The sequence below is a fragment of the Hippopotamus amphibius genome, chromosome 9, assembly GCF_030028045.1.
Source record: "Hippopotamus amphibius kiboko isolate mHipAmp2 chromosome 9, mHipAmp2.hap2, whole genome shotgun sequence".
Lineage (NCBI taxonomy): Eukaryota > Metazoa > Chordata > Mammalia > Artiodactyla > Hippopotamidae > Hippopotamus > Hippopotamus amphibius.
Window position 1 is genome coordinate 99503500 of NC_080194.1, and position 138223 is coordinate 99641722.

Sequence of the window (138223 nt, forward strand, 5' to 3'; positions counted from 1 at the left end):
GAAAACCGCTGTTAAGCACCTCCCACTCACCCAACAACGGCTGTCATTTATTACACGCACACTACGGATCCACTGCTCAGCGGCTTTCACTCACTTGGTCTTAACAATCCTAGGGTTTGGGCCATTACTGCCTCTGTCACTTGCCCGTCTCTACCTGTAGGACGTGTGCAGTGGGGCTGGGCCTCCAGAGGCTGTACTCTTAACGCCCAGGCTGATGGTTGCATGTAGAGAGAAATACGTTTTTTTAAAGATCTTAAAAGAAAACCTTTAAAGTGTTGAACGACTAAAACAAAATCCTTAAAAAACCAAATGAACATCATTAACTCAAAAAACAGCATCTAAGTCTGAGGCATAAATGCTAGTGAGTACATACCTTAACTAACCAGGCCCAACTGAGGTATTTTGTTTTGTTTCGAATAAGTTCACCATTGCAGTTGCTTTTTACAGTCTTCTCTTCCCAAACTTAATTCATCAATGTGTGTGAATCCTTTCTTTTTAGACAAAGGTACTAGGTGGAGGAGGTATAAACTATTAGCGCCAGTCAACACTGTAACCTAATTAATATTCTCTGAGGGTCTCAGCTCAGACTCTCCCACCTAATTCTTATTGTGGATCTGCTGAGCTCTCTGCCAGCCACAGCTGAACATCAATAATCAAATCTGCTGACGAAGCTGAAATAAGTTCCCTAGATGCATAAGACCGCAGTGAAACAGTTTAAGTGGGAAAAAAGAGACTACCCGACAATGGCAAATAGAATAGCAGCTTTAGGAAAAAAATAAGAAAAGCAAAAGTCTGTAAAGCAGCAAAGGGGAAAAAAAATCTGCTATCTGAAATAAAATAGTTTCTTATAAACTGACACAGGACATGAGTATGTTAAAGCATGAAGATCATGAGATCATTTCAAAATTGTGACTGTATCTGAAATGGAAAATTCCTAGAAGGTCACAAGAAGCAAAGTGAACCTACTGGGGGCCGCACTAGTAAGATACTAAACTTGATTCATGCAATGAGAGATGCAGAAACTAGAAAGATCTATACAACAAAGACTTGCAAGACGTGATAAAGAAGCCTCACGGCAAAGTCAGAAACAGCTTAAGTTAATCACTGATAGAAAATTATTAGAACCATAAGGTAGGACTGGTTGTCTTTGGCATTTAATTCTGATTTTCCTATGAATTAATTATGGCTCTAATACACACAGTGATACTGAACGCGTCCTTAGTCTACAGAGGATGCATCTGTCCCTAGCCACTGAACTCAGGCAGGCCGTGGGACTAGGCAAGGATGCTTCTACTTATGTGGCATCTGTGCTGCTGTATGGCAATTTCTTCAGGAAACAAAAACAAACCACCATAAGAAAAATGAACTTTTTAATGTTTTTTCTCAGTGGCAGAATCACACAGCTGTTTTGATATGGATTTCCAGTAGGTCTAAAATACTGCTTTTTGGAGTTGTAAAAATCCAATTACACAAACACACAGAACAGACAGGATAAACAGAATCACATTAGTTTATGACAGTTGTTCTAAACATATTCTTTGCCTTATTTTCTTATAAGAAAAGTTTAAAGGATCAAATTGGAACTTCTACTCTCAGCCAAAGACTCTGGTTTGGGAGGAGAAAGCCTAGAAGGAATAGATAAAAGCAGTAACTGGGTTCACTGGCAATGCTGTGTCCACATCTCGGCGGAAGTGTGCATGTTGATGGGTGTCTATATTAGCTGGGATGTTTATAATTTCCAAAAATGGAAGGAAATCTAAAACATATTCTTTATAAAAACAAACCATTGCTCTTCAATGTCTTTTTCCCTTGAGGCACAAGCTGCTGCAAGAAAGAGGTCCAAAGCTTTAATGAACAATTTGATATTCACCTGAAATATCTGGACAGAAAATTGGCAAATTGGGTACATGGTTTTAAAAAAATGAATTTTTACACATTTTATAAAATTGAATTGACACATGTACAGACATTTTTTTTCTGCCAAACTATCAAGTGGTCAAAACCTTAAATTGTTTTTAAATTTGAAAGACTAAGGACCTCAGGGAAAAAGCCACTTCCAACACACGAAAGTGTTATTGTAACAGAAGCAAAAAGCAGGTTAACAGAGGACATTAAAGAAAAAAACAATAAACCATTTAAAACAGTAAACACCTGTTAAAAGCTAGAGTTATATTCCAATCTTAAAAGAAAGTATAACTACTTAAGTGTGTGGCAATGTTCAAAATTATTTACTGTTCTGATGGAAATGATGTTACGATGTTAACCCAACTATGAAGCGGCAGTGCACACTCCAATGAATTTAAAATCACACAGCATCATGTTAAGAATATCATTCACCAACAGCAGTCCTAAGGTCTTAAAAAATCTATACTAAAGGTCTGGACAGAGAAAGCAGGGATACACTTTGTTTCTTATAAAGAGAGTCACAATACAGCAAGTGCACTCACAATTACACGTCACAACTTTTAATTTTACAGAATAAAGTTACAGTATGTAAACTTACAATATATTGATCTTCTATAAAACCATTTTTAAAGAAGGGCACATGTCATTTTTTAGAAATCAAAAACCAGCAGAAAAATGTAACGGATAAATGCAGTCTTTAAAATATTTTATGGCTAATTATATGCTAATTTTCAAAATGCAACAGAATTTTTGGTCCATGAGGCCCATAAAAAAACAAAACGTAGGTAAGGATTCCCATTTATCAGTAGAAATAGAAAGTTCAAGAAAAAATTCCAATAATTATTAAAACATCTTTTTTACAGAATGCTTTTTTTTGGTGGTTAAACACAAGAAATACCTAAAAAATAATGGGTGTGACCAGGCAAAAAACATAAGTGGATTAAGATGCTTTAATATGTGACTGTCTCACAAATCTTCTTTTGAGGGCCATCAATAATGGATATTCTTTGAATGCCAACTGAAATATAATTGTTATTTCTTGCAGTTAACGGTACATCAGGATTTACTGCTTAATATGCCTGGGTTTTTCGCCATCTAGGGTAGGAATCAGCAAACTCTGGCCCTCGGCCAAATCTGGCCCGCTGCCCCTTTCTGTAAAATAAAGTTCCACTGGCATATGGCCACACCCGTTCATTTACATATTTTCTGTGGCAGCTTTTACACTGTAAGGGCAGAGGTGAGTGGTTTATAGAGACCATATGATTCTCAAAGCCCTGGGTTATTTACTGTCCTATCCTTTAAGAAAACATTTGTCATCTCTTGCCCTAAGGGGTTTCCCAGAGCAATCTAAAAATAATGCACATTTCTCTACTTTTATTAACACTCTGCTTTCTCTTCTTCAAATGCACGTGTGTAGTTCATGTATTTTATACTTCATTTTATTCGTTGGTATATACCAAGGAAGCTCAACATCCTAGCTGAGTTCCCCTGTTTAACATATTTGGAACATAACTGATCTCTGATTTCAGGTCACTCGGGAATTCTCTAGGAGTCGGATGATAATAAAATGGATGTGCCACATCTAACAGAATGGCCGGGAAACTGTACATCTTATTTTATCTTGAATAAGGAAGTTGAATAGCAAGAAGAATAATAAAGCCCAAATATCCCTTAGGATATATGCCATTAAGTCCTGGGGAAAAACAGTCCGAGGGTTTTCAAAACACAGAGAGATATCCAGAGCCATCCTCCCACCTATTACAAACTAACAACTACAACATAAAGTATATTTGTTTTATAAATATATTACTGTCTATATACATATAGGTGCATCCATAAAAGACATGTTAAATAATTATCTGTATAAGCAATACTACTATAATTTTTTTTGTGTTTTAAAATTACACATTCTATTAAAATTATCAAAATAATTCTTTAAAAATACCAGGAATAAAGCCAGTAGAGAGTTGCTTTCTATTCAAGTGGTTCTAAATCTTATCATTGGTCATCCAGACTCCAGACTTGGTCGTCCATAACTCAAAGAAACAGTTCAATTCAGGAAAAGTTAGCCATCAAAAGCATAACATTCTCCCATTTTTAATACTTCTTAACAAATATGTATGCATGTATGTGTGTATATATATATATAAACACTCTTTTTAGTTATATTACATATTCCCATAAATGAATTTTAATAAAAACACAAAGTTCAAGTTTCTACCAGTATCAAATACTTTATACTGGTGTGCATTTCTTTCAAATGTTTAGGTCAGTGACAAACAAACTCTATCAGGATACAGGGATCGTAAAAAGGAGGCTGAAAACTTAGATGTCACATGCAAGAAAGGAAGAAATACTAAGGGCCAGAATTTGGCCAGTTGGGTACTACTCCCTCTGTACTAAGATACAGAGACAAGAAACCGGCTAGTCACTGTGTAAAGTACAGTCAACTGTCAGTTACTCAGGGGCAGCATATTCCAATCTGAATCCTCTTCTTCTATCAGTTGACCGCTTCCGGCAGTTTCACTGCTTACACACCTCTCTCCGGTTATTTGTTAGCAAGTCTGAAGATATGATTAAGGTGAAAGTTTTGGCCAAAATGAAGTTTTGGAATCAGCTCTGAATTTAATGCTAGATCCTTTCACTTATTGCTTTAGATCATTAAGAAATTGCTGTATCTAAAGTCAGCCAAATATCTCCTTAAGCTCTGAAAGCAGCATGGGTGCTTCAAAAAAAAAAAAAAGGAGGCGGGCACAAATTGCCTTTTGACATAAGAAAACTGCTATTTTTTTAACTCACAATCGATTACACTGAAGGATTTCAGTGTGGCTACTGAGAGCTTTTCATGTCAGGACAGGCAGTGGGCGGGCCCCACTGTTCTTCCATAGTCTAAAATCCAGCAAGCAATGAAAGATGGTTAGCTTCAGACATTAGGAGGTCAAATTAAAGTGTGTTATACATTTCACCCAAGATCTCATTTAAAGAAATTTAATAAAGTTTGGCAGAATCTTCAAATAATTCAAATGCAAAAATTAAGAAAATGGAAGCAAAACCTATGCATACAATTTAAAAATGATTCCATACTAAAAAAAAAAAAAAAAAAGAAAAAGAAAAACAAAAACAAAGCAGGCTTAGAATAAGACTGACATGAAATGTACTCCACGTCTGAAACCCTACTTTGGGCACTGGGTTAGCGTCTACATTAAACTTGTTACAGAGAGTGACTGACAAAATCAGGAGAACGATTTCACAAGTGAGCAGGTCGCTCAGAGGACGCCGCGGTGGGTCCGTGCGGCAGTGCCTGTATCCTCTGTGGGCGCAGCGAGGGGCGCCTCACCTTGCAGGTGGCAGCAGCGACTGTGAACCCCACTTTCCTGAATTAGGTTTGCTGAACACGGTTCAGATTATTGGATATGTCAATATGCACAATGCCTTTTAGAAGCATTTACTGTAACCCAAATCCTACTTCGTGTGACACACAGTGTCACACTAGTAGTGAAAATGTTGTCCTAGTCAAAGGTGCTTGGACGTTATTTTCAGGCAGCATTTTACCTTTATTTTAAGTTCATGCTAGATAAGTTTTAGGAGAAAGAAATGCCAATAAATTCATTTAATATATTTTAATATATAAAACTAAGACAGACACTTTTATTTACCTAAATTGTTACTTTTATTTTCTACCCTATTCTAGACCCCAATTTTACTTTAAAAATTTGTATTTAAATAAGGGATAAAATGTTGCCCAAAAGTCTAATCATAGTTACACATCTGTGTTTTAACTAGATCTACAAATCAAAATAGTTCTTATAGTTAAAAAGATACAATTTGTATCAACAGTAAAAGGTACTTTCTGGTTTTTCAGGGCTTTACTGCAAACTGTAGTGGGCAGAATCAGGATACCCAGGGCATCTAGGTGGACTCCAGAAACAGATGGGAATGAGTCTGTTACACTAAGTAAAATTCAAATCTGGAGGCAACAGTGAAGTCGTGTCAGTCACACAACTGTCTGCCACTGATTGCATCCTCTCTCTTCTAACCGACGACAGAAACGAATGCACGCTCAGCAGAACCCATGACTTTGAAACCAGAAATATCCCTTACTAATACGAGAACAGACTTTAGTCTGTATCTAAAACTACACTATTTGTGGCAAGAATCTGGCCTTAATAATATAACAGGCCCCCCAACAAAACTACCTTCGGGAAAATGGAAAATATACAGTATCTTACAAAAATTTTAAGTTACCATTTACAACTCCTCCATTACCATTTCTATAGTGCAGTATCAATAAATGTTGCATATCCTCAACACACAAAACCACCTCAGGCCAGCCTTGATAAATAGCAGGAAAGCTAAAGAGCATATTAAATATAAAAGTTCCATTGAGAATAATTAGATTCATTAAAAACAGGCAAGTACTGCAAAAGGGTTATTTTATCCAGTATTGTTGTGCCCCAAAACAGAAAGACAAACACATTAAAAAATACAGGTTCATGTAAGTCTAGGAATTCAATTCCATTTCTACTGTCTAGAAGCACATCATAGCTGGATAACAAAGCTCTAAACTGTAACAGTTAACGGCTTTTGTCTTTCTTATAAAAAAATGGAAACAATTTTTTCCATTGATTGCATCTGCTTTCCTTTAAATCAACCATATTAAATTAACTAATTACTTAACACAAAAAATCCAAATGAAAATAAAACAATGAAAAGTGCCATACTATAAATCATTCTAATATACACTCTTACCCATTATGACATTAAACTGGTAACTTACATTTTGTTTAAAATATAAAGTCAGTGCTGTAGTATATCTTTGTTTCTATAAATAGTGATTATAGCACAAAGAAGCCCACTTTCCCCAAATAAAAATAACTTAAAAAGCTGTAAAAGATTCCAATTAAGCTTGGCTTGAAAAAATAGTTTGCTAGGTCTAGTCAAATGTTCAACATTCTGAAGTTAATGTAATTGCTAACAATTGACAGACAAACACCAAGTTAATAAAACATGAAACAAGGATAAAAAGTGCTGCATATAAACCCCTGATGCACCAAAGATTAATATGAAAGATCACAGATACATCTAATAAATCAAACTGGAAAAATTTCCAGCCAAGGATATAGCTTTAAAAAGGAAATGTTTAAAAAAAGTTTGAATGTAAAGCAATCCCGTGATACTTCCACTACATGGGGCTATACATACAGATTCCATGATACAGTATTTCACATAAATGGATACTATATAATCTCCTTGCTGAGAAGGAGATCACATGTGCTATTGTAGCAAACCTCCCTCAGCATTTGAGCTGAACAAAAAACTACCAAACACCACAAAGATGCATCATCTTTCAATAGCCCAGCTGTGATTTCTCCACTAAGATGGCTGCAGCCAGCTGCTGGGCGTCTGTCATGTGAGGGTTCCTTTTCATGACAATTCTCACAAGGTCAGGCGGGAAGATGTTGCACAAGTTGATATAAATCTTCTCTCGGCTGTCTTGGTACCTGGGGGCATCCTGCGGCACGCCACAGTATGGCACTCGCCAGGTGGGCTCCGGCTGCTCAGGGAGGCTCTGGAAGGTGAACTGCTCGTAACACGGCTGGGTGGGGTTATCGGGCAAGGAGTAAGTCTGCCGGTAGCCGTACGCGTCCATCCCGTAGCTCGGCCTGTCCCAGCTTCCCAGCCCTTCCTGGCGGGCGTAAGGCTTTCTTTGTCTGGAAGGAGAACTGTCGTACAGCTGAGAGTCAGAAATGCTGTCTATTCTCGTGGCCACTAAGGACCGCCCTAGGTGTGGTGCCTTCGGGTGTGCTGAACTCGGAGGAGACGGGTAATCGCCAGGACAGCTGGACCGGGCCCCCACGGTGGCGTGCTGCAGGTGCACGGCCAGATGCGGGAGAGGAGGCTTGTGATGGTACTTTGGTTCTTCGTGACTGTAACTCTGCACTCTGGTTAAGGGGTCATGGAAATTCTGCAGGAAGGGCTGGGAATTAAGGCGGCTGTGAGGGTGCAGGTGCTGACACTTCAGATTCTCTTCCAGCTGTGGGTCAGGAGAGCTGACGTAGGAGCGGTCGTTGTACCCCACATAGGAGTCGCTGCTCCCGCAGCTCATGCTCCCTTCACTGCTGCAGTCGGAGGCGACAGAGCTTATCCTATAATCTGTGTCTAAGGAGAAACGCCTTTCAGGACTTCGTGGGCCTGAGATACTCAGATTTGAATATGCACTCAACATGGAATAATAACCGATGTCGACAGGTGAGTCACATTTTGGATACTGTTCATAAGGCATTGGCGTTCCATGATTTTTGGTTGCCATCATCATTGGAGGATATTGTCCCTGTGGTCTTTGATCCTGAGGTGGGAAATGAACTCCAGATGGAAGGCCATTGCTTAAAGATGTAGTGCTTTGGGGTTTTGCAGTTGAAGTAGCCGGTATACTAACTAAGGAAGGTACAGACCTGGTTTCCAGTTTGTTTTTGGTGGGAAGCTTTTCCTCTAGGTCTTGGTAGACTTGAGTCCTTATGCTTGGATCCGATTGCCTCTTTGGAGCACCTCGCTTGACGTCGGAAGTGCTGTCAGCCTTAGTGCTGCAGGGGACGCTGTTGCTTTTCACCAGTCCTCCTTCATTTGCAGTTTTGGCTGCAGTGTTTCTAGACATGGCACGCAGCTCATCAGCCACTGACCGCTGAGGCTGACTACCCCTTTCAGGATGATAATATTTGCACTTGTGTCCATAGGTACACTTCTTTCCTATGAAGAGCAAAATCAATTAGGTAAAGAAACATTCCACCAGACCCTGAACACTCAGTGTGGCTCTACTGTCTTAATTTGAGAAAGAAACAAGGGCAGCAATGGGAGCTCTGCTCCTTGCTTCTGAGAAATGCCACCTTTCAGTCTTCCCACGTCTGTACTATCAAGAGCAATAAGAAAGTCGGCTGAATGAGTAACAGTCACCTCCAGAGTTCTGGTTAATACCCTGTGTCCTCCACTACCACCTGCTTCTTCCCTTCCAGTATGACTCTGCAGTCAGCCAGGACATTCTGTTTTGCAGAGCACAATGTACTGCCATGATGTGATAAAAGCAAACTAACCTGATGTGTAGCTAGATGTAAGAACTCCAAATTTTTATCTACCTGAAAACTAACTTCATGTAGAATTAATGGAGTTTTTAGAACCATGTTTTGTTTTGGTTTGGTTTTAAACATAAATTACATTTATCTTGTACCCGGGGTCAGCATGTTACATACACTGTCTCATCCATCATTCCCCCTCAAAGTTTGGGAGGCAGACATCAATTTTTTTTTTTAAAGCAATTCCAACACCTTTTTATTTAATTTTTTTCGCTGTACAACAAAGTGAATCAGCTGTATTTATAAGTATATCCCCATATCCCCCAGCCTTGAGCCTCCCTCCCACCCCTCCGTATCCCACCCCTCTAGGTCATCACCCATCATTGAGTTGATCTCCCTGTGTTATGCAGCAGCTTCCCACTAGCTATCTATTTCACATTTGGTAGTGTATACATGTCAATGCTACTCTCTCACTTTGTCCCACCTCCCATCCTGCATGTCCTCAAGTCTTTTCTCTACATCTGCATCTTTACTCTTCCTCTGTCCCTGAAGAACCATGTTTTAAGTCAGGGAAATGCATACGCATTGAACCCAGCTGGGTAAAAATAATTATTTTTTCAAAGACTTTTTTTTTTAAATTTAATTACATTCAAAAGAACCATATACTATATGCCATCCAAAATTTTAAATGCTTATTTTTGATAACAAAAGTTTAATAACATATTGTGTTCTAAAGGCATATATTTAAATATTCATAAAGCAAGTTACCATATGGACAAGGCTGCTTTTTGTGTTCAGGAACAATAGGTTTCTTCCTCAGAAAATTATCCAGGCTTGGGCCATGTCTGCCAAGAGGGTCATCTGGGGGCATGAACCTGTCATGGACATAATACAAAATTATACCTAGGCAGGAGGCTGACAATTTAATTCTAAAGACAGAGGGTAAGGATTATTCACCCCAAGGTATTTTTTTGAAATTTTAATCCAAGTATTTTGATTCCACATTTATAGGATAAAAAAAAACACAGTACAGGAAGTTTTCTTTTCTTAATGAAAACAAAATTAAAATGTTTCAAGCTAAACCTGTATTTGTTTCAATTCAAGTAAGTTTTGAGCCTAGCATGTTCTAATTAATTCTTTTCTTAGTCTTGGGATTTTTAAGGACTTTAGAAAATGACCACGATGTCATTTTACGAGAGGCTTAACGAACATTCATCTTGCGAAGCAATATGAGGCAGGTGGGAGCCAGGAGGAGCAGCTGAGGGACAGAAGGGAGGGCGGGGGAGAGTAACGGGAAGACTGAAACGACCCGAACACCTAGTATGTGTCAGACACCCTGTACACATCACTACAGCTCCTCCTAATAATAACCCCTGAAGGGTTAGAGTTCCGTTTTACAGATGAATACACATTTCTAATCTAGGCTTAGATGAATTAAGTATTTTCATCTCCGCTTACATGGCGTAGTCAATCTTCAATCTGTCTAACTCCACATTCATTCTCTTCCCACTATAATAAGGTACTTCTCAGCTGAGACAGAAAAAATCTTAAGGAAATAAACAATATTTTGGACTGACTGTCCAGTGGAAGCAAGAATTCACGGCATGACTCCTGTCACGAGGTTATGACTGAAGAGTCCTACTGCAAGTTATGTCACTGCTCGAACATGAAATAAACCAAGTGTTTACACACAAAATGTGCATAACATGTGGACTCTTAGGGGAGTGTCAACATGCCTGAGTAATAACACTTAGCAACTATGATGTTTAATAGTATTAGGAAAACAATACGGCAACATTAAAAGTTTAAAAATAGAAGACAAAATCACTCAATCCTATAATCTTAATGCAATTATTTTCTACTTACCTGATGCATTTTAGTCATTTTTCTGTAGGTACATATCACTTTGCAAACACAAACGTAATTTTATGCTTTGTCTTTTTAACATAAATATTTTTCCATGTTTCTTAACAGCTTTCATAATCGTGTTTCTGAATAGCTGAGTAATATTCCACTAGGAGATGCATCCTCTGTGGGTGCGACGAGGGGTGCCTCATTGATTTCTCCATGGTACCCTTAGTTGCCTTTGAAGTCTTGCAATTATAAATATACAGAAAAGAACATATTTGGTCTTCCTTTTTCCTCATTATATACACTAAGAAATGAGATTATTGGCTTGAGAGGGTATTTTTTAAGGCTTCTGCTACACCAGGCCAAACTTTATCAGTTTCATATCTTTAATGGCATAAGGCATATGCAAAAATGTTTTCTAATTTGGTGAATTAAATGAGGGAAAAAAATGTACTCTTCGTAGATTTAGTTTGCATTTTTGATTATTCACAGCTGAGCTTTGCCCGCATACTTGTGAGCACAGTTGACCCTTGAACAACACAGGTTTGAACTGTGCAGTGTCCTGATCCTCGGGTACTTACTTCTCAGGAGACAGGCTTGTTCATGTCACTTGTCCATTCATCAGCTTAATCATGACTAGTCTTATATTGCTTTAATATTTTAAAAAAATCATCTATTTAAAAAATCACATCTGTAAGTAAGCTCTAACGCTCTGGGTAGATTTTGAAAGGCAGTGTTCTGGCGGCCAGCATGTTCTACACCTGCATCCTCTGAAGATGGCCAGCATCCCTGCGTCTGTTACTCCTGGCTGCTTAGCCTCAGAAGACCTGCTCTGCTGATGACTTACGGGGAAGGGCAGCCTGCGGCTCACAAAGGGCCTCCTGAGGCAGGCAGGAAGGACTCTGCCGTTTTCTGACGCCCACGGAGGGTTAGTGGGGACACCAGTGGTTGGAAGAAACTGTCTTAGGTCTGTTCAGTGGCAAGGAGAGAGGGCTTCTGTAGCAGCTGCCAGGGACAGTTGTATTTTCAGGGAAGCAGTGTTACTGTAAAGTAGGTGGTTTTACTTACTTGTCATTGACAAATGAATACATTAATAACCGCTCATCTATGAACTTCTTCCACTCTGGTTTCTCGTTCGCCAAATCCCTGTAGTTATCATTGGACACAATTATACCATCCGACTCAAATGCCAGCTTCACGATGAACCTGTCATCATAGCACACCACTCGCCTCCCCTGCACTCGCCGGGATGGTGTGAACACCAGGATTTTCTCCTTCTCTAATTTACGTAGAATTTCTTGATCTGCAAGAATAATTGGCATAGAATTTTAGTAATAAGTACATACAAAACACATCTTGCAACTTTCATACAAAGCGAGTGTTTGTAACATGAGCTGGATACATGTGACACTTAATTAGGGATTATGATTTACGGTTTGTAGATGTAGCAAATTTGTAACTCCCAGTAATAGTTTTCCTTCAGGATTTTCAATAAAAAAAGGCTTAAAAAATAGCCCCAAAAGTGAACCTGAAAAATGTGAAAAGTTTAAAACTTTAAAAACTTTAAAAGCATAAAACCTGAACATGACTGAGCAAATTCTGATTGTCATTACATAAAGCCTTGGCTTGAGAGCTGGAGCCCCCGCTTTACACCGTGAACCGACATCTCACACGTCCCTACATGCCGCCCTCCTCACGAGGCAGCTGTGCTGGGATCAGCAGTGAGCAACAGATTCTTCCCCTCAAATCTGTTTACTTCGTAGTTCTGTTTTTCTAACTAGTAGATGTGACGGTGGGAGGGTTTCAAAAGTAGAAGAGGTGGAGGTAGCAAAGAGGAGGGTCTTAAGACAAAAAGTTTCAAGAGAAAGGAGGTGAAGTCAGAACTGTTGTTCTGGAGGCAGCCACTTTACGTTGTGTCCTTTCCTGTGAAACAGGTGCTAACAAAGGCCAGCAGTCTTGTGGGGCTGGACTGAATGAATAAGAAATTAGAAGTGATTATATGGGGAAAAAAGCCGTTGATTAAATATGGACAGCAGGTAGGGGAATGCCCATTTTCTCTTTGGTTGGCACACTCACTACTGTTTTTTTTTTTTTTTTTAATTTATTTATTTATTGGCCATGTTGGGTCTTCATTGATGTGCAGGGGCTTTCTCTAGTTGCAGCGAGCAGGGGCTACTCTTTGTTGTGGTGCACCAGCTTCTCATTGCAGTGGCTTCTCGTTGCAGAGCATGGGCTCTAGGCACGTGGGCTTCAGTAGTTGTGGCACAAGGGCTTAGTTGCTCCACGCCATGTGGGATCTTCCCAGTCCAGGGCTCAAACCCGTATCCCCTGCATTGGCAGGCGGATTCTTAACCACTGCGCCATCGGAGAAGCCCCTCTTTCAGTACTTTCCAATTCTCCTGACTTGCTAGTGGGTTTTTTTTTTTTAAAAGGTGCCAGAACTCATATTTTGATTAATGATAAAATTCTCTCCTCACTGTGCCTTCTTCCTACTTTTGCTCTTCCACTCCCTGACTTCCCAACCCCTGTAAATTCTGGTGCAGAGTGCTGGGTATAAGCTGACAGATGTCACAATGTTGTTTTTTGTTTTAAAGGCTCACTTCTCCTCAGTGCTTATTAACTGGAGTTACTAATTTAAAAAACATCTCTCTCTTTGGTGGATAATCACTACATGCCTACCCTATGGTATGTGCTGTGCTGCGTGTCAGTGGCCCTCAAGATGAAGAACGCTATCTCAAGGAGGCCTCAGTTACTGGGTTGGACGAACATGTAAACTGGGAGGACAGGCTCGTAGTCGCCACAAGAGAAGTATTACCAGGGTGCAGGGGGCCGGGGGTGGACGAGTGACATGGGCCAGCTTAGCATACAGATTTCATGATGTTCCAGACAGAGGAGTTCGTGAAGACCAGAGCTTTGGTTTAGGAAAGGAGCAGAGTAGAAGTAGAAGCACGGGTGTTCGAGCCAGCAACTCACGGGCACGTCTCGGGCTCTGCCGCTTTACCTGGCAATCGCAGTCTTACTGAACCTGCCTCATCATGTCCTCAAATGCAGTTTGTGGGCTGTGAGGAGTCGATGAGTTATCACGTGAAAAAGCACCCAGCACACTGCCGACAAGCTCTCAATAAACACTGTGTCCTTCAACTTGACTTTGTCTGATACATGCGTGTAAGTGGTGATCTCTTTTGAAAGTCACAGAAAACCAATATAAAATCAAAAGCCCTGTCTCAGCTGCAGGATTTTCTACATTAGAGTTATTGTGGGTGGCCGCTGACAAACATTTTGAGGGCAGGCGGCTCATTTATCTGCGTACCCATCAGCATGCGGCACAAGGATACATTAGCACATCAGTAGATGCTCAATAAATGTCTGTGAAAGGAATACATAAGCTACTTAAAGATGTGTGTTCTGAGGTCTTCCAGTTTATTCACTGTCTGTATTTATGCATAATCCACATCTTTTATTTGTGGGAGTGTTCACTCGCCTAGGACAGTGCCCGGATCCTGGAGGTTACTGCAGGAGTGAGGTGGTGGCCTAACAGTCATCACCATCTTTCTTAATTTGCATTTCTTTATCAGCTAAGGAGGTTAAAAGGACACTAATTAGGAAGATAATTAGTGATAATTAGGATAAATAGTCTTAACTTAAATAAATACGAATTCAGTCTACCTGGTCAGTTAACTGAATCTCTGGTTCCTAGCACAGTACCTGACACATAGCCTCCTGCTTGTTTGTTAAATATCTGTTCAATCAATGGCAGCCTGGCTAAAGCATTAGTTTGAATCTGCATCTGAGAACTTAAGAATATTTCTTATCAAGTTTCTTTTTTGGTATGGTGAAAAAAGACTGGACTATTCAATTTACCAGGTTATTATCTGGTTGAGGGTTTTAGTCAAGAGAATTACTACCTGGGGAAGAAAACACCTAACAACCTCTGATTATAGTGGTACACATTTTACAAAGTAAACTGCACACCGATGAGCTGAGTTCCAGAGACCTGGCGTGCTGGCATTTTAAAAATTAAACTCAGCCACACCTCACACTGAGTATTACCATCTTCCTTCTTCTTGATCTCATATTCCTTTCACACTCAAGAAGCTTTCATTTACACGTTAAATATTTTTTCTTTTTCAGTTTATCTCCCCCCTGATTATTAATGTATTATAGTTTCCTGTAAAATATTGGGTAAGAAAAAGTAAGAAATAACAGAGAAAAGACTTCATAAAGACATGACCCAGAGGCAATTACTGTTAATATTTTGGCATATTTCCTTCTAATCATTTTCTATGTATTCTTTTCCTTCTGTACATGTGTATGTATGTATGTATGTATGTGTTTATGTGCAGCACACACACATGCATACACACACACAAATATAACAAAGCCTGCCTTTTTTATGTAAAACAGCACTTCCTGAGAGCATTAAAAATTCTGCCTAAATATTCTAATACTACATATTCTATCATACAGATATATACTTATTTATTGAGCCATTCTTCTAATGAATGTATAGTTTTTTCCATTTTTTTTCTATTATAAGTAATACTGCACTGGATGTCTTTGTGGTCAAAAATCTTTGCCTGTACCTCTTTATATTTGGGGGAATTATTCCTGGAAGGGGAACTAGTAGATCCAAGTATTAACATTTTAAAACCAAACTTTTCCAGACAGGTTGTAATGATCTACGTCTCCACAGCAGTGTAGGAGTATTATCAGCTTTTCAATCTCTGCTAATTTGACAAGTAAAAACATAACAGCTGTTTAAATTTGCATTTCTTTAATTACTAATGAGGTTGAACACTTTCCCCTCTTATTTGGCACTTGTATTCTTCCATGAACTGTCTATTCCTACCATGTTACCAATTATATACTGTTTTATTAGTGTGTAGGAGCTCTTCATACGTTAAGGACATGGATTTTTTGTTTGCTGTATTTTTTTCTTAGGCAAATAAAAAATTTCTAATTTTTAAGAAAACTTCCCAAAATACCGAAATTTGATCCAATTAAATCTATCTTTCCCTTCATAATTTCTTGTAAAAATTTTAAATTTAGAAAGGTCTTCCCCAGCCATTCAAAGACTATCTATAATCTCTAATGGAGATTTTTGACAGTCAATTCTTCAACTATCTGCAATTCGTTCTTATATAGTGTAAGATAAGGATCTAAATATGTATATTTTTCCCAAAGAGTTATCCAATGTCTTGGTACTGCTGATTGAATTATGCCTGCCCCTTCCACTTTACAGTTTGTATAGGCACCACCACAACTTGTCTAGGGATTCTTATTCTAATTTAACAAAATTTAATAATTACAGATAAAAATAAAATAATCTTCCCTTGAGGTACACAGTGGGTGGTCACTCCATTTCTTTTTTTCTGTTTTAGATATAGCAGTCTGTACATGTTTCTAAATGGACTCACACTTTACCATTAGCATATATTAGAATTTACTGGATATTTATTTTCATTTGTTTATTATTCAGGCAACAATTCTGATTAATTATCTTTAATCTTTCTCTTTTTTTTAAGCTCTTTATTGGAATATAATTGCTTTACACTGTTGTCCCAGTTTTTTCTGTACAATAAAGTGAATCAGCTGTTTTTATACATATATCCCCATAACCCCTCCCTCCCATGACTCCCCCCCACCCTCCCTATCCCAGCCCCTCTAGGTCATCACCCATCATCGAGTTGATCTCCCTGTGTTATGCAGCAGCCTCTCACTAGCTAGCTATTTTACATTTGGTAGTGTATATATGTCAATGCTACTTTCTCACTTTGTCCCAGCTTCCCCTTCGCCCCCCTGCCCCACCCCACTGTGTCCTCAAGTCCTTCTCTACATCTACATCTTTATTCTTGCCCTGCCAGTGGGTTCATCAGTACCATTTTCTTTAGATTCCATATATATGTGTTAGCATATGGTATTTGTTTCTCTCTTTCTGGCTTACTTTGCTCTGCCTGACAGTCTCTAGGTCCATCCACCTCACCAGAAATAACTCAATTTCATTCCTTTTTATGGCTGAGTAATATTCCACTGTATGTATATGCCACATCTTCTTTATCCATTCATCTGTTGATGGGCATTTAGGTTGCTTCCATGTCCTGGCTATTGTAAATAGTGCTGCAATGAACACTGTGGTGCATGTATCTTTTTGGATTATGGTTTTCTCAGGGTATATGACTAGTAGTGGGATTGCTGAGTCATATGGTAGTTCTATTTTTAGTTTTTTAAGGAACTTCCATACTGTTCTCCATAGTGGCTGTACCAATTTACAGTCCCACCAACAGTGCAGGAGAGTTCCCTTTTCTCTGCACCCTCTCCAGCATTTATTGTTTCTAGATATTTTGATGATGGCCTTTCTGACCGGTGTGAGGTGATACCTCATTGTGGCTTTGACTTGCATTTCTCTAATGATTAGTGATGTTGAGCATCTTTTCATGTGTTCATTGGCCATCTGCATGTCTTCTTTGGAGAAATGTCTATCTATGTCTTCTGCCCATTTTTGGATTGGGTTGTTTGTTTTTTGATATTGAGCTGCATGAGCTGCTTGTATATTCTGTAGATTAATCCTTTGTCAGTTGCTTCGTTGGCAAATATTTTCTCCCATTCTGAGGGTTGCCTTTTCATCTTGTTTATGGTTTCCTTTGCTGGGCAAAAGTCTTTTAAGTTTAATTAGTTCCCATTTGTTTATTTTTGTTTTTATTCTCATTACTCTAGGAGGTGGGTCAAAAAAGATCTTGCTGCGATTTATATCAAAGAGTGTTCTGCCTATGTTTTCCTCTATGAGTTTTACAGTATCTGGCCTTACATTTAGGTCTTTAATCCATTTTGAGTTTCTTTTTGTGTATGGTGTTAGGGAGTGTTCTAATTTCAGTCTTTTACATGTAACTGTCCAGTTTTCCCAGCACCACTTATCGAAGAGGCTGTCTTTTCCCCACTGTATATTCTTGCCTCCTTTGTCATAGATTAGCTGACTGTAGGTGTGTGGGTTTATCTCTGGGCTCTCTATCCTGTTCCACTGACCTATATTTCTGTTTTGTGCCAGTACCATACTGTCTTGATTACTGTATTTCTGTAGTATAGTCTGAAGTCAGGGAGCCTGATTCCTCCTGCTCCGTTTTTTTTTTTTTTTTCCTCAAGATTGCTTTTGCTATTCTGGGTATTTTATGTTTCCATACAAATTGTAAAATTTTTTGTTCTAGTTCTGTGAAAAATGCCATTGGTAATTTGATAGGGATTGCGTTGATTTGAAAAGTGTCATTTTCTTCACACAGTTTCCTCAGTTTTGTTAATGTTGGGGGCAGAGAGAGATGGGAAGGGTAGGATGCTGGCTGAGAATCAGTGACTTGAGGACAATAACTGACAGTTACAGGGGACACCTCTGCCTGAAACTCATACATTTAAAATTATAAGATATGTAAAATGCTGATACTTTATTGGGATCGAGTCATTTCCTCTACTTGACACCAGACAACATGTTCCCAGGGTCTCATAGGTCTTTACTGATCTATAGTCACTAGAATTTGATTGCCACCTAATTTCATACAGCAGATGAGAAAACTGGGGTCCAGAGAGGGTCAGTGTGCTGCTCAAAGTGCCATGGACAGTACCTGGCACAGCCGGAATTTGAATCTAGGCCTCTTGACTTCTAGCATGTCTCTAAAGGTCAGAATCTTTACAAAACTTGAAGTAAAAAGGTTCCAAATTAAAAACAAAAACAAAAACTGGCTTATGTAGCAAGAATTACTATTTAGTTAGCATAACCAGATAGTCTTTTTTTTTTTTTTTTTAAGCTCTCTATTGGAATATAATTGCTTTACACTCTTGTACCAGCTTTTGAGGTACACCAAAGACCAGATAGTTTTTAAACTGGAAAATGACTTTAATGTCTCACCCAAGGGAATGTGGCAGTCACACAAGCTGAATAAACAGAAGCAGACACAGAGATTATTCAGTGAGACACTGGCTCAGGTACACATGGAAGCTCACGGTCTCACCTGTGATGAGTGCGTCAGGTCGGGACTGCTCTTTCCTCCAAGCAGGAACAAAGACGGTAATATCCTTGTGGCCTCTTTCCAAAAACCAATCCACTGCTAATTTTATTCCTCGGCAGGAAAAGACTTCTTTGTTTCCATGGCTGAAAGATTATTTTACAACACTTAAAACACAACAAAATCTAACTTTGACTCCATTAGTTCAAATCTGTAAACAGAAATAACATATTAAAATAGTAATAAGAAATTCAAATTTAAGATGAAGTTTTATGGCTCGGAGAAACATTACGATAACCGAGAAGTGGAAAATCTGTGAGGAACAAAAAGAAAATTGGGATGATTATTGTGTGGAGAATAAAGAAAAATGAGTTTTCAAATGTGAAGTTGTAAAGGTTAACTAGTGAGAAAGATACAAGCTCTTTTTGATGAGAGGGAAAAATAGGCTTCAGCCACAGTGAGAGTAACTTCAGTCAAATGTAAAAAAGAAGCCACGTAGAAAAAAAATCTGTAAAAACAATGGAATGGAATGCTCAAGACATTCTAAAAACTTTTCCTTCTCAAGAGTTCTTATTTTTCAATCCAATGATTAAGCAATGCACAAAATTTATCAGGTGACCAATGTAAAACCACATACACACATGCACTCAAAGGAAAAACTCAATGCTCAATCTCATACAAGAAACACTTTCCATGTCCTTCAATGAAAAGACACCTGGTTTCTGTTTAATAACATTGTCATGGACAAGGATTAAGGATGACAAAAGGGCATTCAAAATTGGATTAGCAGTTTTAGTGTCTAAAGGCAAATGCCCAACTAAAAGTGTAGTCATTCAATAAACATTTATCCAGCCTCAGGCTCTACTTGTGCACTTTAACCTAATAATTCAAAGTAACACCATTTTAATGTTTTAAAAGAAACAGTCTCCTGCTCGGAATGCAATAATTACATTCTTTTACAGTTTGAGCACTGAAGGTTCCATTCTTATCTATGATGGAGACAGATGTTCTCTACTCTTGGGCTAAGGAGGGCTGAATGGAATAAGGTAAATAAATGCTCTGTTAACTTTTAGCACAAACCTTAGGTATATTAATATATTGTTCCAGTGGTGCCTGGGAAGCACGAAAACCATCTAAATATGGCTAATCATATTTGAAGGACAAAACAGAAATAGACCAGCTTGCCTTGTGGGTGTTGAAGGCTATAAATGCAAACCACAGACACTGTTTATGTTCCACAGACCTGTGCTAATGGCCTGCGGCAAGATTAGAGGTGAAATCAGACGCACTGAAAGTTTCAGAGAAAGGGATAAGGGAAGGGGGAGTTTGAGGTACATTTTCTAGGAAAGAATGGACACGCAATGGCCTTGACTGTGCCCCAGCAAATGATGCAGAGTGATGTTAGCTTTCATGGAAAATACTGAAATTTAAGCAGTCTTCTGAAAAACCATGAAAAACGACGGCATTCTCTTGTGAGAATATATACTACTTATTCCTAAATACAAAACTCAACTTGCTAAGACCCAAGTATATTTTTATTTTGCATTAATGCTTTGAGATCTAAGTGTATTATGATGCTTTGCTAGTCATTATGACATTTGGTTTACTGAGACTTAAGCATTTAACTGCTTCTGGCTCTAAAGAGAGGACAGCATAAGCATGTTCTTCCAGGTGACTTCATTTGGTAAAGGCAACCATCACATTTTACTGTAGAAAGAGAAGACTGCATCTTCTAACTAAAGAACTTTCATAAACTGTGCGTAATAAACAGCAAACCACTTACAAACATGGGACAGAGAATCTACAGATGCTAGTCCAGGTATTACACATATGCGACACTGACAACAGCTTGTTCCCATTATCTGCTCTTTCCCTCTGCCTGCAACCCCACCTCCCATCCCACACAACCTCACAGGGAGAACGCCAGCACGAGGATGAGAGGTGCCACACTGTGACCGGCAAACAGAACCCTATCAACTGTCTGTGGACCCACATCTAGCTCTGATTTTGTTATTTGAGAAAAAATACCTTCCCGACTTTAAGAAACTGTAGTGAAGTTTTCTGTTATTTGAAGCTAAATACATCCTTAACTGCTACCTTAGTCATACCATAAACCAACAGAAAACTCTATTAATATCATAAAAAATATATTTTAGGGCAAAAACATTACTAGGGATAAAAAGTTATTACATACTGGTAGAAAGGGAACAATTCACAAGGAAGCTGTAATAATTGTGAACTCAGTCTCCATATGAGTAATGCAAAAGATCATGGGACGACAAGTAGGAATGAACAAATCCACAATCATACTAATTGACAGGTGAAGCAGAAAACATTTAGTAAGAATACAGACAAGTGAATAATCAACTGCAAGCTCGACCTAATGGACATATACACAAAACTGCACAAAATTAAAGAGAAAATCTTTGCAAGAACACATGGAACAGGGCCACTGGCTGTGCACTAGGCCACAGAGCAGATTTCAACAGACATCAAGAATCTATCATACAATGTTCTTTGACAATATGTTATTAAAGATTAGTGTTGCTATATACCAGTAAACCAATTTAAAATCTTAATTTAAAAAATGATTCCATTTTTAATAGTAACCAAAACTAAACAGAACTAAAGAAGAAAAGATATCACAAGAGCTTTACAGAGAAAATGAAAATTGAAAACCTGTTTTAAAGGGTGTAACAGAAGACCTAAATGAAAGGAACAATAAACCATTTTCATGGATGGTAAGACTCAATGTATGAAGATGGCAATTCACAAATTAACCTGTAAGTGTACTGAAATCCCAATAAAAATCCTCAAGGGGTTTTTTATGCAACTTGAGAAGCTGATCCTAAAATCAGTATGGAAAAATAAAAGGCCAAGGATGGTTAAGCAATTCTGAAGAACAAAAGAGGAGGAACTTCCCCACTAGCTATCAATACTTTTCATAAAACTACAGAAATCCAATCGGTGTTATATTGGCAAACATCAAAAAACAGAAAATATATAACAGAAAAGTGAGCCTACGAGCTCGCTCGCTCTCACACACACGTGTGTATAAATGATAAAAGTGACATTACAGATAGATGAAAGAAAGATGGGTCATTTAACAAATGGTACTAGAGCAATCGATTATTTATGTGGAAAAAATAAAATTGTATTTTTACCTCATAACAGACATACAAGTAAATTGTATATAGATCAAAGATTTAAATATGAAAATACTGTGAAACTTTTAGAAGAAATTATAGGAGACCCTCATATCAGGATAGGAAAATTCTTCTTAAAGTAGACACAATCACATACTATCAAGAAAAAGAATGATACATTTGAGCACATAAAACTTCATTATGAAAAAGACTTCATAAACAAAATAAAAATGCCATAGACTGAGAGAAAGTATTTGCAATACACAGGACTGATAAAGACTAGTAGTATTCAGAATACATAACGTACTCCTATACACTGAGAAGGGTAACCAGTTTTTTCTAAGGTAATAGATATAAACAGTGAATTCACAAGAGTGGAAACCCAAATGACCAACAGACATATGAAAAGATGCTCAACAGTGAAGAAATGCAAATTAAAGCCAAAGTGAGACACCACTTCGCACCCACCATATTGGAAAAAATAAAAGTCTGCAAACACCAGATGTTGCCAAGGATGTGTGAAAGTAGGAACTCCTGCATTACAGGTGAGAGTATACACTGGTATGACTATTCAGGAGAGGAATTTGGCAATACTTTATAAAGGTGAAGGCGTGTTTTCTCTCAAACATAGTTAATTCCACATTCAGGTAGAGTAAAACCCCACAGTAACTTGAAATCGGAGTTGAAGCAATCAGCAGTTGGCCCGGCCTTAGATCGCACATGGGGTAGGAGAATGTCTTCTCTTCTAAGGGAGGGATGGGGAAAGAGGCAGGCAGGTGGGGATGTGTAGGGTCAGTCCCTGGGTGTCCAGTACCTCCCCAGCCAGTCCTCTCCTGATCAGGCCAAGTCCCTGGAATGGTTGCTCTTGTCTTGGAAGTGCCTGCTAGCTGCCAGGCCCCAGAGTCCTCCCCAGTAACAGGAAAAGCCTGAGTAGACAGCTACCAGGTGGCTGCAAACTGCAGGTGGGACTTCCACAGACTGGGAGAGGCTGGCAGAGACTGAACTTGACCTAACCTTATGAGGAGTGTTGACGGATGTGACGAATCATATGTGCTCGTTATGATATGAGGGGCAACTGTAGGAGGCTCTGATAAAGAATCATAAAAACAGTAAGCCTGATAAAAAATTATGAAAAACAGGATGTCAGAGTGAGCGCAATGTAGCTACTGGTGCAAATTAACTGTCTGTTGAGTGTTTACTAAAAAAACAGGATGGTGGACTTCCCTGGTGGCACAGTGGTTAAGAATCCGCCTGCCAATGCAGGGGACATGGGTTTGAGCCCTGGTCCGGGACAATCCCACATGCCGCGGAGCAACTAAGCCTGTGCGCCACAACTGCTGGGCCTGTGCTCTAAAGCCCACAAGCCACAACTATTGAGCCCACATGCTGCAACTACTGAAGCCCGTGTGCCCAGAGCCTGTGCTCCACAACAAGAGAAGCCACTGCAACAAGAAGCCCGCGCATCGCAACCCTGCTCACTGCAACTAGAGAGAAAGCCTGTGCGCAGCAACAAAGATCCAAGGCAGCCAAAAATTAAAAACATAAAATAAAATAAAAATAAAAAAGTAGCATGATGTTTACGAACTGTAGCTCTAATTCCATAAGTAGAGAAGAAAATTCATTATAGTTCTGTAGCTACCTTACAGGCTGTACCTGCATGCATTTAGAGTTTTTTTCCTCAGTAGGAAAAATAGCTAATTCTGTATTTATGAATTGGCATGTTCCTGTGGGCCTCAATTTCTTTATTTCAACAATCTGGCAATAAGGATGGTATACCTCAAGTGAGTCCTTCTGCTGGTGAATTTGTTAGGTTTGTGGCCACCTTTGATTAGGCAGGAGACCCTGGATGTTTGCTAAAAAGTGTCCTTTGACTACTTTGGCTCAGTGGGACTGGGTTCCTAGGAAAATGCTAATTCTGAGCCCCTGTTGAGCAAGATGGGTAACACAGGCTTGCAGGTTGTGTGATTCAACACTGGTTTTAGTGTAGAAAAATTTAGGGAGCCTGCCAGCAGGTCTCTTTCTTCAGGACTTATTTATTTTACTCTGTCATGTTTGGAACAGGCATGTTCATAAAAATCCTGCTTTGCAATGGCCAGAGGAAGGCTCCTTTGAAGTAGACAAATTGGTATATTCACACATATTTTTAGAAAAACCCTACTTAAAATAAAAAGATTACTGGTATCTCTGAATCTCAGGAAATAAAGAATGAACTGGACAGCCAGTAAGAATGAATTACAAAATTGAAGGAAGAGATTAAGAAACTGAAAGTGCCTTTCTCTTTCTCCAGGTTCTCGACACACTTCTCTGCTTTTGCTCCTTCTACTCCCCTTCACCCTTCTTAGCCTCATCTGGACCCAGAAGGAGGAGATGATGGCTTCTTGGACAGATGGTTCCCAAGGGCTTTAGGATCTGGGGATAACTTCCCTTTGGAAGAGGGAGAATTGCCAGCCTTATTTGAATGTTCTGGTACGGACTCCACCTCCAAGACTCAACATGCAAAGCATAGCTAGAGAAGCAGAAATGACTAAGAGGAAGGAATAAGGAGTCTGAAAATTTGGATAAGAAACCATCCTAGAATTAAGGCATCAGGTTGGCAAATGGTTGCCCTGATAACTTGGAGGAAAGGGGAAACAAAAGGGATCAGGCTATTAAACAGCAAGTTGAGCCTGAAACCGTAGTGCCATACAAACTAACTTAGTTTTCATCTCAGTGTAGAGAAAGTCAGCCTGCTCCCTTTGGAGCTCCAGGGACTCAGATGCCCTTTAGAAGTTATCTAGTACTGCTGGGTGGATGAGATGTGGTAAGGCTACCACAACCTTTTCCTCTACCTGTTATCTTCCAGTGCCCTGGAATGATCTGCAAAAATGTGCCATGGTGTCTATAGCATGTTTCCAGTTTACAGCCCTGTATGTGAGGATGGACACTGGCTGTAACTTGGGGTGCTGCCTTGGATGAGTCTGCTTGCCTAATGGAACAGGAATGATGGGGCAAATGGAGTGTCATGGCTTTAGGCACCTTCTCCAACAACTCTGGCTGCTCCTCAAACCTCGGACAACAATTGCAAGGCACTGCTGATGGCAGACTTTGAAGTTTTTCTGCAAAAGGTGGGCTGGGAGAAGCTGCGGTGCTGCTGCTGCAAGAGCCCCCCAGTGATTTCCATCAGTGGTTCACCGAGGCATCTTCTAAATTAACGGGGATGGATTCAGGGGTGGATCAGAATAGACTCTTAATCCTTTCCACTTCTGTGGTAGCCCTGTTGCTGGAATTCAAGCACAAGTAAGAGAAAAGGTATCTGTATGTCAAAAAATAGACAGTTTCTCAGGTATTGGCAACAGTAATCCGGTTTGGGGGAAAAAATGGAGAAAGGTGAAGACAAAAAGAAATTCAAGACTGCAGAGTTACCTGCCTAGTTATTCACACAGGGAGCAAATACTTTTCTGGGGCTACCAACAAACAAGGCAGGACTTGCCCATGAAAAGTCAGTAAGAAGACAGGACGCTGAGAAAAGGGACGCTGCCAGAGACTGGGGAAGATACAAGGGATGCTACCTATGACGCTTTACAATCTCCATCAGGAGACCTCCCTCCACTTGAAATCAGACAGGAAACAATTGGCAAATGGCGCAAACTAAGGAGCAAAACTGACTTTAATAGAGGTGCTTCAGAGCTGGGAATGGAAAAGCCTTATATATGCTTCTTTTTCCTGCCTTAATATTTCCCTATCCTTTCTTGTAGATACTAGAACCACACATGTATTCTGCAATTTCTACTGACTTTCTCGTTTCACCTGCATCCAGAAAAACATATAAGTTGTGGGTATCTCTGGACAACATTCTACCTGTTCTTTCCCATCTGTGATTCCTGAGCAAATAGGTCCTCTGTTGGAGGAACATGTTTCTCTGGTCTCTTAACATTATTGGCTGGAGACGAATTCATATGTCTTTTCATAACCGAACGTTACTGACTGGAGACCTATCAATACATTTTCAGAGTGATACAATTAACATCACTGTGCGAAGTTGTTACAGCTTAAAATCGATCAAGGGTTCATTATACAATTTACAATTGTTGTTGTCATTGACATTTTGCTCCGTAAGGTTTTTGTTCCAACCTTGTGTATATTATAAACGTGAAATTTTCAAAAATGATGCATCACGAAATTTTGAGTGAAAAAGAATTTTTTTGGTGAGTTTTATGCAGATACTTTTTCTGATTGTCTGAGCAACATATATACTAGGGTCTCAGAAGATGACAGTTCTTCAGAATATAGTTCTGACTCAGATGATGTGAATATTAGACAACAAAAAGACAAAAAACCTTAGTGATTGATTCTGATACAGAAAGTGAAAATGAAACTCATGGTGCTGGAGAATGTTCCTTTGCTTCTATGGAAGAGTGGGCTGAAGACAACATTTCATGAAAATTAGAAGACTGTACAGGTGTGTCAGGTATAACTACTGAATGTAATAGCCTGCAAAGTGTTAATGAAATAACAGAATTTTTGGCTGGCCAAAATAAAATTCGCCAACCACAGGCGTTAGTTTCTGCAAAAATCCCCAGGTCAATAATGAGTCAATGCTGTTCATCTGTTGGGAAGAGATCTCCTGTATAAACTAAGGGCTACCAATCCAAGCAGAGGATTTCTGAAGCTCCTGGGAGACAAGGCACCTAAGTTAGTGAATATGTGCTTATCTGTACTGAGAGTAAGTACGTGCTAGTGGTCTGACATGCTACGCGCCAAATTTTGAACAAGCGGTTTTCTAACATCCCACAACTAATATATACCACATGGAAAACTAACTGCTGATTTATTAGTCCTTGTAACTTCCCCAACAGATTTCTATTATTCGTTGTAGAGTTTATTCCAGACAATAAGATAAAATTAATTGGCAGACCAAGCTGTGAAAAGGGCTACTAAGGTCTGGACTGGGATAAATGAAGCCCATTACTTCTATCTAGGGACTCCGACTCAGAGTTTCAGACATATGCACCTTCTAGTGCACTAGAAATTGGAAACCACGGGGAGCTAAAATCAACACAAATTATCTTGACACACATATTCTTCGTAAGTTTTTCACTACCATAACTTTTCATTATTCTGTAAGTTCACTTTGTCTCATATCTAATAGGATTATCTTTAATTTCTTCATATATACTACTGTAACAAATTTGAAAAGCCCATCAATTCTACTTTTCTGTCTTCAACAGAAGGGCAGTTCCATAAGCACTCAAACTAATATGGTATTTGCAATATCTTATAAAAACATCATATATTCTTCCCAAGAGAGAACTGAAGTACACTTGCTTATTATGCGCCATTAAATTAGTCACCTGTGATGGTCAACATATTACAAAGGTATACTCTGTAATGCAGAGAAAAATTCAGGGAACCATACATTTTAAAGTAGCTTGCCTCAATAGAGGGCCTAGAGGAGAGGGACGATGGGTGAATCGTTCTACTTACAGGTCTAGGAAACATAATTTCATGTATTACATTCTAAGTTATATACACACATATCATTAATTAGGTTAACCACAGAATAGAAAAGGTTATTTTAGACTTATAACTGTTATCTTCCCTTGTTAGACAGGAGCAATGGAGAAGGATGAAGAAATCTAACCAGGCAATGAAGGCATCTAATAAAGGGGACTGCTTCTTTTTAATTCCTTTCACGGCATTGAAAAAAAAAAGAGAGAGAAATAAGGAGCCTTTTTTCCAATTATCTTTTATTTCCTCAAATTTGATTTTGCTCTAGTTTGACTATTTGCTTTGAATTAACACATTACTTATAAGGCTTGTAAAGAACCTTGGAAATCATAGGTGATTTTTATTTTCTTATTTTCTAAAATTTATGTAATAAGTATATCCCTAATATGATCAAAGGAAAGACATTCTTAAAAAGTTTTTCCATAACTCATCTAAAATATAATTGTAAAAATCATACCTAGAATGGCATGTTTAGTACTATGAATAGTAAATTAGCACTACTAATTATTATGACAGTATTAGTACTACCAATACTACTACTAGCGTTACTGCTCAGTAGAGATGGCTTTTCATGAGTAGGCCAACACAATAACACAGTGTTTAGAATTAGACATGAGTTTAAGTATTTTCTTTAGTACATTTCTGTGTGACCTTGGCAAGTTACTTATTCTCAACCTCAATTTTGTCATATTTAAAATGGAGATAATCCCACCTATATTACAGGGTTGTGAGAACTGACAAGGTAACATGCACAGAACACTGAGCAGGGTGCCTGGCACATGGAAGGCTTCAACAAATTAGTTCCTTCAGTGTTTAATGATTGTGAAGAAGAAATTTTCCAACATCTACCCCATTTCCCTTAAGCAGGGAGACAGGAGTGCAGCTGGATATCATCTTCAATATAAGAAATAAGATGGAATATGGAAATAAGAGAATAGGGAAGTAAGAATATTTTAATATGGAAATAAGAGAATATTTTCCTTCCTATTATTGTAGTCTAATTAAACTTCATACTGTATTTAAGAATCTATAATTAATTCCATGTGCTGACTCATGGGCATCTATAACTTTTTCTTTTATATTAAAGGCTCATAACAAGTGATTTATGCCTATTTTGTCACTCGTATAGCTACTCAACTTTTAATCTCTGATTTCTTTCTCACTATTTCAAGATCACTGTGAACCTAAACTTAGTGGTCAGGATGCAATATACCCAGAAAACAAAATCCCTTGTTACAGATAAACTCCCTTGTTACAGACAATTTAATCAGGTTTATTAAGTCGTGTTCCAAATAGAAATCCCACAGTGTGGCTCAGAGGCCCTTCTAGGGAGCAACAAAGGAAATTTTTAAGTGGGAAACACAGCCCCCACTTATACCCTCCAATTCAAACAATACTGTTTTTGTTTGTTTTTCAATATTGGGCTTCCTTTTAAGATTTGCAGGATTGTACCGCTTTAAAGGAAAATAAAAGTCTGAAAAAAATCACTGTTTTAGAACAATGAAAATTTCAACACCAAAATTACAATGGAAGTCTTAACATGAAATAGTTTACTATTATGCTTTAGTTGTTATGGACACAAGAGCACTGTGGCCAAGACAGTTTTCAGAATGGGAAAGGATAAGGAAAAAGCAAAGCAGAAAGATTTTTCACCTTATAAGGTCCATAATTTGAAGCCAAAATTAATAATAGGAAGCACATCTAGCTAATCTAGATCCAAGTGGGTCATTAGTCTAAAGATGCTGAGAGAACATATCTGTTAAGTAGATGCAAAAATGTCTTCGATATTAACAGAGGTAGAAAACAAAACTCGAATCACTTTTTCCTATTATAATTGGGTAACTTTTCCCATTTCTTATAATCACTAGTTAGGTGATTTATAATTAACTTTATTCATATGTAATAGGATAATTAATGTTGCTATTTCCCAGGTTAGGGTTTAAATAAGCACATTTAAGATAAGAGGAAAGCTTATTTACTATTGGTCTATTAAAATTCATGACTGATGACAAGTAGAAGTATAAACGTAGGGTTATAAAGAGATGCAGCAGACTAGAACTAATACCTGTCTTTGTCAGACTCCACACTGATATAATCAAACAACAGAAAAAAATAGTTCTGATTCTCTGATTCCTTTCATAGTATCCAAGGATTTTCTTTAAAACAATAAGAGAAATAGGATATCACCAACTAACACGTAAGTGGTACCTTTGACACTGATACTCATCTAAAGGGAAATTAAGCTGTCCTTTAATTGACGTTAAGCCCCTACTAGGAGGGGACTTAAAAAACATTTCACTGAGAGGCTATCCAATAGAATTATAATGTGAACCACAAATATAATTTAAAATGACCCAGGACAGCACATTTTAAAAAGTAAAAAGTAGGTGAAATTAATTTTAGTAATATATTTCATTTAACTTCAATGTATCAAAAACTATCATTTTTACATATATACAGCATAAAAGTTGTTGATATATTTCATATATTTTTGTACTAAGTTTTCAAAATCTGGCACGTATTTTACATGTACAGACCATCTCAATTTGGATTAGACACATTTGAGAAGCTCAACAGCCACATGTTGCCGGTATTCACCGCACTGGACCGTGCAGATCCACTGCACATAATTTTGATACATTTTTGTTGAGAGCCAAAACCAAATTTGAATGAACTCTGGCTAGCTGTAGACTCACACCTGCAATCTAAACCAAAAACTTGAACTAGGTGTCCAGGAGGAATTTTGTAACTGTAAGACTCGGCTGTACTAAAATGGTAAACAGGCAACAGGACAGCAAAACCACCAAACAACTGACGGCAAGTTTTGGAGCCCAGGCAAGCTGGCCTTCAATATTCAAATTCACACAGAGTTCTCAAGTTCATGTAACTTCACAAACCAGATGAGATACAGAAAAGCCTTTGTGCCTTTAAAAAGAGTAATCTGTATAAATAAATCCTATTCATATAGACTGCTAAATTCTGCTCGTATTTTATAAATATCTAGGCTTAACCCACTATTCTAGATATAAAGAAAAGTTATCACAACCTGGGCATTTTTCTGTTCATATTCTGACTCTATAACCTGACTATATTTTATTTCTGTTCAAACCTTAAGAAAATGACTTCAATAATTTACCTGGAGTACTTTTTCCATATCCCAGTTAAGATTCAGATTTATTTTAACATCAGCTGGTTTCTAACAGGAGTCTTTTTGAGGGGTAGGGGTCAAGGAGATGGTTGCTTTATTTGTATTCTCTGCCATTAGATTGGTATATAAAAGCATTACTCGTAGTTCTTTTTCCAGGAGTTGTCCACAATTTAACTTTTGCATATATTTTCAAATATAAGTAGGTCTTGTCTGCAGTCTTAGTGTTCAAATCCTTCGCTAAATTTCTCTACAGAGTGAACACTCTTACAGGTGAATGGGATATGCCACTCTTCCCATGCTTCAGTCTCGGGCGGTTCCCTATTGTTAACATAGAGGCAATACGAGCATGGATCCTACTGGTCAGAAGTGGTCCACCTGAGATTTTTAGCATAGAAAATATCTGCACAAAAATGCAGCAATAAGGCTTTCCCACCAGTTAGGAGATCTGATCTAAAACAAAAAGCCTGAATTCACTGACCCAGAGAGAGGGCTTGAAATGACAGGGGAGTGGGGGCAGGGATGAATTTCAATTGTTTGTTTATATCAAAAAAGAGAAGGCTGGTGCGCCTAGCTTCTATCCCCCGAAACAGGAGAATCTGTGCTACACGTGGTGTAGAGGTAGCGATGAGGCTCTGGGTTTTTTCTTGTTCACCACTCTTATTTCATATATTTGGTAGAAGCTGAAGTAGAAGATGGAGATATGATTTTAATGAAGTCAGGTGACTATGTCATGGAAGCATCCTGAAAAAATCAAGGGCTTTTAGGAATCCAAAAGCACCAACATCCAACTTACACTCCACCCCTGATGGCTCACAAGACGATACTCTGTGAACGACAGGACACCTCATCTGAACCTAAAACCACAGGTAAATTAAAACACTGGATGCCCTTAAGGAAAAGTGAATTTAAGCTATTTGGATACATGTGGATAGAGAATAATGCTGAACTCCACTGCTGAACTACCTCAGGTTTAATGCAATCAGAATTTGAAGAATTGCAAAGCTACTTGGAGGATATAAAAATCACAACATCAAGAGAATTTCATTTCAGAAATATGATAAATATTACTTATGCTTTACTTCTGTGTCTATATCTGGAGTATACATTTCATGGTATGCTTATATTATCAAGTATCTGCACTACTATGGAAAGAAGCCTATTTGCTGAATGACCAATTTGCTAAATTACTGAGGATTTTTTTGTTTTTTTAAGAATTAAAATTAACTACAGCTTTTTGTCAGTAGTCGTTAGTTAGTCCAGTTCCACTAAATATAAATTTCATTCTGTTTCATATTTCAGAAACCAAGTACTTTTGTGCAAAAGTTTAGGGCTTTCTCTAAATTTATTTTACTCTGTTTTCTATTTTTGAATACTTATGTCTTCTTTGTTCCTATACCTCACACTGAAATAGCTATCACAAATTATGCTAGACTACGGTCTACGTATTTGTCAATTTTGAGTGAACTGCTTATTCAACAAACTTACCCAGAACTTCTATCAATGTCGCACATTTTTAAGAGGATATTAATAAACTGAAAGCAGAAGCATGCCTCCGGCAAAGCAACACAGGATTCCTGCATTCTGGGACCTACGCTGTATATTACAGTTATATGGCTGTCCCTGGGCAATTTGGGCGTCACCCAGATCTAAGAGCCCAAGTTTCCTTTATGAAACTGTAGAAATCATTGAAAACAATTGATGATATGAACATGAAGAATTAAAATATACCTATAGATCATAAGAATTAGATGGGCTGCTAAACTGCTATTTGTTAAATGCTGAATAAAAAAACTGAAAGAACTTAGTTTTTATTACATTAGTTAGTATGTTCTGGATTAAAATACAGAATCTAGCTCTTCAGTGTAATATAACTGTAATTTACTGAGCACCCACCACATGCCAGGCACTTGATATTAATTACCTTTAATTCTAATAACAAGCCTACAAGATAAGAGTTCCCCTTTTTACAATGCTAAAAACTGAGGTTGGAGAGTTTAAACAAGTTACTCAGAATCACAAAGTTAGTGTGTAGAGAATTAATTTTTTTTAAAGTCCATTTTGGTAATTTTAATAACATGCCTCTCTTTCCTACTTTTAATTTATATCTAAACAATCATTTATATCAGTTCCACTGTTGGCATTTAAATGAAACTAAAATATATTCACCTTATATGTAGAATATATCTGCCTGAGAAGTCAGAAAGGAAATAAAATAGTAGTCTATTCCTAACTCACTTTCACATTTACCTATTATAATTTACTATGATGTATATAAAATTGTTATGTAATAGGTTTGCTAACAGACCATGAGTAGGATATGAATTTACAATTAAAAGCACGCTTGTCATATTTTATGCAACAGGGGATGGGTAAATCTCTGCATTTTTGTCAAATTCAGACTTTGAATCTGAAGTAGATATGCATTTCTAAATGACTTTTCTATTTTATGTTGATAAGTGGCAGAATGTAAAAGTTTACTACGCATTTCCATGAGTTCCGGCACTTTCAAAGTTATGGATGTGGTAGAGCAATGTGACTGACAGTATAATGCTGCTGTAATAAAAATTTCCTGTCAACGTGTCCTCTCCTGAAATGCCTGACGCATCTCAGTTTATGTGTCAGATTAAAATATGTGATGGAGGGAAGAACTGAATCTATACTGTGCCATCTCTCTAGCAAAAGAAACAGAATGAGGCCAAGAGTGTGGGGGTAGAAGTGTTTTCAACAATTATATGTAATAGATTGTTTGAAATGCCCTAATTATGCCATTTATTTTTATATCTCATGTGGGATAATAATGTTTAGAGTTTTATGCAAATTTTCAGTTATCCAAGTACTTGTCAATTACCACTGGGAATGAGGAGGTTTCAGTCACATGAGTTGCTCCAACCATGACATCATTTATCTAAACAATATCCATTAAAAAAATTCACTTCTATGGGCTCTAAGTTTTATGAGTCTGAGGCTGTTTTTCCCCTCCAAGGTGGTTCCTCTGACTACCCCAAAGTGTATTTACCTCCAATGCCAAATTCTCTACTTGCTTCTTTCTTGTCTCCTCATTCAGCGAACTTTGCTTCAAAACTTAAACTCTCATATTATTGCTATTGTGGAGACTTTTCCCCATCCCCCAGCTTATATAGTTTCGCTCTCTACCAAACTAAAAATCCTTTCCCAACTCTTCCTCCTCTTTCTTCCTTTCCCCTGTCAGCTTTCTAGAATAACAGTCTAGCTCTATTCCTTCATTTCTTGACGTCTTGTAACTGGGTTTCTATCTTTAACTCCCTATGGCATTCTTGAAGACAATGGCTTCCTGGCTGTCATGTCCTTGGATCTTTTTTCAGTTCTAGCCACCGGATACGCTCTCCTTAAAGCCTCCGCTTCCTTGAGTTGATAGCATTTGTATGTCTCTTGGTTTTACCGGCACTAACCTTTTTGCTAAGACTGGTACTTTTCACACTACTCTTTCCCCAGATCATCAGTTTCTTCTACCTCCTGACCTATTGATATCCACGCTTCTCATGTTGCATGGTTCTCAGCACTGGCTAGGCGTCAGAAATACACTGGCACTTTAAAAATAGTATACAGTTATTTGGGCTCTATCATACTCCATTGAATCAGTTCTCCAAGAGTTGAGCCCTGGAAGATGTATTTTCTTAAGAACCTCTCTGATGCTTTTGGTATATGGTCATAGTTATAGGTATTTCTCCAGGACCTATTACCTTCCTTCATTACTCTCTCGCTTAGCGATTCCATAATGTTTTGGCTTTACACATCATCACTCTGCTAAGGTAATTGTTCACTAGTTCTGGATTATTATAAGGAAAAAAAAATCATATCATGGCCAAGTTTGGGAAAGATCAGACAACAGAGAGGTTATTTTACTGAACGACTTCTCAAGGTTATATATACACTTCATACCTCTATGACACCTACCCTTTTTACTCCATTAAAAAGGGTTGTTTGCATTCAAATTATCTCCTACCTCCTATAGTCCACTTTAACTATCACAGCCAGATTATCAGTTTAAGGCACAGCTCTACTGTTGACATTACCCTCCTCAAAAATCTTCAGTGACCTTTGGATTAGAGCCAAGTTTAAATTCTCTAGCTTAGCATTCAAGGCCTTGGAAGATCTGGCTTGAACCTTTTCAACTTGTTTTTACCTTTCATTATATGATGAAAAATGTATCTGGACTTTGAAGGCGGACATATTTGGGTCTGAATTATGTTTTACCTTGGGCAAGTAATTTAAATACTGCAAGTCTCATGTGCTTATAAATGAAAGAAAGATAACTTTTCCATCAGGTGGAAGCAGTATTATTTTGAGGATTACAAGTTGGTCCTTCTCATACCCTATGCAGAAATACTTGCTATCACCTAAAAACAGTGGTTCTCAAATTTCAGTAGGCATCATTATTAGTAGGGGTATTTGTTACAAAAGGAGATGGCTGGGCTACACCTTGATCTAGACTTGGTAGGTCTGTGTGTGGATTTGGTAGGTTTCTAGAACTACACTGTCTAATATGTAGCTACAAGCTACACGTGGCTATTAAGCACCTGACATATGGCTAATCTGAACTGAGCTGGGCTATAAGTTAAGATACCTGATTTTAAGACTTAAGATGAAAGAAATAATGCAAAAATATCTCATTAACAATTTTTTTATTGAATACACATTGAAATGATATTTTGGCTATACTGGCCTAAATAAAATATATTATTCATATTAACTTCACTTGTTTCTTTTAATTTTTTAACGTAGGTACCGAAAAATATTAAATGACATGTGCCTCATGTTACATTTCCACTGAACAGCACTGCTCTAGAATGTACACTAGTTAGAACAAGTTCCACAGATAATACTTTGGTAGCTATCCTCAGATCACCTTGAGAAACAATATATGAAATGTTAAGCTTTCTGAAAGAAGAACCAATGCCTTTATATATCTTTATAACCCCACAGTATTCTGAATACTGTGGGCAGTTAACTATATACTAATGGAATTTAGATGCACTTTACATTTTAAGCCATCAAAATCCATAAAAAATTTCATTGGAAGTTTTGCTTTTGTTTTTTTCTGCCAGTTCCTAAAAAATTATTTTTGAATTACATTTCTTATATGGAACAAAAAACCCCTGAAATTATGGCACTGATTTGTTTCCGAATCAATAGAAATAATATTCTCAAAGAACTGGGATTTTTATCTTATGTATAGAAATAGGCCATTTATCTCCCTAGGTTCCAAGTATGTTCAGTATGGTCATACTGAATTTCTTCAATTAAAACTAATATCTAACACTATACTGGGAACAATTTTTATACCATAGTAATTCAGCCAGATGGCGGTGGGGGGAGACATATCTACAGAAAAGGAGGTCTTTTATTTAGGGACAAACGAGCTAAGAACGGCTGACCGCTCTGGAAGCAGAGAACTAAGAGAGACAATTAGAAACATGGAAGCTAATGCTGGGATGCAGAACCACCATGACGTTAATGGCTGTTAGAAGAGAAACAGTCACAAAACACGTTTTCAAGACTGGTAATAATGCGTGAAGGTTTCCCCACTTACCTCATTGCCACGTTGCTGCCATCGATAACTATCGGTCTCAGATTTTCCCCATCATCTGTTACAATCTCTTGCATGGGAGACTCAGACCGCTGAGATTCCAGGGAAGATGTTTCCCGCACTATACTGTTAATGGTACTAACTGTTTGTTCAGCCTCACTTTTATTTCCAAGTTTGACAAGTTCTCCCAAAATGTCATTGATTAAAGCATCAGTACCAAGTTTGTTTAGCACAAGCTGAATCTGTTCTTCAGAATAACCTAACTTCAGTGCAAACTCCAGTTTTGTTTGGTATTCTCGGACCACATCAGGGGGTTTCTTCACTTCCTTGGATGGCTGGGACTCTTCAGGTTTGAAGTCTTGTAAAATTTCACTGCGTTTGAGTATGCGAGGCTCTAAACAGGGAGACCTACATAGCTGTCTGTGAGTCTTGGTTAATAAGCATGGCTCTACGCAAATGCTACTTAATTGTGCTGACTCATTGTCAGAATTTGTGCTTTCTTCAGAGTCACCAGAGCTCGCATTCTCTTCACACACCTCTTTTTCTTCTTTCCCGGAATTAACTTTATCCATTGTTGGTTTCTCTACCATTGACCAAGGTATAGATGTACTTAAATGTGGGTCAGTGCTCTCCACATAAAGGTGGCCTAGGTCATGCCCCAGATGATCCTTCAAGCCCATGAAGCTGTTATGTGTACTTGACTCCACTTTGCTGTTTTTTCTGTATTCTTGAATGCAAAGCACCCCGTATTCCTAGAGAAAAATGTAGAATATTTAGAATTTCATAGTTACTGTTTCATTTTTATTTCAATAAAGAAGTTGGGAAAGAATTACCAAACTACTGAATATCAACTTTGTTTTGTCTACATCCTCTCATCCCTCAAAATACCCTTCCAAGATAGTATCATGTCCTGTTTTTCAGATGATGAAATTAGAAATTAAAAAGGCCAAGTGTTCCCTCCAAGGCAACAAAGGAAATAGGCAGAGGAACTGGATTTTTTACCCAGTTTTGTCTGACTCTGAAACCCATGCCTCCCCCACTATATCATGCTGTTTCTCAGTCCTGATGGAAGAGATTTCCCCACAGTTAGAAAGGCCTGTGTTTCTAGAGTGACACAGAATATTATAAAAAAGCATGTTTTAGATGTGCTATCACAGGGTACATACATTTTCTCTAAAAGAATTCATAGAAATTTGCAAAAATCCTTTTAGAGAGAAAGCCATGTGAAAAGGGAAACATTAACTTATAATTTAAAAGCTATTGTTAATTTGGATCAAGCTTAACAACACTCTAAAGACTTTCGAAAATAATTCAGATACTGCAATGAAAGAGCCCATATTCTACAACAGGCAACAAGGAATGAAATAATTACAGAGTGAATTATATTCCTTTTAAGAGATGAAAAGTTTTGCCCTAATAATCTTTATTTCGTGAATCCTGAAAACAATAACAGAAATACAATTCTCAACACTGTGCTACCCTTATTAAGTGCCAGGGACTACAGTCTATTTCATTCAGGGGGAAAAGCTCTTATTCTATGCATATTGATAGCAAGCACAGGAATGAAATAGTTCACATAAAATTAGCAGAGAATAATTAAGTACATTGAAAAAATGTTATCTTAATTTCTTGAATTTTATGGCAGAAAATATTTCTGTATTACATTAGATAATTAGCTATTATCTGCATTTAGTTTAAAAAGTCATCTTTTCTTCTATTTTCCCCCTACAAGAATGCTTTTACTATTTAAAATGCTTTTGCTATTTTACTATTTTCCCTGAAGTCCTGTTTCCAGGAACAGGTTAGCAAAATAAAATTATTTTCTCCTGTGCTTCACTGTCAGGACTATCTGCACATCAGGAGTTTACTCATTAAGGCAATTCCAGTGTTCTATGCATGGATAACATCAGGAAGCCAGTGGTAGCTGAATTTGAGACTGTCATAAGACACCTGTTTAAATAACCTAAAAAAGAAAACTGGAAAAACATTTTATTCTACAGCTCCTCAACATCTTATTTACACTAGAAAGGAGCTATTATATAAATGTTAAGAGAAAATGCTAAGTGATTTTCTAAGAAGTCACACATTTGAATGCATTTGGTGAACTTATTAGAGAGTGAAGTATTTCTACATAATGAAATGAATTATATTAACTATGGTAAATACTAGAAAAGAGACCATGGCATCTTTAGCTTGATAACAGTACACTTAAAATTCCTTCAGTGTAGAACTCCTGCACACTTCTACAGGAGTTTCTTCAGTTTTCTCCCCTGAGAAGACAGATAACTTTAACATCATTGTTCTACTAATACAGCATTCATTAGTTTTAAAGAAACATCACACTCTCCTGGTTCCTGATCGCACAACTGATAAAAAGAAATTTTCCTTGGGAGACCTCTACATCCATCTGCTCCATTATGAAACTGTATCCATTTCGTTTTTTTTCTATTAATATGGATATGCATGAGCCCAATTATTAGAATTAAAGGAAGGGATTTTGAAAGCAAATCATTATACTCAGTGATTTATTAACTACTGTAATATACTGACACCATAATGCAAGCAACAAATCACAACAGCATCCTAATAAAGGGATACAGTTAAAAAGAAAAATCTGCACTATGGCCTTGGTAGAGCTCCCACCAAAAGTATCTTAAACAAGGAAAACCTATTGGAAGCTGGGTGCCTGGCAACCAGAGCTGGTTGCTAAGCGGCACTCTTTCAACGCGCCATCATGAATGCTAGCACAGTGAAAGAATAATTTGGTATGAACAAAAGCCTATAAAAGAGACTGGGACTTAAGTGCGTCTGGTTTACCCTCTGAGAACAATGCAGCTGCCAAACCAATCTGGAAGCTCCGACATCATTGTTCTGTAAACCCCACAATCTGCTCTGACTGCAGGAAGTGTATTTAATGGGCAACATTTTTGATCTCTCCTGAAAAGTTTGGATTCTGCATAAGTGCTGTTGTGAGATAATGCTTCAAGATAATGACTCACTGACCAAATCCCTGAATTGAACTAAGAAATATTATTTTAATATCGAGCTGTAGTGTTTTTCTTTTGGACTGTTTTAAACAAGGTGAATACTTTCCGAAAAATACAGCCAGTGGGGAACATCAGAATGAAACGTTATGTTTAAAGAGTAAGTGAATTATTCTTAATTTTCACATTTTTCAAAGAAGCAAAACCAGATATTATAAAGTTTTTAAACTGAAAATTATCCACACTAAAGTCGTATTTGACTCTTTCTGTATCACTTTCAGTCTAATATTAAAAAAGTGTTGGTGACACTATGTAAATCTGTTCTGCTATGTAATTTTATTATATGGCTATAATGATTAAATAGGGAGAAAAATGGGATTATCAGTTGTTTGCTTTTTATAATGTTAAACCAGATAAAACTCATTTGTATTCAGATGTATTTAGTGAATGCCACACACCTTGAACTTGTGATAATTCATATCATTTATATAACTTATATATACTATTTAAATAAAATATTTCCAAGTGAGGTAACATGATTTTTAATATTAGGTATAACTGTGAGCTTGACCTACACTACTTCAAAAATGTATACCTAATTTTGTTAGGCAAAATAACTTTCCTTTTAAACTATTCTTGTTGAACTTCTTTTCACACTGACAGGTCTCTCTTCATCTTCCAGATTTCATTGGTTACTTCAAGGAAAGTTATCGAATGTCATCTTGTACTAAATAAACAGTTAAATAATTTTTAGTTCCTATAAACTAACAGACTATAAGGAAAAATAAGTTCAATTACTAGGCCTATAAGCTGCATATATTTTCTCCATTACATAATATAAATTTGAAATAACTTATTTTTATTGACCCAAATGGTAAAGATTTGGTTTTTAAAATTTTGACCTCTAAAATGCTTCCTTATTCACTTGTAATTGGTAAAACATTGCCCTGAATTAATATGGCACTAAAAAAAAATTTTGGCAGTATTTTAAATCATTCAACAAAAAATAAAATGCTCGTCTTAAGATTTAAAAGCTGACAAAAATATTTTCATAGGCTGTAGTACTACTTAATGCAATGTAATGTATAAAACTTATAAGGAATTATTATAAGATATCAGAACAAAGAATGGTATATGATCTTTATTTTTGTTCAGTGCCTTAAAAATGATCAATATAATTTTGAAAATGACTGGCAAAGACTCCAATAATACCACAAAATTTACTATTATATGTAAGGGAAAAAACACTTTTCTCCTTAATTTTTAAACCATTTATTAGACTTTTAAGCTTTGCCACTTACTGAAATTCAAACGCATACAAATCATCTTTAAATTAATCAACTATTAACAAAAGTAATTTTCCTCATTTCGTGAAGAAGCAGCCAAGACAAAGTTTCACACTCAAAGTCAGTCAGTGTTTATATTCCCATAGTTATCAAAAAAACTTCAAGAACACGGCTTAACTTTTAGGCTGTATATCAGAGACCCTTATAACTGGCCTTTACATACTATACTCATGAATACAGAAGGTATGGGGCAAACATATAAAGGTCTGAAAACAGATTTCTGCACTTATAGAGCTTTAGATTTTCTCCAAATATTGTATTGGAAACTAAAACAATTTTTCTTGCTGAAGGCCCAATAAGTTAAAAATGAAATACGACTATATGTTGAAAAAGAACTAAAATGTCATGCTAATTTTTTAGATGATAAAGTATAACCAGTTATTTTAATTGATAAAAAGAAGCTTTATACTAGCTGAAAGCAGATTTATGATGTAATGGCTATTTACTAGAAATCTGCTGCATACACAAACAGTCCAATGAGTGAGATTTTCTGAAAGTTTTCATTAGATAACTCAATAAAACTTTTTTTTTATATTCTAAAGAGAGTCGTATTAATCAGGAATATTAGACCACAAATTTGTTAGATCAATTTGTTTGTTTGTAACATCAAGTTACAATGCCATAAAGTGGGTTCTGGTTGTTATCCAAATGGTAATAGTATGAGAACAATGAAAATAAAATAATGAATATGTAATAAATACCTACTGCTGTAGTCTCTGTGTATTTAATTACCGTTGTATTTCAGTGAGTGCTGTTGTCTGCATCCCTCTGGCTAACAAAAGAAGGATGTCCCTTTGAACAGATTGGTTAATGCTCTGGGGCAACAGATGTCTACTGGAACTGCAGGAGACCAGCAACTGGTGGCCTGACCATCTTCTGAAAACTTTCAATAGACTTATGCATATGTTCACACAATAGAGCATGTGGTAGAAATGAAAACCTCTTTTTAACCCTTTATGCTCTTTCTTTTCCTCCCAACTGATAGATGAAAGTCTTTGTCTCCTCTCTTGCCCATTACAGATCTCTTGAAAGCAATAGTTCTCCAAGTGACATCTTCAATCTAATATCTGAAACTAATGCAAGCAAAAAAAAAAAAAAGGGAGAGAAGAAACTGGAAACTATACATGAGTATTAAAACTGCTGACAAAGCAATTGAATGCTTAATCATCACAATTAAAACAAGCTGAAACATCTAACAGCAATTATCTCCCCAAGCTAGATTTTTAAGACAATGGAAAAATCTATCAAATCTTACTATCATTTTATAGCACCTAGGTCTGACAGTGACACCTTAAGAAACCTGAGAATGTGACAAGATAAAATCTAAATGCATTGTTTATCAATATATCAGAACGTTATAACTTATTTTTAAGTACAAACGGTTACATGCCATGCCTAATGCCTTGCAAATGTTTATGAAACTGCAAGTAATTATTTATATAACTTTAGGTTCTAAAAATGTAAAGAATCTGCTTCACAGACATTTTACAGAAAGAATTTAATTTTCTGGTATTTTGGCACTATGTAATAATTTGTAGGCTTTCATTTGAGGTGCATTCTACCCTTAACAGAGTTCAAATTAATAATCTGAATATTTAGCAAAGTTTAACTTCCAAGGTATTAAGTAGCACACATACTCACGTTGGCAGGAAAACACAAAGACATTGGTTTCTGTAGCAGCTTCAGCAGTAACTCCTTAACACAATTTTAGCTGCAGACTTCCAGGCAGGCAAGAAGAACAATGAATGGATGAACAGATGGAATGGCAATGTCTTTGCTTAACCTATTACAGAGTGGAATAACAGCCAATCATAGGCCAGAAAGCTCACAATTAGCCGGCCAGGCAGATGCAAGCCAACCTCAGCACCCTGCGTCAGGTTCGCAGGTTTCTAAGATAAGCACGTTGATGTCATTCTCGGGTCTGCCCCGGGCAGCATGTGTATTAACTAGGGGTGTGCAGCAACAATAGGCCATGCAAAGCTGACTAGTAGGCAGCTGCTCTTTGAGAGCAGAGTCATTAGGGAGCAGGCTGCCAACAAGTAACACCTGGCTTGGGCAGACTTCAGCTTTTCCTCCCTGTTTTTAAACAAAACAAAGAAAGCAATTATATTTTAAAGTAGTAAAAGTTGCATGTTTCCAAAAAGTTGAGGCTATCCTCTAGTCTATTAGCTTTTTGTTTATGAGAAATAAAGAAAACGAGGCGTGTCAAAGTAGCAATTAACTACTGCAGCAATCCCCTTTCTTTAATAAATGATTTACTGGTGAAATGAGACAAAGGTTATAGTAAGACTACTTCCCTGGAAATACTGGAAATATAAAATATTTGTAAGTATTGGTTGATTTGTTGCAAGCCAATAAAACAAACAAAAAAGAGATGATGAAAATAAGATTGCAAAAGAAAAAGGTTTAAGAGCTTACAAACAGAACTGATTTTTAAAAGCTCATTAAAAGTACAGTGCATTAAGATAAAACAAGTTTGGTCCAACTTTGTGCCGAATGAGTCATCTAAACTGAATATTTAGACAAAACTATTTAACGTCAACCTAAAATCACCAGAACGACCCACTTTATTTACATCAAAGAGCAGTGTAAAATTATTTTATTATGGATACTAGCTAATTATGTAATTAAATAAAAGCAAAATATTTCATTATGTTTTAATATACACAACATGATGTTATTTGTTCTATTACTATTTCATAAAATTTTTAAGATGTGATACTCAAATTTCAGTTCAGGAACAATCTAACTTTACACACAAGAAACATTGTAATATTTTTAAAGGATATAAAGTATACAAAAATCAGCTCTGTCAGTGAGGACACTTGTTATCCCAAATTTATTTCAAAATTCCAGACTACAGTATTTATGTTATGGACTACTTGCTTTTGAGAGCTGCATAAATTACATCTTGCGTGGCCTCTGATTATGAAAATTCAATCAAAATTTAAACACCATCAGGTGTTGTGAGACTATTTCCCTACTAAAGAAAATCTAGAGCTGTTCTACTACCTACTTATATGATGTAGAACACACACACTCTCTCTCACACGTATTCCCTTTTCATTCCAGTGCAAATTGAAAGGGTGAAGGCAAAAAGCTCCTCTTAAAATACAATTTTCTGATATAGGCTGATTTATGCAGAGCCTAGGCTTTCCCATTATACAATCAAGCACTCTAAAGGTATAATATTTGGTTAAAGCACCCCAGACAATCTCAAACAATCTAAATCAGTCTCTCTTCTCACACGCAAATACAGAGGCTACTCACAGTTAGGACCATGTGAGAATACTTGGGAAAAAAGTTAATATTGGCTGAGACTCTTGGGCATGTCCTAATTGTGCCTAGTCAAATGTAAATAAGAGGTACTCTATTTACAAAAGAAAGGGGAAATCTACTCTATGTGGTTAAAATTTTTCAGTTACCTCACCGAAAACATTCCTTATGCCTACTAAAAGCCTAAAAAATTATTGCTGTTTCCAGAAAAAACTAAAATACAAAGTATGGTATTTGTAGATTACCATTTATCTATAGATATTTTCCCTCAAAAAGACCTTACTATTCCATGAAAGTATGTTATTCCAAATGTTTATAGAAAATTAAAAAATCTGTGAAAGTATTTTTAAATGTATTTATTAGATTCTGAATGTCGAACTAATTTCTAAAGGAAGAACTATTCTTTTTCTGCCAAGGGTTACAGTAATGTTTTTGCAACAGTTGCACCCGTAGCCTAATTTCATAAGCCCACCAAAGATCAAGATAAAGCATTTCTAATATTATAGTTTATTGCAAATTATAATGTGATTTACATACAGTTCAAATTTTGTATCTTGGGTAAGAATATGAACATCACAGAAATCAAGAAAGTTAGAATTTTTTTTTTTTTGATGGTGTGGTGGTACTTTTTTAAAATTTTTCATAAGTAGAAAGATCATCAACTGAAAAAAAGTAAGAAAGATAAATCAAGGCCACTAGTGTAGTTAGTAAATACACTTCTGGTAAAACTGTTTGATTAAATAAGATTAAGATGAAAAATAAGACATATTCATGCAAAGCAGTTACAAATAAAACCTAATAAAACTTAAGCTATGTACTGACTAGAGATAGTGAGGTCAATATTTATTAACTTACAATAAAACCTTTTCCCTTTTGTATATAAAAGACACTCTTTAGTATGAATAGACAGTCCCTCTTTCCCTTGGGCTTTCTTTCTTTTTACCCCTTTGCTACTATAGTTACTACTTTATAACTTTAATTCAGGAGGAGGAGGAATCTTCTCACTAATTCCTACCAGAGTGAACACAAAGAATGAGAGAAAACTACCCAAGAGCTCAGCAGGAAGCCTGATCCCTAGCACAGGATTAAGCTTTTTTGCAAACAGCAAATAAAGGCAGTGACCTAAAAAAGCTAATCAGATCCTGCTGTGGTATTTAGACTATCTTGGTTGCTAGTATTGGATAAGGTTAAGCACATTAAAACATCTGCAGGTGAAAAGAGGCCCTCCCCTGCCTTTCTTAGTCACATGGCCCTGGTCTACTTCCCACTGCAGAGATCATGCAAAGAGCTGTACTGGGCTGTCTGGGTCACTGCAATAAATGACTGAGCACAGGGTGCAATTATGACAGTGTGGTTTTAGGAATAACACTAAAATCTGTCAATGTCAAGGGCTTTTCTAACATTTGAAAATTCAACTATTTGCTGAGGTATGAATGTGAAACATGTGGGTTTTGATGCTAGTGTTGGAATCAATTCTCTCTGTCACCAGTGATCCAAGCCGCCTTCCTGGTACCTTTCTCCTAATATGGATTTGTTCTCCTTCAACCTAAAACAGCTTTTCATCCTAACACCACCAACCATAGAAGTAAGATTAGTAAATCAAATTTTCCTTATTGTCCACAGAATGCTGAAAGGTTAAATTTTTAACCAAAAACTCTCATCATTTTTGAAAAAGAAAAACAGAAACAAAAACCACCAACCAACCAATCAACCAAAAACCTAATTTATACACATGGTGTAAAAGAATGGAGCAAAATCAATCAGGCACTAACTCTAACCTCTGACTGTTATTATATTTAGTATATCAGATGGGCATGAGAGCTTTAATATATTTCATCTCCTTAGGCTTAGATTACTTTCGTTTCTTAATTTATCTCCTTCCTTGAATATCCCCTAAGTACATCCCTCCCTAAGTAATTTTCAATGACACCACTCTTAGGCTTAAAAAAAAAAAATCTCAGCAGTAGATCATGTCTCTGGTCCTCTGCTTGGTTTCAAGACTCCTTACAACTGAGGCTCCTCTAGCCCTGTAATCTTATTTCCCACTTCAGTTAAGGTAAAGGAATAGCAAAAGTGAAGTCACAGATGCTGAAACAACTGTCCCTTCACCCAAGTGTTCTCTTGCACAGCCTTACCTACCCAAATCACATCTGTTGTTCTAATAAGCCCAGCTCAAGGCTTATTTTTCCATGAAAATCTTCTTGGACCAGTCTGGTTTTTGTTGAATTTCTATAACATGAATAGTCTGAACTGTACAATACAGCACTTGTTTATGAACCAGGCTGTATGCCTCCTGAGGGCAGATCCATTTAATCTTCGATAATCCACACAGAACAAAACCTACACGGTATCCAGCAGTGTGTTGCTATCGAGAAGACATCCATCTCAGTGAAAAACAGGACCAGTAAAAAAACAGCCTTCTGCAAATCTGTATGCAAGGCATTCATATGAACAAAATGCTCCCTGCTAGCTTTTATTTCTCTTTGTGACAGGGTGAGCTCATCAAAGAGCCTGCAGTGATTCACAATGTTCCTGTAGCCCTGGCTCTGCCACTGGGGCTACTTACAACATCCAAGGCAGCTAGCTGTGGAACTGAGTGAGCTCAAGCCTGGCAGGGATGAGAGGTCTTTTCCTGCAGTCTCCTTCTCTGGCTTCAATTTCCTAACTAGAGTGGCATCCCTTGGAGTAACACTCTGGCCTCTTCCTCCTCACTTTGAGGATGACTTATCTGAGGGGTAAGTCTGGGAAGAGGAGTTGTGTAAGCAAAGTGCAGCCCCTTTGTCTGCACATTTTTCTTGGGATTTGCCCAGATGCAGACAACATGCAGTTGTTTTGCTCTCCAGCACTGCCTGAGATTGGATGATTAAAGCTTTCTAATTTGGGGGTTCAATGTTACTAAGCCCTTTTTGCTGTGCTCTTAAGCCATGTTCTGCAATAGCTCCATAAAAAAAAAAAAAGAGCTGCTATTTTGATGTCCATCTTCCTGGCTCCTTTGTCTATTTCTCAATTGGTTCAGAACTAAGGCTGGAAAGAGAACTCCTCAAACAACATTCAATAAGAAGTTTTGTATTAAGAACTATTAAGGGAAAAAAAGGTGATAAAAAGACTTACATAAATTAACTCTGAACAGACCACTTTAAAAATACATATTAAGGGATAAAGTTAAAAAAAAAAAAGGAACAATTCTGTGACAAAGAAAGAAGATAATGCTTCTCCAAGTCAAAATTCTTGGGGTTTTATTATAAATATATTTCAGTGCCAAATCACTAAGAGCAGATAACTCTCAATTCTCTTTAGGGTTCAGAGACAAATAATAAATCCACAGAAACAGTATTTCTTCTCAGTGGTCTAAAAACGAAGAAACTTTTCTATAGTCACTCTAAGTGGCAATATAACCCACATCATAAGACTTCAAATATTTCCCAATGATTAGCTTTCCATTTAGTATTTTTTTCTTTTTGGCCATGCCACATGGCTTTTGTGATTTAAGTTCCCTGATTAGGGATCAAACCTGGTCCCACAGCAGTGAAAGCGCTGAGTCCTAACCACTGGACTGCCAGGAAATGCCCCTCATTTAGTATTTTAAAAGATTCAAATAAATGAGCAAGTCTTTTAAAAAGATGATCTTCAATTCCTATAAAACTTGTAAATACTCTAGGAATGAGAAATTCAGAAAAGCTCAGGGAATACAAATGACATCCAAAATGCTGATGTACGAGGTTGCTAAAGAAGCTGAGTGGGGGAGCAGGATGGAGAAAATTCACGAGGGAAAGAGGACATATGTGATTTTAAAAGAACTATAAAGCACGTGATATCATCCACGTTAACAAAACACAGTTATATTAAGTACAACTGAAACTGAGGAAAAGACCCAAACTGTGTAACGTTACATAAAATATATATAAGACACGTTCTCTGCATTATAACACAAGCAGATGGTAGTTTAATGGCACTCTACCTCTGACAATAATGATAACATTTATGACATCATTCTCAAAGCCTAGGCAGAACTCAACCTGCCTCTCCTTCCGATGCCACAGCACTGGACCGCCTACTCCTGACCGCACCCCTCGCTTCCCACCCGCATGTGCTCATTTGTGCACATCATTTCATCTCAGGCCATGAGTGCCAGCTGAGGCAGCGCATGTCATCTCCTTGTTCAGGTGTTAAGTAACTCTGTTTAGCAAACTAACTCAAAACTGCCTGACCAAAAGTTTAAAAGTGAAATTGGCAGATTCAGGCTATAAAGAATAATTGTATCAGACAGAATTAAAAGAGGGCTCTATCATTAGGGGTCTCTGTTTTGCTAATGGTCTGGAAGACAGTGTAACAGTACATTAAATGTAAAGGAACTCAGGAAAAAATATATAAAGCATGGTATACAGCAAATTATATCCCAATAAAAGTTCTTTGTTAATTATAAGTTTGATCTAAATACAAGAGCTTCCTAGGTGGCGCAGTGGTTAAGAATTCACCTGCCAATGCAGAGGAAACGGGTTTGATCCTTGCTCCAGGAAGATCCCACATGCTGTGGAGCAACTACGCCAGTGCGCCAAAAATAAATAAATAAATAAATAAATAAAAATTCATACTAATAATCAAGACAGATAATAGCTCCTTATATACCAACTCCTACAAGATGAGAAAATGAAATGCTTGAGGTAGTACTTCCAATGGTCCTCATTCTACTGATTTTAGACAATTCTCCCAGTGTTTAAGAAACTGAAAAACTTTGAGAGGCTGACAGAATGAATGGTTGTGTTAGAAAACGTGCAGTGAAATCAGCACAGAAGTTCATAACATACTTTTTCTTTATAGAGTTCTATTCATATCAGAGGATGATATAGTAATTTAGACATTAAATTTAGAATTCTGAGCATTTAGGACAAGATTCCACCCAAATGCAAATCATCATATACTATAAGTTAAATTTAGAGTATGAATCATCCTAAACAGTGGTCCAAACAATTCAACTATAAACTCAGGCCATAGAGTCTTGTGTTTTGTTTTCTTCTGCATCTCCAGCAACTAGCAGAGTGCCTGGCAAACGACAGGTGCTTAGTAAATATGTGCTAAATGGTCGCATTTCAATAACTGGGCCAAAATCTCTTTTCCAGATTTATTTGTTCTTTACTTCCCTTTACATAACCTACACTCCTGCCAAACACGAGGATTTAAAGCAGTAGTTCTCTCAATTTGATCGTACGTTGGAATCATCTGGGGAGATTTAAAATACCCTGGCATAAGAATTGCATCCCTAGAGATATTTATTTATTTATTTATTTATTTTGTTCTGGGTGATTCCAATGTATAGCCAAGTTTAAGAACACTGACTTAAAGACTCTCTCTTCTAAACTACCTTTCTCCATAACTTCACAGGTTAAAATCCTACCTGTTAGTATTGAAGATTCGGCTAACACCCCAACTCTGCCACGAAACCCTTCCCAGAACACTGTTAAATTTATCTTTGGATTATCTGAGTTTTGCGCAGGGCCTGGCATACAGTTTGGACTTGATAAATGTCTGAGTGGTAAATAACTCTGGGAGCATGGCATATAGTAGAAATGCAATAAATATTTATTGAAAGAATGACATATAGCTGGTCCTCATTATTTGTGGATTCTGTACTTGCAAATCTGCCTACTCACTAAAATTTATTTGTAACCCCAGATCAACGCTCACAGTGCTTTACAGCTGTTCCACAGCCACGTGCATGTGCAGAGAGGTGAAATATTTGAGTTGCCAGAGGCACACATTCCAGCTGAGGCTGAACAAAGCCCTCATGCTGAAACAAGTGTCCTAAAAAAGACTAGTTAGTGCTGTGATTTTTGCATTTTTGTGCTCTTTGTTGGTGAATTTGCTGTTTAAATGGCCCCCAAGTCTAGTGCTGAAGTGCTATCTAAGTGCAAGAAGGCTGTGATGTGCCTTGTGGAGAAAAATGCATGTTAGGTAAGCTTTGCTCAGGCACAAGTTACAGTGCTGCTGGCTGTGAGTTCAGTGTTAATGAATCAACAGTATACATTTAATAAAGTGTCTAAACAGTACCACATGTACAACAAGGTTATGTATTGACTGGCCCATGAGAATGTTCTGACTGGAGGCTTGTAGGAACCTAATCCTGTATTTCCTCTAGGAGCAATGGTTCAGTATTTGCAGTAACTTCATACAACATAACTACAGCTGACCCTTGAACAAGACTGGGTTTGAATGGCATGAGTCCACTTATATGTGGATTTTTTTTTTTCAATAGATACATACAGGACTATGTGATTCTTGGCTGGTTGATCTGGGGATGCAGAACCCTGGATGTGGAGGGCTGACTGTGAAGTTATACTTGGATTTCTGACTGCACAGGAGGTCGGTGGCCCTAATGCCTATGATGTTCAAGGGTAAACAGTTCAAGAAAAAACAAGATTGACTGTAATTTCACCTTCTCTTCAGAACTCTAAGTGATCTTACCTGTAATTTTTAATGCCAGTTTCATCCAGCAAATGGGCACCTCCTGGGTGTCAGGTGCTGGGGAAACAGCAAGAGCAAAGCCATGCCCTCTCTCGCCAAGCCCACAGAGGGAGAGAATGTAAGCAATAAACATGTGTCAGGTGATGCTGATGCTATAGACAAAGTTTTAATCAGGGAAGGCATCTCTGATAAGGTGGTAATTGTGCAGACACCGAGGGGAAGTGAAAGGAATGTATAACAGGAAGAGGGAGGGTTAAGTACAAAGCTCTGAGATAAGAGTGTGTTCACAGGACGGCAAGGTGGCCAGTATGACTGGTGGCAAGTGAGCACGGGGAGGAGTCTGCAAGCGAGGTCAGAAAGGTAAAGGCAGGAGAAGCCACATCATGTAGAGCTTTGAAGGGCGTCACTTCTCAAAACTTTACACAGCATTTGAATCATATGAGAGAATCTTTTGCATGTATATACTTCCAGATACTTAAAAATTACTTTCACAAGTCTTAACCTAAAAGCTGTTGGGAGTTTGATGGAGACTGTGTTGTAGTAATACTTGCTTAAAAAGCACTACTGGAGATTGGTTCAAGATGGCGGAGTAGGAGGACGTGTGCTCACTCCTTTCGAAAGCACCGGAATCACAACTAAATGCTGAACAACCATCAACAGGAAGACACTGGAATTCACCAAAAAAGACACCCCACATCCAGAGACAAAGGAGAAGCTGCAATGAGACAGTAGGAGGGGCGCAATCACGATAAAATCAAATCCCATAACCACTGGGTGGGCGACTCACAAACTGGAGAACAGTTAAACCACAGAAGTGCACCTGCTGGAGTGAGGATTCTGAGCCCCACATCAGGTTTCCCAACCTGGGGATCTGACAATGGGAGAAGGAATCCACAGAGAATCAGACTTTGAAGGCCAGCAAGATTTGATTGCAGGACTTCGACAGGACTGGGGGAAACAGAGACTCTACTCTTGGAGGGAACACACAAATTTGTATGTGCACTAAGACAGGGGAAAGGAGCAGTGACCCCATAGGAGACCGAACCAGACCTACCTGCTAGTGTTGGAGGGTCTCCAGCAGAGGCAGGGGGCAGCTGTGGCTCACTGCAGGGACAAGGACACTGGCAGCAGCAGTTCTGGGAAGTACTCATTGGCATGAGTCTGCTATTAGCCCCACCAAAGAGCCTGTAGGCTCCAGTGCTGGGTTGCCTCAAGCCAAACAACCAACAGGGAGGGAACACAGCCCCACCCATCAGCAGAGAAGCAGATTAAAGTTTTGGTGAGCCCTGCTCACCAGAGCAACACCCAGCTGTACCCACCACCAGTTCCTCCCATCAGGAAGCATGCACAAGCCTCTTCCACCAGCGGGCATACAACAGAAACAAGAAGAACTACAATCCTGCAGCCTGCAGAATGAAAACCACAATCACAGAAAGACAGACAAAATGAAAAGGCAGAGGATTATGTCCCAGATGAAGGAACAAGATAAAACCCCAGAAAAGCAACTAAATGAAGTGGAGATTGGCAACTGTTCAGAAAAAGAATTCAGAGTAATGACAGTGAAGATGATCCAGGACCTTGGAAAAAGAATGGAGACAAAGACCGAGAAGATGCAAGAAATGTTTAACAAAGACCTAGAAGAATTAAAGAACAAATAGAGGTGAACAATACAATAACTGAAATGAAAAATACACTAGAAGGAATCAACAGCAGAATAACTGAGGCATAAAAATGGATAAGTGACCTGGAAGACAGAATGGTGGAAATCACTGCTGTGGAACAGAATAAAGAAAAAAGAACGAAAAGAAATGAAGACCGCCTAAAAGACCTCTGGGACAATATTAAATGAAGCAACATTTGCATTATAGGGGTCTCAGAAGGAGAAGAGAGAGAGAAAGGACCTGAGAAAATATCTTAAGAGATTATAGTCAAAAACTTCCTTAACATGGGAAAGGAAATAGCCACCCAAGTCCAGGAAGTGCAGAGAGTCCCAGGCAGGATAAACCCAAGGAGGAACACTCTGAGACACAGAGCAATCAAATTGACAAAGAGTAAAGACAAAGAAAAAATATTAAAAGCAACAAGGGAAAAATGACAAATAACATACAAGGGAACCCCCATAAGGCTAACAGCTGAACTCTCAGCAGAAACTCTGCAAGCCATAGGTAGTGGCAAGATATATTTAAAGTGAGGAAAGGAAAGAACCTACAACCAAGAATACTCTATCCAGCAAGGTTCTCATTCAGATTTGACAAAGAAATCAAAAGCTTTACAGACAAGCAAAAGCTAAGACAATTCAGCACAACCAGAGCAGCACTGCAATAAATGCTAAAGGAACTTCTCTAGGCAGGAAAAAGACTAGCAACTTAAAACAAGGTTGTGCATATATAGACTGCTATATCAAAACCTCATGCTATGGAAGCAACCTAAATGCCCATCAACAAATGAATGGATACAGAAGATGTGGCATATATATACAATGGAATATTACTCAGCTATAAAAAGGGATGGGATGGAGCTATATGTAATGAGGTGGATAGAACTACAATCTGTCATACAGAGTGAAGTAAGTCAGAAAGAGAAGGACAAATATTGTATGCTAACTCACATATACGGAATCTAAAAATGGTACTGATGAACTCAGTGACAAGAATAAGGATGCAGATACAGAGAATGGACTGGAGAACTCGAGGTATGGGAGGGGGCGGGGGATGAAGGGGAAACTGAGACGAAGCGAGAGAGTAGCACAGACATATATATACTACCAACTGTAAAACAGTCAGTGGGAAGTTGTATAACAAAGGGAGTCCAACTCGAGGATGGAAGATGCCTTAGAGGACTGGGGCAGGGAGGGTGGGGGGGACTCGAGGGGGAGGCATCAAGGAAGGGAGGGAATATGGGGATATGTGTATAAAAACAGATGATTGAACCTGGTGTACCCCCCCAAAAAAATTAAAAAAATAAAAAAAATAAAAAAATAAAAACAAAGTGAAAAAAACAAAAACAAACAAACAAAAAACCTCATGCTAACAGCAAACCCCAAAATTACAATAGATACACACACAAAAAAGAAAAATCAATCCAAACACAACACTAAGATGGTCATCAAACCACGAGAGAACAAAAGAGGAAGGAAAGAAAAAAGACCTACAAAAACAAACCCAAAACAATTAAGAAAATGGCAATAGGAACACACATATTAATAATTACCTTAAATGTAAATGGATTAATTGTGCCAACCAAAAGACAAAGACTGGCTGAATGGATATAAAAACAAGACCTGTATATATGCTGTCTACAAGAAACCCACCTCAGACCCAGGGACACATACAGACTGAAAGTGAGGGGATGGAAGAAGGTATTCCATGCAAATCAAAACTAAAAGAAAGCTCGAGTAGCAATACTTATATCAGACAAAATAGACTCAAAAATAAAGGCTGTTATAAGAGACAAAGAAGGGCACTACATAACAGTCAAGGGGTCAGTCCAAGAAGATATAACAATTATAAACATATATGCACCCAACACAGGAGCACCTCAATATATAAGGTAAATACTAACAGCCATAAAGGGAGAAACCAACACAATAACAGTGGGGGACTTTAACACCCCACTTTCATCAATGGACATATCACCCACACAGAAAATCAATAAGGAAACACAGGCCTTAAATGACACATTAGACAAGATGGACTTAATTGATATTTACAGAGAAATCCATTCAAAAGCAGAAAAATACATATTCTTCTCAAGTGCATGAGAACATTCTCCAGAATTACCACATCCTGGGCCACAAAGTGAGCCTTGGTAAATTTAAGATAACTGAAATCATATCAAGCATCTTTTCCAATGACAATGCTATGAGATTAGAAATAAACTATAAAAATCCTATAAAAAACACAAACATGTGGAGGCTAAATAATACATTACTAAACAACCAATGGATCACTGAAGATATCAAAAAGGAAATAAAAAAATACCTGGAGACAAATGAAAATGTAAACACAATGATCCAAAATCTATGGGATGCAGCAAAAGTTGTTCTAAGAAGGAAGTTTATAGCAATACAATCTTACCTCAGGAAACAAGAAAAATCTCAAACAACCTAACTCTACACCTAAAGCAACTAAAGAAGGAACAACAAACAAAACTGAAAGTTAGTAGAAGGAAAGAAATCATAAAGATCAGAGCATAAATAAATGAAATAGAGACAAAGAAGACAACAGCAAAGATCAATGAAACTAAAAGCTGGTTCTTGAAAAGATAAAAAAAATTGATAAACCTTTAGCCAGCATCGTAAAAAAAGGGAGAGGACTCAAATCAAAAAGAAAAAAGAAGTTACAACTGACACCTCAGAAATCAAAGCATCATAAGAGACTACTACATGCAACTGTATTTTGCCAATAAAATGGACAATCTGGGAAATGGACAAATTCTTAGAAAGGTACAGTCTCCCAAGACTGAACCAGGAAGCGTTAGAAAATATGAACAGACCAATCACAAGCACTGAAATTGAAACTGTAATTAAAAAACTCTCACCAAACAAAAAACTCCAGGACCGGATGGCTTCACAAGTGAATTCTATCAAACATTCAGAGAAGAGTTATCTTTCTAAAACTGTTCCAAAAATTGCAGAGAAAGGAAAACTTCCAAACTTATTCTATGAGGCCACCATCACCCTGATACCAAAACCAGACAAAGATACCACTAAAAACAAAAATTACAGGCCAATATCACAGATGAACACAGATGCAAAAATCCTCAATAAAATACTAGCAATTCGAATCCAACAATACAGTAAAAGGATCATACACCATGATCAAGTGGGATTTATCCCAGGGATGCAAGGATATCCACAAATGAATTAGTGTGATACACCATATCAACATAGAGAAGAAAAGAAACCATATGATCATCTGAATAGATGCAGAAAAAGCTTTTGACAAAATTCGACCCCCATTTATGATAAAAACTCTCCAGAAAGTGGGCATAGAGGGAACAAGCCTCAACATAATAAAGGCCATATATGACAAATATACAGCTAACATCATACTCAACTGTGAAATGCTGAAAGCATTTCCTCTAAGATCAGGAACAAGATAAGGATGCCCACTCTCACCACTTTTATTCAACATAGTTTTGGAAGTTCTAGCTACAGCAAAGGAAATAAAAGGAATCCAAATTGGAAAAGAAGTTAAACTGTCACTGTTTGCAGGTGACATGATACTATACATAGAAAATTCTAAAGACACTACCAGAAAACTACTAGAGCTAATCAATGAATTTGATAAAGTTGCAGGCTACAAAATTAATACACAGAAATCTGTTGCATTTCTATACACTAACAGTAAAAAGTGAGAAAGAGAAACTCAAGAAACAATCCCATTTACCATTACATCAAAAAGAATAAAGTACCCAGGAATAAATCTAACTAAGGAGGCAAAAGACCTGTACTCCGAAAACTATAAGACGCCAATGAAAGAAATCGAAGAAGACACAGATGGAAAGATAGACCATGTGCTTGGATTGTAAGAATAAATATTGTCAAAATGACGATACTACCCAAGCAATCTACAGATTCAATGCAATCCCTATCAAATTACCAATAGCATTTTTCACAGAACTAGAACAAAAAAAATCTTAAAATTTGTATGGAGACACAAAAGACCCTTACTAGACAAAGCAATCTTGCAAAAGAAAAATGGAGCTGGAGGAATCAGGCTCCCTGACTTCAGACTATACTACAAAGCTATAGTCATCAATACACTATGGCACAAATACAGAAAACATAGGCAGAACACTCTCTGACATAAACCACAGCAATATCTTTTCTGATCCATCTCCCAGAATAATGGAAATAAAAGCAAAAATAAACAAATGGGACCTAATTAAACTCAAAAGCTTTTGCACAACAAAGGAAGCCATAATAAAATGAAAATACAACCCACAGATTGGGAGAAAATATTTGCAAATGATGTGACCAACAAGGGATTAGTCTCCAAAATTTACAAACAGCTCATACAGCTCAATATCAAAAATAAAAAACCGCAAACAACTCAATCAAAAAATGGGCAGAAGACCTAAACAGACATTTTTCCACGTAAGACATACAGATGGCCAAGAGGCACATGAAAAGATGTCCAACATCACTAATGATTAGAGAAATGCAAATCAAAGCCACAATGAATTATCACCTCATACCAGTCAAATGGCCATCATCAAAAAATCCACAAACAATACATGCTGGAGAGGGTGTGGAGAAAAGGGAACCCTCTTGCACTGTTGGTGGGAATGTAAATTGGTACAGCCACTATGGAGAACAGTAAGGAGGTTCCTTAAAAAACTAAAAACTGAGCTATCATATGACCCTGCGATCCCACTCCTGGGCATATATCCAGAGGAAAACATGGTCTGAAAGGATACATGCATTCCATGTTCACTGCAGCACAGTTCACAGTAGCCAAGACATGGAAACAACCTAAATGTCCATCGACAGAAGAATGGATAAAGATGTGGTATATATATATACAATGGAATATTACTCAGGCATAAAAAGGAAAGAAATAATGTCATTTGCAGCAACATGGATGGACCTAGAGATTGTCATACTGAGTGAAGTAAGTCAGAAAGAGAAAGAGAAATATCATATGACATCACTTATATGTGGCATCTAAAAAGAAATGTTACAAATGAATATATTTACAAAACAGAAACAGACTCACAGACTTAGAGAATGAACTTCTGGTTACCAGGAGGAAGGATGTAGGAAAGGGATAGTTATTAGGGAGTATGGGATTGACATGTACACACTGCTATATTCAAAATGGATAACTAACAAAGACCTACTGTATAGCACAGGGAACTCAGCTCAATGTTATGTGGCAGCCTGGATGGGAGGGGAATCTGGATACATGTATACATATGGCTGAGTCACTTTGCTGTGCACCTGAAACTATTGCAACATTGTTAAATCAGCTATATTCCATTATAAAATTAAAAATTGAAAAAAATAAACTGCCAAGTGATTTCAGAACTAAAAAAAAAAAGCACTACTGATTTATTATATTGTTTAATCATGAATAATTGATTGAAATTTCCTCTTTCAATACAGTTCCCTAGACTTCTTTCTAGGGGACTTATGCATTTCTTTTTAAACTTATCTTAAAATATTTTGCTTTTTTTTCTGGTGTGAATGGAGGTTTTTTTCTCCCTTCATTATATTTTCTAACTAGTTATTCTTGGTGTCTAAAAAAACAATTATTTTTATTCTTGTCCATAAAATTTTAGTGAACTAGGTATCTCAGTGAACTCAATGTTTCTGTTAGTGTTTCACTGAGGCTCTTGGGTTTTCAAGGCATATATAATAATGTAAAATCATCAGATTGCCTCTTCCTTACCAATTTTTATATCTCTTGCTCCATACTTTTGTAATGTTAACAATGGTTATTTTGTGTCATTCCTGTTAAAGGAACGTCTCTAGCGTTTTATTATTCAGTGTTATACTGATGGCTGGTTAGGTTGTACACACACATACTATATAAACATACACATATATCATGTTGGTCAAATTTACCTCCCCATGCCTCAGCTGTTAAAATACACACACACATACACACACACAGTTATTTTGAAATTTAATGAGGTAATACATATAAAACACCTGACACTTGGAACAGTGCCAGGCACACAGTAAACACTCAATAAGTGTTAGCTGTATGTAAATATATATTTATATACAGCCGAACATTCACACACCACACAATAGTCTTTAAAAAGTCATTTATAGAAATGTTTTCCTTCTACATGAAAGATTTAAGAAAAAAATTTAAAATCTGGATTGCATTAAAATGATATATTAAGATGATCATACAATTTTTTCTTTGAGTTACTAATATTGGAAACTATATTAACAGATAGTATTACTAATATAGCAACATGATTACATTTTGGAGATTATACTGTATATGCTGCTACTTCCCTATGAATTTTTACATCAATAATCATAACACTGGCTTGTCATTTTCTTTAACTTATTTGCTTTGCCACAGTTGGGTACCACTATTTTGCTGACGTTAGAAAAGAGATATGGTATTCCACCCAAACTTTTTCTCAATGACAAACCAAAGGGAACTAGACTAGATTGGGCCATGTGTTCCTATACAGGCACCACTATTTCTAACATCTGATTTACTGGTATTCTGAAATGTGTACCTGACACCTTACTATAAGTTCTAGGGTACAGTTTATTCCAGCATGGGGTCCAAAGAAAAGAGGATGAGCAAAAGAGAGATCTTATAATTTAAAGATAGAAGAACCAACACCATAACACACCCTCTCCCCAAAAGTATCCAAATATCCTGGACAAATTACACAACTGCTCTGTGTCTCAGTTTCTTCCACCATAAAATGGGAATAATAACACCAACAGCACAGTATTGTAATGTATATAATAACTTAGAAAAGTGCTTGGCACAGAGTAAATGTTAAGTATTATCTTAAAAGTTTATATTAAAAATGAAATTGCAGTATAAAAAAATAGAAAACTGATTTTCATTATTCTGTTCTCCTTAATACAATTCTAAAGTCCTGCCTTTGTTCATGATCTTACAATATGAATTTTGTTAAATTAATAAAATAATTTAGAACAATGTTCCTCAGAGGGAAAGGGGAATAACACTTAGTTTGGAAAAGCCAAACACACCTATCTTTTTTCGTAAGAAAAACTACTCAAGATTTAAGTGTCATGGAATACTCTGGCTAATAAGGATAATTACAAGACAATGGTGTCAATAACTATGAATATCTTTGTATGGTGACACATCGTACCTATAGACTTATCCTGGTGATTATTTTGAAAAGTACAGAAATACCAAATCACAATGTTGTGTAACAGGAACTAATGTGTTGTAGGTCAATTATACTTCAAAAACAAACAAACAAAAAATAGAAAAAGAGATCAGGTTTGTGGTTACTAGAGGCAGGGGGTGGGGAGAGGAGCAATTGGACGAAGGCAGTCAAAAGGTACAAACTTCCAGTTATAAGATAAATAAGCACTAGGGATGCAATGTACAACATATTAAACATAATGAACACATTATACATGAAAGTTAAGAGAGTAAATCCTGAGTTCTCATCACAAGGAAAAATATTTTTTTCTATTTCTTTAATTTTGTATCTATATGAGATGATAGCTGTTCACTAAACTTACTGTGATAATCATTTCTTGACAATGCTGTGTGTCAATTATATCTTGATAAAATTGGAAGAAAAAATATTCAAAAAAGAAGATAATGGTAGAAAGCTTAGTAAAGAACGTGAGTATAAAAATGGCTGGGAATCAGCAATTTAGAAGAAATACAATTGATTTGATGGTGAGCAGAAGTGGGATGGGGACTCCCCAGTGGTCCAGTGGTAATGAATCGGTCACACAATGCAGGGGATGCAGGTTTGATCCCTGGTGGGAGACTAGATCTCACATCCCATGGGGCAACTAAGTCTGCACGCTACAACCCACACATCTCAACTAGAGAACCCATGTGCTGCAAACCACAGAGTCCACACCCCCTGGAACCCATGTGCCACAACTAGAGAAGAGAAAACCTGCATGCCACAACTAGAAAGAAGCCCACATGCCACAACTAGAAAGAAGTCCACATGTCACAAGTAGAGAGAAGCCACACACCACAGCGAAGATCCTGCATGCTGCAATGAAGATCCCGGGAACTGCAAAAAGAAGTAAAGGGATGTGGGAGAAAATGGAAGTAAAATTAGAAGAAATTATAACAAGCACCTGAAAGGAAACAACGGTTTTCTTATAGAAAACGAGAAAACATTTCTTCTAGTTTAGCAATATAGATGGTGGATTGTGAAAAATTATTTTAAAATAAATGGCTGGAGACAAAGATCAGCCATTGCCTCCCACCTCTCTCATAATTTCATTAACTTTTAATGAAGTAATAAATTAGTATACTTTTCAGAATTAGCTTTCTCTTAAGATCTGTAAGTTATTAACTATCAAAAAATTAAAGCCATAATAATTTTCTCCCTTAAATAATTGTTATTTAACAAATCTTTCATGAAAAAAACCCTATGACTTAGGACTCTATTTTCTTGATAGTAATATCACTGAATATGGAGGAACTTATTTTTTTTTATTTATTTATTTATTTACTTATTTTATTGGCTGTGTTGGGTCTTTTTTGCTGTGCATGGGCTTTCTCCTAGTTGCGGTGAGTGGGGGCTAATCTTCGTTGCGGTGCGCGGGCTCCTCACTGCTGTGGCTTCTCTTGTTGAGGAGCATGGGCTCTAGGCACGTGGGCTTCAGTAGTTGCTGCACATGGGCTCAATAGCTGTGGCTCACGGGCTCTAAAGCGCAGGCTCAATAGTTGTGGCGCATGGGCTTAGTTGCTCCATGGCATGTGGGATCTTCCTGGAGCAGAGATTGAACCCATGTCCCCTGTATTGGCAGGCGGATTCTTAACCACTGCGCCACCTAGGAAGCCCATGGAAGAACTTAGTTCTTAATGGCATTTTTACAGATGTTTGCTAGGTGATCAAATTCTATTTTAAAATGTGTACAACTAATACATTTAAAAAGTAATACTCTGATGAAAGGCAGGACAACAGCAGCCTGGCCCATGGTCACCCAACCAAACTAAATCAGAGGTTAAGCCAGTATTCAATGAATTCATGTATTCACTCGAGAAACACTTATCTGAATGCCTACTATGAGAAAGGGACATCAAGTGAAGAAGAGAGAGGGAACAAACATGAATAGAGTTGCTACCCTGAGGAATATAAACTTACTAAAGAAACCAAACAGATGAATACCTATACAATATAGGGTATATCTAAATTAATGCTAATTAATAGTGATGTATCAGAATACAAGAGACAAAGACATTGGCTCAGATTTGAGAAGGTTCTGAGAGGTGAGAACAGGATGATGAGGACACATTCCTGTACATATTATGGTGTATGTGTCTGTGGCAGGGCAAGATGGGAGTGGAGTAAGGTAGGGAAAGAAAGGACTTTTGCCCAGAGAAAACAGGATCAAAGGCCCAGAGACGAAAGATGATAAAATATACAGAATAGTGTGAGATTCATACTGCTGTAGAAAGTCAGGATGTGGCTAGTTCATGGAAAGTCTTGAATGCCATACTAGTGTTTCAACTTTGTCACTGAGAAACTACTGAAGGTTTCTGAAAAAGGTGTATTCCTACCCATATTCTAGAAAGGTAATTAAATCAACTCTGCTCTAATATAAAATAAAAATTAAAAAGAGAAGAAAGGTAATGGGGAACCACTGAAAGTGTCAGAATGCGAATGACGTGTTTCTAACTACATTTTAGGATGGTAATTCCAGCCGTATTAGTTTTGAGGGGTCAAGAAACTCAAAGAAGTTAAGAAGGTATTATAATATATAATAGTCTAAGCAAAAGGTGATTGGTATCTAAAGTTATGCAGAAAAAAAGAAACAAATATGAGATATTTTCTAAGATGATCCAGTGCATCCAGTAAGGATTTGATACTAAGACAAAAGAGGAAGGAGTAACAAAAAATAACTGATGGCATTAAATGATACAAATACACTGCCGAACGACAAAGGACACTGGGTAAAGGTGCTTGGTGGCCACTGAGGGAACTATTTCAGAGATATGAAGACAGGTGGGGTGAACAGGCAGCTGCTCCTAAGCAAGTTTTTGTGCCATAGATCCTTTCTCAGTCTATTGAAGGCTATACACCTCTTTTCGAAGTAATGCTTTTAAATGGATAAAATAAAAACATAGATTGCATTACAAAGAAGCCAATTATATTAAAAGTCATCAAAATATGTAAAAATGTGATATAGTAAAATATATGCCTTTTATTAACACATTAGAATAAGATATAGCAGCAGACCTAATAACTACCATGATTTTGAAGTAGTTAGAAGTAACAATGGTATTTCAGAGCATTTATTTCTACTGTAACATGACAGGGAAACATCTATGATTTCTATGGTGACACACTCATATATACTGTTATTAAAATTGGACTTGTTACATACTTTCATAATTGAGAGAAACGGTAAATTTCAACTAGAGGATATGAACAAAAATACATAATTGTTTTTCCCATGCAACATCACAGAATGCCCAAATTCTATCCATGGACCCTTTGGGGAACCACAAGAACACAGGCTAAAAAATCCCAGTTAAGGAGGAAGTGTGTGCTGAAGAAGAGATGACAGCATGTGTATTCTTTTAATAAGTTTGCAGGAAAGGAATAAGATATAGAAAGATATTTTGGTGGGTAGGGAGGGATAAGGTTTTTTTTTTCTTTAAGAACCTTAAACCAGGTGAATGGATTCAATGGGGCAGGAGAGAAAAAAGGGATGCCCACCTATGTATGAATGAAAGACTGGGAATAAATAAAAGGATAATAACATAGAGAAAAAAAAAAGGAACAGCAGTGAATTGGGAAAATGGAGTTGGTTCAATAAGGCAAACGTTAGCTCTCCTTTAGCCTGTTAATTCTCAATCACAACTAACCAGCCTACCACCCTCAACCCTGCAGTGCTTTTCCAGCCTCCACAAGACCCAGCAGGCTAGGAATGACTGTGAGTGAAGAGTGAAAGGTGAGGACAGGCACCGCCAGAGGGAACTGCCAGTGTTCAGAAGCAGGAGGTGCCTTCTTGTTGCTCTTCTGCCTCCTTTTCTAATGCATCTTTGATCTTCTTTCTCAGCTCTCTAGATACCTAGAGGCTTCATGCTACCATTTGGCTGTCTAAATATTCCCATCCTAGTTGCTCCGTCCAGTCTCCCTCCCCATAACAATCAAAACTGCAAAAGAAAGATCAGCGATGGTACTGTGATGCTTATATGATTAAAGAATTATGAAACATTTAAGTGTGAAAGATTCTTGGGGAAGGGGTGTAAGTACAATAGCTACTCTAAGGACAGCTTGTTAAACCAAGTAGCTGCTTAGAGAAAATGATGAATGAAAGATTGTTAAATGTAAGAATCTTAGCATAATCCTGGTCTCTGAACCTCCTTTCTTGTCGGTGCACCTTTCCTCCTCTAGGCTTCTGCGTGTCGTGTGTGCATGTGCACACACGTGCATGGAGAGAAGGGGGTGCAGGGAGAACAGAACCAGCTCACCGCATTTCTCACTCAGAAGAGATTCTGAAGCCACTGGGTTTAGTAAGCAAAAAACTACTTTATTGGGAAACAAAGATTTACCAATAAAACAAATTGATCAGTCTTTAGACCCAGTATTTCTTTTTTCTTTTCTTTTTTTTTTTTGGCCGTGGCACATGGCGCGCGGGATCTTAGTTCCCCGACCAGGGATCAAACCCATGCCCCCTGCACCCCTGCAGTGGAAGTGCAGAGTCTTAACCACCAGACTGCCAGGGAAGTCCCTAGACCCAGTATTTCTAAAATAAATAACTGATTGTTTTATTTTATCTTCTAATTCTGATTATATTTTAAGAGATAATACAAAAAGTTGAGGAAGAGGTTAGCACATACTGAGAAGAAAATTATTTCAGGATTTTGATCAAATATGAAATCCATGTTGAACTGGATTGGCTTATATTAGGTGTTTATCATCAAATAGTACTCAATCTATTAAAATGCACATAAAACTTAAGTACTCATTTGCTGTCAAAGTGGGAAATAAACATTTATGATCTACTTGTTATTTTGAGGAATGCACAGGCCCAAGACTCAGCACCTGGTAGCACTCTTGCCAAATTGGCATTCTGGCTTCTGGCTGTCACTCAGGAATTCCAAAGTGCTTTCTCCACCTGCCACATCTTCACTCAGGTGCTCTCTCAGCATGGGACAGTCTAGAAGCTAAGCTGCAGCTGCCAACCTGGCACGTGCTTCCCAGCCACCTAGGTCAAAAAATTTTCTACATCAACCAAACTCACAGAATTAATTTTGTGAAATTTTTTCTTATAAGCCAACTCCTGATGCTTTTTCAAAATCACACTTAACACTATCTATACTCTGAACCTAGTCTCTCTCTTAGTACAGAAAATTTTTCTAATTCGTGGATCAGGATCTGACCTCAAACATTAGCTGCCTCTGATTCCCTACTGAGGTTTTTATTCAAAAGAGAGGGCTAAAGACCTTAGGACCAATCACAGGCTCTCTTTAATGTAATCAAAACACCTGAAAGAACACTGAAAAATAGAAAACTTAGTGGGAAATAAAAGAGCAGCAATTTAAAGCATTTTGTTTTCTTTACTTATCGGGATGACTAGAATTGTCTACCATCCATTTTAAAGAACGTGGAGTATTTTCTATAATTCTGCTATTTCTCTTGGCCAATTTATTCATCCCATCCATAAACAGGTCAGCAAAGACTAGTTTTTACTTCCAAAGCTTTACAATTTTGGGGGTGGGAGTGGGGAGTATTTGGAAGATGCACCCTGAAATACTATAAACTGGTAAAGAGCACAGTGGGGCCCATGGAAAAACAGAGCTGCTGGCTCAACTTCCAACTCCAGGAAGTCCTAGGGAGCACATGAGGGCCAAGAGATATAGAGATCTGCAGGCAGAGGTGCCCCATTTAAGGAACTCAAACACTTCAAACAGATTGGGAAATCAGCTTATTTTGAAAGTTACACCCCCGTATCCTTACACAAAAATGACAAAAAGCCCTGACAATCCAAAGCATTAGATTTACTTCTTTTATCCACAGGCCTTAAATGATGATGATGGCATTAAACTCCAGGTTATATAGGTATTTAATCAACAACAGCAAAAAACAACTATTAAAATGACCATTATCTCAAGTACTCACAGAGTAATTCACTAGGGGCTTCTTGACGTCAATGATAAGATACAGAAGACATTTGTGCTAAACCAACTTTTTCAAGGCATTCAGGAAAAACTCAAACATAGAGAATGGAAGTATACTCTATGAGACACAAAAATGAGAAGTCAGCATCAGATAGCCAAGAACAAATTTTAAAAACCCTAAAAAACCCAATATCTGTACATTAAAGCTATCTTACAAATAACCTTGCAGTTAAAGAAAAATAAAAAGGAAAATTATAGACATTAAAAATGGATGACAATAGAATTATAACCTATGGAATGTAACCAAACTGATACTCAATGAAAAAACTAGTGGTATAAATGTATTTAATAGAAAAAAAGAAATAAAGGAGTTAAACATTTAAATTAAAAAGGTTAAAATGAGCAAACAAACCAAAATAAAGGTAGATAAAGGAATAAAATTAAAAGCATAAATAAGTAAATTAGGTGGACTTCCTAGGTGGCACAGTTGTTAAGAATCCACCTGCCAATGCAGGGCACACGAGTTCGATCCCTGCTCCAGGAAGATCCCACGTGCCATGGAGCAACTAAGCCCGTGCGCCACAACTATTGAGCCTGTGCTCTAGAGCCCATGTTCCACAACAAGAGAAGCCACCACAATGAGAAGCCTGCTCAGCGCAACGAAGAGAAGCCCCTACTCACTGCAACTACAGAAAGCCCATGCATAACAACAGACCCAACGCAGCCACTAAATAAATAAATAAATAAATAAACTTATTTAAAAAAAAAGTAAATTAGGAAGCAAAAAAATGTAGAAATGGCTAACACAGTGGGGAGCTGGTTCTAAATATGAATGAATGAATACATTAATTAATTAATAAGTGAATAATTTCCTAAAAATGTGACCAAGAGGTTGAGGAACTCTACAATTACATAACAATACAAATATAATGTTCAGTGAAATGGAAGGGATTCTTTGCATAAGTCTTTATGCCAATAAATAAGAATCCATAATTGAGGCTAACTTAAGAAAAGGTTGTAAGTGTGAATAACCATAGAAGAAATAACTTGATTAAAGATTTATATCCTCTATTCCATTCCTGACAAAGAATGCTATATTTTTGGCCCTATGGGTGTGTTCTAGCAAACTCCTTTGTTACTGAGATTATTCTAGGGCACCTAAGAACATGGAAAGCATCCCAACTGGTTTATGAGGCTAGCATAATTATGTTGACAAAACCTAACAAAGATGGCACTAAAACTAACCAAATATATGTATAATCTTACTTTTACTTTATACAAAAGTTCTAAATATAAGAAAGATAAGTTATATAGAATAGTCAAATTATCACAATACACATTAACCAGTAGATCTTATTCTACGATAATGGATTTTTCTAATATTGAACAGTTAATTCAATTCATTTAATCATAAATATTGATTAAAGACTCTTGCATTGGATGGGTGTGGAAGATGAAAGAGACATGAAGAATCGAGAACTTCTAGGTTTTTGGTTTGAGCAGCTGAGAATATGGTAGTAACATGAAAGTGGGGAAGACCTGGAAAGGGACAGATCTAGAAGGACAAAAATTCTGTTTTAGATCATTTTGTTTCAGATACTAATAGCTATCCAAGTAGAGCTGTCCCAAAACAGCTGGGTAAAAGAGAGAAATCAGGACTGGAGATAAAAATTTGGTAGTCATTAGCATCTAGATGGTATTTAAAAATATAGTTTTGAATTGATGGAAAACTGTAGAAAAAAGAAGAGAGTCCAGGATCCAGATTTTAGTAACCTAACAATAGAAAGACACTACCTAGATTTGTGAATACCATATTTTCATATAGTATATGTTGCTATACTTAATTATTTTTCAAAACATGTTAAATTAGGCTTTGGTACAAAAATTATTTAACAAAAACCTTACAATATCACAAAGTGGGTTTCCTGCTAGCCTCTGAAAACTTCAGTTTCAGTAGCACTGTAATTTTTGTGATTTGTAAATTATTTGAATCCTTTTTGGGGGTATTCATCTTTAAACAATGTTCTGAAAGATGCCTCAGAGGCTGAGTAAGGAGGCTACTGGGACTGTGACCCTAAGACTTTATTTGAATAAAGGGCTTTACAAGGGGCAAATCTGTTTCATTTACTTAGACTAGTATTTTATAAATATAATGTAATAGCAGACAATGGTAAAAAGTAGAGTGGGTCTCAAAGTCTGTATCACTGAGACAAGGATGGAATCATTAAGTGGGTTGAAAGCAGTAAAATTTCAGCCCTGCTGACATTTAAGCCTCATTTAAATTGACATACTGCATGTTCAATTTAAAAAGAAGAGAACATGAGTCAAATGCTGAAAATATATTTTTGAAGATGTGCCTAAAAGATACTTAGGAATTTAATAACTTAAGGGAATCCTCCCATAACATATAAATTGTTTTCAAGTTTCTCACATTTAACTTTTATAGATATCTGTGTATGTAAGCAGAGGACACCTACGTCAGGAAACAATAGCCACTGGCATTTAAAAAGTGAGATAACAGAAAGACCCATTAAAATCAGAAATAAACTCAAACGCCTACTGTTTTTTTTTTCAAATGCCTACTACTAATCAGCATTGTTCTATGATTTCAACCAATACAATAAGACAAGAAAAAAAAGTCACTATAATATAACCTGAAAATCAAGACAGTCAACTGAGAAAGTATTGGAACTAAGTCCTACAATGTAACTAACAGCACAAAAAAGAGTTCAGTAGGGTAACTAGATGGTCATTTAAAACTGAATAACTTTCCTTTATAAAATTAAAGGCATAAAATATACCTTTATAAAAGGTATAAAATATAATGAGGTGAAATCTCATTCATAATAAATAATGATAGCTACCATCTCTCAAGGGCTTATACTTCAATATACATTATTGGTTAATATTCACAACCATGGTATTATGATATAATTATGATATAATACCATGATAAAAGGTACTATCACCTCAATTTCACAAAGAAACTGAGGCTTAGGAGAACATAGGAAATTTGCCCAAGATCACACAAGTGTCAGAATAGGAACTCAAAGGCAGCCTCTCTGACTCTACTGAAGGAGTTTCTTAGCACTATTATGTCATTCTTGTCTATCAAATTAACAAAGACAAGCTGTGCAGGGAAACTGTGATAGGTGCAGAGAGCGACACACATGCATTTCTAATAAGAATATAAATTGATGCAACTTTTCTAGAGGGCAATTTGCATGATCACATCTAGGAATTTGTTTAAAATATATTCATCAATGTGTACAAAGATCTATAGACAAGGACATCTATCACACTGTTCTTTATAACAATAAAAAAACTGGTCATACTCTAAAAACTCAACATGAGCTTGATTAAATTGCAGTTCTTGAACATGCTGAATGTCATTCATCCAATAAAAATAATCTTTTAAAAGGATATTTAATGATACAGGAAAATGGTATATCAAATGAACAGGAAGAAACAAAACTACATATACATACAAATGTTTAAAGTGTGTATTTATATTGACTAGGACATTTTTAAAAAAATGAAAACATTACCAATACTTTAAGTTATCTCTAGAGGAGAATTATAGATGATTTTTCACTATCACTTTTACTTTTTCTCTATTTTAAAAATGTGATAAAATAAAAATGTTAAAATATTTAACTCAAAATTTACTTTTAAAAAATAAAATGAAGTAGTCAAAATAATAGAAATGCACTTTGGAAAACATTTCTCCTATTTAAAACTATTTTTTCCTATGCATGATATTGCTAATTTTAACATACTTTATGACCACAATTTTTATGTCACTTAAGGCACTTTTCTTTCTTAGCAAAAATAGAAATACCCTCTTTATCAAAATAGATAATTTTATTTCTCATTTCCAGCATTTTAGATATGTACTAATCATTTAAAATTACAGCCAAATTCCAAGAAGTATCTAATACATAAAATCGCCAACTCAGTGGGGCAATTCAAAGAAAATGATAACAAAGATAAAAAATGTCTAAGTCAACAATGAGGAGGCAGCCTCAATTACATGGGAAACCTGCTCCCTGTAAGTATACAAAATAATAAAAATAAACTATAAAGGAAAAGCCAAGATTTGAAACAGACCAAGTCACAGAATAAGGATAAAATTAAGCCCACATAATTTTGAATAGGAAATGAGTACAGATGACTAAGAACAAAGAACAGAAACTAATTTTAGCTTCACCCTAAAAGACATGAATAACTTTGAAAGCCCTTTGAAAAATCTAAAATATAAACTGACATATTAGAAGCAATAACAGTAAACTTGATTTTATAGATATTTTTTATCTAGTAATCTCAATTACTCAGAACACAATCAAGAGCCAGTGAATAAGTAGACAGAAAAATAAAGCAAAATCTGTCTTATCAATTCAGTGAATACTACTAAATCATTTTATAGTAACAGTAACAGCCTTCTATTTTACACTTTTACACTCATTAGCTTAAATCAGTAAAAGCCACTTGCAGAGTACAAGAAATCAAAAAGAAACTTGAGTTTTCGTCTGGGGTCATAGCCAGTAAAGGACAGAGCTGAGATTCAAACCCAGGTCTAGATGATGTCAGAGGCCCCATCTGCTCTCTCTGAAAGTGCAATCTCTCAGTTCTTCAACCTGGACAATCTGTGAGTCCTATAGGCCTTTAATTGCTGCCTAAATACTTTCATTTTAGCCATAATATTAGCTGTTGTCATTCAGTTTCACAGCCCACAGCAGTTACCTGCTTCAAATTAGAAGGAGGAAGTGACATCAGCAAGGAACAGTTAATAGCAAGGAGAGAGACCAAAAATCATTGATGTAAATGAACAGAAATTCTTGAGTTCTGCTGTCCTCACCATCTTTACAAAAAAAAAAAAAAAAAAAAAAAAAAAAAGCAAAACAAGCATTGCCATTTAGTTAGGATAAATCAGAACTCTTGATAAATCTCTGTTCCATCATCTGGAAGATAGGCAAAACAACAGTATAAACTTTATAAACTGTTGTGAAACTAAATTAGATAATATAAGTAAAGTGCTTAACACTGTATCCAGCATAAAGTTAGTGCCCAATAAATGGTAGCTCTTATTATGTTTCACAATAAGTGATATTATAGGCTACATATTACTTGAAGGTAGAGAAATATAATCCATGTATATAAATTTTTCCATTTAAAATAGTTAAAATGTTTTGCTCTTGAAAGAGTTTAAGACTAACTTTTAGAAATTCACTTTTATATCCTTCTCCAGCTAAGTGGGGTAGATAAGAGCAAATGTAAATGACCATTCAAGAAATCACATCATACATTCTGAGTTAATTTTAAAATGTCTGGGTATACCAACTGTAATTTGCTCTGCACTGATTATTGCAATCATCTGTTAACCATCTACTGGCTTTTGTTCATCCTACCACATCAGCAGATCCATTTAAAGAACAAACTTTACAGCCTTTAACAATAAAAACATATTCATGAAGTATATACTGGGTACCAAATACTGCAGAAGACTTGGGATAAAACAATGCAGATCACAGTCCTTGCCTAAAGACTACAAACAAGATAAAGAAGATCCAAGGTACAGTAGAAGGTTATAAACATTTTGTATTATCAGTTAATCTTTATGACAAATCTATGCTCTAGCTAGTATTTTTTTTCTGTTTTATACATTAAGAGCAGAGACACAGAAAGCAAAAAAGAAATGAAGATAACTATCACCAAATATGTATGTTACAGAGGGATTTACAATATTTTGAAAGCACAGGAGAGTAAACAAATAATTTTGCCTAAAGATGAGTGATTAGAAAATGCTTGTTTTTTAAATTTAAACCCAAGTAAAAATTCTGTAAAGTATAATCACAGGAATAAAAAATAGGAGAGTGTTTACCAAAATATTTACATAGGTTATTTATGGGTAAGAAGATTTCAGGTGGTTTTACTTTTCTCTTTGCTTTTTCTTAATCAATCTGCACTACTTTAATATCTTAGAATATAAGTAGAAAAAGGTCAGCATTAAAGTTAGACATTAATGTTCATCTAACAAACTATAGTTCATTCAAACATGGAATAAAAGACCTTAAAGCTTATTCTCTTTGATCATTACTTCTAGGAATCAATCCTAAGAACACAGATGCAGAAAAAAAAATTCTACTGGGATGTTCAGCTAAAGCATTATGATATTAAAATACTGGGTAAAAACAAATAACATCGAAATCGGAGAATGATTAATTAAAATATGTTCTTAGGAAGAAAACATTTGAAATATTTGTGATGTCATGAGAAAATCCTTACTATGTGTTAAATGGGGATGGAAAGGTGGGGCACCAAGCTCTATGAACAGTATAATTCCAATTATACAAGAAAAAGATATACCTTCTTAGAGCCAAACTCCCAAGAGAGATGATCCCATTATATAGTTTAAATCTCACAATAACAGATATATTTATTAACCTGTATTAGGTTAAAGAGACCTTAATATTTGGTACTGAGCCTAAGTTGGGACACTGGCTCTGCCATTATTAACTGTGAGACCTCTAGCAAGTTATTTAACCACACTGGAGTCTGGTTTCCTCATGAGAAAAAAAAAAAAAAAAGGATTGAAATACTTCTTCACAGGAGAGCAGTAAGTATCAGATGCATTAATATAAGAAGAGCCCTGAGAACAGTGTTGGCACAGCAGGTGCCACCTACTATTATCAATCTTAACCTACAATGGAGTAAACCAAGTGAGAGCTAAGGCGAGGCCTGAATAATGAGGTATGAGCCAGGCAAAAGATCAGGGGGAACAGGGGAAAAATGTTCCAGGCAAGCAGGAAGACCCTGGGATTTTTATTCCTTATCCACCTTTAGAGATTTGATAATTTATCTTAAAGGCAGAATGCTTTGACTGTTCAGACATCTGCTTATGGGCTTCACTTTATGCTAGTTCACTGGGCATAAGAATTATCATGCATCTCTTAATTTTCAAACGATGTGTATCAACATATGAACACACACACAATGACACACTTTTCAGAACAAACTAAAAATAGTATCACAGGAAGGCAGAACTGCCCAGTGGTTAAGGGCATGAGTTTTAACGTCAGATTCAGGGGTTCAAACTTCCTTCTGCAATTTACTGGATGTGTGACTTTGGGCAAGTTATTTAAACTTTCTGTGTCTCAGTTTCCTCATCTATAGAAAATAATAAAAGCAAAGCATAAATGTGATGTTGGCACATTAGTGCACAATATACAATAGCTATTATTATGTAAGCTATAAAAACCAAAGATAGAGAATTGATATCTCCACATCACAGATATGAAAGTTAACTTTATGCCATGAGATCCAAAACACAGTGTGCCACAGCAAAGGAAACCATAAACTAAATGAAAAGACAACCTACAGAATGGGAAAAAATATTTGCAAATGATACAACCAACAAGGGATTAATCTCCAAAATATACAAACAGCTCAATATCAAAAACAACAGACAACCCAATCAAAAAATGGGCAGAAGACCTAAATAGGCATTTCTCCAGAGCAGACATACAGGTGGCCAAAAAGCACATGAAAAGATGCTCAACATCACTAATCATTAGAGAAATGAAAATCAAAACTACAATCAGGGATCACTTCACACCAGTCAGAATGGCCATCATCAAAAAGTCTACAAATAATAAATGTTGGAGAGGATGTGGAGAAAAGGGAACCCTCCTACACTGTTGGTGGGGATGTTAAGTTGATACAGCCACTATGGAAAACAGTATGGAGGCTCCTTAAAAACCTAAAAATAGAGCTACCATATGATCCTACAATCCTACTCCTGGGCATATATCAGGAGAAATCCATAATTCAAAGTGATATATGCACCTCAATGTTCATTACAGCACTATTTACAATAGCCAAGGCATGGAAGTGACCTGAATGTCCACCAACAGATGAACAGATAAAGAAGATCTGGTATATTTATACAATGGAATATTACTAGGCCATAAAAAAGAATGAGGACCTCCCTGGTGGTGGAGTGGTTAAGAATCTGCCTGCCAATGCAGGAGACATGGGTTCAATCCCTGGTCTGGGAAGATCCCACATTTCGCAGAGCAACTAAGCCTGTGTGCCACAACTACTAAGCCTGTGCTCTAGAGCCCGAGTGCCACAACTACTGAGCTCACATGCTGCAACTATTGAAGCCTGTGTGCCTAGAGCTCATGCTCTGCAACGAGAAGCCACCACAGTGAGAAGCCCCTGCACCGCAATGAAGAGTAGCCCCAATTCGTGCTACAAATAGAGAAAACCCCTGTGCAGCAACCAAGATCCAATGCAGCCAAAAATAAATTTTAAAAAATATATATTTTTTTAATTTAAAAAAATTTTTTAAAAAAGAAGGCATGCCATTTGCAGCAACATGGATGGACCTAGAGATGATCATACAAGAGGCATATCAGCACTTAAAATCCAAGATTTTTTTTGAACATTCGGTATTCTTGAACACCAGAACCTTGATATTTTAGGTTTACATTTGAAATCCTGATTTAATATGCTTTTGTTATTCACTGACCTTCTTAGTTAATATTTCTTTTTCCAATAAAAGCTATACCCTGAAACCATCTTTGCCGCCTTAATCATCCACTACTGCTATCATCTGGGGAATGCTCCAGACACACTGGATCATCTACTCCCTGCTTTCCTTGACTCAGGCTATTCATCTGGAAATGACTCCCACCTTTAATGCCTGGCATGCCACCTTCCCCAGTGCCTGAATTTCCTTCTTCTTTGCTTATGGCACTTAGAACATTCCATCTAGCTTTATGTACTCTCTGTTCATAATCTCTCTTCTTTTAGAGTCAGGGTCCTTATACAGAACCTAGATGGATACTAAATAATTATCTGCTGAGGGAATAGAAGCTTGCCAGTCTCACACGAGCAATAACTGATGATTAGTTTACAATCCTACATTCTAACAATAAAATGATAAAAAAAAAACCTCCTCCTTAAAATCTTATGTTTGCTTCTTTAAAACTGCTATCAAATAAGAATGAGAGTAGAATTCTTTTGAATATATGTACAAAAACAATGGAAAGCACTAAAAGGGTATAAAATGATATAAAAATATTAAAAACTATAAAATGATAGCAACACTTTTACATCTGTTATAGTAATTAAAATTAATGTAGAAAGCATTGTAGTGTGCTAGAATGAAGACAAGGTAATGCAGTTGTAGAATGAGAAAAATACTTAAAAAACACTATATTGAACACTTGGGGTCCAATTTGGCAGATATAATCCATGAAAACATAGCTCCAGAGAAGCCAGTAATATAAAATAGGATACTTTTATTAGTCTAGTAATTAAAACAAAAATGTACTAAAAGGAAATGACTAATAAAAACTTCCATCAGCAAACATTCCAAGTTTCTGTTTCCTATCCTTTAATATTTTCTATTATAATAAACTAGTTTCATTAGACTTTCATTATTAAAAGCAGGTAAAAAAATAGTGGTCTCTTTGCGGTGTCTTGTTTAAAAAATTTTACTTTACATATAGTGTTTAAGTATACACTATATACTTAATAGTGTTTAAGTATACTACATTTCTAGAAGTAGAAATGTAATCCATTCTTAAACTAAATAAAAATACTCAAACATTTCAAATCATAGATACGCAGTTACTAGACCATTCTGATTTTTAGGATACTTTCAAGTAGACAGATTAAAGTAACTTAAAATCCGAATGCCAAGTTGATAGAAAGCAGATGAATAGAGAGGCAAGTCTGAAATAAGCATCTTCCTAGGTTCATCAACAGTAAGACAATTTTACAAATATTTGCTGAAGCTATCCTTATGTTCAAACACAGCTAACACCAAAATTGAGAGATTGCTACTAAAATTAATTGCATATGTGATTAAATAAATGGAATTCATATCTTCATACCCTAAATATATTAAAACTTTACAAAAAACATATATTCCTACTTCTTATGGTTCTCGGAAAGTCCAAAAACTTGTATGAGGCATATCCACTGTTTTCCGTTTATACTATGCATTAGAAAAACTAAACGAGGAAATAAGTGAAGAACTGATGAACTTTCCCAAATCTCTAAATATACTGAGCCCCAAGTATCTCTGCAACTATTCTGAGATGGTTTTTTTTAAAAAAAAAATCTGCATCAATAAGTGCCTCACGGGCCTGGGGATATTCCAACACAGTCTTGCAAGCAACTGGAAAACTTTCCCTATATCTGGATTAGTATTTCATCTCTTTATCACAAAACACAGAGCACAAACCAGGATTGTTAACGGTTACCCAAACAGCAAGAAATCCAGTTAGGGTAATCAGTACTTGGAAGCTTAGGCTGTTTTGAAGGTCTTGAAGACAAGACAGTTTAGGGAAGAAAATCGGGATTCATTTCTCCAAGTTGTATTCGTAACACCTTTGTAGGGAGTTAAACACGGGAACCGAGCCAGCTAAATGAACGCTGGGTGAAAATGGGAATTCGGCTGGAGACTGCTGGCTGAGGGGTGCAGGGAGGGGTGGGAAGGCAGAGGGGTTATCGCCACGGCCCGCCGGGGGGCAGCGGTTTAGCTGGAGGGATGGATGATAAATAAAAGCTAATGGCTGGGGCTGGATCTGAGCTGCCTCACCCCACCAGCGCGCCAGGTCCGAGCCGCAGGAGCGGGACTGTGGGTCCGTTTCCATCCGGGGCGCCCGGGCCCGCCTCCATGTTCGGCGGCCGTGCCCTGGGGCGGCCGGGAGTGGACCGCAGCCCTAGGCCGCGGGGCCCGGTAGACTGGCCTCACCTCGCCCGCGATCCCCCGTGGAGCCGCCTCTGCCCCCCGGGAGGATGCGCTGGGCTTTCCGCTCGACCCTGCCCGAGCCCCGGGCGCCGCCGGGGCTCAGTGACTCGACCTCCGGGGGCCGGACCCGCCTGGGCCTGGAGATCGGCCGGCGCGGCCGCCCCAGCCCCGGCCCCTCCGCCCGGCGCTCGGGCGCGGCCTCCCGGCCCTCCCCTCGCCCGCCTCCCTCAGGGCCACGGTCGCCGCTGTCCGCCCCTCCATCCCCTTCCCGAGGGACAAACCTGGGGGCCGCTACCCGGCATGGCCAACCCCGCGAGGAAGCGGCGAGCCGGCGGTGGGGCCCGAGGCAACAGCAGCCACCTCGGCCCTCCCCGCTCGGCGCCGCGCCCGCCCGCGCGCCCTCCCCGCCGGCCGCAGCCCCGGCGCCCCCTCCCCGGGCTGGCACCACTCCCCCTCCCCCACCCCCACGGGCGCGCACCCCGATCTGTTGCTCAACCTACTTGCAGTCTCTTCTCCTCAGCCATCAACACATGCCCTGGAAGCGGGGCCGCCCCGGGACCCTCCGGCGGGCGGCCGCCTCTCCCTCAGCCCCGGGCCGCCGCTAGGGCGCGGGGCGAGCGGGAGGCTCCCCCATGCCGCCCGCCCGCCCGCCGGCCACACGCCGGGGCCGCGGCTCTGCCCGCCGCCCGCGCCGCTGCTCTGCGGGGAGAGCGAGCCCAGCTCTCCCGTGGCCGCCTCGCCCCTCGGCCGCCCGCAGCCGCAGCCGCAGCCGCAGCCGCTGCGCCGCTTCCTCCTCCCCTTTCCTCTTTTCCTTCTCCTCCTTCGCCTCGTCTGGAGCCGAGGTTGGCAAACCAGCACCTGCTGCTGGAGATCACCGAGAACTGAAACAGGAAACCTCGAACCCAGGGGAAAACCCGGGAGGCGTGGAGAGGGGTGAAGGGAGCTGCTGGAACCTGTCGCGCTCGACCCGGCCGCTGCGGCCGCCCGAGGTGCCCGCGCCGCCTCTGCTCGCGCCCAGCCCTGGGGACCCGACCTCCCCGCCCCGCTCCCCCTGCCCGGCCGGGCGGGCGCCTCTCGGCTCAGCGACGCCTCCTTCACCGGCAGCAGCACGGATCATTCCCTGGGCGGCAAAGGAATCGAGCGGCTGCCTTCCTTTCCCGTGCTTGCTTGCTTTTTATCAACATTCCGTAATGAGGAGAAACCACACCCGGTGTTAGCAAGACCAATAAAGGAATTTAAACAAATGAAGCTGTTGGGATTTTACCCGGGGGAAGGACTGCTTTCAGTAAGGAAACTGGCCTTGTTGGAATTGGCAACATGTCAAAACTGAGGTGAGAGCCAGGTTGAATCCAGGTCTCTTTCGGGAGGTTGGGAGGAGACTGCCCTCTGCACGGAGGTGGGCTCCTGAGTTGCAAGTGTGAAAGCACTGAGAGCAGCGCGCCTTCCTACACAATTCTGTGAATTGTCCAGCCCCAGCACAGTCTAGGCCAGCATTTCAGAAATGTTAAAATCATCTCACTCACCTGCCTGTGGAAATGTCACCAGGCGCCTCACTCCTAGCCTTGGGCAGGATGCCTCTGCTTTAGGAGTGAGAGAGAGAGGAACGTGTGTCCCTGGATTGTGCCCCTGCCACGTGCCACAGGCCTGGCAGCTGCTTGAAGTGCATTATTTCATTTGTGTCACCACAGCCACCTGAGCTGTGTTACAATCCCCTTTATCCCACAGAAAATTGAGATTAGAAAAATTTCCCGAAGTTACACAGCTTGCATAGGAAGGATCCAGGTCTGTCTGCATCCAAAGCACATATTTGTCTCAGTGGACCTGAGTTCACAACTTTGATCACACTTTTCACCTCTAACAAAATTATTTCTTGCCTCTCTGAATTGTTTTCAATGGGGGCATACGTGCTTTAAGCCTGGAACTGTTGAATCTGATTGGGCTGCTTCATGGTAGTGATATCTGTGATGTTTACTGGGGTTCAAACTCTATAGTTCCCGTGTTTTAAAAACCCTGCTTTTATGGCTCAGTTGAGCAGCACAGACCTGTCCCCCTCTTTGGCCGGCATCTGTTGCTCTTTAGCTGTGGGTGATATGGGGTGCCGCGCTGACACTGCGACATGAAAGGAGAGCATCTCACTGAGCCTGTTTTCCACTACAGCAGGCCAGTCCTGGGGGCTCGCAAATGAAATCGTAGACTGGTAGGCTTCTTTTGGGGCATATGAGAATTCTCTGGTCCACATTTTTAGTACCACCTTAGGAAGTTTGGCAGCCTGCTCTCTGCAGCCAGGTTAGTTTGAGTTGGCAGGAAGGGAGGGATGCTTGGGAAAGCATTCCCTGTTCACTGAGCCAAACCCTCAGAAGTCTCTTGAGCAGTAGTAGGGAGTGGCAGGGACTTAGAAAGAGGCTGGCTTGCTGACAACAATAAGTGACGGCATCTGTGGCATGATTTTAGTGATGCCAGGAAGTTCCCCTACTCCACAATATACCACCCACACAGTCTACCTTATTTCCCTCAGTTGACTCAACTGATTCCACTCAGTATTGATTAAGCATGGTTATGGACCAAGGCACTATATTAGGTACTTTGGAGGTGAGAGATATGAATAATTATTATAATTGCTAACATTTAGTGAGTGTTTACCATATTCCAGGCACTATTCTGAACTCTTTGCATATATTCTCTCACATAACACCCACAAAACCCCTGTGAGGGAATAACTATCATTGTTTCCATTTCACAAATGAGAAAACTGAGACCAAGATTAAGGTCAGTAAATAACAGTGCAAGGATTAAAACATAGGCAGTCTAACTCTACAATTCAGGATTCATTATGTGAATGATACAGTAACTGCCTTTAATTACCTTACTATGTAGTTGGGAGATAAAAACATATGAGAGTTAAAAGAAAACTAAGAAGACAGAATTCTGAAGTGTTAAGTATGTGTTATGGGTAAAAAATGCAATGAAGGTTCAGAGGACAGAGGAATCACTTTAGGTTGGAATGGTTGGAAAGACTTAGAAGATGATTCTGGGTTTCAAAAAGGGGAAATTTAAGCTGGATAATGGATAGTATTTTGATAAGCATAGCGGGTAAGAAAGGGCATATGAGTGGAACAGCATAAACAAAAATAGAATGCCAGGGAAATTTGGAAAATAGGGATTAAAAAAAGCTGGAGAGGAAAAGTAGGACCAAATTACACAGAGATTTGCAAATAAGAGAAGGAGAGAGAGGGAGAGAGAGAGACAGACACAAACATAGTTTGAGCTCAATGTAACCTATATACACTGGGGAGTCTGTGAAGGGTTTTGAACAGAAAGTAACATGGAGAACATCCCAGTTTAGTAAACCCAATATTGTATTGGTTATTGGATGGTTTGGAAAGAGGAAGGATTGAAGCATGGAAAGCAGTTTGAAGGCTAATACGGGAGAACTACAGGGAATAATGAAGAAATTGTGAGGGAGGAGAGGAAGGGACTGGTCAGTGAGGCACTGTGACTTAAAAATCACTGAGGTTTTGTAAATGATTGGATACACTTGATGGAGATGAACCTAAGAAAAGAGAGAAGTCCAAAATGACTTAGGGGGTGTGGATGTGAAACCCGCAATATCACTAACTGGAAAAAAAAGAGAAGTCTAGGGATAGAGGAACTACTGTGTTGAGCAAATGTTTAGAGGAGTTTGGTTTTAGGCATGTATTTGTGGTAATAATGGGGATAAGCTTTTGGAAACAGTTCATCGTATTATCTAGAAAAAGCAGAGAGTTGGATAAATGTGGCTTTTATCTGCTACTGAGAGAGTAAGTATGAACACTTTAAATGGTCACTGTTATAACAGTAACCAACTATGGTGTTCATCTTAAGTAAACCAGAATTGAAATAAAATTTCAATCCTTCTATGGCTCTGAGATAAATGAGCATTAGGGAATTCCTCTTCTCTTTACTCCAAGTTCTATTTACTAAAAAGGAAAAGAAAACATATAGGAAAGAAATTTCATGGCTTCAGAGAATGTTAGACCAATGAAAGAAAACTTAGAGATCATTGAATCTGACCCCACCTTTTGGCTTGCAAATGGTGAAATTGAGGATCAGATTTTTGAATGTCTGATATTAAAACTTCAAAATAGGCATTGGGCAAGTATGGTACATTTGCTATTACCAATTCTGGGTAGCCCAGTTGTATTTTAGTTATAAAATGAAGTCTGGGGCTTCCTAGGTGGCGCAGTGGTTAAGAATCCACCTGCCAATGCAGGGGGTACGGGTTTGAGCCCTGGTGGGGGAAGATCCCACATGCCGTGGAGCAGCTAAGCCCGTGTGTCACAACTACTGAGCCTGCACTTTAGAGCCCGAGTCACAACTACTGAGCGCATGTGCCTCAACTACTGAAGCCCAAGCACCTAGAGCCCGTGCTCTGAAGCAAGAGAAGCCACCGCAATAAGAAGCCGGCACACCACAAAGAAGAGTAGCACCCCCGCTGCAACTACAGAATGCCCTCACGCAGCAACAAAGACCCAACACAGCCAATAAAAATAAAAAATAATTAAATTAAAAAAAAATAGAAAGTCTGTTGGCACACACACACACAAATCAAGTGTGGAGCTTGAATTGTGACTTTGAATTGCACATAATTAAAGAATAGCAGTAGCTCCATACAGGTAAAGCCTTGGAACAGCCTCACTAGTTAAAAGCAAATGCTTTGGAAAGAACAGGTTGGGAGCAGAAGGTAGGAGGGAGAGTGGTTGCAAGGGCAGCACTTCTTTCTAAAATGTAGCTCCCAAGTAGGCTACCTCACACTGAGATTCACATTTGAACCTTGAAAGACAGAGTTTCGGGTGCCCATCACATCCTACTTGACTGCCTCAGCCTGGATCTTCCAACTGCCCAGCCAGGTTATCTAAGACCGCTAGGAGCTCACCCTCAGGTTCAAAACTGGCACACACACTCTGGAAACTACTTTTGGTTCTATCCAGAGCTTTACTAGTGGCGTCCTTAGGAATTTTCTGATTGAAAAATGTGTAGACCCACTAGCTACACTTAGGAATGCAAGAGAATTATCTTCTTCTCACATCTTCTGCTTTATCATTTACGCCAAAACACTTACCTTAGATAAAGCGATGTCAGTAGTCCCTGGGATGCAATCTTCCTCTCCAGCTCTTTGTCCAGCACTTGATTTCCTCTGATTGAAGAGCTTGACACACATAGCCAGGTGATTACTGTGATTTTTCATTCACAGTTTCTCTTACGTCTTTCAGAGAAGTTCTGGTTAATTCCAACAACCCATGAAATGTAACGCTTCCTTTATCATTACCCTAAACAACCACTTCCCAAGCACATGATCTGTATAAGACAGCCGTGGAAGGATAAAACACATTCTTGCCCATGTACTTCAGTGATTGGTTAGAGTTGCTTTTTACTACTGAGTTCTTGGGGAAAGGAACTAGAGGGCACCAGATACAGGCTGTTAGCCAATCTCAGGGCTTCTTTCTTTTGATGAATTACCACGGGATTCCACACCAGCAGCATGACTCTTGTTTTCAGCATGTGGGAAGCCAGACAGCAAGGTTTTCAATATGCTCGTGTCATACAGTTGTGTGCTTATTTTTCTACCTGAGCCAGATAATGTGGCTGCCTGAGTTTTACCATATTTGACCAACATAGAAATTCTGAAAACAATAAACACTTAAAATAAGAAATGCTCCTAAGGTGGCATTTTGCTATCTTGACAAGGACTGTACCTGTCATTGCAGTTCACACTGCCCAGAAGTTTTAAAATTTTTGTTTCCACGTGGAATTTCAAGTGTACCAAAACCATCCTTATCACGTCTGCAAGCATGTGCTTTTTTAAAAGGAAATTGGCATATAGGATTACAATTGTACAAAACTGAGATAATAGTGGGAAACGTAATTATGGAATTTTCTGGGTAGAGTATATCTTATGTTAAAAGGCTATATCCAAGACTATTAATTGCAGTGTCACAAAGTAAAAAAATTAGAGTCAACTTAAATGTCCATTAATAGGAAACAATTCAAATTGTACTATTGCCATATATTAGGATGACATTCACCGATTAAAGAGAGTGAAATGGCTCTATGTGTAAGGAATAAACTTCAAGATCCATTGTTTGTTGGAAAAGTAAGGTAAAAATCAGTATACATAGTATGCTACCATTTGTGTGAAAGACAGAGAGTGTCTCTGTGTTTGCTTATACGTGCATGTAACATCTCTGGGAGGACACACAAGAAAATGGTAAGTGTTGTCTTGGGCAGGGAAACAGGATGATTTGGAAGAAAGAGTGGAAGAGAGATTCATTTTTTACTCTACATCCAATAATGGCTTTTGAATTTTAAATTGGGTACTGGAATTAGCTATTTGAAAAAAAATTAAAATCTGTATTTATTGGTGATGGATACAATTGTCCACACCTTTCTATTTGATTCTATAAATAAGCAGATATTATTTTTTCAAATAGTTGAAAAGGAAGAGAAAGAGAAGAGGAAGTTGAGGGAGTCCTGTGAGTTGCATGTGTGGAGCCTGGGGTTTCCCAGGCAAGGGGAAGAGTCCTATGATCATGTGGAAGGGGAGATCCCATAATTGCTAAAGGATTCCCAGTCAGCATTAGTGGGACTGGTCACTTTTTACTTTTTTATTTTATTTTATTTTATTTTATTTATTTATTTTAACAACATAATTGTCAAAAGCTCCAAACTCAGATTCTGTGAAAATTTCTGATGGGACTGCTTTAACCAGGGGAAACCTTCAGGGAAGTTCTCATCAGCAGATGCAGGAGAAATTCCTGTAAGCTGCAGGTATCACAAATCAGCAGTAGGCTGGGGCAGATGAAGCTTTTTTTTTTATTTATGATACTCGTCACCTATAATTATAATTGCTTATTTATTTTGCTGTGTATAGCCACATCAGAAGGTAAACTCCACAAAGGCAGGAGCTCTGTCTGTCTAGTTCCCTGCAGTGTCCTCAGTTCTCCTGTGCCTGGCATGTAGAAGACACTTGGGTTGGTTCTAGACTGCTGGAACTGAGGACCATAACACTCAGTGACTCTCCAGCCTGTGGCTACATACTTAGGCCTTAATCTGTTAGAACATAGTAAAGGCCAGGGGAACCAAGTTTTAGGGCTTCAGTATCTGAAAGGACAGGCAAAGCAGAATTCTATTCACAAAGCAACTGGGGAATTAGTACAATACATAAGCATGAAGGAACAAGGCAAGGAACCAACTACTGAAGTAGCAGAACAAGGTAGGGTTTTGGCTTAAAAAGAAAAGAAAGGAAGAAGAAAAAAAAAAAAAAAAACCAACCAGCAAGCAAATTAAAGCAATTTCACCAAACAAACAAGTAACACAGCAATTAAATAGAGGAGATAGCCGCATAATTAGGGCTGCAGTTTACAGGAAGAGCAGGACTATATACAGAGCAAGTTTGCTGCTGAGTCACTCTACTGCTGGAGAGTTGGGTGACTGAAGTGGGAGAGTCACCTTGATTTAGAGTCCTCAGCGGCTTCAGAGTCTAGAATAGGGGTGAGTGAGCCTAGATGCTAAGGTCTGAGGAATACAGAGGAAACGGTTAACCTAGGTGGTTCCAGGTACTCCCTTCCAAACTGAGAGCAGAAATCACTGGGACGTTTACACTGTCAGCTATTTTTGTTTGAACGTGGACATTCCAGGGGATATTCAGCCAAAGAGCATCCAGGAGTCAGAAGTGAGGAGTCCGGCCAGGCAGCTGTGGGTCCCATAAGTGAGTGCCGCAGGCCCAGGGAGGAGATGACCTAGGCTGAAGAGCTAAATCAGCTGGAGCTATCTGATGACTTTTAACGGTTTTAGATACAGAACAGCCATTTATCTCCTTTTTTTTTTTTTTTTTTTTTTGCTGGGCCAGTGTGGCATGTGGGAACTTAGTTTCCCCACCAGGGATGGAAACCATGCGCCCTGCATTGGGAGCTTGGAGTCTTAACCACTGGACTGCCAGGGAAGTCCCCATTTATCTATTTCTAAGTCTCAAGGCCCTTCATTTTGATCCAAACATTTACCTAACTTGAAACAACATCAGTATTTCCCTGAAATGTTTCTCTAGCTCTTCAGTTATCATGTGACTTCCTCTGGTTTTTCAGTTTTGTACACAGACCCCTGGTTTACTGAAATGGGCTAGGCCTCCTGGGTCATTTTTACAAGCATCTGTGTTTTTTTTGTTGTTTTTTTGAGTAATCATTTATTTCATTGAAGTTCATTGAAAGATGTTGACAGAGAATAGACACTTTTGAAAAAGCTAACATTAAAAAACACCCGAATGATTCTAACAAGAAATAACACGTAAATCAAATAAGTTGACATAAAGAACATTCTATGTCTTAAAAACATTAGATGAATCACAAATCATTTCTGAAGTATAGTAATAGTGCATCTATATGCACTATATGCCATATATGCAGATTCTAACATTGACACCTATTCCAGTGGTAATCATCTGCCACAGATTTTCATTTGTTTATCCCCTCATTCGTTCATAAAACTCTGAGTGCTAACTGCATATTGGGATTTGTCAGATACAAGAAATACAAGATGATTATGGTATAAATCCGGTTGCCAACCTATCAGATTTCCTAAAGTTACATGGAGGAGAACTCATGTAGCAGAGTACAAATTCGTTTTATCGTTTCATGGGTAACATTATTTTCGTTCCAAAGTTTACAAGCATCTGTTTTATTTTATTTTATTGTTATTTTTTATTTTTTTTGCTACTATAAATATGTGATACATTTTAATTTTTAATTACATTCAAATTTTATATAATTCACATTTCCTTTTCTAGTCTACATAGAAATGGAAACTTCAAGCTCGCTAAATATAATGAAGGACTACATCTAATGGCATTTCATAATGAATTTCATGTGATGTAAGAAATATTGCTCAAACATTTCATCTTACACGTTACTACTCTGTTTTCTGAGAAATACCTCACATTCCAACACCAAACATTTCAGCATAAGGAAATTAGAGATGAACACGTACAAGCATCTGTTTTTAAAAGTGAGCATTATCTGTATATGGCAGTTCCTACTTTTTAATGGTGATCTTGCTAGAGAAATTCAGGAACTTGTCACTTTATTTTGGATAACTGTAAGAGGCAGCTAAATGTTCAGTGAACTTTGGCAAGGACAACGTGTTTACTAGAAGACACTATCCTGATAAATGTATTGTTGCTACTTTCTGTGTTTCCTTTGCAAAAAAGTGTGTTCACAAGAACATTTTAGAGAGTTTGTAGGATTGGATCTAAACACTTACTTATGTTGTCTTGGTGGTCAATTCTTTATGTACAAAAGCAGGAGCTGACGTTTTCCAAGGCTTTTTTTTTTTCAAGTTTAAAAATCTTTTTAAAGAAATTTTATTGAGATATAATTCACATACAATAAACTGCATATATTTAAAGTGTACAATTTGATTTTTTTTCTTATTAGTAATGTATATATGTCAATCTCAATCTCCCAATTCATCCCACCACAACCTCCCACCCCCACTACCACTTTCCCCACTTGGTGTCCATATGTTTGGTCTCTACATCTGTGTCTCTATTTCTACCTTGCAAACCAGTTGATCTGTACCCTTTTTCTATATTCTGCATATATGCATTAATATACAATGTTTTTCTCTTTCTGACTTACTTCACTCTGTATGACAGTCTCTAGGTCCATCCATGTCTCTACAAATGATCCAATTTCATTCTTTTTTATGGCTGAGTAATATTCCATTGTATATATGTACTACAACTTCTTTATCCATTCATCTGTTGATGGGCATTTAGGTTGCTTCCATGACCTGGCTATTGTAAATAGTGTTGCAATGAACATTGGGGTGCATGTGTCTTTTTGAATGATGGTGTTCTCTGGGTATATGCCCAGTAGTGGGATTGCTGGGTCATATGGTAATTCTATTTTTAGTTTTTCAAGGAACCTCCGTACTGTTCTCCATAATGGCTGTATTAATTTACATTCCCACCAACAGTGCAGGAGGGTTCCCTTTTCTCCACATCCTCTCCAGCATTTACTGTTTCCAAGGCATTGTTAACATATGTAGCTGACTAATAGTGAAACTGAGACTCAAATACTTCAGTTGTAGGGATTGTGAGCAAGGGTTAATGGAGGTGGATTTCAGTGGATTTAATACCTAGTACCTTGTAGTATTCTAATGTATCATCTTAAATTATAACAAGAATACATGTTTATGGTAGAAAGTTTTGAAGACACGTAAAAACATACGCTTTCAAAGATACAGATCATCTCTCATCCCATCACCCAGATATAACCAAGCACCCTTTACAAGTCTTTCTTTCCCTTCCATTTATATCTATATTCCACTGCCTTTCCTGATTTATTTTTTGAGTTCCAGCACTGAAGTTGGAATCATAAAAGATATGGTCCATAACTTAAAAAAAAAACAAATATTTGCTCAGAAAGGTAAAACATACATTTGAAAAAAGACTAGAGAAAATTTAACTTAAAATTTCTAATTTAAATGTAATTAAGTGCCAAACTTGCCTAAGCTAAGGGCTCATTCAGTCAGCTGTGGTCACCAGGACTCAGATCTCAAATAATTCTCTGCCCCCTGAGGGACTCTTTCATTCACCAGATGTTTATTGGGCACTTACGGTGTGCTGGGCGCTGGGTGCACCCTACTTCCTAAGGCAGACTGGGAGAATCCCTACGCTGAGGCAGCTGCTGCTCCCAGCCTATCCTGTTCACTGCCAACCCTCGTCATCTTCCACCCACTCCCACCCACTCTCCACCAGCCACACTGGACTTCTTGCTGTTTTTGTTGTTCCCTCTCTCTAGAACACTCTTCCCCAAATATACACAAGGTTCACTCACCAATGTCCTGCAGATTTCTGCTCAAATGCCATCTTATTAGAGAAGCCATTCCATAACTCCCTATCTAGAATATCCCACATACCCTTCATTCATATACATTCTGGCCACTATCCATCCCCCAACCTTGCCTATTTTTCAGTACTTATGTATATATATTACATATATATATGTATGTATGTATGTATCTCCAGATAGGATGAATATATAAATGGAAATTTATTTATTTGAAGATGAGAGTGCAGGGACTTTTTTTTGAATAGGTAAAAGGAGAACAGACATGGCATCACAATTGAGATATATTACAGGGAAACCTAGACAGATGGTAGATATGCAGGCGAGGCTTCAGAAGTCCCCAAGTGGACACAATCCTGAGACAGTGTAGTGAGAGGAGTCTTCGTTATTTAGGTACCTGCTGTGCACCGTAATCAGCCAGAAGCCAATCATCTAATTAAGTTATGGTTTACATTGCGGACTCTGCTTACCTTTAGCTTCTGTGATACCATTTCTCTCCTGCTTCCCTCTTGTCTCCCCGATCAGTCTCTTTGGGATAGTTCTCCTTCTGTCTACTCCTACAAAGAATTCCTGCCTGGCCCATGTCCTGGGATTTTTCACCCATTCCTCTACCATTAACTACTACCTATATTCTGATGTTTGTTCAATCGCTGCAGACTATAGTACCTGGCACTGAGTAGGTGCACAATAAAAGCACTTTTTATTTATTAAAAATGAAAAAATGGCTTTTTTTTTTTTTGGCTCCTACTGTTGTGTTAGCTATTGTTGTGGATACTGGAAAGGCTTCCTGTTCCAATAGAACTTATATTACATACCCAGTATATAAACAAACAAAATCCACAAATAAGCAAAGGAATACAATAATTTCACTTAATAACAAGTGCTCTGAAAAAAATAAATTAGAGTGAATCACTAGAAGGTCTGGGACTGCCTTGTGGGTGGTGATCAGGGAAGACCTCTTTTAAATCACATTTGAACTGAAATGATGCAAAAGAAGCCAACCATGCAAAGGACATTCAGGTAGAGGAGACAGAAAGTGAAAGACCCTGGAGATAGCATAAGCTCAGTGGCTCAAGGCAGAGAATGAAGGGCAGTGCAGTGGAGCTTGGTAAGGGGGAAGGAGCTTGGCAGGAGTAGAGGCTGGGCCTCTATGGGTGAGTCCTGTGCTCTCCTGTTTGCCCCGATCCCACATCTTACCCCTGGGCAGCCTCTCTTACTTACCTTACTTGCCTGGTTCTTGTAGGTATTTGAGTTTGTCACCCTTCCTTTCTCTTGGGAAACTGCATTGACAGTTTAAAAAAGCAAGGTCCCATGCTTTTGTTTACTTCTGGGCCTCCACATAGGCTGCTGTCTCTGCTGCAACATCCTGACCCTTGTGAACAAAGGTTCAGCTCAGCAATTCATTTCATGCTAGAAAGCAGTCTTTGATCTCATCTCTCTGGGTTGCAAGTCCTTCCTCTACTCTCCCAGAGACCAATGTAATAATCAATGCACGGAAAAAGTTGAGTAGCTTCCCCCAAATCACATGACAAGGTCAGGATTTGAACCCAGGTGGTCTAGACAAGGTCTTAACCACTGTGCTCTGGTCCCTGCCTCATAAGGCCATTGGGAGAACTACATGGGATGATGTGTGCCAAATACTTAACACAGCCCTGACCTTTGGAAAATACTCAGTAAGTGTCAGCTCTAATTACAGACACGATCTCTGCCCTTGAGAAGTTTATGGTCAAATGAGGGAGCAAAAAGTCTAGTAAATATATTAGTAAGTTGGAGAAAACAGTTTGAACACTAGAAGGATCTTCACTATAGTAGGATCTAAAACTATAGTTTTAACTGCTTCTCTCATTTGTGTCTCTTTCTATAAAGTCCCTGCCACTTAATAACAGAGATGGTGATACTCTTCAGAAAGGAAAATATTAAAAAAAGAGGCTGATAAACTCAGTGACAAGAACAAGGATGCAGACACAGAGAATGGACTGGAGAACTCGAGGTTTGGGAGGGGGCAGGGGGTGAAGGGGAAACTGAGAAGAAGCGAGAGAGTAGCACAGGCATATATATAGTACCAACTGTAAAATAGATAGTCAGTGGGAAGTTGTTGTATAACAAAGGGAGTCCAACTCGAGGATGGAAGATGCCTTAGAGGACTGGGGCAGGGAGGGTGGGGGGGAATCGAGGGGGGGGCGTCAAGGAAGGGAGGGAATATGGGGATATGTGTATAAAAACAGTTGATTGAACCTGGTGTACCCCCCAAAAAAATAAAATAAAATAATAATTAAAAAAAAAAAAAAAAAAAAAAAAAAAAAACAGATGATTGAACTTGGTGTACCCACCAAAAAATAATAAATAAATAAATTAAAAAAAAAAAGAGGGGCAGAACTTATGGAAAGAAATATTGATAAAATTCAGTTTTAGACATGTTGACCTTGTCTTCTAGAAGGGCTTCTGGAATATCCAATTAGAGATGAAAAAGAGGCTGGACAAATGGCTACATAAGTCACTGTGTTGCTTCAGAATCATCCTTGACTCTCCCCTTCCCTCATTTCCACATCGAAGCCCGTGGCCAGGACTTGTTGGTTCCACTTTCAAAATTTATCTGTTAATCTGCCTTCTTTTCTCCTCTGCTGCCACCCTGATCCAAACCACCACCATCTCTCTGTGTCTCACTTTCTTCATCTGTAAAATGTAATTACTGATAGTACGTATCTTATGGGGTTGTTATGAATCTTAAATAAGAGAATTTGTGTAAGGCACTTGGAATGCTGTCTAGCACATTGAAGAAGGACAGATCAAAAAGTAGAGAGAGGAATCCACAGGATGAAAGTTCCAAGAAGAAAAGTAATTACCAGAGGTTAAAAGATTGGAAACTTCTAATATGTGATGTCTTGTTTCTTTAGGACACAAGAGAAAGAAATTTGAGCAAGATTGTTAGAATGTGTTAATCAGAATTAATGTATTATTCTAAGTAATGTATACAACAACCAATGTATACAACTAATTAGAATAATGTATACAACTATACAATAATGTATACAATTAGAATAACGTATATAGTAAGGTTGAGTCAGTTAGGTCTCTTGGTTAGAAGGAGTATGACTCAGCTAGACTCTGGTTGACTCAAAACTTTTGTGTCAGGCAACCTCACAGGCTGCTGACTAGTCTGTGAATTGGCTTCCTTTGGGTCAGTTGCCCACCCCTGCTCAATTCATGGAGGCCAGAGAGGGGTGTGACCAAACCTCCATGGCTGGGGGCTGCCCTCTCAGCAGGGACTCAAGAAGGGCACTTTCCCCTGGGAGTGGTTCTGGGTTCTGGGTGTGGTAGGCACCACAAATGACACTAATAGCTGAAAGGTATACTTATGTAGAGGAAAAGTAGGGGATTTGAAGCTTGGTTTTTGCGTCCCAGCAATTCAGTTCCACTTTTTTAAAAAAATAAATTTATTTATTTATTTGTTGACTGAGTTGGGTCTTTGTTGCTGCACACGGGCTTTCTCTAGTTGCAGCTAGCGGGGGCTACTCTTCGTTGCAGTGCGCGGGCTTCTCATTGCAGTTGCTTCTCTTGTTGTGGAGCGCAGGCTCTAGGCATGCGGGCTTCAGTAGTTGTGGCTTTTGGGCTTTAGAGTGCAGGCTCAGTAACTGTGGCACATGGGCTTAGTTGCTCCGTGGCATGTGGGATTTTCCTGGACCAGGGCTTGAACCTGTGTCCCCTGCATTAGCAGGCAGATTCTTAACCACTGCACCACCAGGGAAGTCCTAATTCAGTTCCACTTTGAACCAGCTCTGTGCTTTGAGCAAGTTAGTAAATTTCTCTAATGCCTAACTTCTCCTTCATCAAGTGGATATGCTCATAGTTTCATAGATGCTTGCTTTGGAAAACTCTGTGTGAACTGTCACCACCTTGAAGCATCCAGGTCCAAATAACCTTTTGCTTAGGAGGAGAGATGGTTTTAACTGAGCAGTTATTTACTGAAAATTTTAAGCTACTACTTAAAGTGGCACTACTCTGTTGGAATAGAACAAGGATAAAATTCCCACAAAAGATTTTCTCATCTTTCAGAGGTATGGGGAGAAGACATTCTTTAATGCTAAAGAGAGGTAATAGAGTAACACCAGCAAGGGCAGTCTCCACATGCACAAGTGACTGCTATGAATTTCTCTCCTAAGAAGTAGGATGAAATGGGGTAGAAGAGCTAGGGAAGGCTCCTCTTCAAAGAAGCAGAATATTATACTAAGGAACTCTGACAAGAAAGTGGAAAGGGAATGAATACAGTGAGGGAAAGTCCAGCAGAAGAAAAGGTTGACCTAAGATTTCGAAGCGGTTCTCACTGAATGGGAATGGGAATGATTCCCAGGCTGGCACCCTGACTGGGCCTTTTGGGGTGGAGAAAGAGCAGTTGGGGAGCCATAGTGTGGTGTGAGGACTCTAGGGCAGGTAAGAGAGAACAGTTAAGTGCTGATTTACATCACGTCATTGCACAGTCATTGCCACCTGGAAAGGACATTCTGGAATTCAAAGTGAAAATGCCCCCAACTAATAGCCAGTGTTTTTGCAGTGGCTGCCAGCTGCCGTGTAGTGCTTATGTTTGTATGTTTTCTTCTCTTTTAACCTAGAAGAAAACGGCCCACTGTTCTCAAGTTACCATGCATAGCTGGAGTAATGAGTTCAATAGTTTGAAATATTTAAAAATAAATATAACAAAATAGGATTCTGGTCTTACACAATAGAATTTATTTTAAAATGTTCAGTGTTTGAGGGAATCCCCTGGTGGTGCAGTGGTTAAGAATCTGCCTGCCAGTATAGGGGACAGGGTTTGAGCTCTGGTCCAGGAAGATCCCACATGCTGCAAGCAGCTAAGCCCGTGTGGCACAAGTACTGAGCCCATGTGCCACAACTACTGAAGCCCGCTCACCTGGAGCCTGTGCTCGGCAACAAGAGAAGCCACCACAAAGAAGAATAGCCCCCTATCACCACAACTAGAGAAAACCCGCTCACAACAATGAAGACCCAACACAGGCAAAAAATAAATAAATAAATAAAAAAAAGAAGATATTTAGAACTTGATATAATCTGTAGAAGGGCTTGAAAACCGGGCTTGTAGGTGATAGAACCAGGCACCACATCTTAGAAGTATCCCAGTAAGATATCACTGTCTCTGCTGATAGGTTCAGACATCACAGCTTGCCTTACCTTCAGCCCGATGCTAGCATTGGAGGTGGCCTGGAATCACTGTGCTTTGGAAAATGAATGCAGATTCTATGCCTGCTATTATTACTCTTGTCAGAATGAACTCTCAGTTTCCTCCTTCTTCGGTCCCAGTTCAAAATCTGAGGTGGGTGCATCCAATCAGAGGAGTCTAGACCTGTGCCAGCAGCAAGGAGAGCTGGGCAAGCCAGTACCTGGGGTGCTGAGCTTCTGTAATGGGAGGTGGGCTCTGTCTCGTGAGATTTCTCACACATAGGAAAGAGGATTAGATGCTGCGGAGCCAAAAACACTAAAAGTGTATACAAGGTTTATCTTCTAAGAATGCTTGGTTTTGGTCAACAGACTCTTGATTTAGTTAATGTAAGATATTGCAACATACCACGCCCAGTCTTCTAGACATTTTCTTTCGGCTCCCAGTTCTTGGCAATTCCTGAGAAATCCCAGTGAAAGTGAAGGCAATACTGATTTCCAAAGCAATTTTTTCCCTTGTGGTATATTATGTAAACACCTGCTTAGTTCACAATTTTGAACATTTACCAGTATTAAAAAATCAAGATGTGTTTTTTTTGTTGCACAAAGATAATTGTTAATATATTGAACAATCACCCTTAAAAATAATGAATAGGTTAAAAGAAAAGCTTATATATTAATAAGATACTTTCCTACTTAGGACATGCTGTGTTTAGGTAGCATTATGTGGTGAAAATCATCATCATCACCATCATTAGGGAAGGAGTATCACAGTAAATATTTTATATGTTCTTAGATTATTTTTGGATTTCCGCCCAGACCTCTGACAGTGTATACATATAGAAAGAAGCTTCAGTCTCTTTTTGTTGCCAGTGGAATATTTTGTGGTCCAACATCCAGACTGCAAATAACAAGCTCTCTTATCAAAGGTATCTAATAGTCATTTCACAATCGATTAGCAATGCCAGTCGTGACGCAGATGCCTGCCACATGTAAATATTTCTAATATCCATGGTCCCTGCACATCTTCCCCCAGCTCCTAGTGTAGCTAATTTAGAAGTTACAAAATTTATAAGCCAGATGGGAATTAGACTGTCCTCAGAAGCCTGGGAGATCTTGTCCATATGCTTTTGGTTGTTCCATAGTGAGACCATGTTTTCCCAGAGTGATGTTGAAGGGATGAGTGGCCTGTTGCTGGTGCTTACTCAGTCTTTGCCTTTCCTGTGAGTCATTATTGTTTTCTAGCTAGATGCTGTGGCCAGCCTCTCTTTCAATGCACCATTTTCATTCATTTGGAAACTAAATAGCTGTGCTTTGCATCACGTCCTTAATGTCAGCAAAGCCAGCTCTGCTGGATTCAAATGCAGAGATGCATTAGCAGCTAGTGCAAAGGGCTGCAGGCCGCCTCTCTGAGCCAAGCAGCCATGCTGAGCATGTTGAAGGCCCTGTTCAGAAGGGGCAGGGCTGGCTGCCTAGGATTAGTAGCACCTCAAAGCTGGCCATGACAAGAAAACTGCCTTTATTTTGTGACTGGCAGGTACAGAATACGGCATGTAGGGAAGATGTGGGCTGGTAGAACTTGCTGTAAAGTGGTCACGTGATATTTATCCCTAAGCCCCCTATGGGATGGACATCTTGTAAGGGGTAAATTAGTTAATACATATAAAGTGTTTAGAACAATGTGTAGTTAAAGTTTTTACAAATGTTATTTCATTTAATCTTTATAATAATTCTATTCAGATGAGAAAACTAGATTCAGAGATGTTAAGTAACTTATCCAAAGTCACACAGCTAGCGGGACTTTCCTGGTGGCTCAGTGGTTAAGAATCTGCCTGCCAATGCAGAGGACATGGATTCGATCCATGGTCTGGGAAGATCCTACATGCCATGGAGCAGCTAAGCCCATGCACCACAACTACTGAGCCTGCGCTCTAGAGCCTGTGAGCCACAGCTACTGAGCCCATGTGCCAGACTACTGAAGTCTGTGCACCTGGAGCCTGTGCTCCGCAACAAGAGAAGCCACCACAATGAGAAGCCCACACATCACAACAAAGAGTAGCCCCTGCTCTCCGCAACTAAAGAAAGCACGTGCACAGCAATGAAGACCTAACGCAGCTAGTAAATAAATTAAAAACAAAACAAACAAACAAAACAAAGTCACACAGCTAGTTAATGATTTGGAGCCAGAATTCAAATCCAGTTCTGCCTGACATCGAGAACCCTTAACCTTTACCATTTAACTCAAATGCAACATCTAGAATTAAATTCTGTTGGTAATAGGAGGTGGAAAGTGCTATACTTCACATGAAAAGGAAAAAGTGTGAATTAAAGAGAATTGCCCCAGTAAGCTGCTCAGACAAAGGAAGGGACACTTGCTAAACAGACTGGAAGTTCCAGAATGGAGTCCCTTGAGCTACAGCCAGAAGCTGTTTTAATCTCTGATGAGGGATTTTGTTGACTTTTATGTTCTTCAGTGTATTTACACTTCCCCCAAATTGCTTCACTATATAAATAAACTCACAGGTGTGGGAAAACTGAGTGTGTGATAATTGAGTCAGGAAACAAAGAATTAAAAAGTCAAGCTATGCTAACCTTTGTGGTAGTGGTAATAATCATAGTACCCCGATAAATGTTTACTTAATGAAAGAATTTAGAGATTGTCTCAGAATGTTTTGCATGTAGAGCACAGGTAACAGGCAAAAAGAATTAAGATCTTTCTGACCATAGTAAAATAATTTATACATGTATAATTTTAACAGGTGTTTTGAAAAAACCTGGATCCCTTCAAGAAGAGACATGTGGTTGTTTAAAACAGGAAGACTTACTGCAGTGAATTCTAGGAGGCCTTGGAGGCTGCAGATGATACTGGCTCAGGTATCTCATGTTTTTCACAACATATTTGCTTTTAACTCTATCACCATCCAAAGGCTGAATATCCTTTAGGGAGTAATGTTGCAAGGAAGCTAGGGTTGCCCAAGACCCTAAGGTGCTGCTCTCCAGAGAGCCCTAGAACCTGGCATTAATAGTCAGAGAAGAGTGCCCCTGGGCAGCTGGTTGGTCGACTATTAACTTAGTGGGTAAAGAATATACCTCCCAAAGACCCTGCACTCTAAATTTCAGCCAGATTTCATTTCTCTGACTCCAAAATTTGCATAGTTGCTTCTCCTTAAGTTTTTCCATGGCATTTTGTATGTTATCCCACTGTGACTCCCACAGGACTTTATTGTGTAAGCTGGTTTACTTGTCTGTCTCTTTTCTAGAGGCTTGGGACTGCCTCATGCTCACTAAGTTCCACTGCCCAGCACATTGCTTGGCACATGGTAGGCACTAGATAGATAACTGTTGAGTGACTGATGTTAAGCCATGAAGGAGCAGGACATTTTAAAGAGGGCATGGGAGAAGGATGCTCTCTAATTGCAATTAGGACAGTAGGAGTTATTTTAAAATCTTTCATTTGAATTGCATTAAATTGCAAATAATAATGTATATTTTATGCACTTTTAGGTCCAGTTGAAAACTCACTTACTGTGCATTTGCTGTATGCCGGACCCTATGATGGATAAGACATTCTTGCTCTTAAGAAGCTGTCAGTCTAGTTGGGTAGAGTAAAACTGAAATGAGTAACTTTAACCTAATGTGACATGATCAATGGTAAAAGTGCTTACTATGTGTCAGAACCTAAGTACTTTTCATTTTTTATATTATTTAATTCTATGAGCTAGATACTATTATTGTTCCCTTTTGCAGATCAGGAAAATGAGACCCAGTAAGGTTAAATAAGTTGTCCAAGATCATGTAGTTGCTAAGTGGTGGAGCCAGGAGATGAACTCAGATTAATTTGAATTCAGACACTAAGCTAGAACCCATTGCACTGTAACTCTCCAGCACAAAAGAGGGAGGGCTTACTTTGGTAAAGGAGAAGAGAAAGGGAGGATGGAGGCCAGCAGGCATCAGGGAGGAGGTGTTTCTTAAGCAATGTTCTGAATGATAGATAGCAATATGTCAGATGGACAAGTTGGCAAAGGAAGGGTGAGAGGGAACATTTGTGAAGATGTGGAGAATTGAAAGACATCGTGTGTTCAGGGAACTGGGGTAGTTCAGTGCTGATTAAGCTTAGTGTGCAAGGAACAGAGGGGGTGGAAGAGTTAGACAAAGATCATACCATGGGAATTAGAATATCCTCAAAAGTAAGTAGCCTCTGGCAGAATTTGCACCTATGTTAAATGGCATCTTCCTCAAAGACCCTTATGAACTTGGCGTCAGGGGCTGCACATGGGTAGAATGGAAATCTGCATTACTCTGCTGTGCAGATCCTTGATGCACGTGTGCCTGGTAGTGTCTGCAGAGTCCTGTGGATCAGAGAGACCAATATGGGGGCTGAGAGAGGTGCAAAGAGCCTGGAATTTTTGACAAAAATAACTTTGCATGAGTTGATTCCAAGGTTAGACTGTAAATGCCATGACTGTTTCTGTCTTAATCACAATCTCCAAGACTTGGCACATAGTGGGCTATCCCTCCATCTCAATATGTATGTTTTGTTGAATGAATGAATGAAAGAAAAGACTGAGAATTTACCACTAAAAAAGGTTAAAGCCTAAAGAAAATAAAGGAAAAGCAAGAATAAATGGAGAAGGTGGCTTGTAAACTCAGGAGATAGCAAATTAGGGCTGGAGTGGCTGTATTACCTGATAATGGCTAGCAGAGATTTACTGTGAACTGGGCTCAGAGGACCCAGAGAAGTCAGCTACTAGGCTGAAATTTTGACTTCCCTTAGTAGAAAGGAGGAACCACACACAGTATCTCTCAGATTTGCTGAGACTTTCCTAGTCCTATTATTTTTTCTTTTTATCTTAAGAAATGTTACACATAAAACTTTCTGTTAGGGATGGTCATTAATGATCCCAATGATATTTTTATGGGAAATCAAATAGGGGATTTAATATGACTGTTTTTTGCAGGTTTTGTTGATAAACATTTCACCTGACAGTTTGATTTGATCCAATGCAGTAACATAGTACCTAGAAGAACAGAGGGACTACCTATCATGAAAGATAATTTCTAAATTATACCACTCTCAGAGAGCCTCTTGACAGAAGCTGAGTAGGAGGTAGATAATGCTGAGGTTGTCTTCTCTGTCCAGTGCCTGATACTCCAGTGGTCTCTGTGGCTGGTTGAGATTGATATGTGCTTTGAAAATAAAAACAATAGAAGTCATATTGTCATCCCATTATTAATATATAAGCTCTTTCAGTACACTCTTGGATAATCATTTCCACCTCTACATGGAAATGGACCAGAGAATCAAAAGCATCTGAGACATGCAGGGTAGGGGAGGAAATGTCTCCTTCCCCATCCAACTTTTCAGAATTAAAAAAAAATTAAAAATTTAATAGAACCATCAAAAGCATATATAATCAGCTATGTACATTGTAAAACAGATCTCAGGGTTCTATTTATTCTCTGATACCACACAAAAAATATATCTTCTTTGCCTTCATTAAGATAGAAAACAACAACAGCAAACTTAGAACACCTTGTAAAACTCAACTAATAATAACAATACTATGGGACTTCCCTGGTGGTGCAGTGGTTAAGAATCCGCCTGCCAATGCAGGGGACATGGGTTCCAGCCCTGGTCCGGGAAGATTCCACATGTTGCGGAGCAACTAAGCCAGTGCGCCACAACTACTGAGCCTGTGTGCCACAACTACTGAAGCCAGTGTGCCTAGAGCCCATGTGCCACAAAAAGAGAAGCCACCACAATGAGGAGCCTCCGCACTGCAAGGAAGAGTAGCCCCCCTGCTCGCCACAGCTAGATAAAGCCCTTGTGCAGCAACAAAGACTCAGTGTAGCCAGTAAATAAATAAATAAGTTTATATTAAAAAAAAACAATACTATAGTGTCATCTTTTCCTGGCTGATGTCTTGTCTGCCTGCCAGCACAATATTTCCTCATAGCATCACCTACAGACTTACATCACCAGATACAAATTTTCCTTCTCTCTGAACTTGTACTATATTGGTTGATTAATATTTTTTTCTCAGTAATATATATTTGAAAATGTTATCAAAGAAAAAATTTTAATTTTTTCACCTGGCAAAACCATCAGCTGCTATTGTTTTTAATTTCTTTCAATTTCCTTCCCTTCTTTCCCATTACAGCTTCTTTTATTTCAGAATTCCTGGAGAATGTGCAGGAATCACCAGGCTCCCAACAGAAATTCTCACAAAATATTATTCAAACTAGACAGAACATGCTTCTTTTTCTTCTCTTTCACCATAAAAAAGTCAGTGATATTACCCAACTCTGGGAGAGATATACATCTAAAAGTAACGTTATATTTTTCCTAAGAATGTATTTTGGATCTACTCTAACATTCATTAATTCATTAGTTCCTTCACTCAACAATAATTATGGGTCAGATACTATGCAAGGAATGAGGGATTCAAAGATAATCAGTGAGAAGACAAATATTAAAAACAAACGATTACAGTGATATATAATGAGGGTAGTAAAAAGCATTGTAGGACCTACCATAATGGTATGATAAGCTCTGCTCAGAGGAGGTAAGGAACGTTTTCTGACTATATGTTTAAAGGCTGAGTTAGAATTTACTTGGTAAATAATCCAAACAAAAGCATTCTAGAAAGAAGGGATATCGGAGGCAGGAAATCATGGTACATTGGGGGAAATGCAAATATAACGGTTAAGGTGAGAAGTGGTTACAGAGAGACTGTGAGTAAGGAGGCTGGAAAGGGTGATTGGGGCAACATCACGAAGGACTTTGCCCACCATGTTTGCCGTGGGGAGTTTCGACTTTCTCTTGAAGTCAGGCCACAGGGAGCCACTGAAGAATTTTAAGCAGGGAGAAAACATTATCTTTAATTTTAGAGAGATGAATCTGGCTTCAGTTTAGAAGATAGATCACAAAGAGATTAAGACTAAAAACTTTCCAATTTCCCTTGGCATAGGTGCTAAAAGACTGGTGTGGGAGAATTAGATGTATCTCTTACCCAAGTTCTAGGTGGAGAATGATAGGAGGTAACTATCAGGGTTCTGTCTGAGAGAGATACTGGGGTTGAGTTGGAGTAGAATTGTCCAAAGGAAACCATTAAGGCTGGGATCAGAGACCCAGAAGAGACAAGAGCAGAGGGTAGCAGATTGGAATACACTGAGCGTGAGGTGGCCTGAGTAAATTCCAAGGATGGAAGCCGGTACCTACCCTGGGACTGTTAGGTGGTGGGGCTTTTATATTTTCACATGTCTGTATGGGCAGAATGGGTTCACTGAAAGTAGCCAGGATGAGACAGACCAGAAGCAAGGACCCTTGTTAGAATGGTTGTCCAGTCAAGAAACATTGAAGAATGAGTGGCAGAGCTGATAAAGAGGAAGAAATGGATTTTAGAGCTTTTCTGTTGCTTTCTTGAGATATTTCATAAGATAAATTAACAGCAAAATATATCTCTAGGTCACAAATCAAATTAGTTTATGGTAAGTGATTATTTTATGTTAAACTTTGGAGTTAATTTTAGAGACTATCAAAGACAATGCATTTTAGCTTACACATAATTAACACCAAGCCTGTCTTTCTGGCAATAGACTCAAGGACCAATTGATTATGAATCCATTCCCTGTTCATAATAAAACCTTATTAGTAGCATGTAGGAGGATACCTGCCTTCTTATTATATATGAAAGGGGACATCATCCAGCCCATCTAAAGTATAATTTCAAGCTACAAATGTATAAATTAAAAAGAAGTGGGGGGGGCTTCCTAGGTGGCGCAGTGGTTAAGAATCCGCCTGACAATGCAGAGGTCACGGGTTCGATCCCAGCTCCAGGAAGATCCCACATGCCACGGAGCAACTAAGCCCGTGTGCCAAAAAAAAAAAGAAGTGGGGGGATGTTCTAGGTGGTGCAGTGGTTAAGAATCCGCCTGCCAATGCAGGGGACACGGGTTCGATCTCTGCTCCACGAAGATCCCACATGTCGCGAAGCAACTAAACCCATGCGCCACAACTACTGAGCCTGTGTACTAGAGCCCCTGAGCAACAACTATTGAGCCTGTGTGACTCAACAAGAGAAGCAACTGCAATGAGGAGCCCATGCAACACAGTGAAGAGTAGCTCCTGCTCGTGGCAACTAGAGAAAACCTGTATGCAGCAAAGAAGACCCAATGCAGCCAATAAATAAATAAATAAATTTGTTAAAAAAGAAAAAGAAAGAAGTGGGGTCAGAACAGATTCCACTGGAGGTTATCATTTGACTTCTCAGGAGACCACTTGTACCTACCCTCATTTTGTGTGAACATAAATAACCAGAGCCTATATCAAGCTCATGCAGCTTGGTCCAGAGGCAAGCTGCCCAAAGGAAAGGGCAAAGACAGGACACAGAGTTGTAAGCAGTAGTATTGGAGGTGCGTCCTCTTCTCTACAACACAACTCTTTCATCCTGTCCTTCTCCTAGTCCCCAGTGACCTCACCTTTTTGCCCTCTAACCTTTTCCAGCCAATGGGGCTCTGCCCTCCTTTCTAAAGGTGGCCACCCTAACTACCCACAAACCCCTTGGAAAGGTTGCTGCCCTAAATCCTAACATCCTCCTTTCCAGACTACCTAACTTTAATCCTTACCTTCCTGCCCTGGCCTAAGGGTGGCTGCACTAAATCTCTACCCACCCCTTCTTAAGGGGCGTCTTCAGGGAGAACAGAAGGAAAACAATGCAAACTTATTCTCAAGCAGACCTTCACTTCACAGTCTTAAATTTTTCTTTTCTGATTTCTCTATGAGATGAGAATGTTACATAGTCAGTAGTGGAGTAGGCACTAAATGGCTCTGTGACAAAGCAGACTCACCCTAAACTTCAATTTAAGAGGTGTATTCAAATGAATTGCAAAACCAGTGACCGGGTTCAGTTTGAGAAGAGCTTAGAGTATATGAAACTTGAAGAACCTGAGACATACAAGGTCCCTTTAGAATTATAAAGGTGGAAGAAATAGGCCTTTCAGACATAATTTTTTTTTTTATTTTATAAATTTACTTTATTTCTTGGCTGTATTGGGTCTTCGTTGCTGTACATGGGCTTTCTCTAGTTGTAGCGAGTGGGTGCTGCTCTTCATTGTGCTGTGTGGGCTCCTCATTGCCGTGGTTTCTCTTGTTGTGGAGCACAGGCTCTAGGCACATGGGCTTCAGTAGTTGCGGCACATAGGCTCAATAGTTGTGGCTCACGGGCTTAGCTGTTCCACAGCATGTGGGATCTTCCTGGAGCAGGGATCGAACCCGAGTCCCCTGCATTGGCAGGCAGATTCTTAAGCACTGTGCTACCTAGGAAGCCCTTTCAGACATTAATTTTTATCTGTGCTTCCAGTATCTTTTTTTAAAGAGGTACGGTGGAAAACTGCCAATAAATACATCTTTATAATTGGTTAATCAAACTAAGCATAGGGCTTCCTATCTTGATATTTTACATTTTTTAATGAAATATTTTCAAAAATTTTAAATATAATTTATTTCTTGAGTGGTTACATGTTCGCTTGGCTCTTCCCAGTTGCAAAGAAAAGATGTATTCCAGTGACCCTGGGATTATTTAAGGAGCCAGCAGCAGCTCTGCTGTAGTGTTTGGTTCACTGGTTGGTTAATTCCCTTGCCCCAATTGCCCCCATCTTGGGTGTTTTTCACCTTTAGCTTCCTCAATGAGAGGACTTGGGGCAAGTGACTAGGATGGTTGATCATGGTGCTTCCAGGCCAGTTCAGCACATCGCTTGCCCTTTTACCTAGCTAACCAAGCCAGGTTCATTCTTGCTGCCTAACAGTCCTTAGCAAACACCTGTAGCAGGGTAATGGGGTTAGTCTATCAGGAAGATGTAGGTAGGGTAATTGGAAATGGGATCTAGAAGTTCTTCTAATTAAAAAAAGACTCCTATAGAAATAGGAATGTCCTTCCTATTTCAGTTTAATAAACTCCTGTTTTTAATAGTGTGATGATGTGTACAAATAGGTTTGGGAACCACTACTATATTAAGGTAAGGGCTGAGAAGAGGCATTTTTTCGTTTATACCATTCATTTGTCTACTTTATTTAAGGATTTTTTTGCTACCTTTTTCACAGCTAAATAGCTTTATTTTTAGATAAAATTTAAATTAGTCATTTTATATAAAATTTAAACATATTATATAAAATATGTTTGTCAATAAAAGTATGAGAGACAGAGTATACAAACAGACAATGGCCAGACCGTATATGCAAATAGAACTCTGACTCACAACCTGCAGCAACCTGCCCAGGAAACCAACCCCGCTGTTTACAATAATGAGCTCAGGAAGCCAGCCCAATGTAAATCAGTCTTGCAGGAGATAAACTTGCTATCTCTAGAGATAATCCAGGAAGCTAAACAATAACTTCTGTAACAATCACTCCAAAATGACCAGAACTAGATTAATAAGTAACAGCTTCCCTGATTTCTGTCCCTACTTTCAACTGAGGACCAACCTGAGAGAGCCAAATGTGCACCCCTAACCCATCACAAAGGACACTCCACTCCTAGTTAGCCCAGCCACAGCTGCCCTCTGCCCACAGCTTCCAGGCAGGGCATACCTGAAACCTCTCTTTCACCATGATAACGTTTCCCACTCCTCTGCCTGCCTTTGAGTCTCTCTGAGCCAAACACAAGTGATGTAGTTCACTCCTTTGCTATAGCAAGCTCTGATTAAATAGGCTTTGCTTTCCTCATTTGGTTGGTCTTTGTTTATTTCCAAAGATATAATATATAAATAAATTCATATAATATGAGTAGCACATGCTCTTCTTAAAGAATTCAAGCAACATATAAAAACGAAAAAAGAAAGTCAAGTTCATCTAAAATTCTGCTACTGTGAGATAACCATCATTAACTTTTGGTGATCATTGTTTTTGTGCATCTTTTTAGGAGTATATATAAAAATATAAATATATCCATGAACAGCATCATATCATATATTCTGTTTTTATCATTGACATGTATCATCCTACCCTGTCTAGATTAGTTATATTACTTATAGCAAGTTGAAGGGGTTTATATTTTGAAGGTTCTGTTGTATATGACTTCCTCTTAGGAGAGTTGTTTTAAGTTTCAAGACTCCCCCTTGTTAAAATAAGCTTGAGGATAGCATGTCGGTGGTCCCTCTCTGCAAGAAACCTGGCACCTCCTGCTGTGTAGTGATCCGCAGGTCCAGCTCCTATCCATTAATTCGTACAGCAGAGACCATGGATGCTAGAAGGACATTACAGAAGGACATCACAGGGCACAGCGTGAGAAGCAAACATCATTGCAAATGTGCTAGAATGTGCAGCTAGAAGGGAAATTTATTGTCCAAGGAAGGAATTGTGGCTGTTGGCTCTCCTGAATTGTCTGGGTTAAAGGTTTCAGCTGGGAGTTTGGGCATGTGGAGGATTGGTGGAGAGTGGCTATTAAAACTGGAAGAAACAGGACTTCCCTGGTGGCACAGTGGTTAGGAATCCGCATGCCAATGTGGGGGACATGCGTTCAGTCCCTGGCCTGGGAAGATCCTACATGCCTCAGAGCAACTAAGCCCGTGTGCCACAATTACTGAGCCTGCACTTTAGAGCCTGAGAGCCACAACTACTGAAGCCCATGTGGCACAACGACTAAAGCCCATGTGCCTAGAGTCAGTGCTCTACAACAAGAGAAGCCACCACAATGAGAAGCCCGCACACTGCAACGAAGCGTAGCCCCTGCTCTTCACAATTAGAGAAAGCCTGCATGCAGCATCGAAGACCCAACACAGCCAATTAATTAATTAATTAATTTAAAAAAAACTGGAAGAGATAGGGGGACCCCCAGGCAATGTTAAGATATCAGAAGCAATCCTGCAACTAGTTAAAAAAAGAGACAAACAGAAATATAACTATTATAAAAAGTAGTAAGAGAATTTAAAGTGACTAGAAAATTAGATAAAATATAGGCTTTTGAATATTGTTAAAAGTATTAAAAGGTAAAAATTAAATAGTAAGGAAGGTAAAATAGACTAAATATAATTAAAGAAAACCATCATATGCCAAGAAGATATTTCAAAAATAAATATAATAATGTAAAATATTAAAATAATGCAATTAAGCCAAGAGATTGAGAAATTGAAAAAGTTAAAATCCAATGAGTTAAAAATGAAAGTGAAAATGCTAAACAGATAAAAGTTCTAGGTCTAAGATCTCCACGTGGGGATTAAACCTTCAAGGCTTCCAGGATGAGGCCACTTACTTCCAAGGTAAGTCCCCAGATTGCTAATGGCCCAGAGCAGGGACCTGTGGCCTCTGCCTGCCCCCTTGCAACTGCTGGTTCCCTCCATGCCCATGTGTCCTCTTGGTTAAGTGCTCTCTGTGCTGTGGGACAGCTGGGTCCCTACCCTAGGCAATAGCTGTACACAGCCCAGCTTGGTGCACCAACAAGCAGCCTTGGATGCTGAACAATGTTGTCAAAGTTTCAGCTGGAGGACAGTCCCCCAAGATACCAAGAGAGTGCCTAATGCTTTAAAATGTTCTGGGTTTAAAATCTTTTAAAATAATTTTTTATTTATTTATTTTGGCTGTGTTGGGTCTTCGTTGCTGCACACAGGCTTTTTCTAGTTGCGGCGAGTGGGGGCTACTCTTTGTTGTGGTGTACGGGCTCTAGGTGCACAGGCCTCAGTAGCTGCAGCACACGGTCTCAGTAGTTGCGGCACTCGGGCCCTAGAGCATGTGGGTAGTTGTGGTATGTGGGCTCAGTAGTTATGGCACATGGACTTAGTTGCTCCTTGGCATGTGGGATCATCCCAGACCCAGGCTTAAAAACTTTTAATAGACAGATGTATTCGGGTTTGTACTTTACCTTGCTTGCATGGTGTACCATGAGGTAGTCTTATCCAGTTGGTAAGATCCAGTAGTGGCACTAGGTGTACTCTAAGCATGTTTTCCTGTAGTGGGACTGAAGGGTTGAAACAATCCTGGGAATTCCAGGTTCCCCACCTCTGGGGTGTGGGGGATGGCACAACATGGAAATCAGTTCGAAAGGCAGTTGAGGGCTGGAATTAAGTGTGGGGTGTGAGACAGATCCTACAATCCTACTCCTTAACCAGTGTTTCTCACTTGCTCAACTCTGGACACGTTTTTTACACTCCAGTATTTCACTCCTATGCAATGACCTAAATTTAAAACGTTTCTGGTAATGAAGAGATATTTACCCGATTTGAATCTCAGTAGAATCTAGGGAATTGATTTACTGTTTGCATTGCTTCATGGGAAAGTGCCAAATCATGTCACTTCACTTGTGCATGTTGTTGTACTCAGATGGCTTTACATATGCTGTGTATGTAAAAATATTTTCTGATCTTTTTTTTCTGGAACCACATCTATAGCCAAAATTTTAGTATTACGTGTATTGTCTTATGAGTTTTTTTCAGGGGATTATTTTAAAACGTATTCATGTAGAGATGATTCTTTTCTCCTCAAATTTGTAATACTGCCTATTCCATCTTCATGCTCAGTTGATGGTCTTGCTTCCTACTTCACTGAAAAATTGAGGAAAATGTGAGACAAATAATACAAACTGCCACCATCACATTTACCCATTTACATTCATCTATGCCCACAGACTCTGCCTTCCCCCCATGACTGCTGTTGAAACCTCTGTGTTGGGAGCTCCTCCACGAGGGTACCAGAGCCACCCTCCTCTTGCCCACTCAAGGACATTTCTCAGCAATTATCCCTTTTTCTCCTTGGAGCATCATTTCTTGTCTTTTCACTAGAGCATACCCATCAGCTTACAAAACCCCACAGGTATCACAGTGTTTCCCTGCTGCACTGGAGCCTGTTCTTAGCTCAGCAGCCAGAGTGATCCTGCTAAAACACATGTTATCCTCTGTCACATCATGTTATTCCTCTGTTAGAAATCATCTAATGGCTTCCTACCTCAGAGGAAAGGGAAAAATCTCTGAACGGCCAGCAAGACCCAACGTAATTCCCTCTGCCTCCAGCACATCTCATTCCTCCTCCTTATTTGCTCTGCTTCAGTCACATTAGGCTCCTTGCTGTTTCTTGAACAAGCCAAGAGTACTCCCAGCTTGGGGCCTTTACATTTGCTTTCTTCTGCCTGGAATGCTAGTCCCTGGACATCCTGCTCCCTTACCTCCTAGGGGACTTTGCTCCAGTATCACTTTCTCAGTGAGTTCTACCTTGACCACCTTATTTAAAACTGCATGCTCTATCTACACTCCCATCCCCTTTCCTGTTTCAGTACCTGCCCCCAAACCCCCAGGACTGATTACTTTCCAATATATCAGTATTTGTTATTTTCTGGTTTTCATTCACTGGTATGTAAAGTTCATAGAAGCAGGAATGTATATCCACCGTCCAGTAAAGGGCTTGGCACAGTCAGTTTTGTCATTTGAATGAATGAAGAGGCAAACTCCATGAGAGAAGAACCCTGTTGGCTTGTCCAGTGCTCTGCCCCCAGTGACTAGAAAACTGGCTCACAATAATTTTTCAATAACTATTTGTTGAATGAATGTGTAAATGAAACTAAAAACTGAGAAAAACTGTGCAGTACCATCTCATGGCTCTGAGCTACGCATCCATCCACACCCCTGAGCTGGTCATGCAAGCAAGTTCCTTGCTTTTACCTGCATTTAGCTAAGAAATGATCCAACATGAAACATGATCAATTGATGGTTTTCAGCCTTGGCTGATTCCTCAAATATTTCCAAGTGATTGGGTGAGCTTGGGGATGGGAGAGGGCAGTGAGGAAAGGTTGGGATTATAACTGCAAGACCAGCAATTCTGCCCTGTTTTTTTTTAAGCTCTTATTGGAGTATAATTGCTTTACACTGTTGTGCCAGTTTCTGCTGTACAACAAAGTGAATCAGCTGTATTTATGTATATATACCCATATCCCCTCCCTCCCTCGACTACTTCCCACCCTCCCTATCGCATCCCTCTAAGTCATCACCCATCATGGAGTTGATCTCCCTGTGTTATGCAGCAGCTTCCCACCAGCTATCTATTTTACATTTGGTAGTGTATATATGTCAGTGCTGCTCTCTCACTTCATCCCAGCTTCCCCTTTGCTCCCTGCCCCCTACCACTCGTGTCCTCAAGTCCATTCTCTGCATCTCCATCTTTATTCTTGCCCTGTCACTGGGTTCATCAGTCTGCCCTGACTTTTATCCATTGGGTTGAGTTTACTTACTCATTCAAGAAATATTCCTAAAATTTCATCTCTGTGCTGGATACTAGAGCTACAATTCATTCATTCATCCTTTCATTTAACAGTGCTAAACATTGCCCCCAGTCCTGCAGCTCCACATTGTCTTTGCACAGGAGTAAGTGTCCAGATGCAGGGAGTGGAGTCTTGCCCTCAGGGAAGGGTGAGGAAACTAACGACAACCCCCTCCTGGAGGGAGAAGGCAAATGGGAGGTGCTCATTCAACTCAAGATTGGGGTCTACTGGATACTTTGAACCCAAAGGAATAAGCAAAGCCCCAAACTCTCCTGGATTGTAAGCATTCCCTAAGTGGAAATGCTACTTGACTCTTCTTTGGTGATAAAAGAATCAGAGCTCATATTCACCTGGCAGCAGTTTTTGTTCCTTGTCCTTGGTTGCCAGTATCTTATTTGACCTCAAAAACTGGAGATTATTTGATAGTATCCCACTACTTTAAGGATCATGGTCTTTAGCATTTATTTTGTTTCTGGTGAAGAGATTTACATTTACAGCCAGAAATGAACAAGACTCTTCTCTTAAACACCCAGTAGCTAATCCCTCTCAGAGTGCTTGGTACTTAGATACCCAGGAGCTATTTGTTCCATTCATTGTGTGTTTTTCATACCAAGGAAAAAGTCTGTCTTTTTCTTCCTGAAGGCATCATCACTATCTTTTTCTTAATTAAAATTTTCCCTGTTTATTAGAAGCCTATACCAAAAAAATTGGCAAAAGTCAATCACAGCATAGGGATGTAGATTCTCTCTCTCCACTGTTGTGAATGAAGTGAGGGTTGGAGACATGGGTTATTCTTTTCAAAAGCCTGGTTGTAAAAAGAAGACAAAAGGGTGGAAGCCAGAGAAGCACACTGAGTTAGGGGTGGACTTTTTAAATAGGACGGAGTAACTTCACTGTGCCTGTATGGCCTGAGGGGGGTCAGCTGAGAGGAAAAGATTCAGAATATACAGAAAAGAAATAATTGCATAATGAACAAAGAAATTGATTAATGTGCTGAGGGGGTGGAGGGTGTTAGGGGAATGAGGGAGGAAGGAGGCTTGAGGAGAGTGCTGCAGGCTTAGAACAGCCCCTAAAGCCATAGATCAAGGGCTGACCGCAGGCCCAGGCGAGCATTGCTCAACTCCTGGCTGAGGCTTTCACAGCTCAGGAGCTTGAGGATAACAGTGTCACTTCCCAGGGACTGGGATTGTAAAGGCCTGCCATGACGCCTGGCTCACAGAGGCACAGAGGGGCAGTAGACGTTGTTATTATTATTGAATCCATGGATCATTTTGGGAGAAAATATAGATTAAAAAAAATTTATTCTAAAATAATTTCAGACTTTAAAAAGTTGCAAAATAGTACAAAAATTCCTGTTTACCTTTCACCCATATTTACCGCGATGTTCACATCCCACCACACGTGTTTTATTGTTTATTTTATAGTTCTCTCTGTAAGTGTGTCTATAACTTTCTCATATGTGTTAGAATAAGTTGAGATATATTGACTCTACCTCTAACTACTCCAATCTGTATTTCTTAAAAACAAGAACATGCTCTTATATAATAGAGCAGTTTTTAAAATCAGGAAATTAATATCAATCTAATACTATTATCTAACCTACAGACCTTATTCAAATTTACTTTGGTAAAAATTTAAAAAGTGATTATACCTGTCATCTTTCAATAGACTAGGAGAGATTCTTTTCTTAACTAAGATGGTATACTCTCTGTAAATCAGTGCAAAGATCATAAAGAAAAGCATGGTTTAAAAAAATAAATGAAGCTTTTAACAATTCTATATTCAATTAAGAAAAAAGGTGGGTTGATTTAAAATTGTTTGTAGTGATTACAGGAAAAGGCCCAGTCTATTCAAATAAGATTGCTAATGGAATTTTCGGTAATGGCCAAAAAAAAAGAAAAAAAGATGCCTGGGTCACTGTTTTTACAGTAATATGCCATTGAACTCAGGATTATTTTAGAAAATTACTAATGGAGGTGTAGAAATAGTGACTATCACATTTCTCAATGCTTCTTGTAAAACGTGGAATTTCTATTTCCAGAACACAAAAATGTCAAGGTATGTTCAAAAAGGGACATATTGTTTTGGGATCACCGTCACACTCGATAGGCAGGGTCCCAGGGTCCGGGAGAAGGCAAGAGGGCCTCTCTTGCCGACGCTCAAAAGGTTATAAAACACCTGAACAGAAAGTGAAAGACAACGCGATGACTGCGCAGCCAGGGCCCTGGCGGTCCCCCTCTTGTGCAGCTTCTCCTACACCCATAGAGTCCTGGCTAAAGCTGCTTGTCTGACTCAGTCCTCAGGGACTGTACACGTATTCTAGTTTTTTCTCTTTTCCATTTATGTAAGTTACAAAGGCAATACACACAAAATTATTACTCTGTGAAGTTTGTATTTTTGTAGGCCAAAATGATCAAATAGCAGTTGTAAGAAGTCCAATCTAATGAAAGAGGTATAATTTAATAAAAGATTCAAACAATTAAAACTACACAGAACAAAATGTTACAAGCTGTCTATCCTTACTTATCACACTTCCCTTCCCAGAAGTAATCTCTGCAACTCTTGGAAGCTTATCCTTCCAGTCTTTCTCTGAATATTTACAAGATATAGACATATATGTTTGAAATGTGTAAGTGGGCTCGTTCTATATGCATTGCTTTGCAAATTGCACTAGGTATGTGAGATTTTTGCATGTCAGAAAATCTGGTCTGCCTCATTCTAGTAATAGTAATACATACCATGTTTCAGGGTTTAACTACAATACTTGCTTATTAATTTCCTTTTTAATACGTAGCTATATTTTTCAGTGTTTTGGACAGTACCAAATGAAGATCCTAATGTATATTTATTGTACACATGTAAAAATTTTTTGTAAATTAAATTCATAGATATGAAATAGCTGAACCAGAGGTATATACATTTAAAATTTCACTAAGTACTGCCAAATTCCCTTCCAAAAACAGTTTATCTATTTATCTAGATACGAATTTATCTACTAGCAGTAACTATTTTCCCACATCCTTGCTTATACGAGGTATTGTAAATCTTTTAAATTCTTATTAATCTGATGGGAGAAATGTAATATTATCTTTTAAAAAAATATTATCTTAAAATGTATTTTCTTGATTCCTAGAGAGATCAGACAACTTTTCATAGGTTTTTATTGGCCATTTATATTTCTTCTGCCAATTAACTTTTTACAACCTTCGATTTTCATGTGGATTGAATATTAATTCTCTGTTTTATGTTCTATTATTTTCTACTGGTATTGTTTTTTAACTTTATGGCAAATCTCATCATTAAGAAGTTTTTAGTTTTATTTAATTAAATCCATCAATCTTTCCCATTTTGAATTCTGGAGTTTTATATTTTAAGAAAGCCTTTTCATAGTGAAAGAAAGAGAAGGACAAATATTGTATGCTAACTCACATATACGGAATCTAAAAATGGTACTGATGAACTCAGTGACAAGAACAAGGACGCAGATACAGAGAATGGACTGGAGAACTCGAGGTATGGGAGGGGGCGGGGGGTGAAGGGGAAACTGAGAAGAAGCGAGAGAGTAGCACAGACATATGTATACTACCAACTGTAAAATAGTCAGTGGGAAGTTGTTGTATAACAAAGGGAGTCCAACTCGAGGATGGAAGATGCCTTAGAGGACTGGGGCAGGGAGGGTGGGGGGGACTCGAGGGGGGGGCATCAAGGAAGGGAGGGAATATGGGGATATGTGTATAAAAACAGTTGATTGAACCTGGTGTACCCCCCCAAAAAAAAATAAATTAAAAAAAAAAAAAAAAAAAAGAAAGCCTTTTCAATTTTAAGATTTCAAAATTAATTTTTTTTGTTTTTCTCATTCTAATTTTTAAATCTGTTTTTCACCTTTAGCTCTCTATTACATTTGCCATTATTGTTTTGTGTATATATATAAGTTGAAGTAAAGGTCTGGTTTTGTTTAATTTTTTCCAAATAGATATTTATTCTAATACTATTTGTTCAAAGAGTATATTGTTTCCTAACTGATTATGATGCCACCTTTATGGAATATACTGAAGTCCTATTTACATATAAGTCTGTTTCTGGACTTTGTATTCTGTTTTATTTATCTGTATATTTCTACATCCATATCATATTAATTACTATAGTTTCAAAATATTTTCTTTTATAAATTTATTTATTTATTTATTTATTTATTTATTTATTTTATTGGCTGTGTTGGGTCTTCATTGCTGCACTTAGGCTTTCTCTAGTTGTGGCGAGCGGGGGCTACTCCTCGTTGTGGTTCGCGGGCTTCTCATTGAGGCGGCCTCTTGTTGCAGAGCACGGGCTGTAGGCGTGTGGGCTTCAGTAGTTGTGGCACATGGGCTCAATAGTTGTGGCTCACAGGCTCTAGAGCGCAGGCTCAATAGCTGTGGCGCACGGGCTTAGTTGCTCTGCAGCATGGGGGATATTCCTGGAGCAGGGATTGAACCTGTGTCCCCTGCATTGGCAGGCGGATTCTTACCCACTGAGCCACCTAGGAAGTCCTCAAAATATTTTAAAGGATATCTGGGAGAGCTCTTTCCTCTTATAATTCTGTTTTTTTTTTTTAACATCTTAGCTATTAACTCATATTTTCTTCATCATATGAAATTTAACATCAACTAAGGATTCATAATATTCTTGTTGAAGCTTTATCTAGTATTAAATTGAATTTATGGATTAATTGGGAAAGAGGTATTTTTACAATTTTGAGTTTTTCCATCCAGAAACTTTACAATTTTTGTATTTAGTTTGGTCTTTAAAAAAAATCCTTGTTTCCTATTATTGCTTTCTTCATTGTTTTCTTTTACTCTTCTTGACAGATTTACTCATAGCTATTTTGATTCTATTGCAGATGGAATAGTTTTTCATTGTGATTTGAAATTATTAAGGAATTGGAAATGAAATTGATTTTTGTATACTGATCTTATGTCTGATCATCTCTAACATTCCTATTAGTTCAATATTTTTTAAGTTGACTTTAAAAAATTTTTTAGATAGACAATCATTGGCAAATGGGAAATGTCTTTTCCATTATATTTACCTCATTTCTTTTTTAGTAATATTATTTGGCAAGCATTTCCAGGATAATATTGATTATCAGTGGTGTTAAGAATCCTTGTTTCATCTCTGAATTTAATGGGACTGTTTCTAATATTTCCCATTACTTAAGATGTTTGCTGGATGTTTCAGGAAGATTCTCTAACAAATCAAGGAAGTTTCCTTCTGTTTTTTTTCTAGTTTTCTAATTTATTTTTAGAAAGTCACATTAAAAAAATTGCTGTATGATGTACACACACTAACCCTTAGATGCACAAATCTTTTTAAGTATTCAGTTCATTGAGCTTTGACAATTCCATTTACCCGTTTAACCACCACCCAAAATAAGGTATGAGACTGTGACCTCAGAAGATTCCCTCATACCCCTTTCCAGCCAATTCCTCTCCTTCTCAGGGGCAACTGCTTTCCGAACTTGTCACCGTTGATTAGCTTTGCCTGTTCTTTGGCTTCATTTAAATGGAAACACTCCGAACGTATTCCGTTGTGTCTGGGTTATTTCACTCAATACAATGTCTGTGAGATTCACGCATGTTGTTGCTTGTGGTGGTGGTTGCTCCTTTTCATTTCTGAGTAATGGTCCACTGAATAAATATACTACAATTTGTTTACCCAATATCTTCTGTAGATAGTCACTTGAGATTGTTTCCAGTACAGCATTTGGCTACTGTAAACAGGGTTTCCGTTGGTATTCTTTTTTTTTTAAACTTTTTGTTTATTTTTTACAATAAACTGCATATATTTAGAGTGTACAATTTGGTATCCCAATCTCCCAATTTTTCCCCCCCCAATCCTCCCTGCTTTCCCCTTTGGTGTCCATATGTTTGTTCTCTACATCTGTGTCTCTATTTCTGCCTTGCAAATCGGTTGATTTGTACCATTTTTCTATAGTCCACATATATGTGTTAATATATGATATTTGTTTTTCTCTTTCTGACTCACTTCTCTCTGTATGACAGTCTCTAGGTCCATCCACGTCTCTACACACGTCATAGTTTCATTGCTTTTTACAGCTGAGTAATATTCCATTGTATGTATGTACCACATCTTCTTTCTCCATTCATCTGTTGATGGACATTTAGGTTGCTTCCATGTCCTGGCTATTGTAAATAGTGCTGCAATCCGTTTCTTTTAATATAAAGCTATTATTTTATGGAGATACAACGTTATTTTGTTTTACTTTTTTTTGAAGTTTGTATGGTTTTTAAAATTTACTAATATTTTATGGCCCATGTATCCTGAACTGTAATTAAATACATCTCAGGTGCCACATTAAAAAAAAAAATCAAAACATAAAACAGAAGCAATATTGTAACAGATTCAATAAAGACTTTAAAAATGGCCCACATTAAAAAAAATCTTAAAAAAAAAAAGTAGTGCTGCAATGAACATTGGAGTGCATGTGTCTTTTTGAATTATGGTGTTCTCTGGGTATATGCCCAGGAGTGGGATTGCTGGGTTATATGGTAGTTCTATTTTTAGTTTTGCAAGGAATCTCCATACTGTTTTCCATAGTGGCTGTATCAATTTATATTCCCACCAGCAATGCAAGAGCATTCCTTTTTCTCCACACCCTCTCCAGCATTTACTGTTTGTAGATTTTCTGATGATGCCCATTCTAACCGGTGTGAGGTGATACCTCATTGTAGTTTGGATTTGCATTTCTCTAATAATTAGTGATGTTGAGCAGCTTTTCATGAGCTTCTTGGCCATCCGTATGTCTTCTTTGGAGAAATGCCTATTTAGGTCTTCTGCCCATTTTTTTATTGGGTTGTTTATTTTTTTGATATTGAGCTGGATGAACTGTTTATATAGTTTGGAGATTAATCCTTTGTCTGTTGATTCATTTGCAAATATTTTTTCCCATTCTGAAGGTTGTCTTTTTGTCTTGCTTATAGTTTCCTTTGCTGTGCAGAGCAAAGGAGTTGAAGTTTCATTAGGTCCCACTTATTTTTGTTTTTATTTCCATTATTCTAGGGGGTGGATCAAAAAAGATCTTGCTGTGGTTTATGTCGAAGAGTGTTCTTCCTATGTTTTCCTCTAGGAGTTTTATAGTGTCTGGCCTTACATTAGGTCTTTAATCCATTTTGAGTTTATTTTTGTGTATGGTGTTAGGAAGTGTTCTAATTTAATTCTTTTACATGTAGCTATCCAGTTTTCCCAGCACCATGTATTGAAGAGGCTGCCTTTTCTCCATTGTATATCCTTGCCTCCTTTGTCATAGATTAGTTGACCATAGTTTAACTCTGGGCTTTCTATCCTGTTCCATTGATCTATATTTCTGTTTTTGTGCTGGTACCATACTGTCTTGATCACTGTGGCCTTGTAGTATAGCCTGAAGTTAGGAAGCGTGATTCCACCAACTCCGTCTTTCCTTTTCAAGATTGCTTTGGCTATTCGGGGTCTATTGCGTTTCCATACAAATCATAAAATTTCTTGTTCTAGTTCTGTGAAAAATGCCATTGGTAATTTGATCGGGATTGCATTGAATCTGTAAATTGCTTTGGGTAGTATAGCCATTTTCACAATGTTGATTCTTCCAATCCAAGAACATGGTATGTCCCTCCATCTGTTTGTGTCATCTTTCATTTCTTTCTTTAGTGTCTTATAGTTTTCTGAGTACAGGTCTTTTACCTCCTTGGTTAGGTTTATTCCTAGGTATTTTATTCTTTTTGTTGCAATGGTGAATGGGATTGTTTCCTTAATTTCTCTTTCTAATCTTTCATTGTTGGTGTATAGAAATGCAAGAGATTTCTGTGTGTTAATTTTGTATCCTGCAACTTAACCAAATTCATTGATTAGCTCGAGTAGTTTTCTGGTGGCATCTTTAGGATTTTCTATGTATAGTATCATGTCATCTGTGAACAGTGACAGTTTTACTTCTTCTTTTCCAATTTGGATTCCTTTTATTTCTTTTTTTCTCTGATTGCTGTGGCAAGGACTTCCAAAACTATGTTGAATAGTAGTGGCGAGAGTGGACATCCTTGTCTTGTTCCTGATCTTAGAGGGAATGCTTGCAGTTTTTCACCATTGAGAATGATGTTTGCTGTGGGTTTGTCATATATGGCCTTTATTATGTTGAGGTAGGTTCCCTCTATGCCCACCGTCTGGAAAGTTTTTATCATAAGTGGGTGTTGAATTTTGTCAAAAGCTTTTTCTGCATCTATTGAGATGATCATGTAGTTTTTATCCTTCAGTTTGTTAACGTGGTGTATCACATTGATTGATTTGCGTATATTGAAGAATCCTTGCATTCCAGGGATAAACCCCACTTGATCATGGTGTATGATCCTTTTAATGTGTTGTTGGATTCTCTTGGCTAGTATTTTGTTGAGGATTTTTGCATCTAAATTCATCAGTGATATTGGTCTGTAGTTTTCTTTTTTTGTAGTATCTTTGTCTGGTTTTGGTATCAGGGTGATGGTGGCTTCATAAAATGAGTTTGGGAGTGTTCCTTCCTCTGCAATGTTTTGGAAGAGTTTGAGAAGGATGGGTGTTAGTTCTTCTCTAAATGTTTGATAAAATTCACCTGTGAATCCATCTGGTCCTGGACTTTTGTTTGTTGGGAGATTTTTAATCACAGTTTCAATTTCATGACTTGTGATTGGTCTGTTCATATTTTCTATGTCTTCCTGATTCAGTCTTGGAAGGTTATACTTTTCTAAGAATCTGTCCATTTCATCCAGGTTGTCCATTTTATTGGCATAGAGTTGCTTGTAGTATTCTCTTATGGTGCTGTTTATTTCTGCAGTGTCCGTTGTAACTTCTCCTGTTTCCTTTCTAATTTAATTGATTTGAGTCCTCTCCCTCTTTTTCTTGATGAGTCTTGCTAGAGGTTTATCAATTTTATTTATCTTCTCAAAGAACCAGCTTTTAGTTTTATTGATTTTTACTACTGTTTTCTTTGTCTCTATTTCATTTATTTCTGCTCTGATCTTTATGATTTCTCTCTGTCTACTAACTTGGGGTTTTGTTTGCTCTTCTTTCTCTAGTTTCTTTAGGTGTAAGGTTAGATTGTTTATTTGGGATGTTTCTTGTTTCTTGAGGTAGGATTGTATCGCTATAAACTTCCCTCTTAGAACTGCCTTTGCTGCATCCCATAGCTTTTGGATCATTGTGTTTTCATTGTCATTTGTCTCTAAGTATTTTTTGATTTCCTCTTTGATTTCTTCAGTGATCTGTTGGTTATTTAGTAGCATATTGTTTAGCCTCCACGTGTTCGTGTTTTTTACAGTTTTTTTCCTATAATTGATTTCTAATCTCTTAGCATTGTGGTCAGAAAAGATGCTTGATACAATTTCAATTTTCTTGAATTTACCAAGGCTTGATTTATGACCCAAAATGTGATCTATCCTGGAGAATGTCCCATGTATACTTGAGAAGAATGTATAATCTGCTGTTTTTGGATGTAATGTCCTATAGATATCTGTTAAATCCAGCTGATTTACTGTGCCATTTAAAGCTTGTGTTTCCTTATTAATTTTCTGTGTGGATGATCTGTCCATTGGTGTAAGTGGGGTGTTAAAGTCCCCCACTATGATTGTGTTCCTGTCGATTTCTTCTTTCATAGTTGTTAGCATTTGCCTTATGTATTGAGGTGCTCCTGTATTGGGTGCATATATATTTATAATTGTTATCTATTCTTCTTGGATTGATCCCTCGATCTTTATGTAGTGTCCTTTCTTGTCTCTTGTAACATTTTTTATTTTAAAGTCTATTTTATCTGATATGAGTATCGCTACTCCAGCTTTCTTTTGATTTCCATTTGCATGGAATACCTTTTTCCGTCCCCTCACTTTCAGTCTGTATGTGTCCCTACATCTGAAATGGGTCTCTTTGAGACAGCATATATATAGGTCTTATTTTTGTATCCATTCAGCCAGTCTGTGTCTTCTGGTTGGTACATGTAGTCCATTTACATTCAAGGTTATTATTGATATGTATGTTCCTATTACCATTTTCTTAATTGTTTTGTTTTTGTTTTTGTAGGTCCTTTTCTTCTCTTATGTTTCCCACTTAGAGAAGTTCCTTTAGCATTTGTTGTAGGGCTGGTTTGGTGGTGCTGAATTCTCTTAGCTGTTGCTTGTCTGGAAAGCTTTTGATTTTTCCGTTGAATCTGAATGAGATCCTTGCTGGGTAGAGTATTCTTGGTTGTAGGTTCTTCTCAGTCATCACTTTAAATATACCGTGCCACTCCCTTCTGGCTTGCAGAGTTTCTGCTGAGAATTCAGCTGTTAACCTTATGGGAGTTGCCTTGTATGTTATTTGTCGTTTCTCCCTTGTTGCTTTTAATAACTTTTCTCTGTCTTTAATTTTTGTCAACTTGACTAATATATATCTTGGCATGTTTCTCCTTGGGTTTATCCTGCCTGGGACTCTCTGCGCTTCCTGCACTTGGGTAGCTGTTTCCTTTCCCATGTTCGGGAAGTTTTCAACTACAATCTCTTCCAGTATTTTCTCAGGTCCTTTCTCTCTCTCTTCTCCTTCTGGGACCCCTATAATGCAAATGTTGTTGCGTTTAACATTGTCCCAGAGGTCTCTTAGGCTGTCTTCAGTTCTTTGCATTCTTTTTTCTTTATTCTTTTCGGCATCAGTGATTATCACCATTCTATCTTCCAGGTCACTTATTCGTTCTTCTGCCTCAGTTAATCTGCTATTGGTTCCTTCTAGTGTATTTTTCATTTCAGTTATTGTTTTGTATATCTCTGTTTGTTTGTTCTTTAATTCTTCCAGGTCTTTGGTAAACTTTTCTTGCAACTTTTGATCTTTGCATCCAATCTTTTTTTAAAGTCCTGGATCATCTTCACCATCATTATTCTGAATTCTTTTTCCAGAAGAGTACCTATCTCCTCTTCATTTACTTGTTTTTCTGGTGTTTTATCTTGTCCCTTCATCTGGTACAAAGTCTTTTGCCTTTTCATTTTCTCTGTCTTTCTGTGGCTGTGATTTTCAGTTCCACAAGATGATACTGCTTGATTCTGCTGTCTTCCCTCTTGCAGAGGAAACTTTCTAGGAGGCTTGTGGGTGCTTCCTGATGGGAGGGACTGATGGTGGGTTGGGCTGGGTGGGCAGAGCTCAGTAAAATTTTAATCTGATTTGGTAGGCAGAGCTCAGTAAAACTTTAATCTGCTTGTCTGCCAATGGGTGGGGCTGTGTTCCCACCCTGTTGGTTGTTTGGCCCGAGGCGACTCAGCCCTGGAGCTTACAGGCTCTTTGGTGGAGTTAATGGTGGACTCTAGAAGGGCTCCCGCCAATGAGCACTTCTCAGAACCCCTGCTGCCAGTGCCCCTGTCTCCTCGGTGAGCCACAGCTGCCCCCCACCTCTGCAGGCAACCCTCCAACACCAGCAGGTATGTCTGGTTCAGTCTCCTATGGGGTCACTACTCCTTCCCCCTGGGTCCTGGTGAGCACACTTTTTTGTGTGCCCTCCAAGAGTGGAGTCTCCATTTCCCCCAATCCTGTGGAGGTCCTGCAATCAAATCCCACTGGCTTTCAAAGTTTGATTCTCTGGGGATTCCTCCTCCCATTGCTGTACTGCCGGGTTAGGAAGCCTGATGTGGGGCTCAGAACCCTCAGGACTTCTGCAGTATAACTGTTCTCCAGCTTGTGAGTCACCCACCCAGCATTTATGGGATTTGATTTTAATGCGATTGTGCCCCTCCTACCGTCTCATTGCGGCTTCTTTGTCTCTGGATGTGGGGTGGTTTATTTTGGTGAGTTCCAGTTTCTTTGTGTCTGTGGTCGTCCAGCAGTTAGTTGTAATTCCAGTGCTCTTGCAAGAGGGAGTGAGCGCACGTCCTCCTACTCCGCCATCTTGATTCTTCTTTCCACTAGTATTCTTATAAAAGTTTTTTTTTTTTTCTTGGTGCAAATATGTTTTACTTCTCTTTGGCAAATACCTAAGAGTGGAATTACTGGTTCATAGGTAAATACCTGTTTACCTTTATAAGTAACTGCCAAAGTATTCTCCGAAGTGGTTGTACCATTTTACATACCCGTCAGCAATGTATGAAGGTTCTGCTTGTTCCTGGTCCTCTCCAATATTTGGTGTATTCAGTCTTTTAGCCAGTCTAGTGTGGATGAAATGCTGTCTCATTGGGGTTTAATTAGCATGTCTCTGATGACACTGGGCACTTTTTCATGGGCTTATTCCTCATTCATGTATCTTCTTTCATTTACGTTTAAATCTTTAACCCATTAACATTTTTTGAATTAATTTTTTAGGAAATATTTTTATATTTTGGATGTAAATATAGTCTGTCATATATTGATACTGTAATTATATTTTCTGCTCATCTATGGCTTACCTATTTTTCTTGTATTGGTGACTTTGGAACAGTAGAAATTTAAAATTTTGATGAAACCCAATTTATTTATATTTTATTAATGCTTTTTCTGTCCCTTTCAAGAAATGTTGGCTTGCTCCCAAGGTCACAAAGATATTATCCAATGTTTTCTTCAAGAAACTTTGTATTAATTTTTACATACAGTGAGATGAGATCAAGATTCATTTTTTCCCATAAAAATATCCTATTTTTCCAGAAGCATTTGTTAAAGTCTTCTTTAACCCATTGAATTGACTTTGTGCCTTGGTCAAAAATCAATTGAGCACGTATATAAGGATATATTTCTGAACTTTCTATTGTGTTCTATTGATATGTCTATTCTTATACTCATACCACACTGTCTTGATTATTGTAGCTTTACAGTAAATTTTAAAATCAGGAAGTACTTTTTCAATTTGGCTATTTAAGATCCTTTGTATTTCTATATAAGTTTTAGAATGACCTTGTCAGTTTCTATAAAAATCTGGTTGACATTTTAATAGAGATGGTATTGGATCTAAGAATTAATTTTGAAATAGTGAACATCTTAATAACATTGTCTTTGAATCCATAAACATTTATTTAGAATGCCATTAACTTTCTTTAGCAATGTTTTATATTTCTCAGTTAGAAATCTTACTTATCCATTGTTAGATGTATTTCTAGGGTCTTTACATTTTTTGATGCTGTTTAAATGTTGTGTTTAAAAAGTTTTATTTTCCAATTGTTTGATGGTGGCAGCTATGGCAACAATTGGACTTTTTACATGGTCTAATCCTGCTAATTTCACTTATTAATTCTAACGGGTTTTGTTTTTGTAAGTTCAATGGGGTTTTCTATGTACACAATCACGTTGTCTGTAAATAACAACAGCTTCTCTCTTTCTTTCCAATACTGGTGACTTTTATCCTTTTACTTGCTTTATTACATTGTCTTACACTTTCTTTCCTTGTATTTTTAATAACCATTTTATATATTTTAATTTATGTTGGAAGATTAATAAAACTGCATGATGAGTACATGTTTCATTGTGTCTTCAAGTTGGAGTATACCTTTTTAAAATTGTGATTAAATACACACAACAAAATTTACCATGTTACTCATTTTTAAGTGTATAGGTCAATGGCATTAAGTATGTTGACATTGTTGTGCAGCCGTCACCACCATCCATCTTCAGAACTTTTCCATCATTCCAAACATAATCTTTGCACCCATTAAACACTAACTCTTCATTTTACCCCCTACCCAGGCCTTGGCAACCACCATCCTACTTTCTGTCTCTATGAATTTGACTACTCTAGGTACTTTACGTATCTCATGTAGGTGGAATCATACAGTATTTGTCTTTTTGTGATTAGCCTATTGTGCTTAGCATAATATCCTCAAGGTTCATCCATGTTTTAGCATGTGTCAGAATTTCATCCTTTTTAAGGCTAAGTAAAATTCCATTGAATGTACATGCCATATTTTCTTTATTCGTTCATTTGTCTGTGAGGTGTTTCCACCTTTTAGCTTTTGTAAATAATGCTGCTATGAACATGGTGTACAAATATTTCTTAAAATTCCTGTTTTAAATTTTTTTGGAAATATACTCAGAAGCGGAATTGCTGAATCATATGATAATTCTGAGGATTTTTGGAGGAGCTACCATACTGTTTTTCCACAGCAGCTATGCCATTTTACATTCCCATCAGAAATGCACAGGGTCCAAATTTCTCCACATTCTTCCCAATACTTGTTCTTTTCTTTTCTTTTCTTTTTTTAAATAATAGCCACCCTAGTGGGTATGAAGTGGTATTTCATTGTGGCATTGATTTACAGTTCCCTGAAGATTAGAAGTGCCAAACAACTTTTCATGTGGTTATTGTCATTTGTATAACTTTTGGAGAAATGTCTATTCAAGTCCTTTGCCCATTTAAAAGTCAGGTTTGTTTTTGTTGTTGTTGTTGAGTTGTAGAAGTTCTTTATATATTTTGGATATTAATCCTCTATCAGACATGATTTGCAAATATTTTTCTCCCATTCCAGAGTGAGAATTGCCTTCTCACTCTGTTGATAGTGTCCTTTGGTGCACAAAAGTTTTTAATTTTGATAAAGTCCAACATTTTTCTTTTGTTGCCAGTACTTTTGGTGTCATATCCATAAAATAATTGCCAAGTCGAAAGTCATGAAGCTTTTCCCCTATGTTTTCTTATAAGAGTTTTAAAGTTTGGATGATTCCTTTTATCAGTATGAAATGTCTCCTTATGCTAGGTTGGTGCATTTTACCTTGGATTCTACTTTGTCTGCTTCCATACCAATGCAGAAAGAATGAGTGGGCAAAGTATCATATGGAAATTATGGCAGCTGCAAAGGAGCAGGAGGCAGGCAGGGAGGTGTTGGGCCAACTGGCCAGAGTGGAGATGCTAAGGAAGTAAAGAGATGGAGGACAGGCTGAAGTCCAGGAAGAATTATCAAGATTTCTTTTTTTTTAATTTTAATTTTTTTAAATTTTATTTCATATTGGTGTATAATTGATTAACAATACTGTGTTAGCTCCAGGTGGACAGCAATGTGATTCAGTTATGCATATATATGTATCTATTCTTTTTCAAGTTCTTTTCCCATTTAGGTTGTTACAGAATATTTAGCAGAATTCCCTGTGCTATACAGTAGGTCCTTGTTGGTTATCTATTTTAAATATAGAAGTGTGTATATGTCAAACCCAAACTCCCAACTTATCCCTCTCCCTCACCTTTCCCCTTGGGTAACCATAAGTTAGTTTCCTAAGTCTGTGAGTCTGTTTGTTTTGTAAATAAGTTCATTTGCATCATTTTTTTTTAGATTCCGCATATAAGTGATGTCATATGATATTTGTCTTTTTCTGTCTGACTTACTTCACTTGGTATGAATCTCCAGGTCCATCCATGTTGCTGCAAATGGCATTATTTCATTCTTTTTTTAAATAATTAATTAATTAATTAACTTATTTATTTTATTGGCTGTTTTGGGTCTTTGTTGCTTCACATGGGCTTTCTCTAGTTGCGGGCTACTCACTGTGGTGGCCTCTCTTGTTGTGGAGCACAGGCTCTAGGCACTTGGGCTTCAGTAGTTGCAGCACATGGGCTCATAATTGTGGTTCACAGACTCTAGAACACAGGCTCAATAGTTGTGGGGCACAGGCTTAGTTGCTCCATGGCATGTGTTATCTTCCCGGGGCAGGGATTGAACCCATGTCCCCTGTATTGGCAGGTGGATTCTTAACCACTGTGCCACCTAGGAATTCCCTACTACATTCTTTTTAATGGCTGAGTAATATTACATTGTATATATGTGCCACATCTTCTTTCTCCATTCTTCTGTTGATGGACAGGTTGCTTCCATGTCTTGGCTATTGTAAACAGCACTGAAATAACCGTAAGGGTGCATGTATTCTTTTGAACCATGGTTTTCTCTGCATATATGCCCAGGAGTGGGATTGCTGGATCATATGGTAGCTCTATTTTTAGGTTTTTAAGGAATCTGCATGCTGTTCTCCATAGTGGCTGTACCAACTTACATTCCCTCCTACAGTGTAGGAGGGTTCCCTTTTCTCCACACTTGCGCCAACATTTATTGTTTGTAGACTCTTTGACAATGGCCATTCTGACTGGTATGAGGTGATATTTCATGGTTTTGACTTGCTTTTCCTTAACAATTAGCAATGTTGAACATCTTTTCATGTGCGTCTTGGCCACCTGTATGTCTTTTTTGGAGAAATGTCTATTTAGGTCCTCTGCCAATTTTTGGATGGGGTTGTTTGCTTTTTTGATATTGAGCTGCATGAGCTGTTTGTAAATTTTAGAGATTAATCCCTCATCAGTTGCATCATTTGCAAATATTTTCTCCCATTCTGTGGGTTGTTGTTTTGTTTATGGCTTCCTTTGCTGTGCAAAAGCTTTTGAGTTCAATTAGGTCCTATTTGTTTATTTTTGTTTTTATTTCTATTACTCTAGGAGACAGATTGAAAGAGATGTTGCAGAGATTTATATAAAAGAGTGCTCTGCCTATGTTTTTGTCTAAGGGTTTTATAACATTCAGTCTTATGTTTAGGTTTTTAATCCACTTTAAGTTTATTTTTGTATATGGTGTTAGAGAATGTTCTAATTTCATTCTTTTATATGTAGCTGTCCAGATTCCCCAGAACAATTTATTGAAGAGACTGCTTTTTCTCCATTGTATAGTCTTGCATCCATTGTTGTAGATTAATTGACCATACCTGTGTGGGTTTATTTCTCAGCTTTCTATCCTGTTCCATTGATCTATTTTCTGTTTTTGTGACAGTACCATGCTGTTTTGGTGACTGTAGCTTTGTAGTATAGTCTGAAGTCAGGGAGCCTGATTCTTTCAGCTCCTTTTTTCTTTCTCAAGATTGCTTTGGCTATTTGGGGTCTTTTGTGTCTCCATACAAATTTAAAAATTTTTGTTCTAGTTCTATGAAAAATGCCATTGGTAATTTGATAGGGATTGCTTTGAATCTGTAGAGTGCCTTAGGTAGCATAGACATTTTGATAATATTTATTCTTCCAATCCAAGAACATGGTATATCTTTCCATTGATTTGTGTTATTTTCCATCTCTTTCATTAGTGTCTTATAGTTTTTGGAGTACAGGTCTTTTGTCTCCTTAGATAGGTTTATTCCTAGGTATTTTATTCTTTTTGATTGTTTCTTTAATTTCTCTTTCTGACCTTTTGTGGTTAGTGTAAAGAAATGCAACAGATTTCTGTGTATTAATTTTGTATCCTGTAACTTTACCAAATTCACTGATGAGCTCTAGTAGTTTTCTGGTAGCATCTTTAAGATTTTCTGTGTATAGTATCAATATCATGTCATCTGCAAACAGTGATAGTTTTACTTCTTCTTTTCCATTTGCATTTCTTTTACTTCATTTTCTTCTTTGATTGCCATGACTAGGACTTCCAAAACTTTGTTGAATAAAAGTGGTGAGAGTGAGCATCCTTGTCTTGTTCCTGACCTTAGAGGAAATGCTTTCAGCTCTTCACAGCTGAGTATGATATTAGCTGTAGGTTTGTCATATATGGCCTTTATTATGTTGAGGTATGTTCCCTCTTTCTGGAGAATTTTTTTTTTTATCATAAATGGATGTTGAACTTTATTGAAAGTTTTTCTGCATCTATTGAGATGATCATTTGGTTTTTATTCTTCAATATGTTGAAGTGGTATATCACACTGATTGATTTGTGGTTATTGAAAAATCTCTGCATCCCTGTGATGAATCCCACTTTATCATGGTGTGTGATCCTTTTAATGTGCTGTTGGATTCAGTTTTCTAGTATTTTGTTGAGGATTTCTGTATCTATGTTCATCAGTGATATTGGGCTGTAATTTTCTTTTTTGTGGTATCTTTGTCTGGTTTTGATATCAGGGTGATGGTGGCCCCATAGAATAAGTTTGGGAGTTTTCCTTCCTCTGCAATTTTTTGGAATAGTTTCAGAAGGGTAAATGTTAACTTTTTTCTAAATGTTTGATAGAATTCACCTATGAAGACATCTGGTCCTGGACTTTTGTTTCTTGGGAGTTTTTTAATCACAGTTTCAATTTCAGTACTTGTGACTAGTCTGCTCATATTTTCTAATTCTTCCTGGTTCAGTCTTGGGAGAGTGTACCTTTCTAAGAATTTGTCCATTTCTTCTAGGTTGTCCATTTTATTGGCATATAGTTGCTTTGTACTAGTCTCTTGTGATCCTTTGTAATTCTGTGGTGTCTGTTGTAATTTCTCCTTTTTTATTTTTAATTTTATTGATTTGAGCCCTCTCCCTTTTTTTCTTGATGACTCTGGCTAAAGATTTATCAATTTTGTTTATCTTTTCAAAGAAACAGCTTTTAGTTCATTGATCTTTTCTATTGTTTTCTTCATCTCTATTTCATTTATTTCTGCTCTGATCTTTATGATTTCTTTCCTTCTTGGGTTTTGTTTGTTTTTCTTTTTCTAGTTGCTTTGGGTGTAAGGTTAGGTTGTTTATTTGAGATTTTTCTTGTTTCCTTAGGTAAGATTGTATTGCCATAAACTTCCCTCTTAGAACTGCTCTTGCTGCATCCCATAGGTTTTGGATTGCTGTGTTTTCATTTTCACTTGTTCCAGGTAATTTTTGATTGTCTCTTTGATTTCTTCAGTGATCCATTGGTTGTTTAGTAGTATATTGTTTAACCTCTACATGTTTGTGCTTTTGTTGTTTTTTGTTTTTTTTTCTTGTAGTTGATTTCTAATCTCATAGTTTTGTGGTTGGAAAAGATGCTTGATATGATTTCAGTTTTGTTAAATTTACTAAGGCTCTCTTTGTGGCTAAGCATGTGATCAATCCTGGAGAATGTTTCATGTGCACTTGAGAACAATGTGTATCTTGTGGCTTTTGGAGGGAATGCTCTATAAATATCATTTAAGTTTTCTGGTCTAATGTGTCATTTAAGGCCTGTGTTTCCTTATTGATTTTCTGTCTGGATGATCTGTCCATTGGTGTAAGTGGGGTGTTAAAATCCCTCACTATTATTGTGTTACTGTTGATTTCCCTATTTATGGATGTTAGCATTTGCTTAATATATTTGAGGTGCTCCTATGTTGCATGCATATATATTTACAATTATTATAGCTTTTTCTTTAAGGTAATTCTCAATATGTATGTTCTTATTGCCATTTTGTTAATTGTTTTGGATTTGTTTTTGTAGGTCTTTTATTTCTCTTCTTCTTTTGTTCTCTTTTCTTGTGATTTGCTGACTAACTTTGACTAACTTTAGTGTTGTGTTTGGATTCCTTTTTCTTCTTTATGTGTGTATCTATTGTAGATTTTCTGTTTGCAGTTACCATGAGGTTTTTTTTAATTTTAAAAAATATATTTATTTATTTTATTTATTTTTGGCTGCATTGGGTCTTTGTTGATGTGCACTGGCTTTACTTGAGGTGAGTGGGGGCTACTCTTGGTTGTGGTGCACACACTTCTCATTGTGTTGGCTTCTCTGGTTGCAGAACATGGGCTCTAGCCATGTGTGCTTCAGTAGTTGTGGCACACAGGCTCAGTGGTTGTGGCTCGTGGGCTCTAGAGTGCAGGCTCACTAATTGTGGCTCATGGACTTAGTTGCTCCGCGGCATGTGGGATCTTCTCAGACCAGTGACCAAACCTCTGTCCTCTGCATTGGCAGGCAGATTCTTAACCACTGTGCCACCAGGGAAGTCCCACCATGAGGTTTTGATATAGCAGTCCATATATAAATAAGATTGTTTTGAGTTGCTGCTCTTTTAATTTCAAATGAATTTCTAATATCCTGCATTTGTGCTCTCTTCTCACAATTGCTGGTTTTGATAGCATATTGTGTGTAGATGATTTTCTACCTTTACTTTATGTTTGCCCTTACTGGTGAGCTTTCCCATTCATAATTTTCTTGATTCTAACTGGGACCTTTTCTTTTCCGCCTAGAGAAGTTCTTTTAAGATTTGTTGTAAAGCTGGTTTTGTGGTGCTGAATTCTCTTAGCTTTTGCTTGTCTGTAAAAATTTGATTTCTTTGTCGAATTTCAATGAGAGCCTTGCTGGGTAGAGTATTCTTGGTTGAGGTTTCTTCTTTGTCTTTGGATGTAGGATATCTTTTTTGGCAGGTTCCAGCATTTTTTTGTTGATGATTGTTCACCAGTTAGTTGAGATTTTGGTGTTTTCATAAGAAGAGATGAGCTCACATCCTTCTACTCTGCCATCTTGTCCCTGCCCCAAGATTTCTTTTTGAAAGCAAATATCCCCACCCTCAAAGACTCTAGAGTTTTGCATTTCAACTAATTTCTTAGGACTTAATTAGGTCATAGATTGAATTCTTTTGGGAGCAAGGGCTTTGTTGCTTAAGGCCATTACTTTGTCCTCCATGGCTCAAGAGTCTCTTGAGTTCAACTCAAAATTAAACTCTTTGCTATACTGTCAGGAAAAGTGGGGCTCCACACATACTATGACATAAGAATGGAATATGACATTATTTACAATAATGGGGACATGGAGAAGATAGGTTTAGAAATGTTTAATATATTAAAATTTTGGATAAATATTTAAGGCAAAATGTCATCTTTAGACAGGAAATTAAATAAGCCAAGAGGGGTACAACCAACAGGGCCAAAATTTAATAAGAACAGAAGCACTGAATACAAGGTTAGCATTTCAATCACTTTACAAATTAATACACATTTGTTTTTTCAATCACTGAATTAATACTGATTATAGGTCAACTATGCTCTCTTAACAAATATTAATGACATGTCCACTATTTTCTACTATACCTATTATTGTCTACTCTGTGAAAATTTACAAAAATATTCACTTCATTTTTCTCTATTTTTGACTTCAGTTTCCCAATCATAAAATAAGATTGACATTTGTGCTCTAGAATTAGGTAGCTTTTGGCAGGGCCCATAAAACATGATCTGGGTTAGAATCCAAGACAGCCATCTGGGACAAAAAGATAAAGTCCAGGACAGTTTAGGCCAATACAAGACATAGATTATCTTATAAACAAGGGACATTTTTAAAAGATGGGGAATTTAATTTTAAAGCAAATGCTATATTCAGCATAACTAATCTCCCTGTCTTTTTATCTGGGTATCTTTAGGACAAGTATTCTCTGCGGAATAATGTCCACTTTATCAGAGCTAAAATTTTGACGAGGTAAATAAAAGAGACAGACTATTTCTCTTATAATAGTCACTCTCTCTTTTTTAAGACCTTTTTTTAAGAGCAGTTTCAGGTTCACAACAAAATTGAGCAGAAAGTACAGAGAGTTCCCATATACCCCTGAAGCCAAACACACACAGCCTCCCCTATTATCAACATCTCCCACCAGAGTGGTACATTTGTTACAACTGATGAACCTTCATTGACACATCATTATCACCTAAAGTCCATAGTTTATGTTAGGGTTCACTCTTGATGTTGTACATTCTATGAGTTTCGACAAATACAAAATGATGCATCCACCATTATAGTATCATGCAGAGTAATTTCACTGCCCTAAAAATCCTCTATGCTCCACAAAGTTACAAGAAAATAAGTTCAGTACAAAGAACTTATTTTTTCCTGAACCATGTGAGCTTAAATTGCTGACCTGATACCTCATGACTCCCCTTCCTCTGAATACCTTAGTATGTATTTTCTATAATGAGGACATTGCTCTATGTCACAACACAACAGGAAATTAACAATGATTCATCTCTATTACTTAGTTCTCAGACCACAGTCAAGTTTCACCAATTTGGTCCCAATACTTTTATAGCGAAGAGATCCAGCTCTGTATCCTGTGTTGCACTTAGTTATCACGTCTCTTTAGATAACTTCAGTTTAAAGCACTTCCTCAATCTTTTGTTGACTTTCAAGATGTTGATATTTTTGAAGTTAACATACCAGTTATTTCGTAAAATGTTTCCCAATATGGGTCTGTCTCATGTTTCCTCATAAATAGATTTAAATTATGCTGCTTTGGCAGGAATATGACAGAAGTGTTTTTCTCAGTGTAACCTATCAGGTGGTACACAATTTCAATTTTTTCTATTTACTGATGAGGTTCAATTTAATCACTTAGTGCCACTTTCTTACCATTTCTTCCTTTGTAATTAATAAGTAATTTGCATGAATGTACTTGTACATTTCCCATTCCACATCACACTTATAGTTTATCTATGAATTTTTTTAATCTTTATGGACTCACAGTTTCCTATTTTGTCTAATTTTTAATTTATTTTAATTTTATATAATTTTAATCATTTTACTATTTTATCCCTATTTTACATATTACTATCATTATTTATTTTGATGCTTATCTTCTCCCTATTTTAGTAGGAGCTCTTTCAAGCTGGTTTCTGTATCCTTTTGCCGTGTTCCTATCATTCTTTGAACATTTTCTTATTTTTTGGCATAAGACATCCAGACTCATCTTATATTTTCCTCAGATTTCCATCTGAGCCTTGGAATCAGGCGTTTTTCTGAGGAATACTGGCTCCTTTTTGTGGGCCACCCCCCCCCCACCCCCGCCTCAGTCTCCCTTCTCTCCTGCTCATGGATCTGACGCTCCTCACCAGGCTGCCCTACATAGGATACCCTCCTTTCCCTGCTTGGGCTCTGTCATCCTGTGCTAGGCTGTCTCCCAACCCCACCCCCCAACACCCTTCTAGCCTGTTTAGGCAGAGTCCATTGAAAACCAAAGTCAGATTATATGGCTTATTTGGCTCAAAACCCTCAAAAGGCTCCAGTTCACTTGGAGTAAAAGCCAAAGTTCACTGTAAGCTCTGAGCTGCGACGTGGTCAGGGTCAGGCCCCGGCCTCTCCCATCTCTTCCCCTTCTGCTCTCTTTTTGCTCATTCTGCTCTGTGCACATACCAGGCCCTCTCCTGTTGGAGGGCTCTTGCTCTTCCTCCCAGCAATGTTCTTCCTCCACGGAAGGACATTCTTGGCCAGCTGCCCTACACCCTTTGGGTCTTTGCTGAGATCTCACATCTTCAGTGAGGCCCACCCTGACCTATCTCTTTAATACTGCAGACTTCCCTTTGCCTAGGTCTACCACATTTCTTTCCTTTAGGAAATGTGCATAAATGGACCTATTCGGTGATGCACACTGATGTCCACAGGACATGGGCCTGTGAGGAAGAGCAGAACCAAAAGAAATCAGAGCTGCTCTGCCTCAGAAAATGAAGGGAAATTAAAGTTTGCATGGGTGGATTCCCAGCAAAGGGATAAGGGCTCTGGGAACAAGTGTGAGCAGCGAGGGTAAGATGTGAACAAGATTTAGAGGTGATCCAGGGACATTTAAGGAGTTGTCTCACACTCAGGTATACTTTGCTTTCTTTGGAACTTGCAGCAATGCAGCTATCTTGTTTGATGGTGCAGTTAGTATTCGACTCAGGTAGATGGAAAATGCAGTGGAAACAACCCACTGAGGAGAAAGTGTCAGGGAGAACACATGTACCCCCAGAAAATCTAGCTGGGGTCGGGGCACTGGCCTTTTCACAACATACGGAATGATGGGTGAAGCTGCTGAAACAAGCTGTTAAAGGGAAGGTGGATCCCTGAAGTCTGGAGGCTTCAGGGACTCCTAGGTGCAGGGGATATGTATGAATGCAAGAGTCCTCCCGAAGCCCGTTTCTCTGATCTGGTCCAGTGAATATCTATAACATGCTCGGAGAAGGGGAGCTCAGCATTCAGACTCCACCTGAGACTCACAGATGTGCTCTGGGAATGAAGAGAGTGTTGGATTCAGGTGGAGTGTTCTTCTCAAGTTGGGAGGACAGGAAGTGTAAGCATAGAACCGTGGGACCAAATATGACACACTTTCATACATTATTAATTCAAATATCATTGTGTGTTAAAATAGAGACACTATGGAATCAACTGTAATATTGGCTGCAATTTTTGAGTAAATCTAAGAGAAGTTTTGCACTGAATATAAGCTGCTTTAGGTTGTGCCTTCAGACCTTGGGAATTGTTTAGTCCCCTCTGCCACTGATTTACTACATTCTAAGAGTTAGACATGGGGTGGGATGAATTGGGAGATTGGGATTGCCATATATACATTACTGATAAGAAAAAAAATATCAAATTGCATGCTTTAAATATATGCAGTTTATTGTATGTCAATTGTATCTCAATAAAAGTTCTTAAAGAGAAAACAAAGAATAAAGGGATAGTGAAACCAAAAAAAAAAAAAAAAATTAGAGCAGCACGGAAGGAAGGTAAATACACTGAAGTGCCCTCTCCTTATTACTAGTGACTTTGGGCCAATTACCAAACTCATTAGTTTTCTGACTTACAAAATAAAATAAAGAAGTCAACTAGATGTGTTCTAGTTGGGCTGCTTTGGGCTTTAGAAATGCTTTCAGGATTCCTCTCTCTTTCCTTCTCTTTCAGTATCTCTTTTTCTGTAGGTCTGCTCCTATACTCACCTCTCTACCATTTGCCTTCATCTGTGTCCTCCGAGTTTCTATTTTCTTGGAACTCTGCTCTTTACCTGGTCCACTATGAAGGTCCCACCTCTCTCTATCTTATAACACTTTTCAATTTTCAGTTTCTGCCCCTTCTGTCAATTGTTCAGTCTGTCAGCTTCCATTTAATTCCTTTCACCTGAAAGGAATCTGACTGGCCCAGCTCATCTTTCTGAAGCAATTCACCCAGTTACAGATTACAGCCAGCAATAGATGAGGTACCCTAAGATCAACTCCCATCCTGACATAATCTGTTAGAGTCAGTGAGTGATAAGGTTCTATGTTAGGAAACATCACTGCTGTCCCTTAGCAGGACTGTAGGAAAGTCATAGTCCCTTAAAAACTGAATGCAATTGTCAGGAATCATTTTAAAAAGTCAGATATAACCACAAACCTCTTTCGGTTTTTATTAATTCTATAAGTAAGGCACTGTGTCTCACACCCAGATTTGCTATGACAATCATTTTGACACTTATGACTTCATTTGCTATATGTTAATGTGATCTATAATATTCATCTATGTTACTAACTCTGGAAAATGAACACAATATTACTAACAATTTTTAAAGGTTGTTGACTATTTTAGGCTCAGTAAAGATAAGAGTTAATTCCCTATCCATTTCCTTTTATTCAGTTTAACAGATATTTATTGAATGTCGATTCTGGACCAGACACTGTTCTAATTAATGGAGATACAGCAGGGAACAAAGTGAACAAAATCCCTTCCCATGTGGAACTCACATTCTAGAGAAATCTAAATATGTTTCTGTTTGCTTATTTCTTCTTTTCAAAAAATCTTTAAGCCTAAAGAATTATTAGCAAAAACTCGTATATCCCCTACACTGTTAGTCAGAGCTCAACATTTTTCCACACTTGTTTAGTTTTTTGTTTGTTTGTTTGTTTTGTTTTTGTTCTGTTGGTTTGTTTTTTAAGGAAAAACACTGCATATAGAGTTGAAACTCTCTATGTAGCCTCCCCTTCTCTGAGTGCTATGGACTCAGTCGTGTCCCCTCAAAATTCATATTTTGAAGCCCTAACTCCCACTGTGACTGTATTTGAAGAAAGGACCTATGAGGGGGTAACAAAATTGAAGTTAAAAGGGTGGAGTCTTGATCTGACAGGGCTGGTGCCTTAAACAAAGGAAGAGACACAGAGCTCTCTCTCTGCTGTATGAGGACGCAGTGAGGAGGCAGCTATCTAAATACCAGGAAGAGGGTCCTCACCAACCAGAACCTTGGTCTTGGACTTCCCAGCATCCAGAACTGTGGGAAAAGAACTTCTGATATTTAAGCCACATAGTTGATGGCATTTTGTTACAGCAGGTGAGCAGACATAAGCACAACTCTGACGTTGGTGTTTACCAACCCCAAGCAGCATTTATACTTTTACTACATTCATGTGGACCTGTGAACAAGAACTACATAGGTTTTATTTTTTTCAGTTTTAAAAACTTTATGTAAATAGTATCATGCTCCACGTACATTGCATATTCTAAAGAACTGGTCTATTTTCATCACAGCCGCTTTGAAAATTTGATGAACGTTATGGCCAATTTTCTCACAGGAATATTGTGCAATATTATGTATATAGTTTCTGACAGCTCATAAACTGTGATGCTCAATTATGAAACCCAGAGTAAGCATCTTTGCTATAGTTATAATGACTTTTCAGAATATTTACCCCACAATATTGCAAAGTCCCTAGTCATCTGGAAATAAAGTAAATCATGACCACTGTTCCATGCTTACTGAGACTGGAAAGTGGGCTCATATTTTAGAAAGATATTTAATAATAAATATTGGAAATAAAAATGATTTTCTTTTGATTGGCCAGAAAATTGAATTATCTACGTATTCCATTTTTCAAGTTTTCTGAATAATTGAGGTCAGCAGTGGAGAATCACACAGTAGTGATATTGGCTTGATAAGGAATTAATAAAAAATAGAGTTCATTTGACATGGCAGGAAGGGTTTTAGTAAATACAAATGAATAGAACTGAAAAAAAAGTTCCTATAATTTAGTGTGTTGATTGTCAAGTCCCATCTTATTCCGCTGTAAAATGTGAGGACACTCAACTACTTCCCTGGGAATTTGGAAAGCAAAGGATTTTTTTACAAACCTGGTGTGAAGTTTCTTGGAAAGGATATCCAGCATAAGGATATAATTGTTTTTTGGCATGCTGGCAGGTGCCTCTGTACTGCATTTTGCTTTCCTCTGATTGTAGCAAGAACACTGTGAAAGACATTCAAGGCCAAATGAACATTTACAGATGAATTACCACCTGCCTTGAACACAGAAAGAAATATTGATGTTAAATAGAGCCATTTGAGGACTCAAGTAGAGGAAAAGACTGTGGAATCCAGTGAGATCTGATGAACCTGCCAAGTTCCAGAAAGGCAAGTTTAAACTGTCCTGCAGAAAACAACACAGTTCTGGAATATGATAGGATGTTATCTGGGAATCACATTCTTGTTTCTGTTGAAGTCCAACATTGCCTGTCTTTACCAAGGAGTACTGCCGGCTATGGAGGAGACACTTTCTGAGAGTAACTTCAGTGCAAATATTTCCCAGGCAGAAAGGAAAAGGCAAAGGCTTAACTATGATGAAGGTGAGACATCGAAGATAGCATATATATAGTCAAAGAGAGACAGACATTTGTGGACAGGAAGAATCAGTGGGAATGAAGATCATTTTTAGGTGTTTTAAAACACAAAGAGAAACAAAGTGATAGAGAGATAGAAGGAGAAACGCTGAGGAAATTGAGTTGCTAATACCTGTAGGGAGATGGGCATTTCTTAATATTATTTTAATACATTATTTTAATAGGTGATTGCTGGGTGGACAGAACATAACTGAGGACCAGCATGCACGTGGGAGTCTATATATATGGAGAGAGAGAGAGAGAGAGAGAGAGAGAGATCTATCTCCAGTAAAGTACAGAAGAAGAGCTAATATTAATCAGATTTAGGAGGAGAGAGAAAAAGAATGAAGAATAGGATGACCACACTTTGACTCCCCATAGAACCTGTCTTCTCCTGCGACTGCGGTAGGTTGAAAAATGATCCATCAAAAGGTATCTATCTCCTAATCCCTGGAGCCTGTGAATGTTACCTTATATAGAAAAAAAAGACTGTGGATATGATTGAATATCTTGATGTGAGGAAATTATCATACATTATCCTGAATTTGCCCTAATGAAAACACATGTCCTTACAAGAGGCAGGCAGAGAGAGATTTACTACATACACAGAAGAGAAAGAGGCCATGTGACCACAGAGGCAGGGGTTGGAATGATGAGGCCACAAGCCAAGGAATGCCAGCGGCCACCCAAAACTGGAGAAGACCAGGGATGGATTCTCCCCTAGAGCATGAAGGGGGCTGACACCTTGATTTTGACCCATTGAAGCTTATTTCCAATTTCTGGACTCCAGAACTGTAAGAAAGTAAATTTCTGCTTTTGTAAGTCACCCAGCTTGTGATAACTTCTTACAGCACCCATAGGAACACAATACAGAGATCAAGCAGACAACACCAGAGCATCACACAGCAGGGATGTCAAAGATGCCACATAAGGTGACTCCTTGAATGAGGATTTGAGAGCTGATAGACTCACATTCACTTCCTGGACATCTGAGTAATGTAACCACATGAGTTTCCCAAAGTAGGAATCAGAAAGTATGAGGAAAACATTAAGCGTTTATCCTGTCTTTCCTATAGAATTGTATTTTAGAATAGCCAGTTATTCCATTGATAAGGGAAAGGTTTTTTTTTTTTTTCTTTTCTCTTTTTTTTAAATACAGGGAGAAGGGATTATAGAATTAGAAAGTCACCAATTTTTAACCCCCAGTGAAAAAATTGAGGCAAAGATCAGGGAAGGATCATCAGGCTAAAACCTTTCCATCAGTGGTTCTCAAAGTCCGCTGCTCCCTGGAATCAGTAAGGAGCTTTGAACACTACCAATGCCTATATCCAAATACTAGAAATTCTGATGGAATTGGCCTGGAATGGGGTTATGGGCATCAAGATATTTAGAAGCTTTGAGGTGATTTCTAATGAGCAGCCCAGGTTACAAATCATTGCTGCCAAAATATCACTCCACAGATTTTTTATTTAATTTTATCTATCTATCTATCTATCTATCTATCTATCTATCTATCTATCTATCTATATCTATCTATCTATCTATCTATCATATATCATCTATCTATCATCTATCATCATCTGTCTATCTAACTATGCTAATTACACAAGAAGAAATGTACCTTACAATGCAGAGATCTGGCTGTCAGTACCTCAACCCAGTGATCAAATTTAGTATCACTGTACTTGGAAATACCAGACATTATGTACCTTTGATGGGATGTAATACACCATCATACGATGATGTGTATAAGGTAGATGATGTCCTTAACTATGTAAAATTCCACATAAAATTAAAAATTATAACTATGCTAAGTACTGTGAAGGAAAGGTGCATGATGACAGGAGAGGGTCTAATGGGGCCAGACCTGGATGAAGAGTCAGGACCGTAGCCTTCTGGGTGACGCACGTGATAATGAAATTCATAGAAGTTCTGACTCACTCCTGCTAACTGTACTAGCTCTCAAACCTCCTTTCTGCCACATCTGTTGCTAAGTTCAAGGTGGGCTCACAGGGGAGTGGGAAGCTGGTTTCATAGACCTCATGCAAGTGCCCTGCAACCTCCTCCTCCTTCACTGCTCCCACCAAGGTAACAGAGCCTGAGAGGAGAGGCGCCTGCTCCTGCCAAGGTGCCCACTGCCCCTTGGAGGGCTCTGCCACCAGGCCATCTTCTACTGACAACCACTTGCAGGCCAGCTCTTGAGTCATCACCGTAGCTGTGTCTTCCCATGGGAGTGTGGTAGACTGGCTTTAGCATCAAGCAGTCCTGTGTTTGAATTCTTTCTCTGCTACTTAGCAGCTCTGAGACCTTAGGCATCATTTAATCTCTCTGAGCCTCAATTTTCTCATCTGTAAAATGGGACCAATAACACCTACTTTACAATGTAACTGTGAGGATGAACTAAGATAAAGAGTGCAAAGCGCTTAGGAAAAGACCTGGTGTATCTTAGGCACTAGATGCATGGTAGTCCTGCTGTAGGCTCTGTTTGCCTGTCAAACTGGAGGACAGAAAGGCCTGCAGGTGTGGTAGTCTGCTTTGTGCCCCCAGGATATGGTATACATTTTTGACTCCCTCCCTATGAGGGCTTCTGCAAAGTCCAACACCCAAATTTCTTGGACGAGAAGATAGTCTCCGTGTCTCTGTGCAGGTATCCTGTGATCTCCACCTCATCTCTCAGTTCTGTACCCAGGCCAAGCTTGTGAACCCCCATTCAGATTGAATTTCTCCCCCACCCATAAAGGGCCCCAATCCACATCAGCTCCCTTCATTGAACAGTCATTTATGAGCACATCCTAGCATTAAATTAAGCCCTGGAGAAACAATGCAATGGATACAGTGCTTGTGCTCACAGAGCTTACACCTGGTGGAGGTTACAGGTGATCAACTCTAAAGCAAATAAATATGTAGGCTTATTAGATAAGCCTTGCAAAGAAAAAAAAAACACAGCAATTGGATAGAAAGAGAAGAAGAGCAGGAAGGGTTTTCTTTAGCTACAAGGGTCAGGGACATTTTTTGTTATTGTTGAGGAGACATTTCACCTGAAGGGAGGCCCTCAAAGATCAGGGGGAAAAAGCTTTCCAGATGGAGGCAACAGCTGGTACAAAGGCCGAGGCTAGAGTCAGCTTGGGAGGTTAGAAGGTTTAAAAGAAGGCCAGTGTGCATGGAGCTGAGTGGTGAGAGATGAAGTCAGAGAAGGAAGCAGGGGTCAGATCACTCAGGGCTGTGGTAAGGAGTTGGATTTTACTCTATTGAAATGGAAAGCCATTGAGGACCTTCAGCCAGAGAGCCCATGCCCTGATTTTCACCTAAGAAAGGTCACTCTGACTGCTGTGTGGGTAATGGACCATCTAGGAATAACAGTGGAGGGAGGATGATCAGGGGAGGTTATCACACAGTCTAGGAAACATGATGGCACCTTGGACTAGGGTTACAGCAGCCAAGTTGCTGGGGTCTGGTAGGACAGGTGATATGCTTCAGAGCTGAACATCAGAACTTACTAACTGGATATGAGTGCAAGGGAAGGAGAGGAATCAAAAATGACCCCAGATTCTTGGCCTAAGCGACTGGTGACTGGTGGTGCCAGGCAGTTAGATAGGAGAGACTGGGGGAGAGTGGATTCTGGAAAAGAAAAAACAAACTCTGTTTTGGTTATGTTAAGTTGGAAATGTTTCTTAGACAAGCAATTGGAAATAGCAAGTAAACAACAGAAATACAAGTCTGGAACAGGAAGATCCTGGCTTCACTCATAAATTTGAGAATCTCTAGCCTATTAGATTAGGTGGTATTAAAGCCATGGGGAAGAATGCAGATGGAGGAGAAAAAAAGTCCAAAGGCAGATACCTGAACATGTAGTGAGATAAGGTCCACAATCATGGCCTAGAATCCTTCTGAACTTATCTAGTGCTACGTCCTTCCTGGCCCAGTTCAAAGCCAGAAGCTCTGTTTTTCCCAGTCAGTCCTGGTTTGGCTTTTATCTCAACCCCAGTTGCTCTTACAATCTGTCTCTCTTACTTAATCCGTGGCCTTGCTTGGTTACTTTATCTCTTTGCTTTGCTTTCCTCTTGTTGCCCCACCTACATTGCTGCCTCCTGGAGAGTGTCTAGTAAATTCCTGTATCATCTTCAAAATCTGGCA

General features: G+C 38.3%; 1 protein-coding gene across 1 annotated transcript; it reads right to left on the reverse strand.

The window, feature by feature from the left end:
• Positions 1 to 1394: 1394 nt before the first annotated feature.
• Positions 1395 to 76570, reverse strand: ZC3H12C (zinc finger CCCH-type containing 12C). Its single transcript, XM_057750937.1, has 6 exons — positions 76281 to 76570; positions 36159 to 36907; positions 18815 to 18954; positions 11889 to 12123; positions 9738 to 9844; positions 1395 to 8649 (listed from the first exon to the last, which is right to left on the reverse strand). The coding sequence occupies exons 1-6, from the start codon at positions 76302 to 76304 to the stop codon at positions 7253 to 7255; spliced, it is 2652 nt and encodes an 883-aa protein (XP_057606920.1). The 5' UTR covers positions 76305 to 76570; the 3' UTR covers positions 1395 to 7252.
• Between the last annotated feature and the right edge of the window lie 61653 nt (positions 76571 to 138223).

What these genes read in the sequence shown, in the direction of transcription:
- ZC3H12C (XM_057750937.1), bottom strand. Translation starts at nt 76,304, where the DNA reads ATGGCTGAGGAGAAGAGACTGCAA. An exon ending in CTGAGGAGAAGAGACTGCAA is followed by an intron (nt 36,908 to 76,280) that starts GTAGGTTGAGCA and finishes ATTTTTCTCTAG; the next exon opens with GAATACGGGGTGCTTTGCAT. An exon ending in TATTCATTTGTCAATGACAA is followed by an intron (nt 9,845 to 11,888) that starts GTAAGTAAAACC and finishes TGTCCATGACAG; the next exon opens with GTTCATGCCCCCAGATGACC.